Below are 144179 nucleotides of genomic sequence, written 5' to 3' on the forward strand. Positions count from 1 at the left end.
AAGAATACTCACTGGCCTGTAGGCTTAAAAAACATGAATTGATTTGTTGTAATCTGCTAAACTAGACGGACAGTGTGACGGTCTTCAATTTAGGATTTCAGGAAGTGTTTAGCAGTCCATGTAAAGGGAGAAATTTCATTGAGTATTCTGACCAGACCAGGATGTATCATGCACACGTTGCCAGTAACAAAACCATTCAGAAAAGCAGGGTCATGAATTTCAGTTAATCTCCATGGAAACACTTGAGGTCTCTTAAAGCCATTTTATCCCCTCACAGCCCAGCGGCCTCGTAGACTTGATGTGATGACGGTGAACAAGTAACAGCATATACAACTAAAGTCTGCGAGGGCTGAGGGCTCAGTCCATAAGTCTAGAAGGTGGACATTTAGATTCAGCTCACGCTCACTGCCCAGGGACCATGAATGCCTCCATGTTCACTCATTTGTAAAACCGTGCTGATTACCACGTCTTGAGGATGAAGTACCTTAAAGTACCACCGACAGCTGCTAGATGCTCCAACTGACTCAAAAAGCCTCAACTTCTCTCTGGAAATACTAAATCAATCAGTTTTGTCAATGAGTCATTATGATGTTAATCTCTAAATTAAGTGTGCTGGTGGTCATTTTGGAAATTATTGCTCTGTTGATAAGATTTGAAGACTTATAATAGCTTTGATGTCTGCTGCGTGGGTGTTGATTGACACCTGCTGGACTAATGTCGGACTAATGTTGCAATATTTCACTAAACTTCAAAGTTTAATGTTACTTGATTACAATACCTGCCCTGTTAGCACAATTTAGCTAAAGTAGCTAACGTTAGCTCAAGTGTGCACCGCTCTGTGTTCCCAGTAAGCTAGCGTTAGCTTCGGTCTGAGGTAGCGGGGCATGTTTCCAGAGTATAAAAGGCAACGCCCCGCACTCCTTATCTGGAAGGTTCTGGCTCCAAACTGAAAAGATGGTGCCAACCATAATCTTCAATTCTGGGCCAGTGGGTGACATCACATCTCACTACGTCCATCTTTATGTACAGTCTTTGGTCAGTGTCCACGGGAAACCTGCCATGTTTCTCAGCCAAGTCACAGACAGAAGCACAGTGACCATTTCAAAAGATGAAAATATTGTCTGGTCTTATTATAAATAAGATTCTTGTTATTATGAGTCCTGTACCTCTGTCACTCCTGTGTTACAGTACATTAAGTCTGTGGCTCCTCTTTGTTCTGAGTTGTAAGGAGGCTTTGATGAGGATATCAGGTTTAGACAGATAGCTCGCTCCTAATCATACCCTCATCCGAAGTGCGTGTGCCTTTTAGAGAGACCTCATTGATCTCCTCCGTTTACATGTTTCTCTGAAGAATCGAGCTTTCTGTATGACGACAGTTGCTATAGAGTTTCAGAGGTCTAGGTTTAATCAGATGAACGATCCGAACCCTGTGCATTTCCTCCCTTTCTGAAGATGTCCTCTAATTGGACACTCGGAGCCTTGCATTAATCATCATTATCTCCAAAGTGCGTAAACACTGTTCACATTCTTTCCATTAGGGCCGCTGTCATTTATTAAGACGATTTGTTGTTTAAGGTGCAGATTTAGATTCAAGTGCATGTCACAATATGTGGATGTGCATAAAAAGCTCACAACGGTACGATATCATATTCTGTAATGGTTATTTTTTGCGTTTTCCAGGTAGTTTTTATTGCATCGGGTAACCCAAAGGCAATTAACAAGACAGAAAAAAGAAGTTTAAAACATTTCTGTCTTTAGTCTTTGCTTTTTCATGTGAAATGAGGGAGAGTTTTATCTCCCCAGGACTCTGCAAACTATTAAAATGAAAAAATCTGACAAGGGAAAATGACTCTTTGGTAAATAAATTCATATTTTCATAATTCTTTGAGCCATCAGTATCTATCCAAATAGACACAGCTGTTTCTGTGAACATGATTGTCCGCCCATTAAAGGGAATAGTTTGACATTTTGGGAAATACCCTTGTTATCCTTTTTGCAAAGAGTTAAATGAGAAGATTGATACCTCTCTCATATGCGAGCGGTGTTAATCTCCTCATTTATCTCTCAACATAAAAGCAAATAGCTGAATTATTTGGAAAACATAAAGAAAAACAAAGCCTTTTTATTTGTTTTGTAATATTACACAGTTTTCTTATGAAAACTACCAAAATCTTGCTGGCATATTCTTTTTTAAAACTTAAATTCTCATAATTCCTCTTCAAGAAAAGTGTTTTTTCTCTGTCTGTTCATTTGAAATTTCACTAAAATTTGGTGTAAAGTTGTTTGGGATAGTGCCATTTATACAGCATTTTATATTTTGTTCATATCTGAACTATGTTCAGGATGACTGATTCAGCTGAAAGTTAAAGCACACATCCAGAATATTCCCAGGATTTATATAATCTTGAAAAACTGCAACCTTTTTGTGATGCTGATCTGCTCAAATGCAGATTAAAAACATTTTCTACATTTCATTTGGCAGATGTTACATGACAGCTAATAGAGTTGTTTTCATACACCACTGCATGGCAGCTATGATGAGAGACATGAACGGTGCTTTGGGGAGTTAATGCATGTCCCTCAGAGTGCAGATATTAAAGTTGCAAATCAGTATCCAGCTATGGAGCTCAACAGAAGGCTGCGTTGAGGAGCGAGCAGTCTGCAGGGGATCGATCGGTGGTTTCTCACTAAAAGCCACTCTTCATGGTCCCATTATGGGTAAACTCATCTCCCTGGTTATTGTGATAGATGAATCAGCGGTGGTCCCTCAGGCAGCTTCTGTCTGAGCATGACATACACAACATGCTTTATGATTATTTATCATTATCAGGCTTCCTGCAGCCAACTTCCTATATACCAGTTTTACATTTTTCAATCACACATTTCCATATTCATGTGTCAACTTCAGTCCCTTCACATGTCCCAGCTGTCCTGGGTCTTGGCTGAAGTATAAAGGAAAACATGGAAATATAAACCACTCTGAGTCCCTCCTATTGGGGGAAATGATGAAACCGCAAATGAGACAGAATGAACTTTTACAGCGCTAAATTATGCAGATACAACATTGTCCAGCTGCCCCTTTGTGAGTACTCTCCATGACCCCCAGGGAGTCATAGGCTCATCATGACGCTGGATCCGGGTCCCACAGATGCAGATGACATACATAATCTCCAAAGATCACCACAACCACATTGTGCTGCGGATTCATTTCAGACTCTTGAGACATAAGTCTCACAAACCCCAGTAAAGACAACTGCATTAGGCCAGCGTGTGTGTGCTTTAATGACACATTTATGAGCACTAATGCTGATAAGTAATTGAAAGACCATATGGCTGTGAAAGTCATAATTTTCACAGGGCAGAACAAGGGCCAATAAAAGCATTTCTTCTCATGGGAGCAACTACTTTATGAATCTGAATTGATTAAAAGTGGACTGAATGGAGATATTTATGAAAATTTAATACATAAAAAGCAAATGTTTTATTAAAAGGGGGGGGAAAATGAGGATCCATTCAGAAATAAAAATAATGAATGCATGAGAGTCTGAATTCAGGTCAGAAATAAATGACTTCACAATAAACCAAATGAAAAATGAACCACAATGACAGAAACCCCTTGACTCCATGAAATGGATGAAACAGAATGAGAAAAGATCAAGCTGTTTTGGTGAGCTCTGGATCAACAAATAAAACTTTTACAGTCCACAGACTTAAAAGAGATGTTTTATAGTACAACATAATGCTTCTTTTTGAAGTAAAACCAGGATCTTGATTGATTTATCAGAATGTGCTGCTGACAGGCGCTCGGCAGAAAGACGTCACCGTGACTTCCAGTTCATCAAGACTGATCTTTATTTTTCCCTTCCGATTTCCAGACTGCACACAGTGAGGACGAATGTGTTCAGATCTGAGATAACAAGGATGCACAATGTACTACAGCAAAGTATGTCATAACCGGAATCAGAGGAAGAGTGAGTGTTCCAGTAAAAGCAGGTTTTTCTGAAGCAGCAACTGTAGTGTTGTGACTTTAGAAGTCAACAGATTTGCAGCTTGTATTTAATTTGTAGGCTGATTGTAGCTTGATCAAAATCATATTGTTTTATGAGAATGGTAGATGCTTCAGCCTACACCTTTTCAGTCATCACTATAACCTATCTGGATATTGCAACGCCTAAGAATTATAAGTGTATAAATCTATCTGCATTCTGAGTGGTTTTGACTTATTACAGTATATGATATACAGTACAGTTCTCTTTTATTTGTCAAAGTAACAGACACCCTTTATGTACTCTAAAAGTATAATATCAAAATCCTATCTCACTATGTTTAAATAACTTGAGAACTGGAAAACAAATATAACACATGCTTATAATTCCTCACGCTTGGACTGCTGTAATGGATTTCTAGTGGGCATAAATCGATAAATAATTTTAAGATTTTAGATTTTAGATTTCTGTTTATTTCTCTTTATACCCTCCCCTTTCATCAAACAGCTGTCTTATAATTTGATTTTATTTAGTTTTTATGTATCTTTAAGGATGCTATTTTCATTCATTACTATCTCTGCTCCTTTTTACCAATTATTTATAATCACATTTTTATTCCTGGTATGTTATTAGTCATTTTTCTTTGTTTTAATCTGCTTTTACTGCTCACGTGTTTTTCTTATCATTTAACCTTTACTATACATACTGTTTTTCACATTTGAGAGCAGTAAAAGCACCATTCTTATAGCCTTTCATTTTATAACGTCTCCTGAAGTGACCCAGAATACACAAAAATTGCAATATTATATATATATATTTATTCATCACAATAACATTCATTGAAATCATAATAGCAGTTATTTTCTCCTGTTTTATGTAACATGGGACCATAATATGGTGTGATTATTTGTTCTCCATAAACAAACAGCTTAAAACATAAAGAATAAACTCTCTCTGCTCTCTGAAAGCCAATCACAGCATTTTGTCATGACTGATGAGTTAATTATAAATCAAAAATACATTTCTAGCTCAGAAGTTTGTTATAAATACTAATTATGAGGGGATACTGTGAAGGGTCCGAATATGAATAGTGTAGGGTTTAAAGGTGCCTTTGTAATTGCTGCTTTAGATAAGTGTGACATAAATAAACTTTATCATTATTTCTGTATATCATTGTATCAGGGACAAGTCAGCATAACTACAGACTGTCTGAATCTTTCATTGAAAAACATCTTTCCACTCACAGTAGCAAAACTAGAATGTCATGTTGACTTTGATGTGGAAAAGTTCCACTGCTGCTTCTGCTGTGTGTTTTATTATGCAAGCATTACCTTCTTTTAACAAACCGAGGAGAAGTTCAACTGTAGTGCTCAGACAAGCACAACTCTCCCCTTTATGTAAACACACATATGCAGGATCTGTACTTTTTTTTTTTTTGCATAATGATGAATATGCTTGAAAATGCTGAGCATGTTGGATTAAAGGGATTCTGCTTTGCAGGGCTGCATATTAAGACTCAAGGCTGCTCCCTCCGCTGCAGCCAGCTGTGCCCTTGGGTACATGAAAGAACCAAACTCATCACAGAGCACAGCACAGCACAGCACAGCACTCCCTAACTAGTGTAGAGGTCATCTACAGAGCTGATCGCAGCGAGACGAAGGGGGAAACACAGTGTGGACAGCAGGATGAAAAGCATCTGGAATGAAGACAAATATCCAGTTAGGCATCGTTTGAAAAGAAGATGAGACAAGAAGAAGTGAGAGCTGAGGAGACATGCGCTTTAATGTAAGAATCCTCAGTGTATATTCAGATAAGATTAAGTTGTGGCACATGCGATGTTGGACTGATAAAGCTGAGGTTGGCATGACACCGAAGCACACTTCAAAGTAGACAAGGCAGCATTTTGTCACATCGTAAGTCTAACAGACGTTTCAGATCCCGGCAAGGTTATGAACCTCACTGTAAGCCTTTGAAGTGTGTTAATCAGTTCATTTCCTTCTTGTTCTGTGTTCCAATGCTTTGTTTTCTAAAGGGAACACTCACAGCTCGGTAGTCAGCAGTCAAATGTATAAGCCTATTTGCAGCAGGTGAAAGCTCAGAGATAATGAAGGCAAACCCACAGACGACCTCGTTTTAGCGAAGTAGCAGATTTAAGCTTCAGTGGCACAGAGGAGACACTTAAAGACAAGTTCTGAGAGATCTATTGTTTATTGATTGTGTGAACGGAATGATTGAATGATGAGACACTGTAACATTTATTATCATCATGTAAATCCCACCATGATGAAATATACACACTGTGATGATAAAAATGACAGCATTGGTCATTTGATCAAATGGACATGCCAAAAATGACTGTTAACTCTCAGTAGCAAAGGTGGAAGTTGTGTGATGTTGTTCATACCACCACAAGAAGTCTCACTGTGTGTTGTATTTTAGACACAGCGTGATTGCATGAACAAAAAATTCATGCATATCCTGGGGCTTTATGAATTTACTTGATAAATGTAAAGAGACGAGAGTAAAAAGGAGAGACTGGACAAAAATAGCGGAAAGAACTGGAGTTTTTTGGAGATTTTGAGTTTAGTCAGAGGCTGAAATGACCCACAAACAAACAGGAACACTCCCACAGACACAACTGATGTTTCTGTTGCTAGCTAGCTTACAGCTAACACACAGTTAATGGTCTATGATGGCTAATGTGCTGGCACTAAACATTGACACGTGTGCTACAATAAGCTCAATATCACTTAGAATTATGTCCATATTGGATTAAAGGTGCAATATGTAAGAATCAGAAATTCCCTCTCATTAATGACATTGGTGGCCTTTAAGTGAGCTGAAAGTCAGCATCCTGTTGCTTGCACACATGCTCGCGTTCCTTCAGCGTGAGCGAGCAGCGGCGCTAACATTAGCCAGCTAAAACCATAATATCACAATATATTTCACATGCTTTGCAGTAATGTTAGCGTACCTGAATCTGTGGGTGCCGGTTGTTTGTTCACGTTAGCGATTAGAATTTTAGATAAAAAACCTTCTCAGACTCACATATTCCATCGTTTTCTTAATTGATGTTTTGATTTTTGTTTTTTTAAACCATATCCACCATCCTTCCCTTACCTTGACTATGCTGTAGTTCCTATGCACAGATGTTAAAAAGAGAGAATATTAAAAACATTTGTCTTGGATGTAAAAAAGCAACAACAACAACAAAAACTAAACATATTCCAGGATTTTGTAGAATCGTCTTGTCCATAGGCTTTGACAAAATCAACTAATGTGAACATAATTTCAAGTTTTGGGTTCAGTGTCAGTGTGAACCACGTGACTACACTTAATGTTATTACCTGACACAGAGAACAGTTAAATCTGTTTAGAAGTGGTCTCCAAAGAATTTTACAACTTGCATCCGCCAACAGCCAAATGATTTTAATGGCTTTGCTTATCACAATGTTCAGTTATGATTTCATGAAGGTTTCAGCAGCATTACAAGTTAATAAAAGCCAGTTATTTATAGTGATCACGTCCATCTGGGTCAAATTAATCACTACAAGCGGATGATTATTATAACTGTTTTTTTTTCTTTATTTCTCATGCAGATTACCATCTAATTTACATTTGTATATTTATTACACGAATAAAAATGTAATGAAATGGCAGCTTCGCTATTTACTGTAGTTGTTTCAAAATACAGTACAGCTGTTTCGCTGCTGACGCCTTCCTGACTTATTTTAAGGAGAGAGAGAAAACATTATTTTCTGATTGTTTCAAGGCAGTTACAAATAAACACACCCACACCCCGCATCTCCGTACCCCTGATAATGGTGCCGCAGCTGCTAATTACAATATCATATGTGTATCATGGGAGTAAGGTAAAAAATAAAAATAGAGTTACTGTAATTTTATTTTTCCGCCCATGTTTTCATGTATGAAATGACCCAAAATGAACACTGTAAGTGGACTATTGATTACTATAAGCAAATTATTTAAACAGCATTTGTATAGGAATGATTCTATCCGGAGCTTTTTGATCCACATAAGCGGTTGATCACTGTAACTGTGATTATATAAGCAGTTTCCACTGTATAACGTTATAGCCTATCCTCTTGTCTTTTCCTCACTTAAACCTAAAGTTAGCTAATGTTAAGCAAGAAACAAACAAGTAACAACTTCATAGCTCGCTTCATTGACCATCATTTGCCACAAATTCATATTGGAGCTATGTATCTTCACTCTGTAACTACTTACTATTTCACTCTGTAGATGATCTTGATAAACATCATATGGGCAGCACAGCCAATGGAAATGCTGGATTAGAGCAGCAGCAGCCTCTCCCAGGTCCTAGTGCCTGGTGTTTTAGGTACATTGTGACTTTGGAGATGCAATGGCACAATTCGATCAACTTTAATGAAAAATAAATGAAGAAAAAACTATTGATGATTTAAACTAATAATGTACATTTATTTTGGGGGGGGCTAAAGAAGATTTTAGAAGGGCTAAAGCCCCCCTAAAATAGGCCTAGCAACGTCCCTGATGTACAGACTAAACATCAGAGGACCAAGAATTGATCCCTGCTGAACACCACATACTGTGTAACTCTGCACAGTGTGTTTCATGAGCATAAAATTGCACACAACATACGCTCTAGCTAACTCTTGAGCCCTAGCCTTAGAATGAGGCCTTTATATCTTCATAGGGAGTGGGTCCTCTTCTACAGTAGCTCGTTTTTCATGAATTTGTCTGAGCATGCTAGCAACATGATAATTTTCAGTAGGCTATCAAGTCTATTCATATCATAATTAATATTCTATGTCAATATTAGATTGACGACATCAAATGCTTAGGCCTCTAGATTTAAAATGTTATTTTAAAACTTAACAGTTTAAACTGGCTAGAATGAGCTGTGGCATTAGCTGTTAGCCTATGAATGCTATAATGTGTACCCTGTGTTAAGCATACATAGTATTTATTTATAAATTGTTTATTTAGGAGGGTATTTGGCTGAGGCCCAAGAGAAAGAGCAACCTGGAAATGAGGGAGAGAGAGCTCAAGAAAAAGAGAAAGAGAATCCAGAATATGACAGAGGCTCAAGAAAAGGAGAGAAAACAGCCAGGAAGCAAGGGAGTGAGAACTCAATACAAAGAGACAGAGTGGCCAGGAAACAAGAAAGGGCAAACAGAAGAAGAAAGAAACAGGGAGGGATAACAAGAGGAGGGTGAGACTGAAGAACAAATAATCCTTGTGCTAGACCTACTGCTGATGGAAGATGTTGCCAACAATGTTGAAGAACATAGAGATGATGATATGCAAAATGGAAGGAAAAGAAAAAGATGTAGGCTACTGAGAACTGGGGAAAAAAGGCAAAAAGACTGAGAAGTTAAGGCCAAAGTTATATTAACACATTTAATGTCCATGTGCTTGCAAAAAGGGTAAAGAACTGTGCAATGAGAATTTCCCGGAGTCAGACAAATTGAAAATATTTGAGCATTTTTTGGCCAATGGGAGATTCAGCCAGGCAAAACAGAAGTGGCAGAGAATTAAAGGAAACTCAAGATGACATACACATTTGAATATCATCTCAGTAATGATGGGAAGCAGATTAGAGTTTGCTAAGACTTCTTGTTGAAAACACTTGATGTCTCTGAAAAGTTTCCCGGGTGTGTGGGTGTGTGGGTAATCAGACTACTCCTCAATTGGGAATTTCTTCTGAGAGCATTGCAACAGGGGACATCATAAGCCAGCAAACAAAATCTCCTAAGAAAACAAGAACAAAATTTGAGGGCGCATCATCATTCCAAACAACTGAGTCCCAATACTGCAGAAAAGACATAAAACTCTGTTTAGAGGGGAACTTAAATGTCAAAAAAATGTATGAGTTGTACGTGGAGAAATGCAACAAAGAATGGAAGATCGAACTTCAAAAACAAAGCATACAGAATAGTGTTTGACATTGACGTTAACCTGGCCTTACACATGCCAAAAAACATGCCTGCAAATATCGTTAGTGGTATCGACAATTGGAAGATGGGGAAAAGGAGAGTATGATGCCCTCAAAACACAATAAATTGCTTTCCAGAGAGCATAAAGAAAATGACAGAAAGAAAGCTCAAGAGCAGTCTTTCTACAAGGCCTGGAAAGGTCCTGAATACTCCATGGAGCAATGTGAGGTACCTGTATTACTTGAGCACAAATTGAGCACATACAATCTAACAGTATATGAACTGGACACTGAAGATACAGAATGCTACATGTAGCGTGAGGGGGAAGGTGGTCATGGATCATTCGAAATAAGCACTTGAATGTTCATGTATCAAGTAGTTTTATATTCAGACACACGATGACAGCTCTCTGCTCAATGTGCCTTCATGCAGTCAAAACGTTGTCCCTCTCTGTGATTAACCATTAATACCTGGAGTCTGGTCATAGCCTGATGGAATGACAGTGTCTGTGCTTATTACTGTTTATCAGATACAAGCTGAGAGAATCCAAAAGCCAAAATTACACTGAATCTGTAATTGATAAATAAATCAACTGGGATAGTTCTGAAATTATCAAACGTTTCTGTTACCTGTGCTTGCAAAACATATTTTATTTCACTTCAAAAACTTGACAGGAAATATAACTATACATCCAGAAAGAAGTCTATCAACTATTCCTCTAATAAAAAACATGTAATTTGTGTGAGATTTCAAAACATTATTTTATTTGTGTATTTATTATATCCGCTGTACTGAATATCAGAACATGTAGCAATAAAGATGCAGAAATAGCTAACTAGTCTAGCCAGGACACCAAAGTAGCCATCTAAGTGCAGTTTTTTTTATCATCCCAAATATGACATGAATTATAATGCTGACAAAGGTCAACAAACAACATATGGGACGAGACATTTTCATATCAAAGAGCATCATTTCCTGAGGTGGAATTCAAACATCAAATATTCCACATTCAAAATAAGAATCTGAACTAATTTCATTGAAATATGTAAAGTAACTGGTCCAGCCACTATCTTAAACCCTAATTACTCAGAAAACATTAAGGTACAGTGCTAATCTTACTGAGCAAATTACAGTGTATTTACAATAGTGCCTTTCTTGTGTATCGCTATGCTGTATTTTGGATTTAGGCAGATTTGTTTATGTATGCAAGACTCATTCATTCCCACTGTAAAAAATGTAAAATATAACTTTTAAAAATAATTATCAAACAGCAGGAGGCAACAAAGTCTCAAAATTAGAGTGCAACATGTCTATTATTATCTTAATCATTATTTATCGCCATCATATACTGTAAGTCAGTTATTGTCAATCTCTTCAGATTATTATTCAAAATTATTGAGCAATTAATGTCAGTTTTTTACTTTTTCTTCATACAGTATTACAGAAACACAACAACATTGTCATCAATTATTCAAGCCTGAAAATACTTTCCCAACACCAGGGCAGAAAATTATATATATTTATATATATATATATATATATATACACATTTTAAACGTTCTCGTGTGTACTTACATACATTCATAAAAGAATAACAAACCAATCAAGCAAAAGGAAATTACATGAAAAGTGAAGGCAACAATATTTTTCTCTCAGTGACAAATTGTGCAATGATTGAAAAGTCGTTTCTTTTTTTTTAAAGCGTTGAGGTTTCCGCTCAGCGATAGAGGCACATGCTGGTGCTCTGGTACAGGTACATGTAAGCATCACAGAAGAGACGCTTAGCCACGCCTTTCATGTCCCGGGGCACCTGATTGGCCAGCTCTGCGGGAGACATTTCAAGGTACATGCCGACCTCAGGGCAGGCGTGCACCTCCGGGATGTTGAAGCCGTCTCTCTCACCTGAACACACAAATGAGCCAAAGAGTAAATGTATAAACAACGTGTTTAACATCACAATGCATTAAAAAACACTCACCTTGTCTGTCCGCCATGCTGTCAAAGAAGATCCAGTCTTGGCTGTTTGGTCCGTATTTGATGAAAGACACGTAGTGACTCGTCTCGATGCAGAGCACAGCGAACAGCTCCAGTTTGTCTCTGGTCAGAGTGTGAGGTATGCCGCGTCCCAGGTAACCTTTGGGGATGTCCAGAGGAGCTGTCTGATGGGAGCGCCGCTGAGGATGAGAGTGCACCTGCAAAGAAATGATGTATTTTTTATGCATTTCCTCACATTATTAGGGCTGAAATTACTGGGTATGTACGAGTATAGTAACTTTCTACGCAAACAATTTATTGATGATCGCAATGGTTGTTGCTAGATTTTCTGTTGATTGACTAATCACCTCCAAACTAGGGCTATAGGGAGTATTCTGACCTAGAGCAACGTGACCTTAGTGGCCAACTATTAAATTAATTGCAGACTATTTAGATAATCGCTTAATTGTTTTGAGGCATTTTTTAAGAAAAAAAAAACAACTCTGATTTCAGCTTCTCAAATGTGAATATTTTCTGGTTTCTTCAGTCTTCAATGACAGTAAACTGAATCCTTTTTGAGTTCTGGACTGTTGTGAACAACACAAGACATTTGAGGATGTCATGTTACATTTTATAGACCAAACAAATAATCGATTAATCAAAAAAATACTCGACAGATTAATCGATAATGAAAATAATCGATAGTTGCAGCCCTGTTCTGGCCACATTTCAACATCCACAGATCACTGAATGTCTGGTTTATTGTACAGTTCAGTGTTGATTCTGATGTCTTTTACTGTTTTAGGTGTCAAAGCAGCAAAGCTGTTGGAACCCTGATGTATCTGTTATTATCATTAATATTATTATTATTATTAATATTAATAATAATAATTTTATTTATTTACTTTTCTTTCTCCTTCTTGTGCCTTAAAAGTATCTGGGTCTCAGAAACCGTAACAGTTCCCAAACTTGGCAGATAGGTTGGAAATCTCACCCACTACTCAGACAAAAAAAAAAAAATATATATACCGTTTGGCCAGATGGTGGTGCTGTAGCAACAAACTTTACATGTTGGCCTCTAACTTTTGAACTGTGTGTTATACAAACAAAATTAATTTGTGCCCAGATAGATCTTCTGCTATTTTGATACCCAAATCTTTTTTTTTTTTTTGCTGCTACTCCTACAAATTTTGAGCGATCAGCGTCAAATTTGGCACATAGCATATCTGGAACAAGCTGGAAAAAAATACTTTTTCGGATTTTTGATATTTCGTATTGTTTTGAAATTATACATTTTTAAACCTGTCTTTCAGTTCAATGGTACATATTATTAAAGTTGTAGTGGGTGGTGGTGGTTTACTGGAGTGCATTATATTGAAAATCCTAATATTTTGCCCTCCTCATGTATTTTAATGGAGTGGACAAAATATTAGGAACACCAATCAAAATAATGCACCTCAGTACACCACTACGACCTAAATAATCAACATAAAGTAGAATTATCACTTTGCACCTCACTTTGTTTCCTCCCGGTATCACAGCTCTTTCTCTTAATATCAACCAGAGCCAGTAAAGTAGTGGTCATATGACATGGAAAAGTGACATCCATGCATATCTTCTACATACTGCACAAGCACCTACTTATGTGTAACACAAATTAAATGACTCGGTTGTCCAGACAACAACACAAACCTGAGCGGAGCACGTCTTGCAGAAGATTTTGAATCCTGTCTGGCTGAAAGCAGGATCTTTAAAACAGTCGGTGCACTCTTCCTGGGCCAAGTTTCCACAGAGCATGCACTGCTGAGGACCTGAAACACACACACACACACACACACACCACGAGTCGTATTCACTGTGTGTCTACATTTAAGCTCGCACGCACCGTGTGTATGTGTTCGTTTACCTTCGGACAGGAGATCTGTTATGTCCAGCTCCAGAGAGGGAATGATTTTGTCAAACATCTTGAATTTCTTTCCGAAGCGAGGCATCTGGAGCATGAGGCAGGAGGGCACCTGGAATTATAACACAATGAAATAAGATCACATACTGAACACACAGAGTGCATCAAAATAAACTCAGTCCGTGAGATGAAAAAATTTGCCTAGAAAACTAGCCAACAGAGCCATCTACAGGAGAATCAGCCTTAGAAAAGGAAAGTATTCAATAAATAAATTCCCTGACCTGTAAAATGCAGAAAACAAGAACCAGTTTAATTAACCTTCAGTTTAATCTGTTTAAAAGATCAATTGCAAATGCAGTCTTTACTGTATATCAGATAACACGACTTACTGTCAGTACAATATTTAAAGAGTCTCCCAGAAACAAGTGATCTCACCTCTGCCAGCTTGAGTCCTGCACTGTGGAAGGAATGTTCCAGCAGCTGCTGGACCGTAGGAAGCACCAGGCTGTGGTTCTGGTCCAGGAAGATCTGATAGCAGTAACTCTCCTGTACTTTACCGCCAGCTGAGCTAAAAGGGAGAGGAGGACGAGAAAAGTGTAAATGTAACTTTTTGTAAGATTTAAGTGACCTTTCCTTAACAGAGAGCTTCAAAAATTCTTTATATGGAAGCTGTATAGTGGGAGATGCTATTTAGCAGCGGTGTTGTGAGCGTACAGTTTGAGTAGAGGATCCAGTGCGAGAATGTGGTGCATGATGACAATGAGAAACTCCTCTGGATCTAAAAGACAACAGTCACATCAACAGTCAACCGATCAAACCAAACATAAATCACGGTCTGTTAAAGCTTCAAAAACAGAGCTGCAGATTAAGCTGACCCTTCTCATCCGTGGTGAAGGAGTGACTGTAACCGTGTTTCTGCAGCTGCTGTCGGAGCTTCATGATGTGCTGCCCTTCCACAAAGCCCTTACTGCAAACAACACAGACAACGTAAGGCATAGTATTTTTTTTTTTTTTTTTTACAATAAAATAATGAAGTGTTTTTGCAAAACACATAAAAGCAACACACACCTGCGGAGGGGGTTGACGATGTCGTGGAGCAGTGTGTACTGGATTGGGGCATCTTGAGGTTCTGTTGATTTAAACAGCATGGAGTCCAGCACGGAGGAGCAGGAAAACAAACTGAATGACACAAAGATGAAAAAACACATTATACACTGGTCCAAATTCACAGATTTGATAGTAATATCCCAGACACCTGCACTAAATTCAGGGAGTCTAAAGGAACACTCTTTCATTTCCTCTGGGAGTGTATGTTAGTAAGAACTTCTGGAAAAAAGAACATCATTTAATTGAACAGCTGGTTCTGATACACCGTCCTTTACTATCTAGAATATTAATTTAATTTATGTCCAAAGGAACTGAATATAAAACAAAGCCATCATATACTTATTAATATGTGTGGTGCACAAGCAAAGAGGCTGAAAGTAGAAATAAACCGTCAGTAGGTAAATGGATTAAAATGATGGAAAAAAATCACAAACACATTGCAAAATACAGAATTGATGAAATATGAGACCCCTTCGAACACTTTCTTTAAAGGGAAGACGAAGGATCTACTTCTGTAGAAATGGATAATCCTGATTTTTAAGATATTATTGTGTTCAGATCTACTGCATATATGTAGATGAATGTGGATTTGGGGGATTTTAACTTTAACTTTAATCAATAACTCGGTATTATTAAGTCTTAGTATGATTTTTTAGTGTTAATTATCAGCCGTTTGCAACATAATGCAAATTTTTAACATTAATGAATGAAACTACCTTGAGACTTGTAATTTACTGCAAAGAACAATGCTGTACATTTGGAGCACTGCATAACTTTTTCAAAGATATATTGTTCACAGAGAGTTTTTCAACTCAAGCAAGTTTCAAGTTTCTTTGAATTTGAATCCCACAGTGTAGATAAATGAACAGCTGTGTATAAAGTAAGAAATCAATCTAAAAACTGATGTTTTGCTTTGAAAAAAAAAAACAGTCTACAATATGTGAAGTACATCCTGACCTGAATAGCGCAGCGTCCATGTAGCAGGAGTTACAGTGTCCTTGGATCCCCTTCATCCGTCCAATCAGAACCTGGTTAATCTGCTCTGTGCTGACAGGAGGAACGGTGTCCAGCTTCCCTGTACTGTGTCCTGTTTCTATCTCTGAAGCAAAAAACACACATAAATCATCATGTATGTAAAAACCATAACAATAACATGTTGCATGCATGTCTGGCTAGTGATGATTGCTGATGTAGTTTTGCCCCCAGTTGGTCAGTAACTGGACCAGCTGGTGAATGCAGCATTCTTTAAATAATTTTTCTTTTACATTTTAGAATAATAAATGGGAAAGAATAAATGCTTTATCTGAACTAACTGTTAAACAATTTTATTTTATTACATTAAAACAGATTTTTAAACAGCCTATACGTTTTCCAAGTGAACAGGAAAAGTGCAAAAGTCCCACACTCTCTGCTGCCAGTAGAACCACTGTGTCCACAAGGGGGCACTGACTGCCTACCCAATTAAAACAATTCATTGTGAAGTCAGAAGGTATTTGATTCATTCTGTTACAGACCTGCATCTTCATGTTTTGGCATCGTCCCGCTGTGATTGGTTGATAAATTCTGAAACCGTGAGTCGGGACGGCAGGAGCTCAGCTTCACAAACAGAGCTCTCTTGGTGGGACATGTGAAGAAACGCTCATTTTTGAAGGTACCATCACTCACTCCCTTGTCATCCTCCTGCATGGACGGAAACAGTCAGAAGAAGAACATCATTACAGTCATGTGAATGAAAGGAATCAATAATTTATAATGGTTGTAACGACTATAAACAAATGACCCGTTACAGGAAGCAAACCTAGAACAAATCTAGGAGATTTTCTTTCAGGTAAGATGATGAAGTTGGTCTATGGCAAACTGTGTTCCCATAATTGTCCACACTAGTTTTAGTTACATTTGAATCTGTACAATAACATGTCAGTATAAAGATTACAAGCTCTAGTCCAGCCATGGTTTCATGCCGACCGGGCAGCCTGCCGATCCAGCGGATGATTCCGTATGAATTGCCTGAGCCCAAAGTCAACTCCACCACAGAGTTCACACTCAGACTCATGTACAGATTGTCAGGGATCGGTTCCACCAGGGATGTGTCGACGTCCATGATCTCTTCTTCTACAGTGAAGAATACATTTGCGTTATTGGGAGTTATTACAAATGTGAGAAATATCAATCTTCAAATCATGTAAATAGCTGCTCAAACCTGCGGGCACCTCCCCCTTAGCAACAAGCTTTAGTGGAACTTCAACTTCGCCTCCTGTCTTCCCATTCTCATCTGTGTCCTGAAAACACAGAGAAAGAAACAAGATAAATGTACTGCAAACTGATAACTTTGTACGGAAATAAGTGACCATTTTTAAAATCACAGACCTAAAGGATGAACAGACGTATGCAAACTATGACGGCTTGGTGTGTGACGGCTAAAAAGAAACTACCTGTATGTGTAGATATGAGTTTAACAAAAGCTACTAGAAAAAGAATAATTATCAACACTTCATATACAGTAAAAATGATTCTTGAACAGTTACTGACCTGTTAGGATCAACAGTGATTATGTGATCAAGTCACAGAAGAGGTTGTTTTAACAAAGCCAGGATACTTGAAAGTTTCATTAACTTACATTTTGAGGCATTAAAAAGATCAAAAATTGGCCAAAAAATATTGATAAAAAAGAGTTTAATTTGCAAAAATTGATTTAAAAATGCAAAAGCGATGTGTCACATATTAGGGATTTCATAACTGGTTTATTTAATTCACTAGAGAAGCAGTACTCCAAGAAATTGTTGCATTTTAAAACATAATCGCATGATCAATACACTATTATTTATCTGTATAAAAGACAATTCATGACATTGGCAAGCTATAGTAGTATAAAATATTTTTTCCCCTCTTATCGATTATATTTCTCTTTGTCTTTTATCTATTTTATCTAGTTTTTATTTCACTTTATTTTATTATTATTATCATTATTTTTTTATTACTTTTTTACATTTTCATATTTTTTTATTTCTTGTGTCCATTAGTCTCAAATTGTTTCTATGTTCTGTCTTATTATCGGCTTGTCAGTCATCTGTGAAGCACTTTCAGTTGCACTAACCCGTATGACGGCTAATAAACTAATAAAGTTTGATTGAACATACACTTTTTAGTATTAATTACTGACTTCTGGTGAATCATCACTCACTGTGGAAATCCGGACAAATTGTTCTCCGTCTCTTTCCTGCACATCCACCACCATTCCATGCCGACAGTAATTGTTGATGAAGTAAGTGACTCTGTCTCCTGTGGTTAGCTCTTCTGTTTGTGGCTGTGAGGAAGGTGACGCGGGGGTGGGAACCACAGGCCGGACTCTGGAGAACGGGGCAAAAATGCCACCGTTTTTCTTACATTTGAAGAGTTTTTCATACTTGTAGAACCCGTCTGTATTCCCCTTCCCTATGTCTTCTCCCTGGAGGGAAAGAAGCATAGCAACAACTCTGAATTAATGTCACTTACAATCTCAGTTCAACACCTTTACAAATGAACCTGAATATTTTACTGTTTTAAAAGCATAGATTAAAAGGCTCAGATACTAGCTGTGCAGATACTTTTGTTTCTATTTATTGATGCTGGATTTTCGAGACTATCAATATTTGAGAATAAAAGACTTGACATTTTGAGATATCCATCTCTGTGATTTCTGCCTCCATCCTAAAACAACAGATGTGAATGAAACTTTGTTTGTGAGGCTCATAGCTCTGAAAAATACAGTTAAATGTGGTGTTTTACACCTTAAATTATGTTTAGAAAATGTAGCCTACTATTTTTGGTGCACTGTTCTTCTGAACTAGTTTGTACCCAAGAAATAGTCCCTATGAAAACCTGAAAGTCTGTTCTATGGATTATCCTGAATAACACTGTGTCACTGGATCAACACTGGAAAGAGATGTCGCTGTTGAGTTTTTTTCAATGATGTAAGCAACACAAATGTCATTCCTGATTTCTTCTAAGGCAGTGCCTTGGAGCTATGGAGATAGCATGTGTGCAACAGACATGAAAGCAAAAGCAATTGTTCTTATATAAAGAGATGGTCTGAGGAACTAGCCCAGAGGAACAGTGCACTGACACTGCATTTTAAAACATACTTTAAGGTGCAAAACAGCATATATGACTATAGTTTTTCCAACACTGTGAGCTCTGCAAATGCAGTTCCACTCACCTCCTTTACACTGAGGCAGTGAAATAAATCTCAGAGATGCGTAACTGAGCAAATGAAACCAAAAGTATCTGCATGGCTAGATAGCACTGAGGACAGTGATAAAATGTGCTGTTTTTTCTGATTTGGTTGAACCAACACTTTAAAGTCACACCTGCAGTTCAATTCCAAAGAATATCCCTGATATGGGGTCTGGATAGTTGGTGTCCAGCTTTCCAATGTAGCGGATGATCCCTCTCAGCTTCTCTCCTTTTTCCTCCACAGTCACTTCAGTACCTTCAGTGAGTGCCTGAGCTGCTTGGAGAGCATCTTTCTCTTGGAACCACTTCAGCCTCTCACAGTCCTCGGGCAGGGCCTGCAGCAGGTCGGCTTCCTCTGCACTCAGTTCCGTCAGGCAACTCATGTCTATCTTATAATCTAAACATGACCGTGAGCCCAAGAACACGACTGTTAACTTTGCGAGAGGGCCAGATTTATTGATTTCTGACGTGTATTTGAATTCACGGATGTAACATATGCGGCCAGGATTGATGTGTTGAGGCCGTTCAGGTAATTCTGTCAGGATGAAGAACAGGTGGTCTGTTGACATGTTGCTGAAAAGGAGATGTAGCAGAGTCCTGTAGAGAAACACACACACACATACAGAGTACATACACAGGCGTTAATACAATAATAATCAGTCTATCATCAATATGTTGTCGACAACTGCACAGCTAGCTCGCTAGCAAGCTACAAAGTAAGCTCGAGACAATGATCAATACAGCCGTTACTGTAACGTCAACTTACGTCAACAGAAATCATAACAAACGTTGGAAACGTTAACTGTAGGTTATACAATTAGTCTAGAAGAGTGTTACTTTCTCAAATTTAAATAAACTGTGACAAAGTTAACGTTACCTTCACTTTTACGCAACTTTAAACTCTGCTTTCTGTTTTATCTTCGCTCTATTAAGTCCAAACGAGCTGCCTTGATAAGTTTCACTTCCCCTTTCAGTTCACGTCGACAGCGGCGTCATCGGCTATTCATGTTCTTCTGATGAAAATGACAGTTTGTGGCAAAGAGATAAATAACTTATCGGCAAAAAGATACTTATTCAAAAGATGTTATTAATACTATGAAGCGCAAACACATAAATATTTTCAAAGTGACGTTGTTGTTTTCAAATCATTTGACAGCCAGCAGCACGTCGAGTCATGAAGGGCAATTTAAGCCCTCAGTACTGTCTTACAGATGACCAGCGGCTTTATTAGATCAGTTACTGAAAATCTACAAACATGAAATTACACGGCAAAAAAATGTAAAAAAAAAAAAAAAAAAAAAATACACCTTTAAAAAATATTTTTTTAAAGGTGTACTCCATACCTATCCATGCTTATAACAGACAAACAATTCGTGACACTTACAGTAATAGAAATACTCAGCAGTCCACAGTCCACAGACCGGATTTAGAATAAATAGTTTCCAAGCAAGATCTGTCGGATTAACCCGGTTATCCACGTACAAAGAACGGGGCCCTGAACATTTGTTTCTGGAAAGCCACTTTAACACGTAAAACTCTTCACTGCTGTGGTTTAATGCTTTCAGGCAAGACACTCACTTGAGTTGTGGGACATTTTGATGGAAATACTCATTATTTGTAACCCCATTGCCATTATGAAATAAAATATTATGATAACATTATTATTGCATTCATGATAATGAGCTAAGTGTAAAAAAAAAACATGGATTATTACACAATCTAATGGTTTATATTTTTGTCATTATTTGTTGATTGTTATTTTATTATGTCTTATTACATTATGGGTTATTCATTAAATCCTATCCATTAATCCTGTCTGACAAATAAAATTAAAGAAAATGTTGCTGCGTATGCAACTTGACAAGTAAAGTTTTTTTCAAGCAATTTTTATTAGAACATATAACACAAGCACGGCGAAATGGGCACACAGGGCAGTATAAAGTCAGAATAATTTCAAACCAAACCAAAACAAACAAACAAATAAACAAAATGAGCCGGGGGGTAAAGCACATAGAATTTAACAAAAAGCACAACCCTAACCAGGAAAAGATGGAAAGAGTATTTACACTTATGGATGTGAAATTTAATTTAGTCAGTTTTATCAATTTAATTGATCAAATATAACTTTCCAGTATCAATCCTGTCATGGTAAAAATAATTTAAAAAAAAAAGACATTTTCCTATTTCAAAGAAAAGGCAGGATGAATTCTTGATATAAATCCTTGCAAAGACATATAATCAGCGAATGACAGTCTCAGAGGAACAGTCACAAAAAAAAAAAACAGGCAGTATTTTACAAGTTAATAATTGTTTTTTTTTTTTTTTTTTAATCCAAGCCTGTAAAACCAAACTGAGGGCTAACAAAGAATAATTACGTCATCCGAAAACGCCTGTCATCGTCGCTATTCGATGACGAAAAGTTTCAGTTGTAAACATGGAGGAGAGAGAAGCACTGAAGAGGCAAATTGATCTTTTACAAAGTAAGTCTTCTTTTTAAGATTGTGGACAGGTTTATCTGCAACGGACGGGTCAGAAAACACGTTTTATCTGTTGCGCACTTTAAATTCATAGCTGTCGCGCGGAGGCGGGCCTGCGCTGCTCGGTTAAACCGTTAACCGTTAGCTCAGACCTCTCACATGTCGACATGAGACATTGCTATTTTTATCTACTCTGCATAATACTTTATATGTAGGTATAAAAAATTAATATACCATGTGTCTCATTCCCACCGGAAGTATGCGACCCGCTGTTTGTGCTGATATCAGTTAACTAACGTTTCCTGTAACGGCCAAATAGTTTAACCATGTTTTACCTCTTGGTCTAGATATCAACAGAAAAAAGCCAGAAACATGAACATTAAACACAAACATAACAGTGTAAAAAAAGAGAAAGACAGTTATTTACAAGATTCTGTGCAGTGGGAGCTGACTGTGTGCTAGCATATTGACATGATAAAACTATGTGTGTGCAAAAGCGAGGTGTGTTTTAACAGGATATATACAGTATGTAGCCTACAGTTAGCGAGATGGAGGTGAAGTGGAGTTGGTATGTGGACAGTCTTTGTATGTTTCTTCGTTCTGTCATAACAACTCTAGAGAAAGCTGGAGAGGAAGCCAGAAACTTAAATGTTCATCTTCCAGGTTTACACAACAAATTACAAAATAAACCCACGTAATTTTTAACAAACCTCTGGATATAATTAGCTATGTGCCCAAGTACCGAGGACTTTTTCCCTAATAGAAGGTACTGATGGATGACATAAGAAGGGAAATGCTAACATTAAAGGATAGGAATCACGATTTTCCAAGTCTGTTTTAAAACAACAATCAGGTGTCCATATGAGCAGTGAAAGAGGTTTTCCTTGCTGTAATCTTTCCTCCTGTTCATATTGGCTGTTAAAAGATCCCCTACAAATGTGCTTTCAATGTAAGTGATGGAGTTAGTCATATCAAGTGGATATCTGACACATTTACAGTCTTTTTAGCATCAAATTCCCTCTTTGTGTTTCCTCGGACAGTGTTTCCCTGTTGAGCTGCAGGTGGAAGTATAGTAACATAAAGAGGGACTTTGGCTCTAAAAAAACTTGATTTGAGGAATTTGGTCGGCTGAAGCTTCATATTAGCTTCAGATAAACTTTTAAATACATTTTTGCACAGTGGATTTTGTTCCCCATCACTTAAATTGTAAGTGCATTATGAAAGGATCAACAATATGAACAGGAGGAATGACCCAAAAGTTTTTGCAGTTAAACAAAAACAAGACTGAGATCCGTGTGGTAGGTGTTAGAGGTCAGGTAGAGGAGATCAGTTCCAAACTGATCCTGCTGTGTCTGAAACCTAGTGAGCAGGTTAGAAATCTAGGTGTTATCATGGATTCAGAACTTCACAAGTGACATTACTAGTAGAACTAGGACGGCATTTTACCACCTGGAAAATATGCTGATGCTGAAAAACTGGTTCATGCATTCATCTCCTCGAGGCGAGACTAATGTAACGCCCTTTTGCTGGGCTTCCCAAATAAACTGTGGGACGACTTCAGCTCATCCAAAATGCTGCAGCCAGAGAGCCCACTGGGACAAGAAGATATTTTTATGAATTTTGTCTTTTTTATATATGTATTTAAATATGTATAAATGATTTATTGTATTTTTATTTTTGTTGATATGTGTTGTGTATGAAGCACATTTGAATTACGTTCTATGAAATGTGTTGTACAGATCAATTTGACTTGCTCCTCTTCTTCTTCTTCTTTGGTTTTGCTGGTGGACTACAAACTAACATTAAAGGTGCATGCTGCCACCTGCTGTAAGTCATGCTATTCACAAACAGGTCCGTTATCATGTGTTTGTGAGAGAGAGAGAGCGGGGCGCACAGCTCCAAAACTAGAAAATCAATATGTGGCGGGCAATGTTGATATTTTGGCAGGCCGCCACAAATAAATGAATGTATTGGAAACCCTGGATTAATCAAGAAAATAATCATCAGATTATTCGATATGTGTGCAATGTGCTGTACTAAATCACTCCTGTTTTTGAATTCTCAGATCTCATCAATAAACACAAGAGCGTCCATGGCGACACCCCGTTTACAAGAGTCGGGCAGAGGCCTCCAGAAGCCTCAACGTACGCCAGAGGCAGGGGTCACAGCGCATCTGTCATTCACCCTCACAGCTTCAGGGGGAAAGCGTATGTCCCTCAGAGCCGTGGAAGTTGGAGGAAGGCGTACTCTCTAAGAAACAAGAACCCTGAGTCCTCTGTTGGACAACCGTTAGCTTCTACCTCCTCCTCCTCCGTGCATCAGTCTAGTCCCCGAGCTTTATCTCACAGCACGACACTGCCTAGCAACAGCAGAAGAGAGGACACTGATAGAACCAAAACTGCCACTTTATCATCAGGGATTACTGAACAGAAGAAAGATGGACATACGAGTAGCATCACAGGAGTTAGGGGAGTTGCAACAGAGAAGAAAGCCATACATACTTTTAGAAAAACAGCTGTGTCTCAGCTGGAGGATGGACAAAAAAGTTCAAGCTCCACAGGCAGAGGACATGAAGAGCAGCAGCAGAAGGCTGAAGGCAGGTGTGTAGTCCTGCCAGGAAGGATAGCAAGTAGTTCTTCAGAAGCACCTTCTTCAATCAAGGCCAACACTACCACCACCAGTTTACAGAACATCTCCCAGTTACACATCAAACCTTCTATGACAAGCAAAACCAGCACCGAGACTAAACAAACTATTCCAACCACAACTTCAGCAACACCTCCTCACTCTGCTCTGTCTAAGTTGTCAAAACAACCTTCCGTTAACCTTCCCACATCTCAGACCAGCCAGGCCCAAGTTAGCGCACCTTTTTTGAAAAAATCCAAGTTCACCTGGGTAAAGAACCAGAGTACAGGAGGAGGGGAGCCCAGACAAGGTAGCTCCATTTCCTCACCTGCAGGCAAAGTTGTGACTGTTGCCCCAGTGTCGGGATCAAAAGGTGGAGCTGCCAGTGAAAGCTCTCCTATAGCTGCAGTTAGTAAGAGAACCCTTGCCAAAAAATTACCTCGAAAGCTTAGTCCGGTTATTGTAGCCCCTAAAACCTCTAAGTATAAATGGGTCTCCTCATCTGCTGGAGCCCAAGCTAAGATGTCCAGAAAACCGCTATCCCCAAAAGCCCTGACTCTTCCTCAGAAAGTTGTGGAGAAGGGAGAAGCCGCAAAGAAGCTCAAACCAGGCTCCACTCCCCCTGTAAAATTGAAAAAGGGAACAGTGAGCTCCTCCACCACCGGCTCCTCGCTCAGTAACCGTTACCGCTGGAAGGCTGGTGGTCAGAGGACCACTGCAGCAGTGACGGGAGGGGCAGCGGTGGCCCGTCGTAGATCTGCCTTCCACTGGACCTCAGAAAAAAGCAACAAAGGAGTGAGAGGAGCGCTTGTAGTTTCTCCAACTTTACCCCAACGTGCCTCCTTCCCATCCTCCTCCCCTGGTGGATTCAAGCTCCGCAGCAGGATGAAAATCATAAGGAGGTCCGCTAGCAGGTACAGGATCTGGAGTGTTGTTTTTCTTCTACGGCAGAAGATTTTTGCCTCACTGTCTTGTGTCAGTAGGTGGCAGCAAAGTATGACTTGTGATTCCTTGTGCATGAAAGCCTGCTGATCAATAGTTCAATATGTTTGCTCACCATCATTTGTATAATAGTAGCCTCTTATTTACCAGTGTTTCCAGTCTGATTGTGCTGTTCTCTTTCACCCTTTGTCCTGTGACCTCAGTGGAAGTGGGTCAGAGAAGGGGAGCAGCCCGTCAGCAGTAAAGCTCTCCCCTCGGGGCCGGATACACACCTTGACCAGGACACCTATAGGAGTTAGGAGGACACCCTCCAGGGAGCTTGTTTCTTTTGGTAGACACAAGTTGAGGCGGCTCTCCCCTACCTTATCAAGGACAGGTAAGGAGCGCACGCTACAAAGTTTATTTTTGTGTTTTCAAATGTCTGACGTAAGAGTTTTTCTTTCATGAGCTTTTGCCGTAATTAATTGCTTTTAATGAGCTGTCAACTGACTGTATGGAAAATAATATTTCATGGTTAAAGGAGGGCACATGCTGTGTCTGTCTAGTTATGGTACAGCTGCGTTGTCTGTGGACTTATATTATAGTTGCTTACATTCACCATCCCTCTAAAGTGTGTTCTCAGAAGATCCATGGCAGTCAGTTTTCCCAAGTTCAAATTTCAAACTACCACTCAATAACAATTATAGTTTATGTCCAGAGGTTGGCACTATAACAACCAGTTTTACATGCTGGTCAATAACTCCCTTACTGTTCATTCTGTATTCAAAAATCTTACATCCACTCATTCTTCACATCCAGCTGGATTCCTGAATCTCTCTTACAACATTCTCCTAAATTTCACTGCTAATAGTTTTTAGCTTTGACCTACGTTTTGTATGCTGTTATTAACACCCTCACAAAGCTCATTAAACCCAGTTTACACATGCACTATGTTCACTAGATTTACCACAACAAACTGTATGATCTCTGCCAAAAAGCATTTAGCTGTTAAAAACCAAGTTAAACACATACTCAGTACACATAGAGGACGTCCTCATCAGGTAGATTAGCAATTATTCAGCCTCTTGTGGGACAAGATCATATCTGTGACTGGGTCCACATATTTTGGTATCATCACTCTCTTAGTCAACCTGAGAGTCTTGTCTCGTCCTTTTCATATGCCATCAGAGATATTTGGATCAAACCAAGAGTCATTTGAGCAATATGTTCATCTTGATTGTGGTGTTAATTCCAACAAATTGAACATTTATCACTATCACTCCTTGGATTCTTGCTTGTTTTTTTGCTTCTTAGTTTGTTGCCTTTTGTTGACTTGTATCTGTTTTTTACTTTGGCACCATGTTTCTCCTCAGTGCTAGTGTCACTTCTACACCACCTGTGTCCCGTTATTCTCAAACTGATGCCAACTACATACTATTACTGTAGTGTAGTATAGTATGGACTATATATATAAATAGTCTGAACACATTCTTACAATTTACATTTTACTATAAACAAGAATTGTAGCATGTGGGCACACAGATGTCAATTAAAACAGAACTTTGAAAATGCTGCTGCTAAAATCTAACCAACAAGATTTTAACTTTTTGTTTTGCACTTCCCTTCACTACTTTTACGCATTTATATCGTGGGACATCAACAGCACAAATGAAATTAATTGTATTTTAAATACATATGGAGTACTTAATTCTATCAGTTGTCCAGCCTGAACATGCCTCATACTCAGAATCAGTGTGTCCTGTGTATTTTGGACAAAGCTGGTAAGTAATTGGCCTTCAGCTGCACCTCTGACAGCAGCTATTACAACCAGCTCCAGTAGAGGGCAGCAGCTCACACCCATGTCTTCCTTGTAGAGGCTTTGTGTTGCTGGCTGTCACTGGAGAGGCGTACAGGCGGACTATAAGAGGAGGAGGAGGGGGGAGGGGGGGGAGGTTAATTGATTGCCCAATTCAGCCGTGATGGCGAACAAGTGCCGATAGCGGGTAATTTGCAGAGGTGGAGGCAGGCAGCGCCGCTGCTATCAAGCCCTGGCACCACTCTCCCTCCAGTAGATAAAAAGGAGCTAATGCATAATTATCCTTTTGCAAATTGGATTGTTTTAACGAACTGTAGAATATAGGCCTAACCTGATGGAAAGCAATCATTGTTTTTACAGCCCTCCCTCCCTCTCACTCCCCTCCCTCCCCTCCTCTCCTCTTGCCCCTCCAACCCTCCGGTCATTCTGCATGTACCCTACACGCCTCATGCCCATCTTGGTGTAATCTCCCATACTCAATGAAGTCAGAAGACATTAGAAAAGCCATCACTATTAACGTTAGGCTTTATTTGTCCCCATGGCTCCCAGTCTATCTGTCCACTTCCTTTTCTCTGATTCTTTCACCGAACTTCCTGTCTCACCCCTCTTACATCCCTTCCTCTTCATCATTTCTCCCTACTTTTTTTTTTTATCTCATGTGTGGAACCTAAACGGCCTACAGCGGGAACACATGCATCTCTAATTAAAGATGTGGATTCAGAATCGGAGACACGGGAAAGGTGGAGTCGGAGGAAGATGGAGCGAGGAAAGCTGCTCATAGCCGTCTGCGCCTCCGATAAGAGCTGCTAATAAAGAGCAAATTGAATTACTAATGATGGGAAGCAAAGTCCTTATAGATGAGCCCGTTAAAAACCAACCTTATGACCACTCGCACATGCATGATAATACACACACACACAAAACAATGTTTCTTAATTTCCTCCTCAATGACTAGCTTTAGCTTCCTCTCTCTGTGTTAGCAGGCGGGTGTTTTTCTGAGGCGCTCGGTTATCTGCGGTTTAATTTAAAGAGGTTATAAACCTAAGTAAGCAGTTAGGGCTGTAATGAATCGAGAGGTGTGTGTATGTATATATATATCTATATGTGTGTGTGTGTGCTTGCATGTGCCCGGAGACAACCATGTAGCCCCAGATAATCTAATAAAGCAGATAAATGTCAGGAACGGACAGAACACAGAGAGAGGAAGAGTGCTGAGCTGAGCGGCTTCAGGCCTCATTTGACAGGCTTCTGGAGCGTTTTAGGTCTCTATCTCACTCCGCTTTCTTTCCGCCCTCACCATCTCTCTTCCACACTCTCTCAGTCTTTTTTTTTTTTCCTTCTCTCTTTAGCTGTCTTCACTCTACCGCTAATATCCGCTGTGACTTTTTTAAGCCGAGTATATTACCGTGAGGACACTTTCTGTATCATCCCGTTTTGTGTCTGAACTGTATTATAAAGTCAAGAGAGTTGGAAGAATTTTCTAAAAAATTAAATTTAAAGTGCCAATGTGAAGGGAAAATGAAAGATCACAGCGTGGCGAGTAATAACTCATGACATTAATGATGTTATAAAATATTTTTTGTACACAAATTGTTAAAAGCTGAAGGCAAAAGTGCACGTTTTCAGAAGACACTTGAATATGAAACAGACTTTAGATAAACTCGTAATGAGAATCATTTTACTGTCTTTACTTTGTATTCGAGTGTATAGACAGGGCTATAATTTATGTTCCCTTGATTTATTATAAATAATTTAATTGCAGGGAGAATGTTCTCATTGTTTTGACCATTATTCCTTTTGATTATAACATTTTACTCACTGATCTTTACTCATTCTTGAGATTTAAGAACATGATAGAACTTCACAACTTAAATACAGCAAACATTCAGACAACCAGAATGGATTTAAACCAATAGTTCATCAATACACACTATCAATGATTCAAAAGTTGGATGAGTATTCCTGTAGAAGCCCAGAATGTATGTTAATGTTAATGAATGGCATTAATACATGAAAGCTTGTTTATTTTGACCAAATTAGAGTAATTTGTAAGTGAAAACATCCACTTTATTGAAAATCAGCTGCATCCATTGATCAGAGTTTAACCAGGAAGTAGCTCTGCAACAGTTTTTTTGGAAATAAAAGTAACATCTGTCTTTGTTTTCATTCACATAATATAAATGGTTGAAGTCGATGATGAAGATGTTCAGATATGTGCAACTGTACATTCCTGATAGACTTTATAACATGAACAACGTAATTCAGTGTGGATAGGATTCGGATAAAATGATCGTCGCTGTGATAACTCTCTTCAGACTCATGGATGTACAGTTTTGCTCAAACAGGAACTTGTATCGTATTTCATCTTCTCACAATTACTGTACATGTATCAACACATCAGCACAGGTGTATTAATGTAAATCTGTTTTCAGTCTGAACCGAGCCTGTTTGTGCGTCGTAGTAGAAGTGACTCTTACAGTGGCAGCGCTGCCACCATTGATCTCTCAGCATCAGTTTACATGCTGCCCCCCCCACCCCCCCACCCACCCTCCCCACCAACACTCCGACACCATGGAGCCCATTACCACCACAAAAGAATCCTCCCTCCTTACCCCTTCCTCAGGGATCCTGTTACCGCGCTGAACGTGATCCCATTTATTTAACCCATAAATCATACGTGCTGCTCGGCATCGAGGCCCGGCTCTCACTGACATTCTCCATTTTCTCCAATGATATTGTATGTACACTCTGCCGTATGTACGGACACATGCAAACACAGATGGGATACGCTTGAGAAACAAGTGGCTTTAACGTGATGTGTAATAAATTTTTCCACAAGTGCACCGAGTATCAAGTTCAGCACGCAGCGGTACAACCCGTGTTATATTTGTGTTGCTATGAAATTAAGCAAATGAATGAATTTGTGTATTATATTTCTAACACAAAGGAGCAAAAGCACCTTTTAAGAAATCTGTAGGACAGAGATGTAAGCTCATTTCATCTCGTCCTTTACTAGTGATGAATATAAAACACGTTCATCACTAATTTACTGTTTTGTTTTATTCATGATGAAACTTTTTTCCTCTGGTGCCTCCTCTTTCTGTTTCTCTTCTCATTTTTTAAGATACGATTACAAAGTTGCACTTAATTGAATGATTGATTTGCATGCTTCCAATCTATCTCTGTTGTTTGCAGCTCCTCAAAGAAAGACTGCAGTGACATCCAGTGACATCCAGTTATGTCTTGATACTTGAAATGCATCAAAACACCTGCAGTCATTGTTTTTCTGTGGTAGCCTGCACACCTATGAGGGTTGATTTATGTCACTTCCTGATCAGCAACTCTCAGCTAGTTTACCTTCACCACCTCTTCAGTCTGTACGATGCGTTCAATGTGCACTACAAGTGTCAAATGATGCAGTGCTCCACGGCACTGCTTGTATATGTTGAGCTTTAGTGTCTCAATCTCCAGAGTAAATGAGATGCATGTTTGTCAGTCAATTATAGCAGAAGTTTACTGTTCATGTCCTACGTATTCCTTAAATAAAATGACTGTGACTGTGAATCTGGCCATTTACTACATGTAGTCGTTACTACTACATGCACCTTTTGACATTTGTTGTAAATAGTTTATTACAAACTGTTCAATTTCAGACTTTTAGATTTGGATTCATTGTGATAATTCAGAAAGTTGCACAGACTAATTTGTTTACATCCAACTTCTCTGTTGCACCGTTACAGTTGTGTATTTTGAGTTTTTTGGTCTTTTTGTACAACACTGGTTGTGTTTTATGTGTCTTTCAGTTGACATAAAAACACAAATCACAAAATATTGCAGCCAATGCATTTATCAAACAACATGCAGCTGCGCTCTTTTAGCCTAGTATTGCCTTTTTTGACGTTTGTTTATTTTTGTTTGTTTATTTGCATTACTCTCTCTGGTTCACTTCTCCTTCACACCGCTGCCTGTTGTCCTGATCCTTCCTCTCACTGACTCACTCTTCCACATTTACACACACAGGCAGCTTATAGAGGACATTAACTCACTGTTTGTTTGTTTGTTTGTTTGTTTGTTTGTTTGGACCTCCATGCACACAGTTGGTGTTGCTATACTGGAAGCGTTACACTATATCTCATGCATACATATGTACGCTGATCTTTCTCCGAACTTTTTATTGGTCAAATGATTTTAATAGATGTTTGTGTGTGTGTGTGAGTGTGTGTGTGTGTGTGTGTTGGTGTATATGATTCTCCCATCAGCTGCTTTTCTACATACCGTTCTCTAAATGCCATTCCCCAGTGCTCCCATAGTATTATCAGTTGGACGACACACACACATTTGCACCGTGTAGACCTTAACCTAGCGCTCATACACACACACACACACACACACACAGGCATTCTGCTCATTCCTCTCCACTTTCTCAGGCTCTCTGTGTCAAACAGGTGGACCTCTGTCTCTGTCCCTCTCTGTCTGCAGCTTTATGTTTCTTCCTTTCTCTTTATATCTGCCACCAGTCGCGCACACATGCCGTACGAGACATGTGCGCCCACACACATGCAAACAGAGTTGTTGCATCGCCGTAACGATTTAAGCTGCTTTCGCCGTCGCAGACACAGAGACGGAGCGTAAACAAAAGATAACATCTACTTTAGAGTTATGTTTGTGTCTATATATATATAAGCAGTACGGCTATTTGGTTGCAGGAATGATTCAGTTTCTCATGTAAGACGGTGTCTTGTGCAGGTCGGGACTCAGTATAGCTCCGTGTCGCGGTGCATGGTAACATTTGGCATTTTGATTAACCTCTCAGGACCCAGGGAGTCATGCATGCCAGTGATCAGACCCCCTGTACCTACAGTACGTCCACATTAGTAACTCCTCCCCATCTGTGTTGTAAGAGCCCTCCTCCTTCCCCAGACTCTCATCAAACTGTCAACTGGCCATAATTAAAGTTCTGCCTCATTTAGAGTTCAACATGCAGATGGACCTCGCTGGCCTTCATGGAGGACACACACAGAGTAGTCAACACTTTTAAATTAATGCGCCGCTAAAGCTGGTCGAATGACTGGATAACTTCTTTTGAGAAAAAAATAAACATGTGCAACAAGTTTTATGTATGTATATATTCTGAGATGTTCCTTAAGTCTTTTATTGATAACACTGGATCGTATATTTGCATGAGCTTAGAGGGCTGTCATGAGGGGGTGTTTTTATCCTGTGGATCTGTAAGGGAGGGGGGGTGGAGGGGAGAGTTTAGAGGCATGTGTTGAAATGTGTAATCAATACTATTGAGTCCTGAAACTTTAGCCAGAGATTACTGTGACTCCTTCCCAGTTAAGGAGGTAAATGTTTTCTTGGTATCCAGAGGAGTGGCACATGTGCCAGGCTGTCCGAATAAATCAGACACCTATCAGGACGCAGGCAGAGCCGTACTAATTATTTGAGAACACATGGCAGACGATGCCGGTGTCATTTATTGGTAAACGGCTTGGCAGGGGAAAAGGGTTGTCGCGGTGTTTAGCTATAGGAGTATGAACGTGAACTATGGTGTAACTTTCCAGTATTTGAAAAGGCTCTTGCTAATTCTTCGTGCTGTTGTCTTGAGTCAGTGATGGTGATTTTTTTCTCTGTTAAAGCAGTGATTTCAGTGTTTTTTAAATTGATATTACTGCTGTCTATTGTACAATGCATGTTGTAGAGTATTTTTCTTACTTTCTGGTGGGGCTGCGTACTGTTTGAAAAATGTCAATCAGTGTTTCCCCTAGACTTTTTTTCAGGCCCGGTGGTACGCACCGAAAAAACCCATAAGAGATGAAGCACTCACATCACGTCAAGAGTTTCCCAGGCAACAACACAGAGGTTGACTCACGTTTCAGAACAGTGCCGCACAGAGGCTCTTAAACACAAATGATTATTGATTTACAAATGAATGGATATTTGGCATTATTTTTGGCATTAAATAAAAGATTTTTTGGCCCGGCGGGGCCTCTTGTTGGCCCGGTGGTCCACTGGGCCTGTACAATTATAGAGGAAACACTGTCAATACTGTACTTGGTTTGATATCTGAGGTTTGGTACTTATACCAAAATCAAAAATCAAGTGTGTTAAGTGCACGTATGGAACATTTTTGTATGTGCATTTTAGAGTATAGCAGAGACTTCAATGTGTTCCATTAATGTGTCGATTACTGCTGTATAAGTATAGATTGGTTTGAAGTCTGTACTTCACAATGGTAACTTTGTTTATGCATTGTGAAAAATTGATTTGCCTACAATACTGACGTTAATGGAAAGTATTGCTGCAACAGTTGTTTATTTGAACGTCAGAAAATTAACCGGCATTGTTTTTAGTTATTTTCAAGTAAAAATGATAAAATTATCTGGTTCCAACTTCTTAAATGTGATCATTTTCTAGTTTTTTTAGTCTTCTATGATGATAAATACATTTGAGTTGTGGACTGTTTGAGGATGTCATCATGAACTTTGGGAAACAATGATTGACATTTTTCACCATTTTCTGCCATTTTCTAGACCAGACAACTAATCAATTAATCAAGAAAATAATAGAGAAATTAATCAATAATAAAAAATAAATGTTAGTTGCAGCCCTAATGTAAACTAATTCTTTGAACTTAAAGGTATACTATGCAAAAAACAATATATAGACTCATACAAATATAAAAATAACATTTAATTTATCTGATTCACAGCTTTGTTCTCACCAGCGCCCTCTTCATTCACTCTCTAGCTCGCTCGACCACTGCTGCTCTCTCTCTCTCTCTCTCTCTCACTCGCTCGGTGAACCAGGGAGGAGGGGCCAACTTTGAATGCGTGTGTGTGTGTGTGTGTGTGTTTACAAACACTAACCGACCAATCCAGCGTAGTATACCTATAAAAACACATTCTGAACTCTGAACACTACAGCCTGCTTTACAGAATAGTCAACAGAAATGTAAAATATTCATGATATGTAACACCTGCTAAAACCTTCAAAATCACTGCTACAGTCCTTAAACTGTCACCTCAGTAAAATATTTTAAAAATTGGGTAAACTCAACACACACACAGCAAAATCTAACCTCAGTTTAGTTCAAGCTGTTTCCGTTTACTAATCGGTGTGTGACATTATATCCAGAGGGCTTTGGGTCTTGTGTCGCATTAAGCTTGTCTGTTTTGGTAAAAGGGAGGAGAAAGTTTGGGGGGCTGCTATGAGCTTCTCCATAAATCTTCACCTTTTGTCAGTTGGAGAGCGTGCCGGTATAGTTGCCCTGCTGTACCCCCGACCCTATGACAGTAACCCTATCCTCCCCAGCTCTCCTCCATATGTCTGCACACACCAATGTGTTACCATAATAATCATTGGGGGTTTGCCGTTTACGTGGGAAGATGAGCAAAGAGTCTGAGGAGCGCCCGGCATGTTAATTATGTCCCACACACACACGGTCCTGGACACATGGTAGAGCGGGGACTGCATGTCTGCGGGGGGTCACTGGTTGGTCATTCAGGCTTGGGCAGGGTTATCTGGGCACTGGGCATGGCTGTTGACATGGGGGAAGTTTATCACTTCAGTCCTTGTTGGGGATATCTAGGAAGTTTATAAATTACTATACTGTACTATTTAATCTCGTAATGCAGTCTTTATTTTAAGGGGTCAACTCAGGTATCTCTATATTAGCTTTGCAGAGCCAAAGTTGAACTGTGGATTAATCTAAAACAATGGTTGAGCCCAGTTCTTTGGGTCCAGATTGCTACGTATACTTTTTGGCACAAAATGACATTGTAGCTGTCTAATCAGGGACGATTTTAGTCTAGGACTAGGCAACAACATAGAAAAACATTATCATAAAGCCAATTATTATTTGTCATAAGTCTGTTGGTGAAACAGACTTGGCAGTAACATTTTCCTTGTTATCAACTGTGGGGGGTTTTCCATCATATTGGAGAGCAAAGAGGCCGTAGGATGGAATATTTTTCAACTTTGAACACTCAAAGGAGCCCTTCGAAAGACAAGGTGCCCAATGTGCACAAGCAACATGCAAGATGATTGAAAACTGATTAACGAAATGATTAAACTAAATGCTCCTCTCATTGTAGGCTTCAAACATCACAATCTTTGGGCCAAATACCTCATTAACAGTAATGTACTAATTGCTCGCAAAAGGTATTTGCATGTAAGAGTTTTTTGAAACTTGTTGTTGCTGCACAATTCTTTCAAAAAGAAAAGCCTAAACTTCTAACAGAAGCTTCACAGCTCAGTTCAGAAATTTGTATAAATAAATTGTAATGCAGCCTTTAAGGTCAGGACAACACAATAGATCCAAATCCCAGACACAATAGTCTTATGGCTATATAAGGCTTTTATAGGCTTTTATAGGCTATTCTTAGAGTACGATATTATAGAAAAGAAGTATTGTTTTGGTATCATATTTGTTCCCGAAACCTGAGTATCATATTGGCTCTAGTGTCAAAACTGTTCAAATAATGCCCAGCTCTACTTCCACTACAGACAGAACATCTTTAGTATGGTTACGTACGTGCTGTTTGCTCTGTCGACCAAATTTGGGGCTCAGCGCTCTAAAGGGGTCGAGACCTTCAGGCTCAAGACTCGTGTTGTTGTACCATCACTACAGAGGTCACACTGACCACACACGTACACACACACAGTGCTCAGGCTTTTTTTCAGTACTTTACCTTCTTTAATCCTTCTTTCTGGTTTTCACTCTGCAGTCACATTCTGTAATTGGTCACCCACACCCTCACTCTATTTCTCTACTTCCTCCCTGTCCACAGGGATTAAACGTATTCCCCTAATTGATGGCTTGGCTGCAAGTCTCAGTAGGCTGCCTGAGCCAAGTGGAAGCCAAGACTCATATCCCTGTAATGTTAGTGAATTTTGTATCGTCATGTGAACTGATCATCCCTTCTAGCTCAGGTTTTATGACTGTAAGCTTTTATCTTTTTTATCTCTGTCTTTCTGTCTGTCTCTATCTCGACTGAGATCCCCGAGGCCCTCCCCATCCCGTCTACTCCACCTGGCGCTCCATCCAAACCCTAAAGCCAGGCTTCAGGTCGAGGCCCACAGGCTGCAGGGGGAAACCTGACTCCTTATCTTCTTGACGTTTTTTTTTTTTCAGCCTTTCCAACTTTCCATTTCAGTCATACCGGCCTAGACACCCGAACCCTTCAAGTCTATTCTGGTCTTGTTGAGTTATTCAGTGACCCCCTACTATCTCCCCCAATGGTTCCTACAACTCCTTTCCCACCCATCTAAGTGCCTCCTTGCTTCCCTCGTTCATCCCTTTCCTCCTCCCTCTTTGACCACTTGCGTCTTTGTCCCTCCCAGGGGGTAAGTTAAGTTTTGATCAGTCTCTCAGGGTCTCCTGGGTATTTTGACTGGTTCTCCAGCTATGATTGGCATGCAAAACTGTGAGCTCAGTGCCCCAACTTTCTCTTATGTCCCTGACCTCCCTGCTCTCGGAGCTGGGGGATAGACTCCTTAAATCCACCATAACCTCCCTACAGGTGTTCCCCAGATCTAATCATTAGGAGTATCTTTGTTGACGTTGGGAACAAATGTGGAGCAGATTCCTCAGCAGAGACATGATGGACAGGTGTTAACTGAATGATTAATTGGTCCTGTCACCCTCTTACTGTGTGTCTTTAAATGATTATTCTGGTTTATTACAACTTATTTTTGTAGTTTGTAGCCAGAAACATTTAAATAGGGTTTTACTGCAATGCACATACAAAGAAATTCTATTTTAACAGTATAAACATAATTCAGTTAACATATGTATAATTGACATTATATTAAGACACTCATACAGGGTCACTGCAGTATTATTTCTGTCTTTGATCAAATACTATATGCTAATGTAAACCTTCTGAGAGTGAGAAGACACAGCAGGTAGATCAACAACTTTAGCGTGTTAGCATGCAAACGTTTGCTAATTACCACTAAACACAAAGTACAGATGAGGCTGGCATGTCATTAGTTTTGCAAGAATTTGGTCATAAACCAAAGTATCGTTTGACGAAAGGTCGGGGAAAGTTATCAAGATTCGTCCTCTGAGGAACACGAGCATGTGAACCAAATTTCACAGCAATCCATCTAATAGTTGTCAAGATATTTCAATTAAAGAAAAATGTCAGCCTGATGGTGGTGCTAGAGGAACAGTCTATCACCATGACAGCAGGATATATTGTGTGGGCACCGTGGATATCTGTATCATCCAGTAGATGTTGTAATATTTGACAGCACAAGTGAAAACTGCTGGCGGCACTCGAAGAAAAGTCAACAAAGTCACTAGAATTTATCTTCAAGGGACCATGACTATGTGTAGCAAATTTCATGGCAATCCCTGTTAATAGTTGGTGAGATATTTCCCTCTGAACCAGTTGTCAACCTCATGGTGGCGCTAGAGGAAATGTCAGGGGATCACAAGTCATTTGGATTCATCCTCTGGGGAGCCTGAACGTCTGTACAAAAATTCATGGCAAGCCATCCAATAGTTGTTGAAATCTTTCGCTGTGGACCGACCAACACTGCATAGATTCATGCTGCTTGCACCTGCAGGTTAACCAAATATATATTTTGTTATGAGGAAAAAACACTAACAGATTTGCGTTGCTACATCTCAGCAATATGGTGAGTACAGTATATAATGGAAATGACGGCCAAAAGTAAGATCCACGTTGTAATAAACCAGAATTAACCTTTAGTTTTCCTTTTCTTTCTCTTTTTCATTCATCTGTTTCTCTCTCTCCCTCGATCTCACTTAACTCCCTCCTCCCATTACCACACCACACGTAACCCTCCCACCTCCCCTCCTCCGCGGGGCCTCAGTTGTGTTTTGGTATTTAATAATGGATGATTGTTTGTGTTTGTCAGGGCAGCACGCTCTTGTTAAAGGGCTTTAAGATAACTGCTAATTCCAGTAGGGCTGTATTGATTAGCTGCGCTGGGTGAGGATTGTTTTATAGCCCGAGAAGAACGCCGCATCCCCCCTCCATCATCCCCTTCCCGTGCTCCTACGGTACCTTCTCCCTCGCCTCTCCCCTCGTCAAGGGTCTCTTTCTCTCTCTGGTTGAATAATTAATGCTTAACCTATTTAATTAGTGAGATTTGCTCTGAACAGAAGCAGAGTAATTGAGTCCTCAACTCGGTGCGGTCGAGGGAAGTGTGTCTGTGTTTATCTGCGTTGCTCTGTGTGTGTGTGTGTGTGTGTGTGTGTGTGTGTGTGTGTGTGTGTGTGTGTGTGTGTGTGTGTGTGTGTGTGTGTGTGTGTGTGTGTGTGTGTGACCGTCGCTCTTGCAGCGATGGCAGCATTAAGTGGCTCACTTCCTCCTGCAGCCTCATTTGAAACGACTTGTATGATTTACAGTAGAGCGCTGCGGCTCCTTCTACGTAACTGTCAGTGAGTTGGCATCAGCGGCGTTGGCATTTGTGGTCGGGGAGGTGTAACTGTTTTGGTATGGCAACGCGGGCGCTGGAAGCTGCGGCCGTTTCGTTTCGTGCAGCGATCATGCCAACATGGTTGGCATGGAGGGCAGAAGGGGGTTTAGCAGTGATAGGTGAGACTCAGTCTGTGAGCTCTGGGTGTGATATTAATAACCGCTACTACAGACCAAACAATGATGCAGGATTTGTTGACCATCTTTGGTGTTGTAATAGAGGCTCAACACGTTGACCCGACATTCCGATCGAGTAAACCGACACAAAATGTTTAAGGAGTCACGGTGCTTAGTAGGGACATTAGTTTGGCCGCTGTTATTTTTTGACAGACACTAATATTTTCACTTTAGCACAATGTCTTAATTATTGCCTTTGTAATCTTTTATTAAGCACTTAACTGCAGCAAAGACCCCTGTGGCCATCGAAAGTGTTGAAATTGAAAGGTTTGACGTGGATACATTTTAGTTTTCTATGTGTTTGCATGTCTGTATGGCTGCAACCGTTTTCAGTAGTAATTAATCTGTCAGCTATTATTTCCAATTAATTTATAGTTTCTATAAAATGTGAAAAAATGGTGAAAAATTCCCCCTCGCAGTCGCCCAGTATCCAAGATGAAGTCTTCAAATTGTTTTGTCTATCAATCCAGAACTCAAAGATATTCCATTTACAAAGATTATAAAACAGACTACAGCAGCAAACCCTCACAGCTGAGAGGAGGAAGCAGAGATAAATCATTTGATATCAGTAAATGTAATAATTTTCAATTAATTGGATGATATCTTGATGATGATTAGTTGGTCTGTTCCTAATTTAAAGCCTGTCCGGTGGTCGGTTATCCGCAGTTGCTAGTGTCTTTTGGCAGTATTAATGGTTTGACTGCGGTCCCACATTGACGGGCAGTGGACTGCAGCAGGCTGCATTGATTGGTCAAAGAAGACTGCTGATCTTGATTTCATCACGTCTTCTCGGGCCAGCAGAGACTTGGCAGGAAAAGCCAGAATCAGGGGTCAGTACTATTTATACTCACCTGAGAGTGGGTCAGGGTGTACAGCCAGATTCAGGACTCACATACACATACACACTTACTTAAATACACACCTGCACGTGTACGCGTACATGCGTGTGCACTTAAGCACAGCTGCTGTTGCATTCCTGCCTGTGAGCTGCAGAGGGGGCTCTGCACATGTGTGCTGCTGGCTCAGCAACCTGAGCAACTAGTGCCCTCCCGCCCCGCTCAGATCAGAAACCTGTCACAGCGACACAAAAGTCAGACCGAGGATTGTTTTGCACACACTGTCTGCATCACGCATGCGCATATTTACACAGATGTGCTCTCGTGTCGGCATCTGAAACCACTGGCAACCTTTTTTCAGAATTAAATCCGACACCTTACTTTATTTATTTTTGGAGGATGATGACCTGGGAACATTACATCATGGCAAATGTAAATGTGAATTTCTGCCAGCAGTTTTAACTGATGCCTTTCTGCCGTTCTGCTGGTTCTCTTCCAGCAGTAATGTTTCTGTCACACTGATTTTGTCTCATTTTTTTTAGTGTCTCACTGACAAACGAGAAAGACTGATAGATACTGCCTATCTCATTAAACATTTGATTTCAATTTAGTTAGAAAGACGACCAAAAAAGCCTTACCTCTCAACTAATCACATTAGCAGTTTTTTTGTCACATCCTCTGATTTATGCTTAAATACAGAAAGAATTCCGTTTTTATTTCTTCAGTTCTGGATCATTTTAAAGTCCCTCAGGTTACCTACATACAGATGTTAAAGAAATGACTACAGCAACATCTTTAAGTTTAATTGACAACAATATGTCAAAAATGTGCCAGATTATAATCTGGGAGATAAAGAAATATATATACAAACAAGATAACATACATAGCAGGCACACAAAACATATGAGTCATCAGATTAAACAGTAATGATGCAGACAAATACAGTAAAGGCAGTAAACATAAAACATATAAACACCAACCATCTAATGAATGGCATCGTCAGAATATTATCACATACAACCTGCAGATTTAAAAATGATTTTAAAAAGTCATAAATGGTTAGAATAAGGTAAAAACATTTTAGTGAGAATGAGTCAGTGTGACATCATTTCCTCTGTGTAAAGTCACCCGCTGAGTTGACTCGTAGCTGATGGTTACATCAGTTTTATTCTTCAGTATCTCTGTGGGAGGATCTTTTTATCTGTGGTTGTGTTGCTGCAGGTAAGTTGGTTTATTCATGGAAACAAGGATATTGAGTTGTGATGTATTAAAGCTGCAGGTTGACCTTAACCAGAGAATGACAAACAGCCAGGCTGCATCATGAATGTAAACACCTGGATACCTGGATCTTTATCAGTGTCCAGGATGTTGTCATGTGGCTTAAAATGCTTTAACACATAAACACACTCTGCTTTTTTTTTTACCAGTTAACAATCATGAAGGTTCATGCACATAAACACACTCATCTCCCTCTCTGAAATTCAGAATAAAAACCGAAGCGTCCTTCCCTTCATGACCAACACTCTTCTGTGTGTCTGTAGAGAACAGCCAGTGACTGTGAGAGAGAGAGTACAGTATTGATCTGGGGCAGTTCATTTTCTGCTGTCCCCAGTGAGTTGCTCTGGGGGAAATAGCTAGTTTGTCTCCTGTCATTGTAGCTTCAGAGTTAAAGAGGAGTAAAAAAAAAAAAAAAAAGAAGAAGAAGAAAGCCACTTGTCTAACGGAGACAAGAGCATCACGACCACAGACGTCGTCAGTCATGGAGGAGCTACAGGATCAAACTGCCTTCGTTTGGGCCTAAAATATTATGTTACGCACAGGATTGATATACTGTCCCCCTGAACACGAGTTTGTGTGTTCTATGTATCTGCGTGCGGGGCTAATATTGTGTGCGCTCTCCCTGAAGAAGGCAATATTGATCATTTGCCGTTTACTGTCCCCTGCTCCTGTGTGAATTGCTCTGTGGGAAGTGGTTAATTTGTCTCCTGTCCAGGGGGCTTCTCTCAGTGTGTGTGTGTGTGTGTGTGTGTGTCCCTGTGGTGTGTGTGTCCCTGTGGTGTGTGTGTGGTTAATTTGTGTCCTGTCTTTGGGGGGCTTAGCCGTTAAATACCTCACTCTGTCTCTGTGGAGACACACACTGATATCATTGATCGTTTTGTTCGATGACAGTAATGCTGGACTGATTGCCAAATAGCTGCCATTAACAATATGAACTCCAATGTGAGTAAAGAAAATGAACAGTGGTGTGACCCACTGGGGACAACAACTGGTTAGTAGATTCTTATTTCTCATGGTTGATTGTTTTTGGAATAAGTTTATTATTAAAAGTTCCTTTGATTTCCATCCACCATCAGATAGAAAACCATCACCCACCATTTAAACATTCTGGTCCAAACATAAAGATCCTAACATTAAAAAAAGAAATAATTAGTGACATCAATGCCCCAGAAAGAGGCTTTTCCTGCTTTTTTCCAGATCTACTCTGTCAGAACTGCTTTTTGGACGGTCGAACGGCTTCACAAACCTCTCCAATGTTGGGAGCTTTGTCTCTCAATTTCTATAACTAATAAAACTGAAAATCTGACATTCACACCCACTTCACGCCGTGATTGGCCAGCAGAGATGAGAAAGGAGGCAGGGTTTTGACTGGACCTATTTCTGTCACTTACGAAGGGGAGGGCACCCCAAACTTTCTGGAATTGTTAAAAAAAAAAGTCATTATAAATCTTTCAGTTGGACCTTTCCAATCCCCATCAAAGTACTCTCCATGAGATGCTTGATGATACACTGGTCCCAGTGCTTCTCCTGTTCCTGGAAACATTTCCTGTAGTCATCTTTTGTCACTTTACTTCATGTTATTGATGGAATTTTTGAGTTCCACTTTGTATGTGTTTACTTATCCAGTGTACAACCAGTGCATAAATGCAATCTGAAAATGTGAACTGTTGGTGTTGGGTGTTTGGAACAAGCTACGTACTTCTTTTCAAGCATAATCCAGCCTTTGCAGGGACCAACTGACACATGGGTAACTCTGTCGATTATTTAATAATATATGCATTCATTAATGTATCTAAAATGATAAAAACAAAACTAACTAAATACATACATTGCAAAGACAAGGAAAATGAGACGGGAGAGGTTTTTCATCAAGGCCTTTAATGAAGGTTAAACCACAGACAGGAAGGTTGTGGCTCAATGCTTTATGTCAGGTTTATATTCCACAACCATCCCATAGCACTATGGTTAAATGAAAAGGTCAAGCCATATAGTGAAATAAAGAAGCCACCTCGTTCCATCCTGTTTCTGTCAGAAACATTAGATCTCGGTGCCTCCTGCTATCACCCCCCATACGCCTGCATGTACGCATCTGTGCGTGCTTGCATATGATACTTAATAGCATATCTGCTCTCTTACAGTTTAGCTTGAGGTTCACGACCCCCGGGTCTATTTTGGAGAGGATTACCATGCTGCTATTTCCTCACTTATCTCTCTCTCACATTGAGGCTTGTCTTTCAGTGCATTCTTGCTTTAATGAGTTTGTACATAATAAACGACCGGTTCAAAGCAAAGCGTGTCCAATTACCACGATGATGAGGATTGTTTAACCGGTGCACCTTTATGTCGAGGGAAAAAGATTTTGTTGTGTCAAAAATTTGGACAGTTATGTGTATTTTTAATATTAGTCGCATTAAAACCTTTGAGAACGAGTTACACAGTTTACCTTAAATCTGAGTCATAGCTTGATTTGTTCTTCATATAGCAACAGACTTCATGCATGAATGTTTAACACTAATTACACATTTTCATTGTTTAATTGAAGGATAAGAAAGATGTCAACTTATACTGAAATAATTGATAACATATCAAATGTCATACCAATAATGATTCGAGCTGTTATTGTCTTATCAGGACAGTATTGTTGATTGATCAGTAGGTTTTCTGAAACTGCAGTCTACGACACGTTCAAAATACCTGTTCCCATTGTGTTCTATGTGCACCCACTTACCGGCGGTATCTCCGACACACGTGTGCTGACACATGTTGACCCGTCAGGATACGCCACTCACTGTCTTATTTTCTAGCTTTGACATTCTAGAAAAGCAGTAGATGTATCACATTTGTCGCCAAAATTGGCTCGTCTTGTGTCAGTATGTGCTACAAGCATCAAATGGCATCACGTTATGCAACGCAGATGGTGTGTATTGCAGTCAGTTTGCTTACCTTTTGGCTAAGGATGTGATGCCACTAATAAGCAGCGTTGATTTAGTTAAGCTAGAGTACATGAAGGTTGGACAATTATTGTTGCGGATTATAAAAACAAGCTTAGAACTGTCATATGACGATACAATAACTGTGATCTTTCTGTGACTTTATGTAGCGACTAGACTGATGTTAGTCTGGTCTCAGTGTTATTGAACAGAGGCCATGCTCTGCTCTGCCGTGACTTTGAAAGACCTTTATTAGTACATATGCCTCTGTGTATATGTTTGCGAGCCAGCGGTTGGGCAGCGGTGTCCGCTCCTAGCAGATGCCCGCTCCTCCTGGTTGCAATCAGCATTTTAGCGGGCTGCTGCCAGCTCTTCCCTCGGCCCAAAGGGACCAATTAGCGGCTGGCAGCTGCACCCAGAATGCCACCATAGAATGAGGGGGCTGTTGAGGATGGTCCATAAGAGAAGGGCAGATAAACCTAAGGACACACATGTAGACAAGGAGAGTAACACTGAATTATTACAGAACTGAAACTGAAGAGTGGATAGCTTAGTGGGAGCAGACTAATTAATGGAGAGCTTGAAGAAGAAGAGAAAGGTGGAAAGTAGCGGTTGGGACACGGTGTTTATTTGGAGCCGTCTTCTTCAGAGCACCTGCTGGTCTTCCAAAGGCTCAGAAAGAGGAGAGTGGAAGCCCCTTGGCCCCCTGCCCTCACCAAATTAGCACCCGAGCCGACAAGAGACTTGACTGTCCCTTATCATGCCGTCGTCCCCCCTTTCTCCCTCTTGACCTTTAGCCCCTGAACCCTCACTTTTCACCCCAGTAAATGCAGTACCATGTCAAGAGCCGATGTCTCCCCCCCCCCCTCCGTCACTGAGCTGACCGTGGCCGGGGGCCAGAGTGAACCGTCAGACACAAGTTCTGTAGTTATTCCAGCAGGCCCTCTTCATTACATCGAGACTCAAAGGTCAAATATCAGTATCATTTCCAAGGGTCATCTGTAAATCTATACTCTATATATTATTGGACACACAAATCTTTACAGTAACACAAGCAGGACACTTTCTTATCCTAATTCTGTCATTATATATATAAGGTACTGGTGAAGGTTGAGTTAAAAGGCCGTCGTTAGGGTAGAGGGGCGTAGAGGCGACAAAAACAGAAGGATAGAAGTAGCGTTTAGCTAATATAGGAGGCCCTCTTCATTACATTAAACACTAAAGGAAGTAAAGATCAGCATGATAAGAGCACAACTCTGCTAACAAAAATAGAACAATCAGCAATCCGTGCAAAATCAATCAAATTTCATAAAACAAACTAAACAATTACACAACAATTCACTCTTCTGGTTTCATCCTTTCTACCTAATGTTGGAATGTAACTGCAGGGATTTCTCCCATTCAGTCTTAAGAGCATTATTAGTGAGGTCCAGCACTGGTGTTGGGTGGCTTGTTGGTGTTGGATGGGATAGAGGTTAAGGCTCTGCGATGACCAGTCAAGTACTTCTGCACCAAACTGGGAAAACGGTTTCTTTCTGGAGCACAGGGACAATGTCATGTTGAAACAGGAAAGACAAACTGCTGACACTACGTTGGAAGCATGTTATTGTCTAAAAATGTCATTGTAAGTTGAAGTTAGAACTAAAGGACCTGCTGCACACCACATATATAGTGTAAATGCAGTAAATTACTCATAGCACATACTGTATAATGTAGCATCTTTTTGCCTCTTCCTTATTTGACAAATCAATGTAGAGAAAAGGAAAAACACTGGAGAAGGAGAAATCACTAGCCTGGCGGTGTAAAGAGCTAAGTGGCAAACTGTTGCCTGTGTTTTTGTTCTCTGACCTTGAAGGAGTGCAGCTGTATCCGAGCCCAACTTTTATCCCCTGAACGAAGCGCCTCCGCTCACAGCCAAGTGTAAAGAACATCTAAATACTCCTTATATCCAGCGCCGGCCGTCCTCCAGTCTTTTCGACCCCTCACCCTCCCTTCCCTTCCCCCCCACCTTCTTCATTCATGATGCTTGCGCTCCTCCCGACGGGCTTGTACATCACCTCCTTGTCTCTCACTCAGTGGCTAAAACAGAAGTCGAGGGCCCGGTGTCCGACCGGCTGACCGGGGTCCATCAATCACTGGCCCAAAAGAATCAGCAGCATGATGGATGCGTAACACGCTGGCATCTGCAACCAGAACCTGGTTTAAATCTACACCACCGAGCCACCTCTGCTCCCCCGTGTGTGTGTGTGTGTGTGTGTGTGTGTGTGTGTGTGGTGACAGATAAACCGCAGACCCTTGCATGTGTCTCCATCTCGTCACTCATTATGAAACACAGACAACATACATTAAGTCCACACGCCAGCTCTTCTGTCTCAATATTACTTTATTCTAATACGAGAGTGTTGGCAGCCGAGACGCAGACTACTTCTTGGTACAACGATTCTCAACAAAACAACAGTTGTTGAGGCTGATATTGATATTTAGAGCGTCTGAATATACGTATGTTATAAACTCCGCCATTAATAACGGCCATGCTGAAGTATCAGCTGATCTCTAACACACAAATATACCTGCAAGTCTAATTATGTAAACATACAAGTTGTATCTCCTTGAGAGGAAATAAGAGAAGAAGAGGAAAAAAGATGTTGAAATAGCTACGCTAATTACTTAACAATAACAAAAATTGCAAAAAAAAAAGTAAATAGAAATAGTTCACTATCACTCACATTCTGGTTCTCAGACCTCATAAAGACCTCCACGTCATGGTCAGTAAAAAAAAAAATAAAAAAAAATCAACAACTCGATTAAAAAAACTGCTCTCAGAGCCATTAATAGCGTACTATTCTGTCCACATGTCTTCCCTCTCATGTCTTTCTTCTCTATCAGTCAGTCACAGTCTGTTGTGTGTTTGTTGCCCCCCCCCTGCCCCCCCCTCAGGGCTGCTTACTTGCTCCGGGGTCTTGATGTGTATCCTTCAGGGCAGAGGTTCACATCCCCTGTGGAATCTGCTGTTGCCCTTTAGGGATGCTCTCACTTAACCTTCAAGTGCCCCAGTCACACTTTGAAAAGGTTTTATGACACACACTCCCTCTGTATGCTTTTCACTCTCTCTTTCTCTCACAAACACACACTTACACTCTCCTTTACCCCCACAAACAGATGCACATAGTATATAACGTATGTAATAATGGCAGTCCTTAAGTGGACAAAGCCCCGGGCCCTTCCTCTTGATGCTTCTAATGGGATTTGCTGATTGACAGCCATAGTCAGTCCCTTTGACCCAACACAACACTGTGTGTGTGTGTGTGTGACACACACGTCATGGGACACACATGAAATGTTTGTGGCAAATCACAACCTGACGGAGTCCCGATCACCGCTAAAGATTTTGTCAGCTCTCAGCGTTGGTGTCAGGGTCAAGGTTGAGTTCAGAGGAAATGTGTGTTTTCATCATGTCTTATTTACGTTATTGATGTTCTTTCTGGCTCCAGGAGCGTATGGCTGCTGTGGAAAAGCACACATAGAGGCTATTATCTTTTAATTATTCATCAAGGATGTTCTTAAGTCTCCTTGCATGCGATTCAAAATTTGGAAACATACTTAGTCATATATAGTGCTCTTAACATTCATGGTTTTATCCTTTGATTATATTAATTTTTAAAATATCATCCTCCTGCAGATTATTTTTAAAATATTAAATTAAAATAATAATTTTTAGATATAGATACATAGATATACAATGTAATGTAATGCTAAGTTTTATGCTAATTACAAATTAAACAATTAGGAATAAGTTTAATCTAATCATTATTAAAACAGAATTAGGTGTCTCCACAGACAAAATCACAAACTTTTTTGGTATAATCCAAAACGTGTTTGAAAACTGTTGAATACTGTGAGTTGGTGCTGAATGTAAGGTCTGTTTGTAGTCTTGTTTACTTATTCTTTGTTCAAATAGTATTATAAATCAAAATTTTGATAATTTTGGATTATTTTATTTAGGCAAGGGAACCTTTAACTTTTAAGAACTTGGTAGAAACACATGTTTCTATTTCTCTAAATAAGTTATTTAAGAAATATTGTTTTGGTATCTGCACCAAAAATCAGATTGTATTAATATCAAATGACACCCTGCATGCTGCACACTGGCTAAAATGTATTTATTATGTTTTGTCTTCTTATATATTTGTATTGTGCCAACCTTGCTGTTCTTTTATACGTAGCACTTAGCACAAACCTCATTTGTGTGCCCTCCCGCTCATCCCGAGGTTCCCCGGGTCAGCTGGTATATGTTACAGCTGATGGCTCCACTGCGATGATGGACGAGGCCAGTAGCCCCCTTCCCCTTTTTCTTCCCCCACCATCACCACCACCGCCACCGCTCTCCCTCCCAAAACACACTCCTCCCTCTGAATACGCCTCTCTCTGCAAGGACATCAGCACCACACAGGCTGACAGGGTCTAGTGATGGCACGCACCGGGGGCCTCCTGTGTCAGTATGTGGTCCTACAGCAGCCATTAGCCTGTCAGTCCATGTCAGCCCAACTCTTCATCCCCATACACACTAATGGAGCCCCTGAGTATTCTTCTACAAACGCTGTGGCAGGTCCATCATATGGAAATACTTTCTTAAGAATAATACTGTTTATTCTCTGGCCTCTAACTTGCATCTGAGTGTTAATTCAGTAACGACACAGTACAGAAGTGAAGAGCGATTGATTCATGTTAAGCCCGTCTGTCATCACACAGTAACCCAGGTTCTGTTTTTAGTCTGCAGGAATAAATCAACGTCATCTGCAATATCACTTTAACAAAGTGATATTGCAGAGTAGTACGTAAACAAGTACTGAATAATCCTTAAAACTCCACTACTCATTATTTTTAATCTTAAAATTGAATTAAATAACATCATCATGTGAAAGGTGTCAATTATAGTGATGAACCCATAAAGAATTATGTCAAAATCTGCAGCTCTACTGAGCTTTTTAGCCCCTTTTAGCTCATAGTTTTGGGGTTTTTTTGGCACATTTACTGTATAGTTCAGTCATCAACACTCTTTCCATGTCTGCTGGATGTCTACATTAATGCTGCAACTAATGATTAGAGGGAATATTCATATTTAAGAAGCTGGAACAAGAGAATTTGAGCATTTTTTCTTAAAGAATGACTCAAAATGATCTAAATAGGCTGATCATTGCTAATGTGTTGAACATAACTCTGTAAGGCAATCGTTTGTGAGAGCTGGGTGTCTGTCAGATTATTACGGGATTCTTCTGCTTCCTAGTGGCCAAAAAAGCTATAAATGCAGCTTTAATGACCCCATATACAAATAGTACGCAAGATGTAAACCAGGACGAGAAGGTTTTTGGTTGAGTGAAAAAAAAACAAAACAAAAAAAAACAAAAAAGCAACATACAAATTAAAAACGCAAGTCACAAGCACATCAGAGACATAGTAGATCCATAATACTCATGTATTATTATGTCCGACAGATATGGTTTTTGTGAACCTGATACTGATATCAGAGTTAAAGAGTTTCAAACATCCAACTATATATTGGCGGGAACATTCTTCTACAAAGAACTGTAACTATGGAGCTGGACATTTTATATGAAAAATAAACTGGTCTTTGCTCTCCGGTGGAAAAACGATGCGATGGTGTCACCGTTGCTTAACCCTCAAAATATCTTTAGCATTTCTTTGCTGCAGTTTCTTCTTACCTACGGGCTGATGTATACATTGACACTGATATATCTGTGATAAGCTAAACTGAGCTGATATTAATGTTGACAATTATTGACAAGTTTATTTCTTCTTGTAGTGTTAAATGTCAGCTGACAGGAGCTAATCTTGGATCACAGCTATGTTCTAGCGATGTAATTCTGACCTATTGGTTCATAGATACAACAGACTTTTTTTTTTACTTTAAAAGCACATCTATAAATGGATCCTAGACTATCATCTTTGAAACACACCTTTACACTAGAGATGGTTTTAGCATCGAGGAGTGGTATTTGGAATTGTAAGAACATTTTATAATCTAGAGGCGCATTCCTCCGACCTCCTAAAACAAGGCGTTAAATTCGTTCACATGCAACATCTCCTCCAAACTCACATTCTCTGCGTACTCCAGGAGTACATGATATACTGTGATGAGTTACAGGATGCAGTATTTTTAAGACCATGGAATGCAGTTCTCTGTTGGCAGGGTGGGCCATCAAACTATGTTGACATCTCCGGGTAGTCTGTCAGAAGGTATCACTAGGTGTCAAACACGAAGAGATCTTATTATCATAACCGCTCTGGCTTACAGAGGGTTATTAAATTGTGGTAACTCCCTTGTTAAGTCTGATGTTAGCATGGCATCGCTGTCTACTGTAAGAGCGCCAGAGCAGTGGGAGTCAGAAGATGAGCCCCAGGGGACGGGAACATGGGATTGCAGGGGGAACAGGCTGTCAATAATAAGATTTATTATCCATCGGGTCGTCCCAGGGAGGGGGCAGACAGAGACCGCTGTTCCCTGGAATTAGCCGTCAGATATGGAGGGGGGGGGATCCCTAAGAGGATGGAGGAAGGGAGGTGCTGTGCAGCACTGGCCTGTCAGTAGCCCCAGTCAGAGGCCTGAGAGCATGGAAGTATGAAAGCTCTGAGGTGGCAGACAACTTTACTCAAAGTCTAGTCCGCGTCGCTTAGACGAGGCTCAGTCATCTTAAGGATGGGACTCTAGTTCAACGCTACCAGATCCACTTATGTGATGTTACGTCTGCCTCTTTATGTTCATAAAGCAGGATCTACATCAGTGATGTGTCACAAGTTTTGAGTGGATTCCTCATGTGGACTCACAGAAGAGGATCAGACCTGTTATATCACTGAGAGGATAAACGTGGAAAAAAAACTTAGATTTTGTTTTGAAGGGTTGTTAAAATTACATTTAGTGGTATCTAGTCATTCAGGTCTGTTAGACTTCTGCATCCACCGCAATACAATGGAGGTGAATGGAATTTCATTTTAAAACAGTATTAAAAGTACAATTCCAAATTATTATAACTCTGTCATATTTTCATAGTCATGGGCGTCATTTCTAGCAGTTATAACATTGTACTCACCTAAGTAATTGCAGAAAAACACTCCACTGCAATTGAATACAATGCAATCTACAATACAAGTCTGGTGGTGCAAGAAACATGAGCAGCAAGATAATAAACAATGCAACAATTAACCTCTTACCAGGCCAGAGGTTTGTTTGGAGCTCCCAAAAAGTGCAACAATAGTATCTCCTCCAGTTCTAAAACTTAAAAAATGAACTTACACTAAATAAAGTGCAACAATGATACCTCAAGCCCAGATAAGGCGGGTAATTTTTGACTCTTAGGACAAGAGGAGTATACAGACTGTTAAGACTACACAAAGGTTAAACCTGATAATCTAAACTACTTCATGTGTCTGTACAAATGTCTGTAGTCCGTCATTGCGCAGGAAAACTGTGCACTCACAACTACGGTCAAAGTTGAACCATGCTACAGTTAGAAACTGAAAGTGTCTGCTCCTTGACTGTCTGCAACAGCAGCAGAGTCTCAGCATAGAGAGCAGAGTGAGACGTCTGTCCTCCCTCCTGCTCTCTGCTGTAAACACACGTAGCCGTTAGTGAGCAGCTGCTCTCACGTCTCCCCGGGTCTCAGTGATTGGTGAGTTGCTCCGGTAGCTGCAGCCTCACCGCCACACAAACACTCTCTCTCTGTCTCTCGACTGCACACTCACTATACACTGAGCTATTCCTTAAAAGGAGCTACACTACTAAGAGTTTCCCAGGCACAACACACAGATTGACTCATGTTTCAGAACAGCACTGCACAGAGTCTCCCAAGTGCTATTGATTTCCAAATGAATGGATATTTTTTCGGCATTGATTAAATATTTTTTTGATCTGGCAGGGGTTACCATTGTACAGTTATACAGGAAACACTACAAGTTGTGTATTTCCTTTGTAAAATGTAATTCTGATGAAAACTATCTAACTAACTGTGGATTATCCAGAGTAAGAATTTTCTCTCCCAGTAACAGTTCTGATACCTTAACTCAGGGTATCTTCAAGTACCGATCTGAAGCTCTTTTTACCAAAATTATTAAAAAGACCCCTCATCTGTGAGCATCATTAACAAACTTCCATTCACCTCTGTTGATTTGAGTTGAGACTGAAATCTTGGAGATGGAGATTTGACAAAACCTGAGCAAATAAACCCAAAACTATCTGCACGGATAGATTCTTCCAGAGTTAGAACATACGTTGAACCAACCCTTACATGTGGCTCTGTGACTGGAAGGCTGGCTACTCGCAGAAGGAGCGATGAGTGCAGCGCGCGGCGACTAGAGTAGATTATCTGCGGATTCATAGCGGCGAGTCAGCGAGAGATGGATGGACGGCGTGTGAGCTGCATGCGTTTGCAAACGGTGTCTTCACAGTGCAGGGCGCCGCTTCACTCACTCCCCCCCCACCCGCTCCACGTTGCAAGGCAGGCCACTGTCAAAGGTCTATTAAGGGAAGATTGAGACCCCAGGTGTATATGTGTGAGTAAGTGTGTGTGTTTGTGTGTGAGTGTGTGTGCTCACATACTCATTGGTCATGGTCCTATAGTGGAAGATTGAGACCCCATTGCTCCCAGAGCCACTCAACCAACACAACCTGCAGTGGTTTACAATCAGAGCAACATCGTCCATCCATCCCACTGCTGACACACACACACACACACACACCAACAGCACAGCTCACTATAGATATCATTAAACAGTAGCCAAGGTGGAACAGCTGTGTGACAGCGTCATGGACACAGCGGATGACATGATGTTTGGAACAAGAGTTTAGAGGCAGATTGAGGTGCGGGTTAGCGATGTCGGGGGTGTGGGGGGAGGCAGCGGGTTTACGAGGTTGCAGGGTGGTAGTCGTGGCAGCACCTTTGACAAGACCTATTTGTCATCTGCCAGGACTCCCAAATAACTCTGACTGCAATATGGATGAATTGTGGAAGAAAAAGTGACTATAAGCCAGGCAACTAATCCTGTACAAACCCACCCTCCTCCACCCATCTACTCTCTATAGCTCGCTCTCTCTCTCATTCTGTCTCTTTTTCCCCCCCGAGTCTCTCTTTCATAACCCACCACACATCCGTTACACCTACAGAACTAGAGCTGGCCGATACGCTTGAATTTAGTATCACAATATTAACAAGAATATAGATTTTGTGATATCAATATATGTCACCGTGTGACACTTGTAAATATTCCAAACCACATATAAAATATTAAAATTGATGTTCAGTGCGCTGAAGCGTGTTTTACTCTTCTTTCAGAAGTTGCTTTATTCCATCAGACAAAACTTAAAAACTGATTTTGTTAGTTTGAAATAGCCATTTGCTCCAATTTATCGCTACTTTGATCTTATTTTGATAGTTTTGCTTGTAACTTCTTCAGCTCTTATAATATTTTGCTTGCTAAAGTAATTTCTGAGATCTAGTCAGTCAATCAGACCAGCCTGCAGTTAAACCAGATGATCTAAAACCACTTTATTTGGAGCTAAAACTGAAAGTGAGCGCACCTAAAATGTTAAGCTGATAATGTTGTGAGTGCACAGTAAGAAAGTTTAATTTGGACAACACAAGAATTGTACAATAATAACACAATATGATCATATCACCATTAAATGATAAATAAGGGAGAATACAAGATGAGGTGCCCTGAGAAATTACAAACAAGGCAGAGGCAACAAACGCCATGATGTAAAGCGGCAAGCATTTCTCTCCACAGAGTCCATTATTTTTGTATATCTCGACACCCCAGAGTGTAATATTACGCCGTTGCCGTTTACTAACCCATATTTCAAATTTTGTTTTAGTAAGAGTTATCACCTACTAACATAGCATCAAGCAAACTTCTTGTTCTTCTTCTTATTATTATTATGGTTACCATAATTAACATTTGAAGGGTTGCATTTATACACACATCACGTAGGTGCAAGGCTGTTAAAATACTGCACCAAGAGGAAAACAGTATTGCCATCGTATTTACTACAAAGCCACAATTTTTATTCAAATGAATATTTCAATCTAAGTCAGATCTTCGTCAGGTCAAAACTTCCACTCATTGAGTTTGTCACTCTGGATTGGTTGGATGTTTAACCACACGTCACCATAGAGCCTGCCAGCCTGTTGGTGTGTGTGTTAATATATATGGGTGTGGGAATAATTTTGACCTGACAAAGATCCCGAATTGGATGGAAATGACACTGGTTAAACTGGATTTTTGTTTCAGGTGTTCTGTTGTACAGTTATAACGGATACCTGCCAGACAGCAGAGCAGTGTAGCACACAAACAGCCCAATGTTTTTGTGTCCTAAACATGTAGTCAGTATTTCCGAAAGCCCCCTGCAGTCATTTGTTCAACAGTAAATGTTTGTCTGAGATGGATTCTCCAGCTGATCCAGAGCTGCATCCCAGTTGACAAATGAATCCAGCGCCTGGGGGGGAGGAAGAGTGAGTGAGGCGGGGGGGAGCGGAGAGTAGATGGTGGATTGTGTAGAAGTGGAAATCGAATCATTTTATTGTTTGTCACCGCAGCCTTCTTGGTCACGGTTTGTTATTGGACGCTAATTAAAACGGCAACAATCCTGACAATTGGCAATTAAAGACTTGTGAGAGAGGTGATGGGAAATGAGCTCCTCACTGGGTGTATAAACTCATTTGTTATCCCTCTCTCACACCTCTCTTCACTCTTGTCTTTTCTTTACTCATTAGGAAGACAGAGTGCTGTCACTGACCACCGCAGTGAATGATTGGTGGACGAGGGGGGGAAGCCGTAGCGCAGATAATGACATGCAAGAGATTTTTTTTTTTTTTTTAAGTTGCTGGAATAATTTAGATGAATACAGCAAGCGACTGATTCATGTTGCTTTTCAGGAAGTAGTAGTGGCAAGTTTTACTTTATTCATAAATTAATTTATTAATTTAAGGCTTTTTACAAACGTAATTTTCCAGAAAGAGCTTTAAATCCATGCCAGATAATTCATTTTTTTACAACTTTGATCTTTTTTCGGTATGTTTTGACATTGTTTCTATCAGTAATCCAAACTTAAAGGTGCATTGTGTAGAATTTAGTGGCATCTAAAGGAATATAATATTCATAAATATGTTTTAATCAGTATATAATCACCTGAAAATGAGAATCATTGTGTTTTTGTTACCTTAGAATGAGCCCTTTATATCTATAGAGGGAGTAAGTCTTCTTCCACTGACGCCGCCATGTTTCTACAGTAGCCTAGAGCAGACAAACCAAACACTGGCTCTAGAGAGAAGGCCTTTTGCGTTTTTTGGCGGCCATCGTACATTCTCCTACACACTTGGATGGGGGGGTCGGTTTGTTGCAATCTGCAACCTCACCGCTTTAATTCAATCAGATGAGACTAATTAAAATAAGGGCTTAAAAGAAATTGATTTACTTGTGTGGAAAAGCCAAAGAGATATGTGAGGAGTCTTGGCAGTAACACCATTGTGACATCATTATTTTTACGGATGAAGTCACCATGAGCTGTGCAGGAATATCCCTCCTGATTGAGTGTAGACACTGGTGGTGCTGGTGGTGGTGAAGGAGTTGGAACATCTGGATGGAGGTGATCTGCAGCAGGATTTGGATGAGCTCACTGGAGGGACAGCTGGTTCTGGGGAAACTGGAGGTGAATGAGGTGAAGGTGGCGGACGAGCAGTTCTGACATTTAAAGGGGTCAAAACTCCAGCAACACTTTTAGTATAAAGAACAACTTTATTATGAGAACTATTTGTTATGAGATCTCATGATAAAGTTGTTCTTTATAATAGAAGTGTTGTTGGAGTTTTGACTTATTTCCTTCTCCGAGCACCTTTGAAATAGGTGACGTTGTGCCAGAAATCCCTGCTCTATAGATTTTAAGTTTGACAGAAACGAAATGATTGGCTCACAGAGGTCACTGCGAAATCTGATGGGTAAAGTGGAAAGTATGAACAGCTTTATTCAGCTGACTGAGTTGGATTGAACTTTCCCTAAATTCTAGTTTTCCTGTGCAAATGGATGAACTGTTACTGACATTTCAGATGTTTTTAGTGTCTGATCATTCGACTTCTTGTGTTTCTTGCACTGTTGGACTTGTTTTTATAGAAGTGTTCCCAGATCTTAACATTTGATTTGTTGAGTACAATCTTATTATTACTCACAGAGATGATGAGCAAAACTATAAAAATAAAACACAAGTTGTAATTTTTTACATTTCCCTTTACATACCATAGAGAGGCTCATGCTCCATGTAGTCTTTGATCTTATAACCGGTGTAGTAAACTGGTGTGAACAAGGACTTAACATGATCCACAATGCAAATTAAATCCTTTGCGCGAGTGTGTGGGCCAGGCCGCCATAAAACAACATGATGGATACACAGCCGGATAAATAAATAAATAAATAAAAACACTTTTTTTTTTTTCTATTCTGATCTTTCTACTCTTACGCTTCTGGTACTGATGGATCTGTGAAACGATATAACGAATGAGACTTAAAGGGGTGAGAGAGAGAGAGAGGGAGGCAGGAGGGATGAAGGCAGCGAGGAAAGAGACAGAGGATATGATTTATTAGGCTCATAAAAATTCTGCCTTTGTTATTCCCTCTCATTTTTATATGTGAAGCTTATTAAAGAGCACACCTGCCAGAATCCTCAGACGAACTTGTGTATCTGTGTGTGTGTTGTACGCATTCAAAATGATGTGTATACTGTATGTGCAAGTGTTCACGCACCGACCGGATGTTTAACTCCTGCTCCTGTGTCTCAGTGGGATCAGATTTTCTTATTCATCATCTGTCATTCAACTTTGCTTCCCCCTCTGCCTCCTCCCAGGTCCCGCCGCTTCCTCCCACCGTAGCCCCGCCTCCCAGCGGGTGTTCAGGACCCGCTACAAGATGGTGACCCGGCCGGGCTCCGGCGTGGCACACACCCTCCATTACAATCCCGCCCTCTCCTGGAGAGCCAAGAGGATCCAGTCTGCCAGGTGATCTCCATTAAACAAAAAAGACAAATATACACACATGCACACCTCCTGCAGGTTTAATGTGTCTCAACGGCTAATATCCTTCAGTGCAGAGCAGCGCCGTGTCTTTTATGTCACCGTCATGTGTAGCATGTGAGTGGAAGAGGTCGGGAATTTATGATGCTCATTTTTACACAGTAGATAACCCAGAGAATAAACCATTTACACCAGTGTGCTCCTCACATTAATTTACACCAGCAGGAATGGCTTCTCACCCCGGACAGACGCAAAGAGAAAGAGAGAGAGAAAGAGAGAGAGAGGGAGGGAAGGCTGGGCCCTTTTCTTAATGCCATTATAACCCCCCCCCACCTCCCTTCATTTATCTAACTTCCATCCCCTCTGTCTCTGAACTCCATCCTTCTATCATTCTCACTTTAATCCACCAGTAAGACTAAAAACTTGCAGCTGCAACTAAAGATTCTTTTTTCAATCTCTCCGTATTTTTTATTAACCTTTTAGTCTATGAAATGTCAGGAAATAGTGAGAAATGTGTATCACACTTACCTAGAACACAAAGTGACGTCTTAAAATACCCAATAACAATAACCAGGACATTCAACTGACAATGATGCAAAACAGAGAAAAGAAATTTTTGCTGCTAAATGTCTAAAGCGACTAATTTAAGACTTTTTGTTCCATTTAGTTTCTACAGGTCAATTATATGTTTCTAGTATATAAACACAGGAATTTGCCAATCTGACAACTGAGTTAAACATAAAACATACATGTTTAACTCATATCTAGAATATATATTTTGTGTGTATGATGTGACATGGTGTGGTGATGAGGTCGTCTCTGAGGGTAGTGAGTTAATTAATGATTACGAGGAGGTCATTATTAGGTGACGGCAGGGTTGGAACTTTTTTTTTGTCCATCTGCCGCTGTGGTTGATTCCAAAATCTATCAGCTACTCGGTTTTCTTACCAACTACTTCCTTGTTTTAACCAGCAGTGTTTAACTGCATGTGAAAAATAATGAAACAAGATCTACAATATTCAAGCAATAGGCTATTTATTAAAGTAAATATTTAAACTCTTAAGGAAAATACTGACATTCTCTCTCTCTCTCTCTCTCTCTCTCATACACACACATAGTACACTCAATCACTCACACACCAACTGTGAACTGATGGTAGTTACATCTGATGAGTTGGGCAGATTAAACAAAAACATTTCCCCCCTCATCTTCATCTCTAATCCCAGTTTAATGTCACTCCTGCTTGTTAGAGTCAGATTCAGTCAACGTTTCAGTGTACGGAGCTAATTTCCTGCTAAAACTAAACACTCACTAACAAACACTGTGTGGTTTGAAAATATAGAACACCATTAACAAACTAATGCATTTTGTTTTACGTACCTATCAAACAAATACACAACATATTTCTAATAGTGGTCGATTGATGAGTTATTCAATGGCTGATGCCGATATTTAGTGAGCAGGGCGGCCAATGGCCAATATATAATACCAATATCATGTTTTTTTCTTGCATTGGATTAAATACAACAATTTAACAATAATAATAATAACAAATGAGACGCAAAATTGCTGAACTTAAATGAACACTAAAGTACACACTAAGTCAGTGTAAAGGAAAATCAGAGATTTCTTTTTAAACACATAAATTGTAATTGTAATTATAAAATAATTGCTGAAAACATGAAAAGACTGAACTATGTAGTACTGAATTGTGGAGTTAGACTGTTTTTCACTATTCTGTGTTGGATTTTTGTTCAGGCCTGAAATGATGGCTCGATGACACGCTGGACCCGTACTTAGCATGACCCCTCCTTTAACACTATATAAAAACTAGCTCATGCAGAACTGCCTCATAAAAGTACACATTTAAAATAGGCCTTGTTTTGTAGGTGTATGACAAGCAACATGGACATTTAAAAAATAAATCAACGTTAGGAGCCACTGTTTAATTCGGCACCTATTTTGTAGGTAAATGTGGACGTATTTCAATAAAAATGTAACTGTATCACAGATGGTTCATCCAATCACCTGCCAAGTATTTTTTGAAAACAGTTTCCAAAATTTTCTCAGATAGTTCTGTGTAATAAACCAACTGGCGCATCAGGTGACTGCACCCAGTGCTCTTATTTTAAATTTGAAAAAGTATCATCTGATATCAAAGTATCTAATATCCACAGGTAATTAAAAAACTAAACTTTGTAAAGAAAAAAGAAGAAAAACAACTTATGATCTTATGCATTGTGGAATGTCACAAATCGCTCTGTTACGCTACTTTTATTTACCCGCCAACATGGCTGGTAGGTTGAACAAATTTACCTGGTGGTTTATCTGGCGGTTGACGGTTGCTAATTTCCAACCCTGGGTGACGGACGTTAAGTTAATACCTAATTCATGGCCTCATTACAGTGAAAAAGACACGTTTATACTCTGACATTTATTAGTCAAACGGTGTTGATTTTTTTTTGCAGTGGTTACAAACTGTTTGAACCTGAAAGCTTTGAACTGACTGTTGTGGTCGGTTCTGATGATCTGTTAATGTGTAGAGAATTAACAAGATGCTCCTCCTGGAAACTGGCTGTGGTGCGACTGGACTGACACACACATACACACAAACACACACACACAAACACACAAAGCTACACAGGGCTGAAAATATGTCCACTCTTGGTATTGTTTTATCAGTAAAAGAGCTACGTAGGGCTACAATTCCTGTCTTTGTCAGTGTGATCTGTTGAAAACTGTTTTGAGTAATCGATTAATCTTTTTGTCTATAAAATGTCAGGAAATAGTGTTTTTTTTCATTTTACCAGCAACCAAAACACGACTATATTAAATGTACAATAGCAAGTAAGCATTTTAAATATTTTAATTATGAAAATTGTAAGATTGGAAATTTAAAGTCTGTCCATTGAAATTGCCAAAAACATATATTTTCTCTCTCACCCATCATAGCATGTAGCCTGTTTTATGTCCAAAGGTTTTGAGATACTCACCTCTTAAACTTGTGTTGCCACTTCAGTCCAGTAGAGATGAATTAAAAGCATTGAAAAATTACTCAGCAATGAGTCTTTCCAGACACAGCATCTGGGATGATCCGCAGATGTCACTGCGAACAGACGTCATTCGGACTATTTCTTGTGATTAAAAGGAGATTGTGTTGAGAACTGTTGATGATGGAGTAACCGGGACTTCATCTCTGGACGTAGATGTTCTGACACTCTGAGGAGCACAAATGATGTTTCAAACACCTCCATGTTGTGGAAGTAGCAGCGAAAATCTCAAAGGTGGAGTATGGGGTATTTTTTGGGTGAGCAGGAGGGTAATTTTGATGAATCTAGCATTTAAGTTGTCCTTTAGTTTAGTATGTTTGGTAGCTAAACTTACTTTTTTTGTGCATTTGTGTTTTGCATCCGGTTGTGTGTGTGTGTGTGTGTTGAGGGGTTCATTTGTGTAATCCAGATTTGGTAAGACAGAGGGGGCCAGGACTGTGGCTGGACTCAGCCTCTGGTGACTTATTACTATTCATTTAGCTGCTGCAGTAAATATTGATTCATCAAGGGATTTTCAATTTGAGCCCCGTGACATCTCGTGAAATATCACCAAGTGTGTAGAAGTGAGGAGAGAGATAGGAGGAAGGGGGGACAGGTCGGGTCCCCAGGGAGAGTGTATCACCCCCCCTCACCACCACCTATCTATCTGTTTAACTCCAAAGACCCTCCACTTTTATCAGTTTGGACCTATTGAGTGGAGCATGAGCTCATATTCTCTGCTCTTAACTACTGAGTGCTGCTCTTCATCTTTGGCCTATCAGACCCACTGATCCCTGTCCTCATATGTCCTCGGCTGTTATCTCTGTGCCTGCTCATAGCTGAACCCCTCACTCAGAGCCTCACATCTAAAAAGCCAACCTCACACAGTGATCCATAGGTGTCTAATGTCTTCTAGCTGAGTATATATACTGTGATGATATTGTTTTAATGTTTAAAGTAGGAGTCGAGGTTTAAACGATTTTGTCTTTTTAAAGGTAAGTAGAACTCAAACTGTTCTTTTAAGATAATCAGACTACTCAGATACTCTGGGGGGGAACATTTTTATGCATTCAGTCTTTCATTCAGTCAATTGGTGAGTTGAGGAATTAAAACCCCTCCTTTGCATGGACACCCTCACAGGACAAGAACAGCACATGTATGGTATTAATAAGACGATTTTCTTTATCAATATCACCAAATCACAAATGAATGCAAGTAGGCCTGCTGTTAATTATTATTTTCATCATTTATTAGTCTAACGATTAATTTCTTGATTAATCGTTTTGTCTATAACAAGTCATCTGCTTAAGGTGATATATTGCTTGTTTTATTGAAACAATAGTCCAGATCTAGAGGATGACTGTCATATATGACAAGGAAAATGTTATTTTTGTTTTTCTGTCGGTAGAATAATCAATGAATTGTTGCAGCTCTGTTGAACTTTTCCACCATGATGCCTTACATCAGAGAAAATCTTCACATGTGTAAAACAAAAACCTGAATTTTATTTAAAAACTGCATGGTTTTTGCACAAAACTGCATGGAATTAGCATAAAGTGGGCCTGTCTGTAAAGGGGAGACTCATGGGTACCAACAGAACCCATTTTCATTCAGATATCTTGAGGTGAGAGGTCAACGGACCCCTATGCACCAAAATTTACTTTGATTTACCTTTGGAGCGTTATTTAGCCCCCTTCCCTACAAGCTAGCATGACATGGTTGGTATCAATGGACGCCTTAAGTCTAGTCTAGTTCATATAATCAGGACTTCACTCTACTCTCATTCTCTTTAGCTTTAAAACTGAGTCCGCTACAGCCTCTAAAAGACAGTAATGTCGACCGAGGGCATAGACGCCACTGCGGGTCTTTTAGGGTTAACAAGAAAAGTCAACCGCCATGCTAGCACCTCTGTAAGGTTGTACTTCCTGTAGGCACAGAGGACCCAGGCGAAGGAGCTTTATTTTTAAACTTAGGGGCATTTCAAAGTGATTAGCAGTGCATAAGAAAATATTTCAGAACAGCATCTAAGAACTGAAATTTAAAACACAGAATGGAAAAAGTGATCCATAAAACCACAAAGAAGAAAATAAAACCTGTCATACATTTTCTCAGCACACTAACCAACTTATCCAGCTAAGCCTTTCAAAACCAGACATTTCCTGCTCCCAGTCCCACAGGAAGTGAATGGATCCAATACCAAGCATGCCATGCTCTTACCTGGTTTCAGCCATAACGTGCCCGGCAGTTGATTTAGTGCCGGGTGGCAGTTTGAAGGGGCGGGGAGGGGGGGGAATCGGCTGCAGTATTTCAGCCCCCGCCACCAGAAAATAGATATAATCCCAACATTAACTCCATTAATAGTAGCAGGAGTTGAATTAAGAAAGCCGTAAAGCATGCACACTGGAGGATAAATTACAGCCCAACCCTCCCTTCATCTCTCTCACACCATGCCTATTTTTTCTCTCCCTGTCCCTTCTTTAATTTTCTATATCTCTGTTTGCTCTGTTTCTGTTCTTCCTTCTTTCTCTTTAAGATACAAATTTTCTTTCACATCCAACATACAATTCACCCAAATCTTATCTTAATTTTTTTATCCTTCTTGTCTTCCACTTGTGCCTTTTTTTATCTGTGTCTGACATATATGTTAAAGCCAACATGGTGGGACATCCCAACCCCAATCTAAGTATACTATTTTTGAGTGTATACATACACACACTCATACACGCACATGCTCGGTGCGGGCGCTCATCTCTTTTAGTGCTTCTGTATTGATCAGTACAGGATGTAAGAGACTGGGCAATAAAGTGAAGCAGCACTCTCTCTTCTTCACTTCTCTCCTCCTTTTCCCGCATTCACTCCCCCATTCATCCCCTTTTATACCCCAATTCATTCATTTACTCATTACTTATCACATTAGTCATCCACCCGTCGACCAACGGGAGTGCGTTATGATCCTCTCCTGCTGCCGTTCACACCGTCTTCTGCACAAATGCTCTCTGCATTGCGTCTTAACGCTACTTTCTAACCCCAAAAGAGGATTTTGTTCATTACAGTCGAGTCCCGTTTAATTTGGATTTGATAGGACTGTGATGCTTAATGACACTGCTTCGGTTTTCTTTTAAGAGCAGCAGTTCTCACCGTTGGAATTAGCCAGATGACTGTTTTTGCTGTGCTCTGTTTCAAGGGTAACTGTTTCCCCAATATGAGCTTACTAATGCTTTGGTTGCAGACAAATAGACAAGGGCAGCATTATTCTGAGCAGTTGCGCGACCCTACAAATTCTTCCCTGTCACTAAAACAAAAGTCAGATCATTCATCAACGGCGGCGGTAGTGCTGAATCGCGCTCTCCTTTATCTGCGCGTTGCATGGTCAGAGTAGTGAACGCACACACACCTGAAGGCCCACACACACACACAAACACACACACATGTGCATATGCATGCTGACTAGTCACAGGGGAGTTTCTCTGTGCCCTTGCCCCCCCCCCCCCCTCCTCCATTTCATCCTTTTTCCCTCCATATTTTTCCCTTTCTTTTTGACCTCCTGTCATTGTTTTCTGTTATATAACACCTGAATAAGTGCAACTCCACTCTCATCACACATGCTAAGATGATTGGTTAATTAATTGATTAGTTGAGTTACAGACATTGACAGACAATGATTTAGATAATCGTTAAAAAAAGTTATTTATCAAGCAAAGCACCAAGCTTTCACTGGTTCCAGCTTTACAAATGTGAAGATTTAGGTTCTTTTCTCTGTTTTATATAATTGTAAATTAATTATCTTTGAGTTTTTGACTGTTGGTCGGACAAAACAAGCAATTTACAGATGTAACTTTGACATTTTATGGAGCCAAATGACTGTACAATTAATCAAAAGTACAACTGATACGTTGATAGTGATAGTATGTGTAATGTTTTTGTTTTTAATGTCACTTTCCTGTTTTTTCTGATAGAATATAGAAATTTTTGAGTGCTGGCTCTGTACTCCAGCACCTTTATAGTAAGAGATTAAAGTGCTGCTATTCAGCTCATGTTTGTGGTTGTTTACATCCAGTCCTTGACTTCTCCTGTGTGTCCCTCTTTGATGATGGGAAAGTAGTGTCCAGGTTGAAAAATCCCAAAGTTTCCCTTTAGTATAGATAATATTGATTAGTGGGACTTTAAATTGTTTGGCAATCTGGGTGAATCTGGTATAGATGTGTTCCTCAGGCTTTGTAGACGACAAAGAGGCAGTGGTATATATCTAACACTGAAAGGGCTTCTCCCTAAAACAACTTTGCTGTCCAGCAGTGGAGGATTTGTGCGTCAGATGGGCCTGCAGGCTCTCTGATAACAGATATCCCCCTAGAGGTCATCACAGAAAACAGGCCAAGGAGAGTCCGGGGACAGAGAAGAACTCCACCTTTTCCTTTGAGATGATGTTATTGCTTTTTGATTGTTTGATTCTTGCGGTTTGCTTCTCCTCTCTCATTACAGACAGATGACTTTATTGCGTCTGTAATCTGCTCCCATAGAGGCTGTTTTCACTAATGGTGTTAAACTTATTCACATGGCTGCGTGTGTTTCACTGGTCCTGTGTTTGTGGCTCTCAAACTGAAATCCTCATCTAACAAAAACACAGATCTACATGTTTGTACCAAATCTGTCTTTTCCTTCACGTTGACAGTGCTGCCAGTTTATCCAGGAGTAGTTCAGCAGAAATTTAGTAATATGAACGCTTGGGTTTGAGATTGGTTCCAGTCGAACTGTGTTATGATTCAAGTGCAATCAGACCACTATACTTACTTCCACTACTCCCACTGATGATTACATCAGACATTCTTTCATTGTTAGCAGAAGAGATAAAATACCTCACTGATGTATGAGTAAAGAATAACGTTCAAGCCCAAAATTATGACTTTATTTTGTAGGGTTTGTGAAAGATTGTCACTCTCTCACTTGCTTGTTCACATTTACACTTCATGTAACTACAACATCCTTGATTTGAAACCAGCCAGCGACCTCTCTTACATACCTCTCTCCATCATACCATCCATCTCCATCTCCATCTCTACCATCATATAAAGGCAAAATGTCAATAACATAAAGAACAGTGTCAACATCATTTTCTGGCAACAACAGTAAACAACAAGTAAAAGTCCAGGAGATTAAAACAGTGTGTAATCAGACTCACTCTAAGGTTTGGACTCATCCAGATGAACCCAGTGTGAAAACCTCCTAACAGACTGGGTGTTACACCCCCCAGTCATACCCCTGACTGCAGCTCTGTGTCAGGGTTAACTGCCATCTGTGTTAACTGTTCATGTCATATCCCCATTAACCTCCATTGTGGCTCCCCAGGCCGCCTGCTCCTTGTTTAAGCCTCCCTGGGTGGCAGTCAGCGCTCCAACATTAGCCTCCATTACGGCTCCCCTGGCTGCAGTTGCCCTGTGTAGGGCAGCCACTGATCTTGTATCACTGAAACTGAGTGTCTGTGCCGCTGAGTTATGGCGTGCAGTCAGGAAGACCCGTCTACATGAACGCCACTGATGGCTGATTTTTTTGCTCCTTTTTTTTTTTTTTTTTTTTCTTATTTGCAGCAGTGCAGCAGCTCTCTGCTCTCAGCCGCTGCATGTTAGGGGTCCATGTCAGTTGTTTTGTGCGCGGCGTGCGTTTGGGGTAACCCTCTCTTTTCTCTGTAATGGGAGGCATGAACTCTCGCTCTAAACCCATTTCCAGCCCATCTGAAATACGGCAGCAAATTACCTCCAGCGGCGCCCTGCACACCAGCCCCAATCCGCCCCAAATAGAAGTGACAGGACAGCGCAATTTATCGCCATAACCCCTGCACCGCCCCACCACCACCACCACCACCTACTAGCATCTCTGTACACACCGCAGGCTCGCACATACGGCCGCCGCACACATGCACAAGTCAGCTGAGTGACTCCTGAATGGTGAGCATGTGTGTGTAGATTGTGTATACTGTACGTACTGTAGCCAGTGTGTTGTGATACTGCATGTGTGTGTGTGTGGTCTCTACGCTCCAGTGTAGGGGCCAACCTCGCTGCTCTGGCCCCCTGCCCTGCCTATTATCTCATTGATTTCCTCCTCTCCTCTTTTCAATTCTCTCCATTTCCACACTGCCGTCCTTTCCATTAGAGGAGCAATTTAACAGAGTGCTGTGACATGGGAGGGAGAGAGAGAGGAGAGGAGGAGGGGAGGGAGGGAGGGAGGAGGGGAGGGAGGGGGAGACTAGAGGATGGGAAACATAAAGTGAGGAGGGGAGATATAGTGGAAGAGCTGGAGGGAAGACAGGCAAAAAGAGGGGAGGGATGAACAGATATTATCATTCCAGCTCAGAGCACGACTGAAAATTTCACACAGTTTGTGCACCGAGCTTAACCGATAATTAGAATCATTCCAAGTTTAAATAAATCAGAATCATCGTTTAGTGAATATATGACTTTAAGTACATTTAAATACAAGTTCAGGATGTATTCTCATCCTTTATTTCATCTGCATCTGTCTTTCTCTTTCTGTTCTCTCCCCCCTCGCAGGAGTTTCCTCCAGAGCCGTCGGAGGGCTCCCCACGACAGACACCCGTCATCCACTCAGCACTGGAGAGGAACCGGCATGTGCTGGATACGTGGTTCCCTGTACCGAGTGTCAGCCAATAAGCTGTCCCGCACGGTGGCGTCCAACATGTCGATCAATCGAACAGGTACGCTGCTGCTTATCATCAGAAACTACGACCACAACTTGTATCGTCTCATAACAATTGTATCTAGTTCCCTCTGAATCCGAGATGACTGTAAGTATTCACAGGTAAGGAAGGAAGAAAAGATTTTCTAGATCAACGCCTTCTTCAATTAGGTATTGATCGAGAGAAATCTGTGGGTGTAAAAACATAGATCCTGATTTTACTTTTAATTTGTTAAGAAATGCAGCCGTCAAGCTGTGGTGATTCTGTTGCTTTTGAGGAAACAAAAACAGTTTAAAGTGATGAGTTCAAGATCTACTTTCTGATATCTGAAGTCCACCTTGATCCAAAACTACATATGCTGGAAGCTAACATAACAAAAGAACCAGACAGTTTACATTGATCCTGAACAGTAAGCTGAAAGTATGATGGACGTAAACACTCACTTGAGGATGTCGTATGTTGTACGATTGTAAAAATTTTAACATTTTCAGACTTGGTGTGCAGAGGCCTTTAATTAGTAAATGAGGATTCGATCTTAATTACAGCATTTTCTAGTTTAGAGGACTGAAATGTCATGATTGTTACTGACCCTGATTTAAAGATGTTCATGTGGAGTTTTCTTGAAAATAAACAAAAGCTCTTTTAACATTCAGTGTTTAAAATGCATTCTGTGTATCCATGAGGTCAAAAAAATTAAACATATGCAAAGCTGTGTTTTAAAAATAGTTTAAATCCTGCAGCGTAGAAGACAACAACGAATGTAAACGATTTAAATTCATCGTCGTCTTCTTCTTTCAGCATCACCGCTGTCTACTATTGATCAGTGGAATAGCATGAAACTGGTGCGAACAATGTGTGTGTTGCTGCTCACGCCCATGCACTTGCATCCTTGTGTGTGTGTGTGTACACAATACACACAAAACAGGCACCCACTTGTTAAAACACTGTCATCGAGCTACTAGTGGTCAACAACTCCACAGGGAACCTTTAAATGTGCCAATGGATGCCCAGAGCCCTGTACTGTGTCTCCGGTTAAAGCAAAACAAATTGAAGGGTTGAGAAGGTTTTTGTGACCACACACACACACACACACACACACAGACACACTGTACATTTCTACATTCAGGACATGGATCGTGAGTGCAGCACAGTGAGTCTGCGTGCAGCTGGAGGTGATACCGGAGTGTGTATTCATGTTCGTGGCTGTAACTCTGTCCACATACTCTCTAATAGACTTAGGGGAGCTTGCTGGATTTGCCATCTGAAATAATAAAGTTGTCATCTGTCAGAGCGGCGAGGGGGAGGGTCTGGAGAACTGGACGGTGCAGATTAAAGCCTGGATCTGCCTCTACCTCCTGCGCACACTTTCTCTTTTTCTGTACATTCTCTAGCGACTAAAGTTTCAGGTGAAATTGAAGAGCTCCACTCTGTTTAAACTCGTGACCGGCATCCCAACAACACTTCACACACACACATTCTAGCATCCTCCAGGAAAAAACACAGGTGTCCTCTCAGCAGGATGTTGTGATTTTACATCTTCCCCGGTGAGCCTTACATTTGTTCTTGGTCCGGAGCCACAGGCCTGTAATCCAGCTCTGCTTAAATCATACCAGAGCGCACACTCGATGAGAGCCCTAACAGCCAAAAAGTTCCAAAATTAGCGGTCTGAATAAGATCAACTGCCATCTGTAACCCCACCCAGCTCGCCTTCTTGTCCTCTTCTCCACTTCTCTCATGGCTTCCAGAAACCCTACACACACACACACACACATATACACACACATATACACATATATACACAGACACCTTCTCCACCAGTGTTTGACGGGTGCATTGAGTACATAGTGTTTATGATGTTCTCAGACAGAGCTGGACGTCACGTTTGGCTTTGGCACCAACGTGTCAAACCACCACAGTATAAATAACCAGTCACATATCAAGTTGTTATTGCATCTGTCTGCATAGACAGACACAACTACAACAACAACTACTCCATCTGATATGGTAGAAAAAAATGAAAGCTTTCTTTTTTTCCCAGACCTTCTCTCCCTTTTCCAAATATGTATCTATATCATTGTCACTATGCAAAACCTATTGCTGTAATGTTGTAGTAACATCTCACGACATACGTCACTCATGAAGAGTTTACAGGGCTTGCACATATTGCTCCAGGACTGCTACCACGACTTGACTGAAGAGAGTGTAACGCATCTAAAAGTGAAAAACAGCTGTAAATGCTCAAACATACCTTGATTTTGTCATTTATTTCCCTTTACCTCAACATGTGGTGCATTCTCATGCTTGCACTTTTCATGAGGAGAGTTATCAGTCCTTGCACGCTAATCAGCACAAGAAGCAACTATTGGCAATTTTGTATTAATGAAGATTTTTCTTTTTTTTTTAATGAAGGAATTCCATTAATCAGAAACAAGCTCTTGCATACTGTCAACACTTAACAGTCAGTTTATTTGGCATTTCAATAACCACCTCTATCAGACATTTAATTCAAGAAGTGACGATAAGCCCATTGTGGTGAACTGATGCCACTCCACTAACACACCCAAAACATGCTTAATAATGATTATCTATGAGTAATATCAATAAACCAAAATAAAGTAAAAACACAATCATGCTTATCAAGAAATATACCGTATTTCCTCTAATAGCGATTGGTAGTCAATAAACCCTCCTGTTGTCTTCCTGTTGACTATGCAACTTTTGTCCTCCCGGGTCAATTTTGACTCGGGAGGACAAAAGTCCACATATGCTATAAATTTTAATAAAACATCCAAAATTCAGTGAAAGCAGTGATCATTACTTTTACTTGCAAAGTGTGTGGTATGGAACCATCCATGTGATTTCCAGGCAATTAGATGAAAGAAATTCATATTTCTGATATAAAAACATTTGAAAACGTCTGTAACGTTGAAAGATATCTACTTGATTTGACTCATTTGGATGCTGAAGCTTCATATTAGCTTAGCATTGTAAATGCATTATGAAGGGATCTTCTAATGGTCAGTATGAACAGGAGGAATGATTACAGCAAGAAAAACATGTTTCACTGTTTATTTGGGCTCCTGACTGATGTTTTAAGACAGACTTGCAAATTTGCGAACCTGTCCTTTAAACTGAAAAACAACTCAGGATATGTGATGCATGTAAGTTGTTCATTGTCTTTTTTTCTCCAATATTAGGAAGAAGTTTCAGCCTTTCCAACGTCTCACCTGTGAATCCTGCTTTGAATCGGCCCTTTAGCACTCGTCATCTGGCCAGGTAGGCTCATCTGATACACCAATGGTGTGAACATTTCTTTATACGTAGCGACCTTTAAAACTTTTTAATCAACAACAGTTATATATGAGCCATCCTGCTGACTCTTCTCCTCACACAACAGCACCATCATGAAATCAAATCCAGCCAAGACTGTTGCATTTGATCCTCCTCTCTCTCTCTCTCTCTCTCTCTGCCCCAATATTAACTGCCTTTCATCACCATCAACTTAAGTTGTAAAGCCAGAAGTAATCTTTTAAAATTAAAATTAGCATATGGTGAATACCTTTACCCGGATACCTGTTACGAAACACTAATCCTGACACACAAGCTGCTTATTAATCGTTTGTGGATACCTATGTGAATACTTTTGTCTGTTTTCTGAAACAAGCCGTGCAGTCCAGCGGAGTCTCGCCATCATCAGACACGCTCGTCAGAAGAAGCAGCCGAGGCAGTACTGCATGTACTACAACCGCTTTGGCAAGTGCAACCGTGGCAGCAGCTGTCCCTACATCCATGACCCGGACAAGGTGGCTGTTTGCACCAGGTAACATAAACATGTGAAAAAATCTACTTGGTCAGAAGGCTCCAGCTGGAGAGCAACAGGGTGGAAAGCTTGTTGTTCTGACAACTGAACAGGCAGTTGGATTACTTCCAAGATGAGCTGCAATGATTAGTCTATCTAATCTAATCTAATCTGAGTCTGTCTGCAGAGAATGAATTGCCAACTATTTTGATAATTGATTAATTGTTTTGAGTCATTTTTCAAGAAAAAAAATTCTCTGGTTTCTTTAGTCCACTGTGAACTGAATATCTTTGAGTTGTGGACTGTTGTTCGGGACAAAACAAGACATTTTAGGTTGCATCTTGGGCTTTGGCTAACGTTGATCGACATTTTTCACCATTTTCTGACATTTTAGAGACCAAACAACTTGATGAATTGAGAAAATAATTGATTAATTGATGATGAAAATAATTGTTAGTTGCAGCCCTACTTTGATGAACACATAACTCTCCATTATTCAATGAACAATACAAAAAAATGAGCAACTGTGCTAGAAAATAGCCCGTGTATATATAAAAACTTGAGGAGAAAAGTCAACTACATCACCCAAGAATCATCCGGGTCATTGAAATTCAGTTCCACGGGCATCTAATAATAAGCTAAAGCTAAAGGCTTCATGATGTAGAAACATGATAAAACATTCAGCTCTTTAAGTCAGTCCTCCATCTCAGATGAATTCAGAAATCTTGACACAGCATTTCGTTCCCAACTGCAACAATGACGCATCAGAATTTCCTACAACTCTGATTGGCTTCTTCTCCACAGCAACAGATGAATGTTGGGGTTCATGGCTATTGTAGTATTCAGAGCCATTTGTTATTCCAAATTGGTGGAAAAAAATTATGGCTCTATGATAAATCTTGTGTTGTTACATTATTAAAAGAAGAACTTCGAAACATGACTTTCAGTGGTAAAAAAAACATTTTTGAGAACTAGTGGCTTCTCTATTAACGTCTGCATTTCATCTGTTGTTTTTCTGCAGGTTTCTGCGAGGGACGTGCAAGCAGGCAGACGGGACCTGCCCATTCTCCCATAAGGTGGCCAAGGAGAAGGTAACACACACGCGCATTGCCAAGATGTTGGACACCATGGTGTTTTATGGGTTTTCATTGCAAAGGCCAGGGTTGGGTACAGTATGTAGGTGTAAGATGACACATTATTGGGTACAGTCACCGTGGATCGTATTTGCGTTCTTGGCATGGCTCCTGTTTCCATGACACAGGAAGGACTAAAGCAAGACTTGACCTGATGGTGTTCAGGCAGGGGCTGATGGGTAAGGCTAAAGGTTCGAACCTGTGACTTGAGGGTCACCTGTTCGATCTACAGACCAGCAGGATCAATCTGGGCGTGTATTGCTTTCTCCTTCCTCATCACCACATTCCAGGCGAATTTGTGGACACTACTGACAAAAATGTTATAATTATTTTGTTTTGTTAGTGTTTTATATTTGAGTTCAGCAAATGTTTCTTGTTCTGGTTTGAATGAACAGCAAAATGGAACACGATCTTCACCTCAGACCTTTGGATACATACCTTATCAGGTTGGGGGGCAACAACAACTCCCTCAGCTTCAGGCTGAGTGGCTAAAATTAATTTCACTGCATTTAGTTGATGGACAGAAAATTTGTAAACAATGATTTGGATGATCAATGAATTGTTTAGCAAGTAAGCTGTCAAGCAAAAATGCTCGAAAACTGTTTCCTGCTTCCAAAATAAGCGATTTTGACGACATCTCCTTAAACGCTCAGAAAGTGTTTTTTTGATGTTTTATGGTCTAAATGATTAATCAGTAAACATTACATTTCTTATTTAGAGTTTTAATAATAACAATGATGTCAGCATATATCACAACAGGAGAGATGTATGTGATACACACAGAAAACCAAATTGATGATCAATTCAATTAATTGTGTTACACTGTTGTTCATTTGATCAGACAAACTTCCTCACATATGTAAAAAACAAATCCTAAAACTCACTTTTTTTTGCTTTTAATTAGAATTTTCTCATAATTGAATTTTTAAAATGAAACGCTCCTATTATCACTGAATGATTCCACTAAAAGTTGACAGTATTGAATCATCACCGAGCCCAAACTCAACCCCAGCAAACCAAAAGCATCCAAATTAATCCAATTTCCAACATTATGAATCTCTTACTGACCTAAACTGACTCATATCATAATTTTTGATAGACGTCTATAAACTGACAGAAACTGGTCATACTGTAATTGAACTGGATAAGCATATCAGAAGTGAGCCATCATGAGACAGCAAATACATGCACTGATTTATTGAAAATCATTGTTACATTCACTGATATCAGATTGATATCGAGTTTAGGTCATTTTCACTCCACCTCCTTTTAGACTTTTTCGATTCCAGGAAGTTACTGCTGCATGCACTGACGCATGACGGCATCACCTGGTGGTTGTATGCGCATGTGGGCAAAGTCTCCATCTGCTCTGTGAGTTGTTTTGTACAAATTAGCTCAAGCTGGTGAGGAAAGACTCTTGTCCGTTTAGGGGAAAGTGTAGCCAGTCAAAAAGGGAAAGCAGTTCTTTTTCTGTCTTCTATTTTCTTTTCCTTGAGACAAACAACTCTACAACAGGTGTCCTAATGCCTCACCCTCCACATACACACACACACAATGCCCTGCACCTGTGTTGGTTGTCACACTGCTGACTGTAAGTGCTGAGAGCCCAGCTGTCTGTTTGTAATGCCACCTCTCCAACAGCCCCACCTGCCCCCCCTCACCACCACCACCACCACCCCTATCCCTGTGGCCCCTCCCTCCACAGGATACTCTCCCGCTCTTGTTTCATTTGGACCCCTTAAACCGGACTGTATGGAGGCTTCCGGGAGAAGGGGGTCAATATGTGGGGGGGTGTGCAGGTTTATGCAGCCCTCCAAACCTGATCCGGGTTGCTAGTGTGGATAGGCAAGCCCAAATCCTCCTGCACCCTCCTGCCCCCCCCCCCCCCCCCCCACTACCACAAATACCTCGAAACCAGACACCCCTCAGCCTACTCCCCTGGCATCATCCCCCCACCTACCCTCCCCATGCCCGGGAACTGCACCCCCACCCCCCGCCCCCTCCTGCCCACTGGCCCAGTCTGTGCACACATCCAAAGCACATAAACACATCATGAGAGCTGGACGAGCTGCAGCCTGGATAAATATTTCTGTAGCAGTTAATTAGGTAGAACTGATCCCATCCCAACGAGGAGGAGTCTCCCTCTCACACTCCTCCCCCCCGACCTCCCCTCCCTCCCTCCCTCCCTTCCATGTTTCTCCACCAAACCCCCCCCTCAGGGGTATATTTAGACCGGCCTCCACCAGGCTCGCCCCCACACGCCAAACAGTAGATCTCTCTGTGCGCACACACGCACACACACACACACACACGCACACACACACACCCTGCACACATGCTGTCAAGACACACATTCACTCTCATTCTGCTGCTGTCAACTGCAATTAAGGTCATTTAGCCGCTCAGTGTGACAGATCGCTTGGCACACGGGACACGTCTAAATTGTACATGACTGTGGTGTGTTTTTTAAAACCACATGTCTGTTTACAAAGTCCTATAATCTCATGTAATCTCACTCCTCATCACCCTCTGCTCCTCTCCGTGTTGTTGTTCCTCTTTACTTTTTCAAAATCAAGAGGAAATGATCTTGACAGAGAATAGACATGAATTAGAAAATAAAATTTGTAAACCATCTTTACCCTTACTCCTCGTTACTCAATAACCAGGATGTTTTCAGGAACAAAGCCAAGGATAAAAAGTGCTTTATCCACAGTCAGATTGAAATCAATTCAATCTGTTTTTGGACATTTTGCCAATAAAGTCTCATGGGTTTTGTGTTAGTCTATGTCCTGATTTAAAAGGTTTTATAGTTCCTCTTTTCAGCCTGTACTATGACTGTTTTCTCTAGTTGAGATGACTTCTGTTTCTGACTTTTCTCCTACCTGCAGATGCCAGTGTGCTCCTACTTCCTGAAGGGAATCTGTAACAACAGTGACTGTCCCTACAGTCATGTCTACGTGTCCCGCAAGGCTGAAGTGTGTGAGGACTTTGTTAAAGGTTATTGTCCTGAAGGAGAGAAGGTAAACACACACACACAAACACACGATAAACGTTCAATCTGAGGCAGGTATGACTGTACCGCGTGAGCCCCATTCAGTCCAAATGTCTTATTTCATTGTTTCTCTAGAGGGACAAACAAATACACCAATAAATAAATAAAAGCCAATCTGTTTAACTACGGCTCACCAGGCACTGCCTTTTTAAAAATATAATCTTTACATCGATGCAACTGTGGTTCCTCAAAATCTATATATCCATCTCAGATGAGGAGGTACTCTACAGGCTATCAGACAAAGGAAGAACTTGAGATACAAAATAAACAAACTAAAACTACTTTTCTTGAGTCTTGACCAGCAACAATGCCACAATATAGGACAGCCGGATATTCCGGCACAGAGCGTGCACCTGCACTAACGTCCGTTAGGCCTCCACTGGTGTGTGGGTTTACTTAACCCGCTTTCAGACAACAGACACGATAATGATGCTCGTCTTCTGAAACCACATTTGACCCATGTCACAGATTCAGCTCTGTTTGTCACTGTCAGGAGAGTTTCAGCCTGCAGTGTTGTTCCACTTTACTCCTAAACCACATAATTACAAAAAATGACAGCCTGAAGCAATAGGCTTCACTTTCACTTTTCTTTTTCTTGCTGGCAGTCTCGTGCTCAACCATTATGCGAATTGTCTCTTTCTCTCTGTCACTTGGGAAATCAGTGAAATTACATTTAAACATCAGTTTCATTAAATTTAGCTTCCATTCCCAATTGAGATACCTGATCAGCAAAGCTCTGACTGGTGTGCAACCCAGGTTGATGCAGGGGGACCCAATGAGAAGGACCAGTCCAGTTTTAATCCATGTCGCTGTGTCGCTCTTAACAGAAGCATAGAAATCAATATATGTGGCAGTTTGGGACTTCATATTGGTTTGACCTCAGTAAATCTTTGTTTTGCACTCCACTAACACAATCACTTGATGAAAGGGGAACTCAATTTTACAAAAATCACACTTTTGTCTGTTCATCAATGTCTGTTTTTCAGACATGTGTAGTATAAAGCCTTTTGTGTCTTCAGGTTATGTTACTTGAGCCAGCGTCGGTTGGGTCTGAAGACTAAAGTTTGAAAATTTTAAAAACCTGGGGGCGTGGAGACAGAAAGAATCGAGGTTACCAGACCTCTGTAGCTAGCTCATCATCTCTGCTCGAGGCTAGCAGCACCAGGCTACATTAGCTGCTACTAGCATAACATTTTGTATTTACATTTTGTCATTTGGCAGATGCTTTTATCCAAAACGACTTACAGGCAAGGCAGGCCATTGGACTTTCAAAAGAGCTGTGACAACACACCTGAATCTGTACAGTCAAGTTGCATTGTGGGTAATGTAGGCTCCAGGTTTTGACAAGGAAGAAGAATGGAATAAAAAATATAATATCTCTGCTTCTGTTGCATCAGTTTTGATACTTAAAAAAGAAAAACATGGTGAGTCGGGCGGTGTCGTAAGAGTATGGTGCTAAATCGATGGACATTCCTTTAAGTTCTTTGTCTAAGCTGTGTTCTTCATTTAAACGTATAATTATGTTGTACAACATGTATACAGTTCCATTGAAATTAAACTGAGGCTTAGGTAAACAAGTAGTTTGGTAACCAATCCGTCCCTCTCACACACACACACACACATACGCACGCAGTGACACACAGGCAGGAACAGCTGCAGAGGGTGGTGGTCCATAATGGCATAACTGTAGTGTCTGAGTGACACATTGAGGGCCTGATGGGTAACAGAGAGCCACCTACAAATGACTCCCGAGTCCTCCCCCTCCACACACACTCTGCCCCTACATCCACTTCAAACACACTCTCCCCTCCTGTGTTTTCGCCTCCCTTTGTCTCCCCCTCTCCTCCTCTCTCTGCTTGTTTTTGAACGTCGAGTGTGAAACAGATGCTTTTTCACACTGTCAGACCTCATTTAAATAGCGCATGGGGAAATGAGGATATAGAAAACAAAAGGGATATTAATATTTATTCTATTAGCTGAAGTGCTTAGGTCTGTGATTTTCCCCCTGTGTGTGTGTGTGTCTTTGTGCCTAAGCGCATGTGTGTGTGTGTTTATGGAGCATTGCGCTCTGAGGCTCTGGCGGCTCTATGATGGATAGCAGGCAGTAATTATAGATGGGAAAACTGCTGAGGATGGCACTATGGGCCAGGCAGGCAGACACTCCAGCAGCTCAGGGGTTAAGTCTGCTCCTCACCTCCATCCTCCTCCTCCTCCTCCTCCTCCTCACCACAGACTTGCCACCATCCTGCCTCATCCTAGCTTTGTCTCATACTCACCCTCCGCCTCGTAGGATTTGTCTGCGCCTTCCTAATTGTCCCAGTCCGTCTTCACTCAACAGCATCTATCGTTATTTATTTCCAGCTTTCTGTTTTTTCTAATCTGGCAGCTTGGTCCCATCTTCTCTCAAGGCCCAGACGTACCAAATTGACAGTCATTCTAGTTTGGTTCCAGTCGGACCTTATCAGCTGCCGTTTGGTCAGTTTTCACTAATTCACCAGGCTGATTTCTCCCTTTTAATGCAGTTTCTCCTGAGTAAAGATACTCGTAACTCCTAGTCAACTTCTAAGCACTTATGACGATCTTCATCAGTTTTCATCAGCCCTCCATCAGCTGTCCTGCTGTGTGGTCAGGTGCAACTTTTAACAGAAGACCTGAAGCTACACCTCAGTCAGTCTTTCTCTTTTCTTTATTTTTCAGTCATCTGTCCGAGAGAACAGATACACTTCAACAAAAAACAACATATCAGGGGCAGTGAGCGCTGCCAAATGCTAAACACTGGCAGAGGATACAGCTGATGTAGACAAAATGTTAGTCAAAATGCATCTTTTCTTCTTGTATACCTTATTGCCTTTCCGTCTCACACTTGAAGATTCTATTGATACTAAAGGGAATAACACACTGGGGGCGTGTTACTCCTGTCAAAACACCAACACACGTTTCTATGTTAACCCACTCAGTTGCATCATAGGTTGACGTGCGTCAACTGGTTTAGATACACAACTGTCCTATTTCCCAGTTTTGACATCTTAAAAAAAGGCAAGCTAGTCGATAACTGTGTCTGTTTGCTGTTTGGTTATGAGCAGGTAGTGTACAGTGGCTTTATAGAACAACTTTTAGCACTGAGAGTGAACCAAAACAGTAAAGTTGCATCCAGACAGCTAAACAATGAGCTGAAACTCAATATAAAGGTCTGTAAAGCTGATAAGTCTCTGTAGGTTCATCACTACGAGCAACACCTCTGACATTACACAATGACATATGATAAATAAAAAATATAAAAAATATCGATTATAGCCACTTAAAGGCTGAGTTCAGACCAAAAACTCTTCACTTTGTTAATAAAACACAAGGTGGCTGCATTGTTGTGTGAGTGTTATAGGTACAGGTGAGAAGATAAAATACAAAAGCAGTACCAATAACTTATTAGACACTGAAAGCGTATTGGATGCCAAAACACTGTACACTAGTTTCTAGTACTATCAGACAGGATTTTACAAATCTGGTAAGTTGTCTCGTGATGATAATTTTCTCTTTCATCTTGACATTCATTAGGTAAATGGTAGAATTTTCCGCACAGATTACAAGGTATTCTACCTGGAATAAGTTGAGCCAGGTTCACTGTTTTTGCAAGACATATTTTGATGGAGCTTTCTGCATCTGGGCAAACGCCAACACAGTTACTGAAATGTAGGAGGAGGCTGCATTTCTTTTGACGCAGTGCTAATGTTGGTCTGAACATGGCCTGTGATCTAGTAACACTGTGAACCCTCATTTTCTTAAAGGGGACCTATTATGCTTTTCCATATTTTCAGTCATATATATATATATAATGTTACAATGTTGGATGTTCATATTAAACATGGCCAAAGTGTCAAATAATGAGACAAATGTATGTAGCAGTAATCCCTGTGAGTCGTTTACCTGTTGGAGGTGTGCTACTTGTCTGCAGCTCTTCATCAAACATCATCATCACTGTGGCTGTTTCTGCTTGTACTATTCCTTCCAGCATTATTTCTAACTGATCTTATCTTATCCATATCTTGTTGTGTTTCCTGGTTTTTAGCGCCACTAACAAAGCTCTGCTAATTTGGTGAGGAACATGTTTTATTTCCTGTAAATTCTTCACAATAAAAGCCTTGTTATTTAGTCGTTTAAAAGCTTTTAATTTGAAGCAGTAAAGCAGGAAATGTTGGGTTTGCATCAGCGGTAACTTCACATGACGCTGATACGGCTGCCCCTCGGCAGGCTTCCAGAAAGCTGGCCAATCAGAACCAATTGGGCTCATCGGGAGGGGGGTCTTAAAGAAACAGGAGCTAAAACTGCCTCTTAGAGACAGAGGCTGAACTGAGTGGCTGCATAAAGGGCCAGTATAAGATAAATAAGGAGTTTTTTGAACTGTGAATCATGCAAAGCTACTCTAGTGGAGTCACAGTATAAAAATATAGAGGTGGAAATGAGCATAATAGGTCCCCTTTAATATTGCCCTCTCTAATGGCAGTAATTTAGCAACTCGGACTCCTTTATTGTTCAATTCTACTCATTGCAAGTTCCTCCAGACAAGAGTGTTGGCTTAATGCCCAAGATGTAAATGCATGTGGATGTCGCTCTTTTTATTTTACTGTCTTTTCCATCTCCTACCCTCCCTCTCTGTCTTTCTTTCTTGCTTTTTTTTGCTCCTTCTCTCAGTCTCTTGTAAAATGTGCTGACTCTTGCTGGTTTTGGCCCAGCAGAGAGCTCTCTAATAGGCCCCAGAGACATCCCAGCATTCTTTAAATCAAGTGGAAAACTGTTAACTTGGTGTGGGATAAAGATGTTCTGTCCACTTTAACTTTTTCCTCCCATTTCCCAGCTCTCTCTCTTTCCCTCTCTCTCGTTCTCTCTCTCTCTGTCTTTTTATGAAAATGAGGATGTATGGAGCTGTGGGGAGTGAACAGAGCTTTTACAGTCAATTTCTGTGACACTTTGTGTTTCTCAGACTGGTGAAGTGCTTCAGCTTTAACTCCTGTTGTCCCCTTAACACTCTTCTCCAGACAGAAACTCTTCCTGTGAGCAATGACACATCACAGGTTGTGTTTTTAATTTGTAATCATTTCTGGGAGATACTTTATGCGACAAACATTATGATCCTTTATCACTATACATATATTATGTCTTTATCATGTATTTAGATGCACATCACAATGGACTGCATGGTAATTAGGGATTAATCAGGGTTTGTCGCAGTGTATTATTGTGCAGACACAGCGCTCACCACCTCACCCACTACCTCTGCAGGGTTTCTCCCAGTATCCTGTTAATGATTATGGATAAAATGATGATTGCTTTTTTTTTTTGTTTGGCATTTGAATATTTTAAATGGACAGAAAACTGCTGCCAAATGTACATATTTTCAAATCAAAAAACATCTTAAAGCTATTTATAACTAAATAAAACTGAAAAAGAAGATGCAGTGACACTTGCAGGTTGCTGCTCTGTAGTAAAAATGTTGACACCTCCAGCCACAACTATGTTTGGGATGCAGAGATCTGTAAATTTAGAGGGTACTTGTACGTGCGTCTGTAAGTGGTTAGTGATTTGGGGGCCCTAGGCAAACTCGGTCATGGGGCCTTCTTCAGGTCTTATTTTCACCCTTTCTCTAATTGAGAATGTTGGTATTGGTGGTGGTAGATGAAGTACTCACACTTAACATAGTATGTTAACAGTAAAAGTCCTGCATGTACTGCAAGAAGTATTATTAGCAAAATGTATCTAAATTTACTTAACGTCTGTTCAAGGTGGAGCTCAGTTTAGCTGCTGTAAATACTGCTGGATAGTTTTATTGTATAATAATGCATCATATTTTATTTGCTTATCATATACTTTGTGTGTAAAATCTTACAACCAGAGACAAACTGTCAGATAAATGTAGTAGAATGGCAAGTACAGTATTTCCCTCTGACATAGAAGGAATCCTTCCCAGTAGAAGTGGAGTAGAAGTACACAGTTGCATGAAATGGAAATGTTAAAGTACATGTACCTCATAACTGCAAGCATAATATTTGAGTAAATGTGTTACTTTTCACCATATGGTATTAAGGAGGTTGATGATTTCAATAACTCGGACTTGGAAAGCATTGCTGTCTCTATTGTATTGTCCCCTGGTACGTCTCTTACTGTTGTCAGCATATATCGACCCCCTCATTCTAATAACATTTTTTTATGACAAATTGAAATCCTTACCAAAGGAAATTGGTACCAAGACTGAATTAATTGTATTAGGTGATTTTAATATAAACTGGGCTGAGAAAGTGAACAGATCAGTATAATCTCATCCAAATAATTCAAGGCCCAACTAGAGTTACTCAGTCATTACAAACGCAGATGGATCTTATTTTTAGTGACAAACCTGAAAGAATCACAAAATCTTTTAATCTGGTAACAGGTATGTGCGATCATAATCTGACCTTAATTGTAAGAAAACTGACTAAACAACAATTTTTATACAGACAAGAGGGCAGAGGTTTTTTTAATGTCAAACCCAAAAACTTAGTCAGTTCATTAGAGGATAAATTAACTGGAATGAGGTTCTGTAGTCTGATGACATAGAAAAGGTATCTAATATTATGATGGCCAGAGATATTGAGACTAAAAATGAATTTTGCAAAAAGGCCTCACACTCGCATAAAAAATGTAATTGACCATGGTTAAATGAGTATCTTTGGAGGTTAATGAAGCAGAGAGACTTAGCATTGAAGGTAGTACTCAAATCTGGATTACATGATAAGAGAAAATTTCACAAATTGCAAAACAAAGTAGTAAAAATACTGAGACAGACAAAGCAGATTCTTTTATCAGACTAATCAATGAGTCTAAGGGAAACAGTAAATCAATCTGTGTAAATATCAGTAAAATTACAAAAAAGGCGAGTAAATCAGTTCAAAATTGGATAATAAAGGAACAATCAAAAGTGACAGAAGACAAAGAACAAATAGCTACAATCTTCATTTTTTTGTAGATTTAGTGCAGTGTTCGGCCAAGAATTTTGGTGTGAATAATGATCCCTGTTTTCGCAAATGAAAATGTCTCAGAATCTACAGCAATGAAAGCACTTGATTGCCTTCAAGGGTTTAAGTCTAAAGATGTCTTTGATAGTGATTCAATTTTTTAAAAAAATTATAAATCAATACTATGTAATCCTTTAACTCATATGATAAATCTATCAATTGAATGTGAACATGAAACAATGTACAAGAGTAGGTGGTAAGTGTTCCTCATTTGCTAGTTGTACAGTAGGGGTCCCTCAAGGGTCTATTTTAGGACCAATTTTATTTAGATTATATATTAATGATCTTCTTCAAGTATGTCCAGATGTTAGCATCCAAACATACGCTGATGATGCTGTGATTTTCACCCAAGATCTGAAGAAAATGCTGCAGCCAAACTGACAGCTGCAATAAGCAAGGTGTCGGATTGGCTGGCTAAGTCATGCTTGACCCTTGTAAACAAAACAGTATTTTAATTAACGGTGAAGTCGTCAAATCTGTGACACATGTTAAATATCTAGGCATTATAATCGACATAAACCTGTCCTTCAAGTCAGTTTAATCTGAATCATTTTAAGAGTGTCAGGCACCAGTTGTCTCTGTCTGCTGCAAAGCTTTTTGTCACAGACAGGTGTGACTACACTGAAGCCTGATTACTCAATCTATCAACAAATCTTAAAAGTACTAGATAAAAATCCAAGGGATCACCATCACTGTAATATCCTGAAAAAATATAATCTTCTCAATTTTAATATCTTCGTATTTTACTCTGATGTGCAGTGGTCGCAATTTTTTAAAGTGCTTTGGGTGCCTTTTGTAACTAATTTCGAGTTTTTTTGAGTTAGATGTTGGTCTAAACATCATAATAAATCTTTGGCTATTACAACTGTTCAAGCAGTTGTCCACCTTGCCTAATGGTAAAGTCTGCCTCTGGGCATTTTTCTCTGTTTTCTGACAATTAATAGACAAAACGGTTAATTGATGAATTGAGAAAATTATTGGCATGTTATTTATTCATGAAAAAACCATTAGTTGCAGCCCAAGTCACATTGGGCTCTGCAAACTTGTGATGCAATTTTTTTTAAAAGAATAAACAGTTTAACAATAAATCATAAAATAATAATAATAGCGTCATGATTTTCAATAAAACAGGACCTGACTGGGCCAGTCATGTCATGCTCTAAATATAAAACCACGGACATCATCGACACCAGTGGCAGGCCTGATTTGTTACACAAAATGTTGTGTCAAAACCGCAGCCCTATAAGATGATCCAGAGAAACATTTGACAGCGAGTTGATCCCGGGCCTCCCTGGCACCCAGGGGTGCAGGAACATGGGTGTGAGGGCGGTGAGAGGGGTTCTGATGGCAGAGAGTCAAGGCTGCCGGGCTCTAGGGAGAGTTTACCAAGACTCCACAGCGTTCCTTGAAAATCGATCTCCAGATCCCCTCTCCCCTCCACTTACACACACACACAAACACACATCCCCTGATACACACTCTATTTCTGGACCAATCTGCTTCCCGGTCCCGCACTCCTCATCCCTCCACACGCACACGAACACACACACTCCTCACAGCCTGCACCCCAGAGTGAATAAAATTAGCTTTCCTGACAGGTGGGAGGGATCGGATCTCGTTGAGAATGAAGCTACCAATTTACACCCGTATTACACTGTCATACACACTCAGTTGCAAACATGCATGTGAAAGCTCACTCTCTCATGCACAATGCTCCCCGCAAGAATGACACTAACTGTGACCTACTTGCTCAACTTGCACATTAAAGGACAGGGTGAAGGAACAAGTGTTAAAAGTAGTAACTTGCAAAAGAGTGGAGGGAATAACGGTATATCACGTCACTGCGCCTGTTTGAAAGGCTGTCGCACAAGCGCTGAACTTTGTGCAGTGAGATCATCGGACCCTTTATCAAGACAGAAACACTTTCAACACTTTGAGGGAATGAAAGGACGACGTCTGTTTACTTTCTCCACTTCAGAGTTCCTCGTAAAGTTTGAGTCAGGTTCAGATCTGGTGACCTTGGAGACTGTAAAAGATGCTGGTCTTCATCCTGATGTTCAAGAAACTGGTCTTGAATTTGTTATTTTTGGGGATATTCTATTGGATTATCATTGGTTGTGCCTGATCATGTAAAATGACCTCATATCATCAAACCAGCGCTGATACAACCAATAGAAAACTTTAATAATTGATTAATCGTTTGTTTCCATAATCTGGTCCAGCTTCTCAGATTTGCTGCTTTTCTCAGTTTCATATTATTATAAAGTTAATATCTTTGTGAACTATTTTTTGTGACATTTTATAGATTGTACAATAGACCGATTCATCGATAGTGTAGTGTACAACCAGGAAAAACAATGAATGACTCCCATAAAGATGTGATGGGTGCTCACAGCGTTACAGGTCCAGCTATATGTTAAACATTAGTGACTTACTTTTATCAAAGTATAAAACCATTTATATTCAGAAAAATGAATAGATTCACTTTTTTCCTTTGCTCAGAAGTCCTTGTTTGGTGCTCTTTATACCAGATTATTTATCTTTTGATTAAAGTGGTTTATGAACGTCCGACACACCTATAAAACCCTCATAACGTATTGTTTTTATTGTGATCGACGTGTCGACTCAATTTAATTTGTAACTCTGGAAGCTGTTTTTGTGATCTTCAACTTCATTTTTGCTGATGCGGTTTGCGTTTGTAATGTGCTGGACTGATTTCAGACTAATCGCCTCATTACATTAAATAATTCTGCAAGTTTTTGGCCAATACGCTGGCAGAGTACACTTTCAAAAATAGTTGTAATTGGTTTTTGTTACTTACCAAGCAAAAATACGCTTGTCAAACCTTGTTGAGCTGAGACATGCCAAAAAAATCAGTATAATTCAACGTAATATGTTTATGTGGGCAGACTATTACACACGGTATCACTATAGATTACACAGATAACACAGATGTCTTATGGATTCGTAAATCCACACATATTACGTGTTTTTAGCAGCGTCAGCAGTCTTCACTTTCTTTGTGTGAGCTGTTAAATTGTTGCTTTGTGTTATTTCTTTGTCTCTGACCACCAGTGTAAGAAGAAACACACTCTGGTGTGTCCAGACTTCTCTAAGACCGGTTCCTGCCCACGAGGAACCCGCTGTAAGCTGCAGCATCGCCAACGAGCCAAACGAGGCGCCAACACCCTCACCAGCCCCGCCAAGAGAGCCCGCAGCAAGGAGCCCTCCAAGAGGTCAGAACAGATCACACACATCTTAAATAGAACTGATTTGAATAATCATTTGGTTTAATTTGACTGACTAGTCCTGTGTGATAATGGCTAATAATGTGGGTTTATTTTCACTCTCCAGGCCGCGCTTGTCTGTGGTCATACCGCAGGGCTCTCAGGCACCTCCAGGTACGCCCGCCGCGGGCTCTCTGGAGCTGCCATCCTTTATCTCCCTCTCCAGCTCCCCAGAGGAGGCAGACGCACCGGACACGCTACCAGCCGACACCTCGCAGGTCAAAGGTAAGAAAGTATAAACTGCTGCACGCTGAAGAGCAACCAGAAGTTTGACATAAAACAATCTAGTCAGCGTTGATGTGGAGATCTGCAGGTCAAAAGACAAATAGACGTCCAGATGAACTTTTTTAGATTTGTAGTTTGTATATAAATATTGTGTAGTTGGGAACTTTTTTATGCTGTCAAAAACTGCTGCAGGTTAACTTCTACAGATCTGTAAATCACCTAATCAATCCTAAGAGAAGTCAAAGGACAATTCATGTTTTTACAACCTGCTTTGCTACTTGTCTGCTGAGATGGAAGGATGTGTCAGTAACAGGGTAGGAACTCAAGCAGCCAGATTACACAGGCTGCATGTTTTCTATACCCAGTGATTGGGGAAAAAAATGTAACAAACAATAAAAATCTTAATCAATCGGTATTTATCGACATCCATTAGATTTTGCAAACTGACTTTGACCCACCACACTTCCCGTATTTGTGCACTGTGTGAGTCTTTTCATGTGCAAAGAAGCACTGATTCAGATCACTGTTGTTCAGCTAAACGAGGATTTAATTAAAGGTTCTGAAGTTCAGATCCAAACAACAATGAATTGATCTACTTACAAGTATTGTGTGTGTGTGTCCAAAGCCTGATATATGTCACTCAGTGCAGCGTTGAGGCTCATTGACGTGTTTTTAATAGTTTTTGGACAACAACAGAGGTCTACAGCACAGAGGAATAAGATATATCAGACTCTGAACACACACACGATACTTGTATCAGTTCATTGTTGGTTTGAATCTGCAGATGAGAGCAGCTTTATCCTTTAAACGCGTCTGATTGGACTTGGAGATGTTTCAGCGAAGTGAATCTCGTTTGTCCTGAAAGCAACAGGATGGAGCCTCAGTTCATGGGAGCGGGGGGGGGATCAGTGGTTTGTCTGTAAGTCTGAGCTGCGGACAGATAATGATGATGAAAACGAGGGGCTGCAGAATGTGTGTGATGATGCTCAGGGGAGGAGAGTAATATAAAGCTCAAGAGGACAGAGGTAATAATATTTAGGTTTTGGGCTGGACGGAGGCACAGCTGAGCTCTCTGTTGACAGACTTGATAGATAGAAGATTGAAAGTGAGGCTGCCTCCTCCTCCTCCTCCTCCTCCTCCTCCTCCCCTCCCCTCCCCTCCCCTCCCCTCCGCTCCACCATCCTCACCCCACCATGATCGACCACACACCTGCTCCTGCCTGCTGCACACACACACACACACACACACACACACACACAGGACGGCTGGTGCTGCAACACAACACCTAATCACTTCTAACACCTGTGTACAACATGTTTCACCACTAAAGATCTAACATCGTTCTGATTTTCTCTGTATTGACTCAAATTCTCTCTTTCATGTTATTTGTCTGTTTTTTTTAACTAAGTGTGAACAAACAGTTCGAGTTAATCCTCTTGTAATCAGGCTTCCACTTGTGCACCGAGTGCTCCTTTCACGATGTCCTTAAAATACATCGGACCAGTTTACTCAAGTCATGTCTTAAAGACACATCCTTAAATAAAATGATTGAATGAAATGAAAAGAAGATGACGTCATATCTCCACTAAAGATGTGGTGTAGTTTAGTTGTTTTCTTTTTTATTGATGAACAAAATGAAAACGTCTCAGGAGACAGGAAAAGATCTGACTGATCATCTGGTGGAGTCATTTAACTCAGATTAACTGTTTGTTCCTAGAAGATCTTCATTTAGTTATTGTCTGAGATTTGTTCTTTTTTGTTGTTGTTGTTGTTTTTTAAAGAGCATTTTCACTGTAGTATGATCAAACTTTACAGCCGCTTTGTTTTCTTTTTCTCTTCAGTTCAGTTTTTTATCATATTAGTTAAAAGATACACAGAACATTCAGAACGTTGTTTTGATCTGAGGAGGAACTTTCTCTTAATCTGAGAAATGTGTTTCTGGTCACACTTTTTCATTCTTAGCTAATCCTCCTTCATGGTTTATATATAGTCTCCTTTGCTTGGAAACAAGCAGGACCTTTGACCCGACCTCAGTCATCTCGACTCTGCCCTGAACACACACACACACACACACACACACACAGAGAGAGAGAGAGAGAGAGAGAGAGAGAGAGAGAGCAGAACTTGTTTTCATACTTGTGCTCATAGTTTTCTTGGTCTTTTTGTCTGTGTATTGAAATGTGTATCTATAGGCCAGTATATACAGGAAATATCCAACCAGCAGCTGCTGACTCGTGATGGACGGATCTTATCTCCTGCAAACATGGAAAATTGTGGACTAACTTTCCAGGGCTGGAAAACAGCTGGAAACTGAGAGGAAATGTTAGAATATAAAGACATTTTTACGTTGTATTATGAGTTTATCTGCATGTCTCTGTGTTTTTCTACACTGAGAATGTTACGCTGTTATTCCACAAACTGTTTGTGAAGAGCAGCCGGCAGCTGACGGGGTTGTGTTCAGGACCAGCTGAGGTTCAAAGGTTGATAACCAGTGAGAGTGTGTTGAGCGGGCAGCATGAACTCCACCAAGCCAGCTGGCACTCTGTGTGGTGTTCATGTTCTCCTCTGTTCAGGAGGAAAGTCCATCGTCAAACAGTTATTTACCTGACAAATCTTTTTTAAATGGAGGGTAGAAAGTTTGAGTCTGTTGTTTCCTCTACAGACTGTAAAACTCACCTCTTGTGCAACACAAGGCAAAGAAATAGTATTTATTACAGCATACTTCATTACAGGTAAACTGTTTTACATTAAAGTGACATGAAAATATAATAAATAAAATACAAGAACAAACAACGACATCAACACAAACCTGCCTGTGGAAACAGAAACATTTTCATTTTCTGTTGAATGTGGACACAGTTGTTTCATCTCACTTTATTTTCATCTTCTATTCTTTTCAAACTATATTTATACGTCTTTTTATATTGTTTTGTGTTTCTTTCATATGTCTCTTGTGAGAAATCTCAGGTTATCAGGTAGTTTATGTTGGGAAACACTCCGGCCCCTCTCAAGCCTCTCAGGTTATAAAAAAAACAGACTAATGGAGGAATTTATCGGTGCAGGATGTTAATGTTTTTGTCTCTGACAGGGTGGGAACCGAGCTGGGTTGGAATGATCAGTCAGTTGTCAGTTTGACATGAAACGAATCAACAATTTTGATCATAAATAGTCAATTAAAAGTCATGAATCAAACAAAAATGCTGCTTTTCTCCTTTTAAAATCTTGCGATAATCACAATCTTGCAAATTGTGATTATCTTTGTGTTGAAGACTGTTAGTCGGATAAAAGAATTTGAAGACGTCACCTGAGGCTCTGGGAACTCCTGAACTCCAGTTTTGACTATTTTCTGATATTTTACTAAACAATTATGATGAAATGATGAATGATGAAGTTGAATCCCTAAATCTGACACACTAACACGTGATCCAGTGATCATTTCCTCATCTCTCTCCTCTCAGTCCGGTGGGTTTGTGCTCTTAAGTATCACTAATAACAGTCTGATCCTTCACTCACACACACTGCACCACCCAGAGCCTCATTAAAGGTGGAACTCAGCCAAACAAGCTCCTCTTCACTTTGCATAAATTAGCTCAGACGCAATGTATCACTGCCAGACTGCGACCTCACACACACACACACACACACATATATACACATCATGTACACACACACACACCTTCATCCATCGTCCCGTTCACTCGGTCATTTACTCATCAGCTGAGATGTCATCACTCAGCGTTTCAGCAGGATTCGAACACACAGTAGATCAGTAACACATGAGCGAACACACGCTGTCATTTCATATCTTTTTTAATTTAATTTCTTCCAATACTGCTTCTTTTAATCTTCATCTGCTGTGTTTTCTCCTGTTTTTTTTTTTTTTTTTATATTTCCCCACAGAGAAAAAACTGCAGATCAAGCCTCGCCTGTAAGACTACAAAGACCAGCAGCACTAGAGGTGGAAAAACACTTCCATGTGCCGTTTCTGAGCTCCAGGTTTGTCCTGACAGGTGTATCTGAATTACTTCACTCAGGGCGTGACATTTTTTATCTTCTGTATCTATAAATCAGTTTCACATATCACTCTGTGTGTTTACAAGACAGGTTTTTCCTTCATCAGGTTTTGTAAATTTTAAAAACAAGAATAAAGTATCTCTTCCAGTGTGTTGTTCTACAGACTCTTTTTTTTTTACCAGTGTGTTGTGAGAGTGTTTATAGGCTGCCGGTGTGTTTCTGTTTCGGTGCAGCGGCAGTGGTGTCACATGACCCCTCTTGAGTGTGTTGGTGAGAGTTTTCATGGGGAAGGTGGTGACAGAAACAGCAGTGCCCCTCACTATCAGGCCCCCGGAGACCAGACACACGAGCTCACGGTGACTTCATCGTGAGTGTGTGTTTGTTTGACAGAAAGCTGACGCGCAGATATTAGCCTGTTTTCTGTGTTGCAGGTTAAAACTTCCACAGTTTAGATCATATAAACTCTGATGTCAGTACATTTGAAAATGATTATTCTTCTCTCCACTGTGTCCTTCTACACAAAAGCCCCTTTCAGACAGGATTAATATGACAGAGGGAGGTGGGAATAAAACATTCACTCTGCTCCTTAGTAATTTAACTCATCATTTTGAAAGGCCTTTTAACCTGTAATTGGATAGAACAGAATACATTTTTATTGTCCATCAGGGTGAAAAAACGTCCTTTGGCTCACCAAAACATAAAGCAGGACAAGAACAAACAACATACACAACAAACAACAACGAGGCACCATGGAGCAAGAACCTGCAGCCCAGTTTTTGGAGTTAAAAATGTTGATTGCACTTGAAATAAAAGACATGGATATAACAACAGTTTATCGGATGATCTAATAGGGTTTTGCTCTCCTGATGGCTTAAATTCTTTTGTATTGGTTTCTATATAAATCCATATGTTGATGTTAGCATGTTTCCGTACGTCAGATGAGCAGAAAACATTTTCAACTTCCTTCATTTTCACACAAATGTCTAATTTCACACTAAGCTGATAAAATACAGCTGATAGGAGGACAAGCAGCTCTTCATGCTGAAAAAACTCAGAAATACACTTTAAAACACAAGGATGTGACTCTGAGAGCATGAAGTTGTCATGTTGTCGGTTTTTTGCCAACCTAAAGAGGAGGAAGAAGAGATTTTACAGGTTTGTTTTTTTGAGTGTGAAAGTTCTTGATTGTGGAAATTGTAGTTTGACAAAATCTCAACTCAAGGTCCACTTACTTGATTTTTTTGTTGTTTTGATGTTTCAAAGTGAAGAGTGGACTCATCTTTCTTGGACATGTAAAACAGGATTTTAAAAGATTTATCCACATCATATGAACATGAGTCCTTTACCTCCATTCGTCTCCACACTTATTTCCCTGCTGTTTATTTCTCTTCATTCATTTCTATGTGATCTAAATGTTTGTCGGTGCAGAGCAGCGGATGAAGCAGAGGATGCTGGGACAAAGTAACTCATCCACAACTCTGCTGATAAAACTATTAATACGCTGTGAGTAAGAGTGAGTGTGTTTGTGTGTGTGTGTGAGTGCAGAGACTCATATTTACAACATTAATACACTGTTTAAATGAAGTGTTGTCACCGCGACAAACATGCAGCGTGACACCGGGGAGCACGTTCGCTGTGTTAAAACGTGCAAATACGTGTAATAAAATACACGTCTGTCCAGCTTATTTTGAGATAATTTTCTAAATGTTTGCCGTCGACACTGAACAGCTAAAACAGGTTTTTTTTAATGTTAAATCTCATTTTATTCTTTAATTTGACAAACAGCTACTTTGGTGTCTCAGCAGGATAAACACTCACTGACACCTCTCTGTCTTTGCTGTCACACGATTGCACAACTTTAAAATAGTGACTTGACTGAGCGCTCGTAAATGATTTCTTTTACAGCTGCAGCATCAAATCACAACTGTCTGTTTGGCTCATGCCGCTTCATGCAGCTGAACTCTGCTGTCATTCAGAAAGTATCAGAAACACAGAACCATATTGATGCATTTGATGACGTTGAACAGTGCAGCTCGTTCTGAAACATCTCTGGGTTTAACGTCTTGTCGATGATGTAGTTCAGAGTTAACACTGCTTGAAAATATGTTATCCAAACCCAATAGTTGGTGTTTTTAATATGTTTGTGGACAGATTCTTGGTTTTGGTCTTTTTATGGGATTTTTCTCATGAATACCACAAAATGTGTCTCATGTTTTCAAATGTATCTGCTGGTGAGATCATTATTTAAAGGGAAACTCCACTTTTACACATCATGGTCTAATTCCAGGTGTCAGGGAAGTACTACTGCATGTGTTTTTATTTTAAAAAGTAGTATATAACCTTTTGTCTACAAGTTTGAGCATGAAGAATGAATGTGGGGGTTGTTGATGTTAGAAAGAAGTGAGGTTACAAGACCTCTGTAGCTCTTCATCTCTGCCGGGATCAGACTACACGATATTTTTGTCTTTCATGACGGTCACCGTGTCAGATTAGACAATCATAGTGCCAGAAATTCTTGACATGTCTCGGTCGGGAGACTGGCAACACTACAAGTTATGACCTCAACTAATCACTGTTCACGACCTTGTGTGAGTTCAAGAAACTGTGCGTCATGGCTACAGAAGCTCTACGTGTGATGCTGGTGGTCCAGTGTTATGAAAAGCGCCAGAGAGCACTCTGTCATCCTATTGGTCGACCTCAAGGAACACGTCGTCGTAGGAGATTCTGACCTGCTAAACCTTTCGTTGAGGTGTTATGGGGCGTCCCAGTCTGATCCTGGCATTAGCCACTTATAGCATAACATACCCGAATCTTTGACCAAGCTGTTAATAGTTTGGTTGCATTGTGGGTAATGTAGTTGGAATAAAAAAAGAGGACATCTCTGGTTCTGCTGCAGCGATTCTGAACCATCGTGAGTCCGACAGCGTTGTAGGAGCAACTGAATGGAAACCAAAACTCAGTGGAAAAGATGCAATTCCTGATTTAACAGCATTAGTGTGAATCTGACCCCAAACAACGGAGAGAGATCAATCAAACTTGTAAAACTTCGGTACAGTTTGGCCAGTTTAAGTGCATTGAATACATTTTGTCAGGATGGATATTTGAGTGTGTGTGTGTGTGTGTGTGTGTGTGTGTGTGTGTGTGTGTGACTGTTTAACTCGATTCTCTCTCAGATGTATTGACAGCAGCGCGTGGAGACGGAGAGCTCGACATGTTTCTCAGAAAAAAGGCAGGAGACAGGGAGCCATCACTCTTCTCTTCTCACCACGTTTTTTCCTCCTCCTCCTCCTCCTCCTCCTCACCCACGTCGCTCCTCTCCTGTGCTGAAGACATAAGTGCCTTAGACAGATGTCTGCTGCCTCTTGTCTAAAACCCTCAACGTGAGCTGCTGAGCTCGGCAAACTCTAATTAAGATCAATATTTCAATTTTTTAGTAAAAGCGCACGAGACGGAGAGAAGACAGAGGGAGAGAAATCATCTGTCCACGGAGACTTGGAGAGACAAAAAGAAAGGTCAACTGTGATTCTTCATACCGTGTGTGTGTGTTTGCGTGAGTGTGTGTGTTGGACAGACGTGGTAAAAACAGGTTAGTGTGTGAGTGTGTATGAGCGCATAGATGTGTCAAATATTCTCTTTTCATTCATTAAGCTCTCTCTTTAAGCTTCACTTCCTCTAAAGGAAAAATCTGTTTTTCATTGTGTTAGCTATTATTCCTCCTCCTCATATAGTAGATAGATGGATGATCTGACTGACTTACCAGCTTTAAAGGGGACATAACATGCTTTTTTAAATTTTCTGTCATTTATGTACTGTTTTGATGTCGAATGTCTATGTTAAAGATGATGAAAGGCTCAAAACTTGAAGTGAATGTATGTAAAAATGCTGCCTGAAAGTCAAAAGTCAGGGCTTCAAACTGCCGTGAACGCTTTGTTTGCAAAGTTACCTCTACGTCCTTCCATGATGATGTCATTCCCAAAAAAAACAAACGTTCGTCCGCTCTGTAGCCTTTGTTGCCAACATGTACAGATGTATTTTAGAAGTTTCCATTCAAGTAAAGAACAAGAAAAAGAAGTGAAATCCTGCTACTATAGTTTGTTTACGTAGCCTCCAGAACCGCTGGAAACTTCCTGAAGCTGACCAATCACCAGGAGGGAGGCCTTAAAAAGACAGGCACTGTTTCAGACCGAGGCTGAACTGAGGGGCTACATAAAGAGCCAGTATAAGATAAATAAGGAGTTTTGAAGATATTCCAGTAGAGCCTCAGAATAGAAATATGTACCTGAAAACATGCAGAATACGTCCCTTTAAAGGAACAGTGTGACATTTTGGGAAATGTGCTTATTCTCTTTCTTGCAGAGAGTAAAGACGAGAAGATGGATACCGCTTCCATGTCTGTATGGTAAACATGAAGCTACAGCCAGCTGCTGGTTAGCTTAGCTCAGCATAAAGACAGAAAACTGGCTCCGTCCAAAAGGTAACAGCGCCTAGAGAGAAATGATTATAAAAACAAAACAGCTGTGAGAGAAAAAGTAGATGAAGCTCACCTCAACGATGAAGTTCTCTCTCCTCCAACTCTCTAGCGTTTACAGTCCGTGTTGTGCTCATCTTTTCATCCACCATCTCATCCAAAGCTCTTATTTTCTGCCGTTTCTTTACCCCTTCTACACTGATTGTGTTACAAATCAGAGAGGCTTTTTGATGAATGTCTGTCTCTGTTTTAGCTCATAAATATTCACGTTCTCGCGGGATTTCGGCGCTCGTCCGGTGATGTGATTGAAATGATTGTCTACCTATTGTCCGGTGTGTTGTCTCTGTATTTACTGTCGTTCAGTATGTGTTCTTCCGTTTGTGGAAACAGTCATCATGTGTGGTTTGTCCAGGTTCACAGAGAGTCTTCAGGTCTTTCTCCAGCTTTCACCATCTTCCCAAATCTCAGCGATCACTTTGGTGAGTACGATATGATAGAAATGAACACTCGAGTCGTAATAAAGAAGAAATGTATCCTGTAACTTTTTCTCCTTTCAGCTTCAGATCCTGTATTGTCATATTTTCTGCTTCTTTAAGACCACGAACCTGTCATCACACAGGTGAACAAACATGATTTCTATACAAGCGAGGCCTCCTACATGTGGTGAAACTCCTGATTTTCAAACTTAAGCCTCCCTGTTAACTTCGCCCGTGCACATGCGTGCGTGTCACATCCCTGTACAATTAAAGCTGATTCCTCTGGAGCAGCATTAGTGACTTAACGGCAGTGACAAAAAAAAAAAAACCCCTCCAGGCCTCAGATAACCCTGAGCCACCTCCTGGAGCCGGTCTCTTTGGTCCGGATGCGTGGCTACCTTGGCTCAAAGCTCGCCTCGTGGCCGGCTCAAAGCCCGCCGTCTATCCTCCACCTTGCTGATGTCCGTTTTGCTTAAATCGGTAGAACTGCACTTACAGCGAAGTCCCAATATGCAAAGGCACAATGAAAACCCTGACTTCAAAAATTTATGTCTCAAGCCCTCGGCCGCAGACACTCCCCTTCCCCTGACAATGAATAGACCACAGCAGATCTTCTTAAATGTGCCGTTTCAATGCAGACTGCTTAGCTTGGCGTTTGAAGGCCAGCTCCTGCTTATTTGATAAAAAAAAAAAACCCTCTCCTAAAGACTTAGCACACCTAAACTTAAAATACCTTGATATGATTTCCGTCCCTTCTTCTCATACTCTTCTTTTCATCCTCGCCAGCAGATTTGAGGAGGGGGGAGGATGAGTATTTCATGGGCAGTTCGGACTGGAAGTTAAGCTCAGCAGCTGTGCAAGGTTTTCCTGTTCACATCTGACCAAGTCAAACTAACTTCCACCTGTTTTTTCCCCCCGCAGATCGGCACTTTATGCGGCAGATATATCACTCAGATATCGGTGTGTGTGTGGTTGGGACTCCGGGGGGCGGACGCTGCAGAAAAGGGTCAGGTGCAGCGGTGTCCCGGTGTCTCCCATGGTACTTATCACCGGTATCGACATCCTCCTCAACCTTCCGCCCCCCCACCCTCCAGAAAAAAAGACATATGTGTCCAGGATGGAGGCGCGCGCGCGCGGCGGGGCTTAATTATACGTCGATCCGCGCAGATGAGTCGGGATGCAATTTGTGGTTAATTGCGAATGAAAAACCCTGTAGACCACCGCCAAGACTATCCAATCATACTTAACCCCGCGTGCAGCCACAGCGCGGCCTCCTCCTCCTCCTCCTCCTCCTCCTCCTCACTGCCTCGCGGAAATGCGGATTGATTTTTGGCAGAGGGGCGCGCGGCCTTAAATCGATCAGTGATTGATAGATTTGGTGGTTTGTGGTGTCAGAGGCATCCTCGCGGCTTCCTCAGAGAGTCAAATGAGTAAAGAAAGGAGACAGAAGAAGCGCTTTTTAATAAAGCTAATAAGCAGGATGTGTTTTATTTTTCTTCCATATTTTTTTTTAATCATTTTTCCTTTTATTAGTTAATCCATCCAGGACAGTAAATATAAATAAAACACTAGAAGAGAGAAATATATGTCTACACAAAACACAAAAATAACAATAACAGTAACATAAAATAGCTCAATACAAGAATATAAATAAAACCTTAGCATAAATTATAAATATAATAAAATATGAACATAGGATAACATACTATATACATTAGACAAGTGTGCAAAGTTGTTGAAGTTTTAAAAATGCAATGAGGTAGAGGAGGAGTATTAAGTTATAGAAGAAGCTAAACAGAGTTTGGTGAGAGTTCTGAGATGTTGTAGAGAGATACTACTTCAGGCGGGAAGCTGAACCAATCTGTTAGTCCACTAGGTGGTGGAGAAGGTGGTCAGGATTATCCATAATGGATACCAGTTTGTCCAGTGTCCTCGTCTCCACCACAGCTTCAGAGGTGTCTGGTTTGCAGCCAGTTACAGATCCGGCCTTCTTAACTCCCAGCAGACTACAGTACAGTGAACTGGTCACAACAGACTGGTAGAAGATTTCCAACATCTTGCTGCACATGTCCTCAGGAAATACAGTCTGCTCATCTCCTTCTTATATGTAGCCTCCATCTTGGTCTTCCAGTTCAGTCTGTTGTGGATGTGGACGTCCAGGTATTTGTAGTCCAACACGCCAACATCCTCTCCCAGAATACACAGAGGCTGTGTAGCCGTCCTCTTCATCGATCATCATCATCTCCCTGGTCTCAACCACGTTCAGAAGCAGATGATTTCTTCCAGACGACTTTACAAAATCATCCCCCAGTGCTCTGTTCTCCTCTCGCCCATCACTTATACACCCAACCCACATAAGATTATAAATAACATTTAAGCTGTAACAACCAGATCAATTCAATCTGACACAATGTTTGCTCAGATGTCTTTCTTTCTATTTTTGATAATATTTGCTTTACATCACAGCTGCAACTATTCTTTTATTTATCCTTTATTATCTGTATTATGACTGTATGTCTTTATTTTTTTCCCCCTAGTGTCATTCTGTTAATCACATTGATAGTTATCTAGAATCAGGGTTCTTGGCTAATAAACTTGATTCTGATTTAATTGTAACCTCAGTTTTTGAGAAGTCAAAGGTGGAAATTTGAATAAATTGATTGGTCATAAAAATCCAGGTAATATCAGTGAAATCCATCTTAGATTTATGGATAAATCACTGAAAATGTTTCCTTATAGAAGCAAAATATTGCATGAGCTCATACATTCATTTTAGAAGAAACATGAGTTCCTAACATGTATGAAAACTGTGGTGATTAAAAAGTTTTAACTGCTTTTTTTAAATATGAGATGTGCTCCATATAGTAAGATCACTACAAAAAGAGACCAATTAGAGTCTAAAATAGACTCATTTTAAGTCCTCGTAAAATTCTATGGATACCAGGATATCCATAAAAACATGAATTAACGACTTGGAAGTCTGTGAAATGTGAATACAGGCGGACAGCCTCGTTACATAACTGACACGCGGTTTTGAAACGGTGTAAAAGTGTTGTGCTGTTCCGGGTAAACATTTTTTCTCTGAGAAAGTCGCGGGGCTCTCGTCTTACTGCTCGCTCCTGCCGTGCAGTAGCATCTGCTCGGTCACTAGAGGGGGGATCTGCTGCACCTGTTCTCCCTGTGCGCCTCCGCTCCCCTTCGGCTATGTTCGGCTCTTTTCGGGCCGGTTTCCCCTGTCAGAGCTCAGGCTTCTGCTATAGGACAATGCAAATGCACCGCTGTGATCTCCTCCCATTGGCCCGTCACACCTCTGTGTGGGAGGGCCACGCTGTCTTTATAAGTGCAGATTGCCTTCCAGCGCCTCAGTGACACTGCGTGGTTGCACCGTGAAGCTCTTAAAGACACAAACTGAGGGCTGATATAGAGAAAACCAACTGGAATTTATCACCTCTTGCATAATAACACACACACACACACACGTAAGGTCAACAGCGCACCGCCGGGTGAGAGGTGACAGGACCGTGGGGACCGAAGCTGTAAGTAGACACTGCTTGAATTAAATATCCGGACTGACCACAACAACAGAGGACCAGAGTCTCCCGTCCTGGCCGAGTAGGAGACGGAGCTGCAACTTCAGATTCATACGAACTTTGAAAACTTGTGCACGTGCCATTCCGTTTTTTGTTTTTTTGGATTCCTGGGACTTTTCTTTATTTTTCTTCTTCTTCTTCTTGGCACACCTTTACGCACGCCCGCGCAGCGCCTTGTGACTGTCACTATCCGTCTGATTTTGATTGTGTGAGAAACTTTTAATCCGAGCCATGCTGCAGTGACGTGGGACTTCATGATCAAGTTGCCAACAGCGGGAGGCGAAGAAGGATGCTTGGAAAATATTTATAACACACCCGAGCGGAGGAGACGAAATCTTTTCGTGTTACTTGATCGAGCAGAACCGAGGACACTAAATCACAAGGAGGCAAGTGGGCTGCAGAGGTGAAGCGAGGACAAGACAGGTTGGTGTCTCCAAATTCACCGGGCTCGAGTTTCAGCCGCCCCGGGGGCTCCTGGTAGGCTATTAAAGCGTGCATTTGACCTGGGATAAGTTGTCAACAAGAGCAGCGAGCGGAGGCAAACTGGCAGGTGTACAAGTTCATTTACATGCATACGTATATTCACGCCACTATATATAGAAGTTGACTTAGGGACGAACAGCCTTAATAAGTTTCTCCACCCACCCGCCGGCCCTGCAGCAGCTCCACGCACCAGGCGTGTGCGTGTGTCTATATATACACCATACAGGCTTTTATTCCTCTCCGCAATCTGTATCCGAGAGGGCTGCCGGCCGTCGGTTTGGCTGTGAGGGCAGGAGTCGTCGCATGGACTGACATGGCCACCGACCTCGCCATGAGCGCAGAGCTGCCCAACAGCCCTCTGGCCATCGAGTACGTTAACGACTTTGACCTGATGAAGTTTGAGGTGAAGAAGGAGCCGCCGGAGGCCGATCGCTACTGTCACCGCCTCCCGTCGGGCTCCCTCTCCTCCACCCCGATCAGCACACCCTGCTCCTCCGTGCCTTCCTCGCCGAGCTTCTGCGCCCCGAGCCCTGGCGCGCAGCCCAACCAGAGCCTCGCCAACGGCGTCAACAGCAGCGGCAGCAGCAACAACAGCAGCGGCAACAACAATCACAGCAACGCAGGCAAGCCTCAGCTGGAGGACCTCTACTGGATCCCCAGCTACCAGCACCACATCAACCCCGAGGCGCTCAACCTGACCCCGGAGGACGCGGTGGAGGCCCTCATCGGTAACGCGCACCACCATCACCACCAAGCCTACGAGGGTTTCCGCGGGCAGCAGTACGTCGGAGAGGACCTGTCCACGGCCTCGGCGGCCCACCATCACCAGGCCCATCACCACCACCACCATCATCACCACCACGGCCACCACGCCCGCCTGGAGGACCGCTTCTCGGACGAGCAGCTGGTCAGCATGACGGTGCGGGAGCTCAACCGGCAGCTGCGGGGCTTCAGCAAGGAGGAGGTGATCCGCCTGAAGCAGAAGAGGCGCACCCTGAAGAACCGGGGCTACGCGCAGTCCTGCCGCTTCAAACGCGTCCAACAGAGGCACATGCTGGAGACCGAGAAGTGCACCCTGCAGAACCAGGTGGAGCAGCTGAAGCAGGACGTGGCGCGCCTCGCCAAGGAGAGGGATCTTTACAAGGAGAAGTACGAGAAGCTGGCCAGCCGGACCTACAATGCCGGTGGACCCGCGAACACGAGAGATCCGTCCGGGAAACAGGCCAACACCGAGTTCTTCATGTGAGAGACTGAACGATAGACTCTGAAGTACCCCCCCTCCCCTCCCTCCTCCCACCCCGTCCACCTAAACATCCTTGTAACATTAATTTATATTTTTCAGCGTTTGTATTTTGTTTACAGTTATTCCCTACGACAGAAAAAGACTTTGAGAAACATCTAAACAAATGAGCGTTAGATGCGCACAGAAATAATCCTCGTGCGCATTTTGAGTCTTAAAAGATGTTTCGGCTAAACTTCTGTTCGTCCACAACAACAACAACCTGTCATGTTGTGATGTGGGCACATGGGATCACTTTAGCCTGCAGACTTTTCTCTGGTGCAACAGAAGCTGGTCAGAAGTCTTACTGAACCAATCTGACCTTTAACATGACTGTCTTAATTCAGAGAGAGATGATTTTGTCTTAAACTGGGAGTGGGGGTTGGGAGGGGGTGATTTTTTTTAATAAAGGAAAATCTGATTGGACTGAAATAGAAGCAGAAAAAGCAATACACCGCCTCTCCTTTGGCTCCAGGAAAGCTCAACGGACTTTTATTTGTGTGTGAAAGAGAGACGGTCAAGTGATTTTCAATATTGCAAGTCTATAGTTTCCCCATCCCTATTTGCAACCCTGCATGCAGGACATGTATGGTAACCTCCAGTCATCTCCCTGAATCCTTCCACATGTATGGAAAGCATGGCCCATGGTTCTCTCCTCCTCTAACGCTTCTCCTCCTCCTCCTCCTCCTCCTCCTTCCTCTGCCATCAGTAAAGGCCTGGGTATGCAAAAAGCCACAAAAATGTCCCCCTCCTCCTCCTCCTCCTCCCTACCACCTTCTTCATAAACCCCCCCGGAGAGGTGCAAGGACTGCAGACAAAAATGCAAAAAAACAATCTGCTACTTAGAAAAAAAAATGGATGCGTCTTTAACTGCTATTTTCAATCAATTTTTCTATTGTTTTAAAAAAAGAAAAGGGAAAAAAACGACAAAAAAGAGATTATCTGAGCCAGATTTTAGACTGTATTTATTTCCACCTGTACATAATGTGTAGAGAAAAAAACAGTTACCTGTGTTATTTTAACCTTTTTCTCTCTTTTTAAAGGAAAAAAAAATTGCTTTTGTTGCTTGGATTATTCGAAAAATGTCTTAATACGAAAAATGTTTGTATGTTACAGCATGCAAATCGTCTAATGGTATCCTCCTCCTACTGAACATGTGTAATGTCAAAGGCAAGCCTATACTGCACTAAGAAGAGATCAAACTAGACAAAACGTTTTGTTTTCTACCTTCATAGGACCTTTGATCTGTTCCTCTCTATAAAAAAAACATTTAAAAAAAACCCGGATGTAAATTTGATGAGGTTTATTAGACGGACAAGGACTGCATTCGCTGCTAAAACTCTATGCACCAACCTGATGATTAAAAAGACTTAATGATTAGGCTATTTCTGTTTTTTACTTTCAATATTTGTAAACGAAATTTTTTTTTTTCTAGGGGGCCTGCGGGTTTCCTCTCGCAGCCCGGTGTCTTAATAAGATCTTGTGTCTGATGGGAGGATGCTTGATTGTTTTTTTTGTTTTTTTTCCTTGGTGGTAGAGCTCACTGTTCTTGGAGTAACTCGATGCATTATTCTGTCCACAAGAAATCCCTGGTTCGTGTGTTTTTTCTGCTGCCTAGATATATGTGCAATATTGTGCAGAAGTGTCCGATGTTCAGCCTACCTGTTGGTGGTGGTTGGTGGATGGTGGGAACGTGCAGGAAGAGATGATTCAATTTTAGATCGTAATGACACCGAATAACAGCAAGAAAAAGCAAAAAGGATAAATGTGAAATTAAAAGTTCCTGTTTTAATGCGAAGCAAAAAGGGGTTTTTTTTTGCGAGACATCTGCAAATTAATCTTTTTAAAAATCGAGGCGCCTCTCTGTAACTTTATTCGTTTAAATCTGATTTTTTTTCTTCTTTTATTTGATGCAACTTGAAATTTTAATAATTCCTTCTAAATCCGAAATCTTGATTTGACCCTCAACAAATGAGATTAAAAAAACAAACAAACAAACCCGAAAGCAAACTTCTGCACAGTGCTGTTAATGTATATCTGTACATATAATTTCTATATTTATTCAATGAACGTGTCCTAACGTGTCAACAAGTGAAAAACCTACAAAGTGGAACGTTGTTGAGAATCTTGTTTTCATAATGTTTAATAAAAAGTTCTGTCCCAAAACATCTGTCAGACTGCTGCCGTCATTGTTACAGACAGAAAATATAAATCCTTTTTTTTCCCGCCTAATTATAACTGATTGAAGTCTGGAGTTAATGTGAGAGCATCATTCATCTGATAGACTGACTCTGGCTCTTATTTTAAAGCCAGCTGTGTTTCGTCATAGAGACTAAATTAAACAATAATTCAAATTAAACCCTAAATATGATCATCTATAAAAAATAACTTGACAGCAGGATAAATAATTATGCTCATATTCGTGATGTGTAAAAGATGAAAAGACTTATTTGCAGCCAACAAACATTTATTATAATGAATAAAAATACAAATTTTATAGTGTTAAAATATATGAAAACATGAAATAAATTTGATTGGATGCTGATAATGAGGGAAAACCTGTAAAACAATTTTTTGTCGAGAAAAGGAAAAAAAATGTGATAATGTAATAATAAAGAATTTTATTATTATTGTTCTTAAAATTGCAAAAAATATATTATGTAACCGTCCATCAGCTGGGTCTTAATTAGTGTGTCTAAATATATTTTTGGTTTTATTCTCTGGTATCAGAGAGAAGTCTCGCTGCTGTGAGAGCAGATGATGATGATGATGAAGGGAAACTGCAGTGTGTTTGTTTGGATGTTTGTGCCGCGCAGCTTGTGTCTGATGGAGCCGGTGTGGAGTGCAGGATGTTGGGGCAAGAGGCTGCTCTGATCTCCGGGGACATCAGCCCAGATTTCTAGATTTGTTTGTGTGTGAGAGAGAGAGAAAGAGAGAGAGAGAGTATGTGTGTGTGTGAGAGAGAGAGAGAGAACCAGCGCAGGCGAACACAGCCACCCTCCTCAGCTCCGCTGCCCCGGCTCTGGCCGCCTGTCAGCGGGCCTCTGCGCGCCTCGTCAGCCGGTGATGGATGGCTGAAGCCGGCCTCTTCCTGACAGCACCGAACAACGAGGTAGATGAGAAAAACTCTCTTTCTCTCTCACTTTATGTCAAGGGTGTGTTTCCACAGAGCGGCTATGCACGAGAGAGTAGATGTCCACCGTGCGTGTGAGAATGTGTGTGTGTGCGCGCGCACTCTTGCACGCGCCCTAAACTGCATTAAGTGGTCTCTGCTCCTCTCAGGTGGAAGCAGCGCGGGTTGAGACAGATGCCACCCCGCGTTGGCGCTGATGTGACACCGCCGTCAGGCACGGTGGGTGGCGGCTCACTTCCAACACATATCATGCTCACTGTGAATGAGTGTGTGAGTGTGTGTGTGTGTGTGTGTGTGTGTGTGTGTGTGTTTGTTTGGGGGTCAGACGTTGAAGGCTAATAGATGGTTACAGAGGTCAATAATAGAAAGTCAGTGATCTGCACAGCGTTGCAGCTTCTGCAGGTGCATGTTTACATGTGCACTTAAGCCTCTCTTTCTGTGCTCTCTGTGTGGTGTGTGTGTGTGTGTGCTGTGTGTGTGTGTGTGTATAATCTGGCTTTTTGAACTTTAAAGCTTAACTTCAACCATAACACGACTGTCATAAACATATTTACTAAACTCAAGTAGAAAAAATTGTCTTTTTTTCTTGCAGATTGTCAGATAAACTCAATATTGAAACCTAAAAACTGTCAAATTTGATAATTTTATATGTTTAAAGTCTAATAACAACATTGGTGTGAATAACAGTCATTATTTTTGGTGTGTGTGTGTGTGTGTGTGTGTGTGTGAAAGAGCCAGATAAAGCGACTCAGGTGCGTTTCACTTCCAAACTTTCTTTTTTTCTAAAAAAAGTCGTGATTATGTCAGTTCTCCATCTTCCTCGTTGGTTTCATTGCAGCGCATCATTTAAAATATTTCGGTCATCATCGAATAATTTCACCACTTCTTCACCACGTTTTATGACTTACACTCAGCTCGTCTCATATTATTACACAAGCTGACACACTAATATGTTTCTAACGCCAACATGCAACGAATCATCGTCCGTTTTCTGCTCACCAACTTCAGAAATTCATCTTTTTTTTGGGGAGAAACACACAGATCGGTTCAGATTTTAATTTTCACTTAATATCTTTCTCCTCCTCCTCTTCCTCTCTTTCTCTCTCTCTCTCCCTCCTTTCACCCGTCTCCATCACTCTCCTCCTCTTCCTGTTTTTGCTGACTCAGAGGAAACATTGAGCAGTGTGACAGCCGTCACCTTACACAGAGTCAGACACACACACACACACACACAGATCGTGGTGATGTATAGAGGAATGCAGGAACAGGCGTGTGCTGTGTGTGTGTGTGTGTGTGTGTGTGAGACAGAGAGAGAGAGATCACCATGACTACACCGTGGGCTTTTCTTTCCATAAATCAGGGCAGAGTCCATCCGAGAGCTGCGTCTGAGAAACAAAACAAGTGAAGCAGCGAGAGAGAGAGAGAGAGAGAGAGAGAGAGAGAGAGAGAGAGAGAGGGGCAGTGTGTCTCTGGCGTCTGGAGCTGCTGCTGCTGCTGAGATTCAACACAGTCAGCGTCTCTTCGGCTCAGCTTACCTCCAGTATACCCACCTACACACACACACACACACACACAGACACACACAGTCCAGACAAACACTGTGGAGGCTGCTGATAGATTCACATCCTTTTAATAAGACTGATAAAAACCTCAGACTCTATAACTCTTTCACCTGTTGTTGTTGTTGTCGTCAAGGCCGGATTAACAGGAGCCCCAAAAACATCAGTTTCACTATATGACAATTTGATTTATTTCAAACGTGTCAAGGAATTTGCACCATTTAAGTTCATCCACAAGTGCAGAGTCCAATATCAACCATCGTTATTACTGTTAAATCTCAGCCCAGCATCCCTACATCACACTACAGAATATAACAAGATGCAGAACCGAGACTCTGTAAGAAGAATCTCAATCAGAATCGTCGCCACTTGGCGAACAGCAGGAGAGTCTCTGAACAGTCAAGAGTCTGTAGGTGTTCTAGTGTTTCAGTCTCACTGTTTTCAGGTCAAGCATGATTCTGCACAATGCACCTCCACTGCCAATTTTCCATTTTCTCCACCTTTAACCAACCGGTGGTTGTCATGAGGAGATATTAAAGAAAGAAAAGAATTTGAAAAATGCTGGCATCGAACACTCGCGCTATTTTTTTTTCAGAATTGTCCAGGACTAACTGTCTTTTTTCTGCAACAGGGCTGCAAAAATCTAGTTTTAACACATTAGTTGTTTTACTTTATATTGTGACTCGCATGGTGAATATTCCTAATAAAGTTGTGTTAAATTAAATTAACATAATCTAAACTCACACAGAGAGTTATAATCTGCTGTATAATCTGCTCTCAGTGGGGGGATCAGTCAGGAATAAACAGAGTAACACCTGCACACTGACTCCAAATTACAGTTTTATTCTTTATGACAATTTTCACATAAATCTTGAGAGAAAAAAGTCATGACTGGATTAAACTTTCAGGGGAACGCAGGGGGCAAAAAAACCTGCTGTTGGACCTTTTTCACAGCCTTCATTTTGACTTATAATAGTAGGAAAAACTCAGGTGTTACTAATGACAGTAACGATTGTCTCTGTTCTAGTCAAGAGTCTCATTATAAGCTGCGACGGTGAGTCAGCGAGCACAAAACCAGGATCTGAAACCAGAGCAGATTAATGGAAGTGTGTCATCGTTAATTTTATTACTTAAACATGTCAGAGGCTCTTTTATAAATGAGATCTGGATCTTCATGAATGTAAGAGCCAAATTTGACTAAATATAAGAATGATTTTTTTTGTTATGTGCATTTTTTTTTTACATATAGCTGATAATCAAACTATTTATTGTTAGTGGAATCATTTATGTGATATATAGTTTGTGGGTTATTGCTTTAAAATGTGTGTATGTTAAGACTTAGTTACTGCGTGTGTGCAGTTAGTGAGATAAGACACAGTGCAGCAGAGTGAAAAGGAACCAAGTTAGCTAAACTTAAGGATGGAACAAAACTGCATAATAACACATAACAACACATATCATCATGAAGGAGAACACGTTGTATTATTATTTCCAAATTGTCCCTTTTTAAGAGAAGCTACGTAGGATTGGAGATAAACACCTGAATGCAGATGGATGTTAATAAACTGTTAAAACCAGATTGGATCTCCGTCGTTTATTTGATTTATGAGTTAATTGAAGAAATATGACTGAATATGAGTCAAAATGTTCCACTGAGTGTCTAAACTAAAGCCAACAGTGGATGGAGTGTGATTATACATACAAGTATAAGAGTTACACCTCCACACCAAACAGCATATTTGGTTAAACAGAGACCAATATATAAATATATAATATTTAAAAATAGTTACCACAACGTCATATGCAGAATATAAAGATGAGTGTGTTTAACCCACCTACAGCCCTGAGTGACGACATTAACATCTGTCAATGAGTTTATCATCTACACCTGTTGTCAAAGAACAAATCAGCTTATTGGTGTCTACAGATTGTCATGGTAACCAATTTATATATATAACATTATGACATGATGGATACATTTCTGATTAGCAGACAGTCTGCAAGCCTTGAACCTACATATGATGTTTGTATAATTACACTACTTCACTGCTGGAACATCAGTGGTTTGTCTTTGCTCTCGATCAGCGTTTATCACTAAAACATCACATATTTTGGGATCTAGAAAGCTATTAGGTTGTTTTAATGAGTCTTAAATTGTCTTTAGGATGTATTATTGTGTGTGATTGTATAGATTTTATTCATTTAACTGCAGTGCTTCACTCTGATGTTCTGATCTACTTTGAGACACATTTTTGTTTTGTGTCGTTGCTGCTGATCCTGACGAGGACGCTGTTGAAAAAGAGTCTAAATTAATGTAAATGAGGTTTTCCTGGTTGGATAAAATAAAAAATTAAATTAAAAAAAAGATTTAAAAAAGGATGTTTTATTATTTTTTTTATTAATAATATCCTTGCTGGAGTCTTGGAGCCCACAAGCTCCATCTGGTAACGTTGTGCCGGTGCTCCGGTTAGGTCGACTCCCGCGGGAAGTGTTCAGCTTTAAAAAGTTGTCACCCTGCACAAAATGTAATCGACATTTATGATAAATCACCTGCGTGCTGTTAACACTCACAGGGTATTAATAATTATTACTCCTGATCTGGTGATTGAGTTAGTGACCCGGGGCCAGGAGCCGGGGGGGGGGACCGGGGGGCCACACCACCGTCCAGTGCCAGTACCCACCCGACACGCCCAGGAAAGCAATTTGGCAGCGGTGGCGCGCTGCTGCTGCTGCTGCGACCCCTGAGCGCGTGCCCTGCCTCCACACTGTCACACACACACACACACACAGAAACACACACACACACTCTGACATGCTGCATGCTGAGTAGACAAATTCAAACATGCTATCACAGGAGAAAATATGCCCAAACAGCAAATCTAACCTTGTCCCGTGCTTTGAAAATACCGTAATAAAAAAAACCTAACCAGCAAACAAACAAACAAATAAACGAGAGCAGCAGGATGATGTGCTGAGCAGGAGGAGGGGTGATGTGTGAATCAGAGAAAACAGGCTACATTTTACCTGAAAGTGGAAATAAAGCCTTTAAAATGTGTCATAAAAGAGAGAAAACCCTCTAAATTACCTGCACATTGCACCGTTATCACAGTCATTTGCAGTATCGCCAATAACTGCACAATTGGTGTTATAATTCTATAATTATTGTGCTGCAGATTGTACTTGTGTTTGTGCTCGGCAGCGGCGTCAGCTCATTAGATGTTGCCAGGAATTCACTTAAAGAGAATTTTTTCCTTCATGTTATTTTATTTCCCGTTGACGCTGGTCATGAGGCGATTTACTGAGTCAACCTTTTAATGAGGGGTCGAGTTCCTGCTGAATCCCCGAAACCACAACTATCAGTTCCCTTCATGTTTCACTTCCCCATCTGTGTGTGTGTGTGTGTGTGTGATTCAGCGTTTCTGTCCAAATGTACCGATCGTTATTCCTCAAACTTCATTCATTTTTATTTCGTTCATTTTTTTATCGTGTCACAGGTGACACAAGCCTTTTTTTTTGTTGTTTTGATAACAGTTGGTTTGTGGATGTGGTTTGTGGGCAGAAGGATGACACACACACATATATATATATACACACACACAGACACACACACAGTTGTGAAGGAGCACACATGCTGTTGACCAGAAGAATCTGTGCAGTAATGCAGTGGGGAGGACTGTCCTCGGTGGCAGTGGAGGGTCAATCGACAATCAATTATTCCTTTCAGCCTGGCCTGCAGCCACACCACAGACTGACTTCCTGCACCAAACACACACACACGCACACACACACACACACTTTCTCTCACACAATCAAAGATACAGTTCACTCACAATCCTTCAGTCTCCAGTTGACACACAGCCCACAAAACTTTCACGTTTTCATCCTCCGGAGAGGATAAGTATAAGGAAGTGTACGAGAATGTGATTTTGTTTACTAGCTTGTTGTGGTTCATATCATAACCTCTTGACTGTTTACTTAAGTTCTTTATGATGTACAGTGAAGTACAACAAGCTAGCGAAGCTGTAAACACCACGTTCCTGCACATGCTCAGTGGCGTCTGCCGTAGACAGAACTACTCTCCGGAGACTGAAAATGTGATCGCTTTAAAGTTGTTTCTAAACAAACTAATGTGACCATGATGGAGGAACATGTCACCCAGCGCAGCAGTGACGTGTTTTTAATAGTTTTTGGACAATAACGGAGGTCTACGGTACAGAGGAGTAAGATATATCAGGGTTTGGATGCACACACAATACTTTTGTACTTGGTTTGGATCTAAACATGAGATTTGTTGACAATAAGGAAAATATAGCCAGCCTTATCTTTAAAACTATGCATTATGTTGTAAAATTGATCATATATTTATGTAAAGGTCCTCTCCATACATGTTTTAAGATGTACAAAAATACTTTGCTTTGAATCTTTGAATAATAATATGTGTCTGATTTGTTTTTTCCATGAAAAAGTTCAATTACCTTGTTAAAACCCATAAAATGAACTTTACTCCTTCTGTCTCATCCCTCCCTCAAAAATCCAGAATCTATAGATATGCAAATATTTCAGTGTTTGTGCCCTGGAGGCTTCAGGTTTCCACATCACACTTGTGTAAGATGCACACTGAACCACGACTGGCTGCACAGTGAAGCTCAAACTGAAGTAACAAGACGACAAACATGTTTTTGAGTGAGAATGCGGGTGCAAAAATGGTCACAACCAGCAGAAGAAGACACAAAATACTGCAGTCGAGCGTTTCTCACCATCCCATCACGATGCATTATTTTAAGGATTTCCACTGAACTACAAAACCGATCACCACTCAGCCATCAGTGTTCTTATCCTCAGTCTGTCATTCGCTCTCACCAGAACGCCTGTTATGTCCAGTCAAGTACATGAAGCCAGACCAATTTCTAAACACAGTTGTTTTTTCTTTCTGAATGACTCCTTGTCAGTCCTGAGGGTGGATCTGTGTTCGCCCGGTGCCAAAAAGACTCTCACAGATGACAGCAGAGTGCCAGTACCACGCCGCCCGCTGTCATGCACTCTGTCACCCTCTGCGCCCGCAAAATGCCGCGCAGGCACTCGCGGTGGTGACGATGGTGCAGCTGCAGAGCCGAAGTGACTGAGGTGTCACTGAGCCTGACACACGTACTCGAGACCTGGACCCAGAGGCAGACACACGCTGTCCGGACTGATGCTCATCTAAAAGGTGCCCACGTATAAATGCTCATCTGATGCTCATCTAAAAGGGTGCACATACACACACACACACACACACACACACAGACTGACAGTGTGTGTGTGTGTGTGTGTGTGTGTGTGTGTGTAATGTTTGTTAACTGTCATTTTTGTCATGCAGGAGGATGTTCAGTCAGGAAGGAACCTAACTCTCTGCAGGAAACTCTGTCAGATCAAGATCTTATAACGTGTTACCTACCGTATCTCACATAATCTGTGCTCTTAGAGAAGATTACAGAGATATTACATTACGAGTGGCAGCTAACAGACACAGAGAGCCATCAACTGTTGATTTGTTGTTCGAACACCATCAAGATGTTCAGGTTGAACCAAAGCTAAACTCAGTTGAGAAGTCTGTTTGATGGTTACATACATTATACCCAACTTTTTAACACGTCACGTCACTGAAATCTAGTCATAGAAATGTTTGACTGAAATTGAAACACATGCACTTGCAAATCCAACCAAAATCAGTCCTTACTGGGGAAGGGCCCCATGTATAAATATCTGAGGAACATCAGCAAAATTAGATAATTTTTAACTCAGAATGATGCTGAAATGCTTTTATTACAAGCCGCTTACATTACTGCACTTCTCTTTTTACTGGGTTCCCGAAAAAGTCTTTAAGAAAATTGCCGTTATTTCAGAACATTGCAGCCAGGACTAAATAATAGGCAAAAATAAAATATAAAATAAAGAGAGATCATATTATCTCACAGCTCTGGTCTCTTCACTGGCTACGTGTATCTTTTAGAATTGATTTTAAAGTCCTTTTACTTGTCTATAAAGCTTTACATGTAGCACCTTCATAAAACAGCAACTACCTTTCATTTTATGTTCTAAAGAGAACTCTCAGATCTTCCGCTTCCTTTATTTTATTGTTAGAAATTTAATTATTATAAGTTCCTAAGGTGACCCACAAGAAATCTGGTGAGGCTGCTTTCTGTTTTTATGACCCTAAACTGCAGAACAACTCCTCAGATCTTACAACAGCAAACTCCTTCAGAATCTTTAAAAAAAAAGAAAAACCTGTCTTTTTAATTTAACTGTATTTGTATCACTGTTAATGTTTTATTGTATTGTGATTCAACTTTTCTTTTTTTTTTTTACTTATTGTTTATTTTCATTTTAGTTTTTCATCTGCTTATTTGTACAGCACTTTAGGTTGCATCTTTGCATGAAAGGTGCTATGCATTATTATAATTATTATTTAAAATTTGGAATTTTAGGATTCAAAAGGGATGAACACATTTGATAAAATGCTACTGAACCCCAACCTCACCAGAAGCAACCAGCTCTAGTGCTTCTCTGGTGTCTCTGTGTCCCATTCAGGCTAAATAAAGGTTTCAGACATAAGTGTGAACACACCGCAGCATAAAGCAGGACACTCAAGGAGCAGTTAACATTTATCAGTGTCCAAATTGCAGGTTTATTGGACAGCGTTCATTCTTTCAGTCGAACTATCTAGATGTTGAGTAGTTGCTTACATTAAGTCAGACAACGTGATGGTGGATATATTGTCTAAAGCTCCCAGCCGGTAGGATTTTTGTGACATGTCTCTAATTTTGCCTCTGTTTTTCCTTGTGCTCCAGTTCCTGTCTCCTTAATTTGCTTCTCATGATGGTACCAGGTTTGTGAGGGAAGGGGGACATGGTGTGCTGGCCTTGTGTCTTGCCTTGGGCTGCTGTGTTTGTGTTTCTCCCTTCAGGTCCAGGTAAGCGGAGACTCAATTAGTGCGACTGGGTGCACCTGGCCGGTCCATCCAGAATGCATTTAGGCCCAGTTATTCCATTCCTTTCCGCTCTCTCACTTCATCGCACGTTTCTTTTGTTTGGTTCAGTCACACATCAACACTACTGATCTACTGATTGACCACTTTATACATTAGATTACTGATTTGTTGTAATTTCTTTTTTTTGGCGTACAACTGTTTGTATTCTCCAGGTCGTAACACTGTCAATCAAAGATATATGTCAATTTAAAAGTTATTATTTCTGCAGGTTGACTTGAAACGACCCGTATAGCCGCATCAATCTCAGTCACGCTCGTCTGTCACTATTTTTGCGGAAACTTTTCAGTTGCCGTCGTCGTGGCCTTGGCACAGGAAAGTGACGTCCCCGTTTTTAATCCCTCCAATGAAGCTCTGATTGGTTGTTCTTCTAAAAGGAGAAAAATCAGTGAGGATGAGATACGTGGGAGCAAATCAGAGGACGGTCATTACCAGCACTGATCGCTTGTCTGGAAAACAGTTTGAACAAATGATCGATGCCGACGTTCTTCAGGTGAAGAAGTATAGTGGAGCTCTAAATGTTGTGGTAGAAGTTTAGAGTAAAGTTTTCCTCAGTTACATTTAGTATCACACAGAAGAAGAAGAAAGCGTCTAAATTCAATCACGCTGCCTGACAGAGACGTGTGGAAGTTACAGAAAGCGATGGTACAGCGTGCTCTTTCTTCTGTGATGTACCTTAAACTGGGGTACACTCAAAGCCGCTGCTGCCTTTTTAAAAGCATGTCCTCATTTAGCCTGTTTAATACCGAGCAGAGGAAATCGTTCTGCGGGGAAGCGAAAGACGGGGAGAAATAAACAGAATGAAGAAGTGTTTGCGGTGAAGGAGTGCAGACTCAGCTCTGCCGCCGGCGCGCGGAGGAGATGGAGACAGAGTGCTGAAACTGTCATGGCAGCCCTCGCTCGGTGACAGAGCGGTGTGAGTTGTCACAGAGAGAGAGAAGACGAGGAGGAGGAAGAAGAAGAAGAAGCAAAGGAGGTGGAAAAAGAAAGAAACTAAAGAGGGAGTTAGTGAAAGAGAGGAGCTACTTGTCTGACATGTTGCCTTTTCATTTAGAGGTATTTTTTGTGGTGAGAGATGTTGGCAGTTTGGGGCCAGCTGTTCTATTCTTTCTGTCTCGCGGTATTTTCTCTAACTGATAATGTTCTCCAGCTTCACTGCTGCTGCTGCTGCTGTTCTTATTCTATTGTTTTGTTTTGGTGGATGCCCAATTTTATTCTGATTCATGTCCAATCCAGTGAAATTAAGGCAATAAATGTTCTGCCGTCTTTCTTTTTTTTTATATACATTCCCTTAAAGGACGAGTTCACAGTTTTTCAAGTGTGTCTTAAAACAACAGTCATGTTTTTCTTTCTGTAATCATTCATCCTGTTCATACTGACCATTAGAAGATCCCTTCATAATGCACTTACAATGTAAAGTGATGGAGGACAAAATCCACAGTCCTCCTTCTGTGCTAAAATGTATTTAAAAGTTTATCTGAAGCTAATATGAAGCTTCAGCGTCCAAATGAGTCAAATCAAGTAGATATCTTTCAACATTTTTGTTACTATACTTCCACCTGCAGCTCACCAAGGAAACACAAAGAGGGAACTTGATGCTAAAAAGACTGTAAATGTGTCAGATATCCACTTGATATGACTAACTCAGACTGCTGAAGCTGAATATAAGCTTCACATCTACTTTTAAATGACTGTGTGGACACACTGTGGATTTTGGCCTCCATCACTTACACTGAAAGCACATTTGAAGGGGATCTTTTAATAGCCAGTATGAACAGTGTGGGTCATTCTCTGGTCATTTTCTATCCTGGGAGCAGTGGGTCATGACCTGTCTGTTTCAGAGTGCTTCATCTCTCTGTCTACTGAGGTTGGCTGTGATATGCAGCTGTCTTGATAAGTCAGGTTGAGATATGCTGTGTTTAGTAACCTGTGTACAGACTTTGTGACTTCAGTTAGTCCATAGTGTCTTGTCTATAGTCCAATAACCAATAGAGGCATAAATGTGTGAAGGGTAAGGAATTTGTGTAGGGTTTAAATACTCGTCAGGAAGTAGACTGCAGAATTGAGAGGCATTAGACGGTGTTTTCACTTGTACTGTAACTCTGTTCTCCTCAATCGAGCTCCAGTAAATGTTCCTGCGTAAGACATCCCGGACTCCTGACAAGTTCCCCACTTTGGGTTAACCAGCTGTCATCAATTCCTGGACAAACAGGAGGAATGATTACAGATTACAACAGAAAAACAGATTTTCTTTTAGAAGAATAAATACAATAAAAGTCTGCCTGCATGTAGACAACATATAAACACGTCAGAGGAAGCAGGTGAAAGTAAAAACATTGTGTTGCATATAAAGAACTTTAACAGCTTTTCAACAACTTTCAACAAGAAATATGTCAAAGAGATGCTGTAGAACCTTCCTCACAATGTAAAGTGGTCACCACAAGCTTATTTTATAAGATTCAAGAGACTTTTTTGCCATTTGCACAGACACAAGGTACATGCACGTTGGAATTCTTGTGTGATTCACTCAGTCAGGTTAAAAAATATATATATAAATATAATAAATTGAATCAAAATTTAATTTAAATATGAGTAGTGAGGTCTGAGCCAGATAACATTACTTACAGCAATCATTTACAGCACTTCTGACGAAATTATCTTCACCTGCAGACTGAGTTTGCTCAGTTTCTATGGAAATGCAGAACTTTGTGGGCATCTTTATAAGTCGCACTGCCAAATGTGATCAATCAAACATTTCAAGCTGTCACTTTACTGGTCCTACTGGTCCTGCTGTTGGCAAGAACAAAATATTCAAATCATCTGACAGATTAGTTTTCACCTCAGACAGAAACCCACACAGAGAAGAGGAAACAATCATCTGTTTAGTGCTCGGCCGAGCGCCATCTCTCGGTGCAAAATGCTTTATTTCCCGTCCTTCCTGTAACAGTAAATCTTCGTCTCTCTTTCTTGTGGTGTCTGAGACTCATCGCTACCTCCTACAGCGTGTCTTTATTTTGACTCCACCTGTAATTCTCTGTGGTGTAGATCAGCAACCGAGCATGGTGACATTCACACGCGATCAGCCTGACGAGCGGTCTCAGGTCAGATAGGCCTCCATGAATAAGTCATCCTCCGCAGTCCACTCACCTGGCCCTGTTTGCATGGATTAAATTTGCATGGCCTTTATTAAGATTTAAGGACAAACACTGGGTTATAGTCCAAAACGTTTGCTTTCATATACTTCTTCTGCTCCTTTCTGAACCAAACACAGTGTTTTATTTGGGTTCCTGCTTGTTCGTCTGGTGTAAATGATGTAAATAGATAACGTGCTTGCACTGTAGTATTAGAGGAAAAAATCTCTGATAAAGCACAATCTGGGATGCAGCTCAATATTTCAACGTAGGCGTTTGGAAACCGGATGAAATTGTATGTTTCCATTTACTTGTATGCTTTCAGTTCTTGGATTTTGACAAAGAGGAAGTAATTTAAGTACATTTACTGAGAACATAAACAGAGAAAACTGTTCAGTCAGTGACTCTGTGACCTCTTCAAATACTATTAACACTGCAAAAGATGCAAATTGGCTGAACCTGTAAACATCTACGAACCAAAAGTTTCAGACCTTTCCAACTTCTCTTTAAATCAGGACAGAGACTGCACAGATTAAACCCAAATAATCATTTCAACCCCAAAACCGGTCGCTCTCCGGGTCGTTATGCAGTCAGTTTTTTTGTTTCACTTTGCATATTTCAATGTTCACTCCAAACCAAGTTGTTACCAGAAATTATCTGCTTTGGCTTCTGTGTTTATGATTGAACTGAATTTTTTTTGTCAAAATTACTGAGGACGGAGTTGCTGTTTTTCAATAAACTTTACTGGAATTGGACAAAATCCACTAGAAGTTTTATGCTTACATCCAGTGTGAGCAGAAACATGTAGAGTGAGTTAACACAACATACAAGACTAATAAAAAAAAATGCCACCCTCGTTGTTTGTTCTTTGGTGATCACCAGCTACTTTCTGTACTTAAAATGCAAATTTAAGCTTTTGGTACTTGATTTATTTTCCATTTTGGGATTTGTTTTCTACTTTCTCTACAATTCATATTGTAGTTTTTATTTCTATACACCTACCTTATAGTTTTATAGTTATTCTGCACTATAGTGGCTAGTCAGTCTCATCAGTCTAAAGCTTGACTTTGTCAATCTCAGCTAGACTGAAGATTAAGATTTCACATTTTACCTGATAGAAGATCCTGATGTCTTGCAAATATCTTTATTAATCTTATCTTCAGTTTTCTTTATTCCTGTCATTCGTTCCTTAATCCAGTCTATCTCTTTTCTTATGTATTTCCTTTCTTAAGTCCTTAAATTGTTATTCTTTTTCACTCTCTTCTCCCTATTGTCCTCCATGACTTCCATCCCCTCTCTTCTCTTCTTCTTCTGTCCTTCTGTATTTCTTTACTTCCTTTCCTTCTTCGACTCTTCAGAAAGCATGAAAAGTCTCAAAACTGGACATATGACATTTTGCAAGAAGAACATTCAATACAATCTTGAAAGCAGGACCTTAATTAAGGTAATTAAGTAACTTTGTGGCATCACCTCACTTTGATCTAATGTAAGTAAAAGATATGAATACATCTTCCACTGCTGAATTCTGTTGACTTTGTCCGCAGAGCAGAAGGACGAGTCACATCCGCAGCCTGTCAGGTTGAGCTGGAGCTGCAGTTGAGGTTGAAATGTCACGTCTCTCATTAGTGAAATGTCCCCCAGTGCATCTCTAACCCCTCCGAAACGACGGAGCAGTGGTGCATTTGGTTAAAACCTCAGGATTTGCGTCCAAAGAAGAGTGGAAGTGGAGATTCATCAAACCTGTCAGCAGGGGTTCGGGTGGGAATCCCCCCCGGAGAGAAAGCTCTCCCTGCTCCTGATGAGACAGATTCATCTTCCACATCCTGTCAGACCACCGGCCCTCCATAGTTATGTAAGGAGAGGGACGAATGAGTGACAGCTTTGGGAAATCCAGAGTGGAAATGAAGGGAATGACAGGGGTGTAACGCATCAGGATGGCCAGAGAGAGAAGGACAAACAGAAGAACGAGCAAGAGAGCAAAGAGAGAGGAATGATTCTTCTCCTAAATCTCTCTTTTTTTTTGAGGTTTACACATACAAGTGTTCAGATTCTCCAAACTCTCATATCTGCACAAATTTGTCCTAAATCTCTTGTTTCAGCCTGATGAAAGTCACTTGTTCATGAGGAGGTGAACGTTCTCCATTATTATGATCAATGCCCCTAAAATAGTCCTCTAAGGTGACCTGTTCTGCTGTTTGTGGGCAAGTTTCACCAATAAAAATGTTGCCAAAGTGTAACCGAAAAAGCCCTGCTGTCTTAGTTTTGCAATCAAAATGCATCAAAGACAATCTGCTGTCTTCAACATGAACTGGAAATGTGTTTAGCTCGCTGCACACGCATAGTGAAAGCAGATGAGTGATAAAAGATTCAGCAGTTTTAATGTATTTACTTTCGGCTTCTGGGTCAATATTAGATTATGATATGATTTTTTGTTTAAATGCAATGACAAAGCTTGTGAATTTGCCACAACTAGTATGATTTGATTTATTGATTGGGACAGTTTTAAACATTAAAGATGCACTGCACCGGAGTTAGCTCAAAGCTAATATTATATTATATTATGTTACTATTATAGTACTTACCAAGTACAACCAGTATGCAGGTCGGTTACATCACTTTCTCAGTCTCTGTCCTCTGCTCTGCTGTTACGTCTATCAGCAGGTCTCAACAAGGGGAGTCACATCCGCCTGCTACATGACGCACATTTCCTAATTTGGACATCACTCCCGGAGTCGGGGGTGTTCCTCAGAGATAAAACTGCGTTACTGACACATGTGAAGTGCTCTCAAGGGACTCTCCATAACCTGTTGTTCCTCTTCTCCTTTCCACAAAGTTAGGTTATAAAAAAATAGGCAATAAATGAAAAGTGCAAAGCAATAATCACCTTTGAAATCTTTCCCTACATATTATACGCTGTGCTGTCTCTGTGTTATGGGTGTATAAATAGGTAGAGGTCTGTCTGCAATGAGGTGATGACTAAAGTTTTAGCTCAGTAGTCAGTGCAGTTGTTTATGATCTGAGAGACTCCAGTGTAGGGACCTCCTTCGTAAGGTAGTTTATTAATGAACGCTTATTGTAACACTTTAATTTTCTAAAATTAAAAGCGTAATAGAAACAAAAACAGGATTTTTAAGCCTCTTTCCACTTTTATACGAATACAAATACAAATAATTTTGCTGCCTCAACAAATACAAATACAAATACTGGGCTTTCTGCGCATCCCTAGTACTTACAGAGATCTACAATATCAAACTGATGGGAAAAACATTGAATACCAGAAAACAAGCTGAAATAATACACCTAGTATCGGTGTATTATCCAGGAAACTCCTATGTTTCTATGTTGAGGAACTTTGAGGATATCATTAAAAGAAACCTTTCTATACTCAATTTAGCAAACAATTTACTAGTGACTTCCATCCATCAGCATGTTTAAATCAAAGGAAACGATGGAATCAACATGGAAAATGTTAAAATGGGCCTCCATCTCTCTCATCTGGGTCTCAACAGCAATCTAGGTGGAGAAATGACAGAATAATGACAACACATGAATTATCCTCTTTTTATTACAGTAATTGGATGCATCTCAGTCATTCCATCTCCATACAGGGTGAATATGTTGAGTGACAGACCGAGAGCATCTAAAAAGTGTTCAGACTGAATGTAAAGTGAATTTATGAGATGACACAAAGACCCACATAAGCGGACACGTGTAGATGTGAGTTTATGCTACGTTGCGTTTTTCAATCTTGAGCAAAAAAAAAAAAAAAAAAATTGCACTTGAAGCAGCTCATGACGTCACCTCATGAATATACAGAGAGTGACTAGAGGAAAAAAAAACAAATATAAATATATACAGAAGGGCATAACTTTGGTTGGAGAAGTGGGGGGGGGGGGGGGGGGCAAACAATAAAACGGCATCAGTTAAAGTCATTAAATTTAACTGATGCTGTTGGCACTTGGTTTTTATGAACTGCTGCTTGCTCATTCACTGAGCAAATGTGAGAGTCCACAGACGCCAAAATGTACTCTACAACCACGTAGGCAGGCTGTCCGTGTCCACTCCTCGTCCCTGGCAATTTTTTGGAGGATATCAGAGCCTTAAAATCAGCAGCTTGACTCACATTCTCAGCCAGAATCTGACAGCTGGCCAAACAGCAGCGTATTAAGATTTCTGAGGTTAAAAAAATGATAATAAAAAGATTTTGAGAAGAGGGGGACACAAACGGGACATGTCCCCCTGTCACCAGTATACATCCCAGCATATACATGTAAAGTGTGTGTGTGTGTGTGTGTGTGTGTGTGGGCGTGGTGTGTCCCTTTTGCACTTTAGCAGGTTGATAATCAGTCTCAGTGGGGCTCAGATGGGATGTTTCTGCACTGGTCTGATACTGCATGTCATAAAACCAGTTCTGATTAAATATTTATGAGGCACGCAGCGGCTGTGTGTGTGTGCGTATGTGTGTATGTGTGTGTGTGTGTGTGGTGGGATGGGTTGGATGGGATGTGACAGGGGTGTCGGTGCACTCAGTGAGAGGTCAACTTCAGGAGGGAGAGAGGGGAAAGGTGCTGAGTTACCAAGGAGATAGTTCTCACTCCAGCCAGGCAGAGTGACACCCCACACACACACACACACACACACACACACACACACGCACACACAAACACGAACACATAGACATACAAACACACTGCATGCAAATGAATACTTAAAGCTTGTGTTCACAATGTTTTTTTTAATTAATAAGTCATCATTAACTCCTGTGTCGGGTTTAACACACACAAACCGGCATGTTCGCCACGTTTAGAGACACACTTCACACGCGTGTCTCAGTTCAAGCTCCAGCGGTGAATGTTTGGTCTTTGGATGATTGTCGGCTTCTCGCTAGTTGAAATAATGTGTAGAAAACTCATCATAGTGTATCCTGATCTCCTTTAGCCTCACATAAACAAAAACTAACAGCGTGTCGGGTCGATCTTGGTCAAAGTTTGAAATATCCAAGTTCACCACCAGAAGGTATCAAAGTAGATAAAATGTCAACTCAAGCATATTTTTATCAAGAGCACTTATAGAGCATGTATTTGGAAGTATTATACTAGAGTTGTGGTAAATTTAAATCATTCAACAATGCCTTCTTTCCAAGATATAGATCTTCAGATGGATATCAATCTCATGTTTCTGTGTAAAGTACAGAGCTGGAGTCAGAACGTGGTCTTAGCATGAAGACTGGAGGCAAAAGGAAACTGCTAGCATGGCTGCTAGCATGTCCAAAGTAAAAAACATGCCTACAAACACCTCTAAAGCTCACTAGTCAATATGTTGCATCTAGTTTGTAAATGTAAAAGCGTCAATTTTGTACCCACAATGTCCAAACAATTACTAGATTTTCATATTTGAAATGATAAACCAAGACAAAGAAGGAGGGAAACAGTCTTGTTGGGAACGTCTGTTCAATCTTCTGCCCTCCGTGATCCCATATACTTTGTTATAATTCAGCCGATTTTCACACTATATCTCAGTTACATATTGTTCTGTTTCTGCAGGCTGATGTAATGTGACATTTGATCACAAATCATAAATACTACCTATGAACCAGTAGTAATTAACAAACTGTTGAATCCTGTTAAAATCTGTTAAAAATCATTATTTTATGACCACGAACAGAAATACAGAAGCTCTGCTTTCAGATCAGCTATACTGACATTTAAAATGACTGATCACAGAGAAAGTTAGAGCCACAAGGCATTTGTTACCACATTTAATAACTAATGAGCTGAAAATTTGAATTCAATATGCTTGAAAAACAACTTTGATATATTAGAAACGTGTCTGCTGAAGAACAGACGCTCTGCTTCTGAAACGCCTCCAGTAGACAGTGAAACAGCGACGGATCTTGCAGCCATGTTGGTGTTACGCAGTGTAACTATTTCTTGGTAAACCATAGCTGAGCAGTCTGACTTTCTGCAGGTTCGGTCCTCTCATGCCTGTGCCTATAACGAAGCGTCACTGATCATATCTGGTGACTTGTGCTAAAGCTGGAGATGTTGTGCAAAGGTTTTGGGCCACTAGCGACTTAATTTACAACTCTGTTAAAAAAAAAAATCCTGACAAACGTTGACACCGCTCAAATCTGTCCTTGGTTGCAGAAGTAACATTTCCCACTAAACTCTACTTTCTTGCTCCTTCTCACCTCCTGCAGGTAACGACGAGGCCCGTGTGCACGTCATTAATATCCTCCCTGAGGCTTCCTGTCCCTTTTGTTTTATCTGTTTATTGTTTCTTTCACTCTTCTTCTCTTCATCTATCTTTATTCAGCAACTTCATACAGCGACTCTTAACCACATGTACTTTTTGTTTTCTTCTCGTGCTCGTTCTAAACAACAACAAAGATTTAAACTGCGTCTGTGTCATCAACGCGTCACCGGGGTTTCTTTCTTCCTGCCTCCAATTAGGAGTTATTTCCCATGATGCCTATTGTGCTGTGCCTCAAAGTCCACCGAGACTAAAAATCTATGTTGTCTGTGTGTGTGTGTGTGTGTGTGTGTGTGTGAGCCAGTGAGTATCAACTCTTGATGAGGAAATGTACAGTCAGCAAGGATTAAACACACAGGAGAAAGACGTGACGAGAGGAAAGACAAGGCGGAGGAGGGAGAGGAAGAAAAGAAGAGAGCAAACAGGCCAAAATTAGCAGAAAGATAAAACGGTGGAAAAGATTTATTTATCTGATACGTCTAAATGGTTAGTTAACACATTTCTGCAGGCAGCTGCTGAAATAATCTGACTCTTCTATAACATGCGGAGTGTTGAGAGTTAAACCATTTCAAGCCTCTTTAGCCTCTGCTGCATGATCTCAGTTTTAAATATCCCACTAATATACATCCTCATAAATCATCCTGAAGTAAACATTGTATAACCGTCCAGTAAAATGTGTCACTTTCTTTTGTAAAATATCTTTTCTGCTGCTTTCAGCTAATTTAACATGCAGCAGCTTCTTGGCAAAGTATAATGTTTACATCAGAGTGAGTGACATAAATGGTGTTTTTTTGTGTGTCGGTGTTATTAGCTGTAAAGTGTGTTGTGCCAAAAATATTTTTCTTGACCTCTTTCTGTAAGCAAGGGTAACTGAAACTGAACACAGTCCAGATTTAACGTCGTGAGAGCAATTTCCAAGAGTGAAGAGTATATTTGATAATTTGACACACAATTAGCTGCAGGTCTTAGCTAATACAGTCTTTTTCTTTCAAAATTTCTTTGCATTTTTACACCTGTTTGTCCCCCCAGTTCAGAAGCTCCAGACCCCTCTGTGCTGCAGTCTTTACCTATGATGCAGAGGTGTTGACATCCTGACCTACCAGTAGGAGTCACTAATGCAGTGACAGGATGTGATTCCTCTGTGACTTCCTACCTGTGAACCAATAATATCAATCGTGTTTGTTGGAAATCAAGACCAAGACAAGCAAACATTAGCATCCAAACATTAGCAGAGATTCAGACACCGAATCCAACGACAACACGTCTGGATGCACCGGACCACTGCTGGTGGGTGACGTACTGCGAGTTGGGCGCTGCTTGGTTTTTGCTCATTTTACAGTTAAACAGTAAACTAAATATGTTTCTGAAAACTTTTGAGGTGTAAAGTAGGCAATATAGTAACTGAATCTTTATTCATATTTGATCAGCATTGCTTAGTTTGATAGTTTGAGTTTTGTGAGTTTTGCACTGGACGGATGTCATTTGCATAAAGTTGAGGTTGAGTTGTGACTATGCAAATTCAAATATGGCTGTTGGTCCGTCAACATGCTGTGCCATATCCATCATGCACCATTCGGCCGGATCTCCTGCTCTCCATAGAAAATGAACGGGATCCGTCGATTTGACATCCATCAATGGATCCAGTGTGTCTGCACCAGTTAGCATGGCGGAAATTATTTTACCTTTCGTCACAACAATAGTGAGGTAAACAGCAGTAACACAACATTCATGTTACAAAAGGTAATCTACAAGGGATCTTGCTGTGCAGCACTTTGGAAACCTTGTGTTTGTTAAAATTGTGCTATATAAATAAAGTGGATTGGATTGGATTGGATTGGATGTGTGCTTGCATATCTGCGATCGGCTAATGCATCGCCTTTGCTGGATGAAGTCGTGTTGTATTGCAGCAAAAGTTGAGCCCGATTCAACTTTTTTTTTGCCAGATGACCCTGCATTTTGCCAGAGGTCTCTGCACCGATACCCCCATTACACCACAAATGACAGAGAGGGCTTAATTTTTTCATGCAGAGCTAATGTCAGTCTGAATGTGGACATACAGTGTTCATTTCATCAGTGAAAACTATGAAGAAGAACATCTGTTGATGGCTGTCTGTTCTTCCACAATGGAACAAAATGGTAAAATTAAAATGCTTGTACACAAGAACTATAACAAAATTTGACAAAATAAAAACAAAAAAAAAGTTCCTTGGGTGAATCTTTTGGTCCCCATTGATTTAACAGTATCAGTATTATCATCGTCCACATTCATACAGTATAACAACATGTCAAACCACATGTCAAAAATACATACAGTATATGGACAGTTTTATTAACTGGGTAAATTCAGCCACTTTTTCACAGATATTATTTGCAACCATAGTAAAAGAACATGCCAAATAGGGGTGTGTCCGAATACAAATACATTATTCGGCAAAGCACAAATAGTGGGTTTTATACGAATATTTGTTTCATACATTTATCTGAAAAATTATTTGTTTTCGGGATAAAAAAAAAAAACATGTCAAATGAACTTATACTAACACTTTAATTTGCTAAAATTAGAGGTGTAATAAAAACAAAAACAGGGTTTTTAAGCCTTTTTCCATTTTTATTCGAATACAAATACAAATACATATACTGGGCCCTCTGCACATCCCTAATGCCAAATATGGTAAAGAAAAAAAAAAAACAGAGACGCTGCAATCACAGAATGAATCACAGTGAACAGTTCAACCTCTGTGAATATTACATTTTTAAAAATGGATCATCAGGTTTGTGCTTATTTTGCAATTTCCTCAGAAAAAAAAGGCAAAATATGAGAGTGTTTGACAAAAGGTCAGAACATTGCAACATACAGAAAATAGTACAAATGACTGAAATTAGACTAATTATAATAATAGAAACATGTAAAAATGTGAATAAAAACAATACACTACTGGTGCCATATTCAACACGGCAGCATGGGAAGGGAAGTTAAAAGCAGCAGGGGCAGGAAAGGTGAAGACAGTGATAACAGAGAGATGAAATCTTGCCAGACCACTCACTGAATTATTCAGGCCTCCCTTTTCCGCACCTGTCATTCCACCTTTACTTTTCTCTCTCTTTTAATCTCCCGCAGTTTCCCCTTTTGGTGTGATCTCTGTAATATAAAATGAGTCGCAAACAGCTGATGGACACATGTTGTTTCTTCTTCCTTGAACATGAGTATTTGTTGTGTTTGAACAGGTAGGAAAAGTTTTGGATTGATACTTTCACCAACCGCGAGAGCTGCTAATTAATAATTACAGTCTTTGGATTTAAACGTGATGCAGCGTAAATGTGAGTGAACCGGCGTCCTGCTGTGTGACAGGTCCGTGACGGACAGGTGGCTCCTAATGGGGACAGTCCATTTCTCCTCTCCATTTTCCTGAATTATTGAAGGCGGGGCTACATCCAGGTGCTGTGGATGAGTGACAGCTGTACACTCCTACACCTCTCCCCTGATTGAGAGGAGAGTCCACTTCTGAGAGCATTCATGCATTTTTCTACCTCTTACCAAGCACATTTACCTGCTTCTTAATATCAGAATCAGCTTTATTAGCTCATGTATAGATGAAAAAATAAATGCATGTATAAACAATGGACAACAATATATAATGTCAACAAGTAGGCAAGTATACAGATAATCCGAGGGTGGGTGTTAGTGTAAAGAATGGATAATGAAATAAGTTATTTTACATATGAAAACAATGAGCTGTTGGGTTCCATTTCAGATCTGGTTCCTTGTTGGCAGAATATCCACATTTGCTAAGTTTCAATGCTAGTAATAATGCTAATGCTCTTTTTTATTTGCAAAGAGTTGTTGTTAGCCAGCCTCTCATTGTTAGCCAGCGCTGATTGTTGTGTTCATTGGTTAAAACTGACAGATTACATAAACTGTGTCTTATTAATGTCTATTCTGTAATGGCTGTAGATGCAGAGTGAGGGTCTCTGGCACAACTTCACCTACTTCAAAGGTGCACGGATAAGGGAAATAAGTCTAGAAAGATGAGAACTCCTGCAACACTTGCAGTATGAGGAACAACCCTGTTAGTTGACCCTGACGAAGGCCACAAGCCGAAACGTGTCGGTCAACTAACGGGGTTGTTCCTCATACTACAAGTGTTGCGGGAGTTCTCATCTTTCTATTCTGTAATGGCTAAAATGAAACTTGACTGCTGCCTTATTAATATTCTCTCAGTCGAAGATTGTGTTCTAGCAAAAGAAACATTACTCTGTTAATATCTGTCTACAGTTGTAAGTTGATTGTGTTTTTTTGTTATTCAAGTGATGAGGCTTCTCTAGAGAAACAGTCTCACTGATTGTGTCCCGTCAGTTTTACTTGTTTGCATATCCAGCTACAGCCGACAGAAATACTGTTCATTAACCAATCAGAGGCTTTGACCCGCCCCCTGACAGTTGACAGATTTATATATTATATTTCACTGCAAGTTACACAATGAATAAATAAAAGTATATATAAATAAATAAAAAATAGATAAATAAATGAACAAGTAAATAAATAAAATAAATGTACAAATAAATATACAAATGTGTAAATATATATAAATGAATAATAAACACACAAATAAATTTAACAATTATATATTTAATGCTTCATTTAATTTGTGATTTATTTATGATGACAATTAAACATCAAATTACATAACTATTTATTTATTCACTTATTTGAGCATTTATTATATAATTATATATCTATTAATTTATTTAAGAATTTAATGATATAATTATTTACATATGCATTTATATATTCAGTTTTGGCCCTTTAAACCCTCCATACCGCTGCAGCTGAGCATCTCCTCTGTCATTTTCTGTGCTGTGACATTATCATAACTTGTTATACAGTGTTGTGATGTGAGGTTGAAAAGCATCACCTGATTGTCCCCCTCGTCCCTCTTCAAGCCGACTCATGTGTTAACATGCACGGGTCATAATCAAGCCTTTTCTAGAGAAGTGCGTGTCAGCAATCCCGGGATCTCATCAATATTAATCAGAGCTGGTCAGAGAATGCATAAGCATTAATTAGGCCTCATAAAAACTAATCATGGGCAGCATCTAAGGTCGCAGGATGCACGGGCCTGCATGACAACATAGATGGTGGTCAGGACTCGTCGCAGGGGACGCTCACCTGCTTCAGTCTGCCAACTCTGCAGCCCAGACTACTACATCTCTCCATGCAAGTGGTGAGGGCACGTAGCAGGGGCTCCATGTTGTTTTTGTTGGTTTTTTTTAGGGCTAAGCCTGACAAAATCCTCTGGGAGATCCCCTCCCGCCTCCCACTTGGCTGCAAAATGTGCCCCCAGTTTCCCCACATTAGTAGAGGTGACTCTCCTGCTCTGGTATCTTCATGCGGTTGCGTTCAGACCAAATCCGCCAATACAGCACTACTACGACAAAGCAATACTTACCAGAAATTCCAACTTGCAGCCCAATACAATGTCAAGCGAGTGCACGATTTACATCTTTGTACTTCCTCATGGCAGGGTTGTACAGCTCTGGAAAGGTCATGATAGTGGCGATGAGTCTCTCTGTAGCGTAATGCTACAATGCAACATGGTAAACAAGGTTCTTCTTCCTGCAGGCATCTTTGCTCTGATTGCCCACTTATGTGATTGGCCAACGTAGTGCCTTGTCAGATGACATCATGTTGCATTCTGGCAAAAGTTGAGCCTGGTTCAACTTTTTTGCTGGATAACTGCTGCAGTTTTTTGTCCACCCCCACAGCATAAACACACTGGACCCCATCCACATGAATGGGAGGGCTGCCGTTTTTCACGCATTGCTGGATTTGGTCTGAATGTGGCCTCAGGATCCTCAGACCTCCACAACTCACAGAAGAAGCAACATGAAAGTGTCCGTTGATCTAATGCACACCAGAAGTGGGCAACATGGCTTTAAATAATATCATGATAGTGCAAAGTATTAATATTGACAATGACTTGGTGAGAGAGTTTATGTGTTTGTACTGTATATCAGGTGAATATCCCTCAAAATTATGATTCCACACAACATAATTTATAGTGTGAATACATGCAGGAGATCAGAGTATATAACCTGTTACAGACCTGCAATTAAAGTTACGTTTTCATTAAATGTAACCACAGCCATTCTCTAATTTTAACTGTAGTTGCCATGGACGACTATGGTGTGGTTCATTGGGATGTGCTAATTTAATTTAAGTGTTTACCCCATGTGTTGTCCTCAGTTAGGTTACAGTTAGGTGTTGGTAAGGTGACTAATTGGGCTCAGGGTGATGTTACGTTCGCTCTAAGCCATGTGTGTTGCTGCTCTACTTAGTTATGATGTAAATTTATCAACATGTCGCAATGTCATTAATATCATGATATGACACATTAAGATTCATATTTGCATCATATGGCATTCCCCTAATTAGGATTTTATCAATACTACTACTGTTATGATACCACTTATCGGTCCGGTGCTTCATCAATACTCTTATCAGTTCTTTTTTTATTACTGTGCATACACACATAAATAAATTCAGACCAGGATCATAATTTGTGTGCGTGTGCCCTCATGCAAACAGAGAGACAGAGAGTGTAGAGGCTTCAACCATAAAGTTCACCAAAACCATTTCCCGCTCTGCTAATCTCACTTCTTGTTTTACAGATATAAAAACTGACCTTAAAGAATCTGCAGGTTCTTTACAAACTTGGAACAGTTTCAAATTTAGAACTAGGTTTTGGGCGACATCACTGTCCTCAGAACAAGTAAATTCATGTAGCAGCACAGACAATCATCCTCAACCTGTCTAATCATCTGAGAGCTTGTGTTTCTTGCCCCATTGGACTTGATTTCATTAGTGGTAGACGTAAAATATCATCATAAATCATTATTATCTGTTAAGACTTTGCAGAAATAGATGGATCACTGACAGATGTCTAAAATGCTCCACAAAATAGAGATAAGATAGACTGTTTTGTTGGTATCTACATTCATATTTTTATGAAAGTGTCTCACAGCAGGAAACCACTTCCTACTGGCCAGAAATCCTTAGAGAGAGTTTAGAAATGTGCAAGTTTGACCCAGCAGCCTTTTCCTTATATGTGTGTGTATGCAAAAACTCGAATTCGGCCCTGATGCGTAACATCAGTTCAGCCTGCAGCTAAAACACACACCGAGGCGATGTGTACATGAAGAAGCTGAGCGAGAGTGTAAATGTGAGCACTTATGTCAGAGTACACTTTGAAAGAAAAGAGGAGAGTTTCAAGTTCAGCAATGCCCTCAGTGCTCGGTATCTAAACTGGACAGACTTTGTGTCAGCAGGTTGGTTTAAGAGAACACACACACATACACACCAGCGACATGAACACACACACACACACACACACACACACACACACACACACATACACAGAGTGGCTGAGCAAACAACATCACCAGCACATAAACAGGTGTAATCAAACGCACAAAGTGCTGAAGAGGGTGGAATCTGTGACGTGCATGATAAAAGGACTCTTTGAGCGACTAAAAAGCAGGCGATGAAGACCACAGAAGAAGAAGAGAGATGAAGAAGAGGTGTTGGCCTGAGGCTTGTTAGTTTGTGTCTCTAACAGCAGTTTGTTTGAACCTCTGCGTGGCCTGTTTTCTTATTGACAGCTTCTCCTTCATCACCCTGCCAGGCTGTGGGGCCACAGAAGGGGGGGAGGCAGGGCTCTCCTGAGTGAGATGGGTGGAAGGGGGGGGGTGGTGGTGGTCCGACACACCCCGCCCCCCCCCCTCAGAGCCGGACGCTGCAGCTAAAGCGCTGATGGTTAGCTAGCGCAGCTCCCTTTGTGCTGAAGCCCGAGCTTTAAAATGCTGCGTCTGCCTTCGACACACACACACCTAAGTAAAAAACACACACTCAGCCCGTTGATACACACCCGTCACCTGGCGATGGGAAACGAGCGAGTAAAGCGTGAGCAACACACACGAGCGTGAGCTAACACACGTGCGGCCGCTGGCGACGCTGTCGCTGTGACTTCACCTGGATCCAGAGTTTCCTCACACACACACACACACACACACACACCTCACCTCTGGTTATGATGTACACTCTCCGAGGACGCCGCCTGCCCCTCCGACACTGACACGGTCATCAGTAGGGTCATTAATTGTGGCGTCTTCGATGCAGGAAGGGACAAGTTGCGGAAAGTGTGTGTGTTGTTGTGCTGCCATTGTTGTGAGAACCAGTTTGACTTTTAGACCTTGAGATCGAGAACATTCGGATCACTGAGGGCATTCTGGGGAGTCAAGGACAGTTTCATAATGTGAAGTAATTTTTTGCAGAGTAAAGACATTTCTTGAAAGTTAGACACTTTTTGGAGGGTGTACATTTTGGGTAGTGAGGGCACTTTTAGAAATCAAGGACATTTTTATAAGGTGAGAACATGTTTGGAAAGTGAGAACATTTTTGGAACTGTACTGTACGGTACTGTATGATATGTTTAGAAAGTGTGGGCGGTTTTGTAAAGTGTGATGCTAGAAATAGTGGGGACATTTTGGAAAGTCAGAACTTTCTTAGTCATTGAGTTTTTTTATAAAGTACTAGGAAACTGTAGAACATATTTAGATGTGGGGACATTTTTAGAAAGTGATGACAGTTTTGGGAAGTAAACATCTATGGTTTCTTGGTTTCATGTTTAGGGTTAGAAGCAGCCGTAGATTAGGCGTTAAGGGCTAGAAAATGCATTACTTAAACGAGAGTCCTCAAAAGTACATAAGCACAAACATTTGTGTGTGTGTGTGTGTGTGTGTGTGAAGGGTGTGTGGAGCCCCGATGCTGCATCTGGCATGGGGCAAACATTTTGCTGGTTTAGCATTTTAGCTTATATGCTGCTGCTTGTGTGTGCACTGTATGTGCATGCATGCTTGTTTTTCTGATTATTTGTGTAAACATATGAGCGGTTGAGCATTTGCACTCTTATAATAATAACCAAATAATAGCATTTATTCATAAGGCACTTTTCAAAGACGAGACAACAACTCCTGCAATTGTATGTCTTTATGTGTGTAGTTATACACACAAAAAATGCATCTGTATACAGTATGTGTGCTGATCTTTATTGGTCTGTCTCTCTTGAAGCTTATGTCTAATGTTTTCCCGAGTGCTTGAGTGTGTGACAGTGAAATAGTGCGCATGTGTCGCGCTGTAAATCCCCTCTGTTTGTCTGGTTTCTCCCTCATTAGTGAGAGAGAGTTAACGTTAGCACAAGTGTCCTGCGCTGGACCGTGAGATTAGTAATTAACGCCGAGTCTAACGAAGGGAGAAAAAACAACACCTCGACAAAGTCCGACCATCAAGCAGCCAGACCTGCTGACGGAGGCAAACTTACCCACTGACACTTCCAAACTCTGCCTGGGGTGCACAGTCACATGGGCTGGAGTGTGTATATGTGTGTGTTTTAGGATTATTTTTTTTTTAATTCAGATATAATGGTGGTATGAAGCAAAACAAGAGCAGGAACAAATCAGAGACAAAAGACAAATAAAAATACCTGAATCTCTCCGTTGCTCAGTGATGGAAGAAAAGATCTTTACTACTAAACTACCACTAGCTACTATTACAAGTAGCAATACTACAGTAAAGAAATACTCTACTACAAGTAAAGTAGTGTGTACTTGTACTTGTAAATATACTTCCACCACAGCTCAACAGGGAAACACTGTCCGAGGAAACACAAACACGGGTCTCAAACCGGAGTCTCCCAGATCATAGACGACTGCGCTGATTACTGAACTAAAACCTTACTGATCGCCTCATTGCAGACAGACCTCTACCTATTTATACACCCATAACACAGAGACAGCACACCATGTAACATGTAGGGAAGACCTTCAAAGGAGATTATTGCTTTGCACTTTTCATTTATTGCCTATTTTTTTACAACCTAACTGTGGAAAGGAACAACAGGCTATGGAGAGTCCCTTAGGACAGCTTTATCTCTGGGGAGCACCCCCAACTCCGGGAGTGGATGTGACTCCCCTCGCTGAGACCTGTTGATAGACGTAACAGCGGTGCAGAGGATAAAGACTCAGATAGCGATGTAACCGACCTGCATGCTGGTATTTCACTCAGGAAGTGATGAAGTTTAAAAAGTATCTTGCATGAAGGAAAATCATTATAGCAATTACCTGAATGGGGTGAATTGTCTGTTGAACCTTTGACCATATCTATGATAACATGTAGGGCTGTGTCAGGTTTGGCTGCTGCACAGTGTTGGGACAGAGCATGTAGTCACCTCTAGCTGGTAGTGCATGCAGGATGATTAGACTGGGAGCAGACTCCTTAAAGTTAGAACTTTTGCCTCTAAGATCCCATTGGTTCTAAAATATATGAGTTTTAATTTAAAGGGTGTCAGTCTAGAGATGCAGTTTGTCCCAAAAGAGTGATTTTTGGCTTTTGATATTTTCCTGAAGTTCCTATTCACAGAGCCTTTTGCTGCGCGGCGCTGCCTGATCTGTACCGGGTGTTATTCACACTGGCTGTATTTTCACTCCTGTTCTATGTATGTATATAAAGTGGCACATTGATGTCGAGGATTACACACTGAAATATGCATCATAGCCACCATCCACAAACAGCCTGGTCTGTATAAAGGATGGTGTCATTTTTAACAGATAATTCTCTGTTTCAGTTTTTAATGAATGTGCTCTATATGTACAGTACATGCACGTTAATGGTGCTACGTGTACTGGAAAGTTATTTTTATAATCACTGTGATAGTTAAGTCAACCTTGAATTACCTTCATATGCAACTATTTTGCAGCAAAACTAAAAGATTTTTAGGGGTAATATCTGCTTCTTTACTATCCATGTGTAGCAACTACATTACAGTTACATGAGCAAATTACATGATGCGGATATCTGCCACAACCTGCTGTATTCAACTTTTATTGGAAGTGTGCGTAACTCGCCGCAGAGCTGTGCACCTACATGCATAGTGAGGGCAGAAGAAGTCACACTGAATGATATCAACACACGTTTATGTCTGAAACATTAACATGTATTGATATACATGGGTTTTGTCCTGCTGAATGTCCATGTCTATCTCAGGCCTTATCCTGTCATTACCTCACAGTTCAAATGCAGTCAGGAACCATTAGCTCAATTAAAGAGAAACACAGAGAATATTTAATTCCCCACCTCCTCCTGTGATGTTCATTCTGTCTGAACGGAGCTTTAATCTTGTTTAAACCATAACTTAGAAACACAATATTTGATAAGACACCTTCTACTTTCTCACATTCACATAATAAAGTCATACAGTTGTACTGATATGTCTTTACTCAGAGAGGCAGACACTTTTACATGTTTTTATTTGAATTTTAATCAGGTATATTTGTCTTCTATTCAAGGGGTAATTTAGAGTTTCCAATCAGCCTAACCTGCATGTATTTGTGTTGTTTTTCCTCCTCTGTCAATCATCTCAGACCAATTTCGTTGTTCGCCTTCCTCCTGCGAAACCAGAAACGTCTGAATATCTTCTTCTTCTTCTTCTTTTTCAAAGATAGTTCTTGGAGTTTCATTTTCTCCTTCTCTATTTGTTTAACTTTGGCCTCCCAGGTCTCTTCTGTCTCAGCCAGCTCCTTTTACAGTTTCTCCTCCGGAGTATCACACTTGTCCTGCCAAGTTCTTTGGCTCTGGAGAAGTTCAGTCTCTTGGCTGGTCAGCTGGTCTTCTCCTTCCTGAGCGTCAGGATTTCAATGTCTCTCTGGTTAAGCAGCTCTTCCAGCTGCTTCTTGATATCATGGAGGTATAGGCATGCAGAATACATTTTTAACTTTACACACTGACAGCATGGTGTTTGAAAGCACAACATTTACCAGAAAGGGGATATCTAGCAAAAGATGCTTTGAAGTTGCATTATGAAATGTGTAGGATCCACTGTTGACCCACATGAGGAATTTTAATCTGTGGAGGTCCCCCAACTTCATGGAAGTACAAAACTAAATTGCTGTTGTACCCTTTAAAAGAAGAACATGCATAAACACTCTTGCTTGTATTAAAATCTAAATATGATCCAAGTCACTTGTGAGAGCAAAACTATGCTTACAAGTTCCCAATAAGCTCAGTTTTAATGATTGGCGGATCAAAGAACGTCCAGACATCAAGGTTAAAACTACAATTTGTACAAATTTGGTTGAAAAGTGACATTTAAATGAAATAATACCCTTGTTTTAACAGCCTTTCTGATTATTAATTTTGCAACGTGCTGTTCGGACCTGTTTCTTGAAATATCGCTGCGATGCTTTTCAACAGTTATATGTAAAGTAGATGTCACTTCAGCTTAGTCCAAGTTTAACTCGGATGTCTAAACCCGCAAGTTACTTACTGCTGACTTGGTTGAAGCTGCACAAGATAATGTTTATATAATGAAACGTCAGTTTGAACTCATTCAACTGTTAGTTGGGATGTGCAGAAATCTCAGTATTTGTATTTGTATATATTTGTTGAGGCAGCAAATTTATATTTGTATTTGAATAAAAGTGGAAATAGGTGTAAAAATCCTTTTCTTATGCTTTTAATTTTAGGATATTAAAGTGTTAAAATAAGTGTTTATGAATAAACTACCTTACGTAGGTGACCCAGATCACAGCTGACTACTGAGCTAAAATGTTGTTAAATGTTATCAAGGTGAAACTGATTTTCAAAACATTATATACACTGTTGGGCAGTTTAATCTATATGAATGTATCATATTTTATGAACTGAAATGTTTTACGTGTAACATCTTAATCTGAGAAGTAATTATAGCTGTCAGATAAATGTAGTGAAGCAAATTATTTCCCTCTGAAATGTAGCGGAGTAGAAGAAAATGCCTTTAAAATGTACTTGAGTAAATGTACTTTAGTACATTCGACCATTACTGCGGCTCTATATCTCTATCTCCAACTTTTAATTTCAAATTCTACCACAATATCAGCTTTTCGGCCAATCACACGCTCCGTTCTCTCAATCCTGGAGAGCCACTTCCCCCCGACCAATCGGCCTTTCCCAACCCTTCACCGTCTGGCTTACAGAAATCCCAGAAATCCAAGCGGATGGAAGCTCTCCGTGGTTAATGATGTCACAGGCTGATCCATTCCTGTGTCCGCTACGCTCCCGCTCAAATCCCCCACAATTCCCATATGTGCTCCATGATAAGTCCCATCATGCCTTTCAGCTGACCCTCCTCGGCCACCTTATTCATTTCGGTCTGTCTCTCCCTGAGCCCGGATTTGGGCGGGCTGGGGGCGGGTTTGGAAGGGTTAATAGGAAGCTAAGAGGGAGAAAATGAAGGAAGGTGTAGAGAAGAGTCGTTTAGCTCACCTTGGAAAACAATTACTGTTCAATAGAAGCATTAAAAGGAACAGGAGATGTCCCCTACTCTACACAAAGCTGGGAATCCTTTTATTAGCCCCGGCTGGGATGTAATAGGAGGGGAAGGAGACTCCGAGCTGAGAGAGTAATCTCTGGGTTCTGTTTTTCTTCTTCTTCTTTTTCTTCTTTTTTTAAAGTCTTACCGTATTTCATTTCTTGCCAAGGAGGAAGTGCTGACTTGAACTCTGCAGCCACTTCCTCTTATTTTGAGTTTCAGTTAATTCACATAATTTATCATTTCTTTGCATTCTGCTCTTCCCTCTTTATTATTTTATGCTGACGGGTATTTGATGACAAAAAAAATCTCTAGTTGAGTCCTCCAAAGTGGTAAAGTTTCAAAAGATATGCTGGCAGTTGTTTGTTAAAATCAAATTCAACGTGGCTTCACAAATTGTACTAAACTGCAGGTAATCAATATAATTGTTAAATCCATCCATCCATCTTCATGGCAACTGAGTAAAGTCCATCCACTGGTGAGGACTATGTCATACAGTTGAAAGCTCCAGAAAAAAAAGTTGGTAAGTAGAGTTCGGATTTCTAACGTCAAGAATGAACTTTCATACTTAACTTTTAAACCAGCGTAGACTAGAAGTCCTCAAACAGTTACTGAGCTTGCAAATCCAAAGATTCGTCTCCGTGACAACCGAGCAGGATGAAGAGTATGGCTTAAAGCTACGAGTAGCTACTAAATGGACCCTGAGTTCTGATTGTTTTGTCAAAGCAAAAGCTGCATTTAAGTCTTCCTGGTGAAAACAAACTTAACCTGAGGTTAAAATTATGAAATAATAGATGATACACTTCGAGGTTTGCTGATACAGTTAAAATTATAATTGGCTGCTTGTTTATTGTATACAAAACGTTTAGGTATTTGTACATTTTGGAAGACTTTCTACTTTTTATCTACTACATTTGAGAGGCTTCTTTTCATGTATCTGACGGCTATAACTACGTACTTTGCTGATTGAAATGTTAAATACGAAACATAAATATGATCAGTTGATAAACATTATATAAAGCAGGTAAACTTAGCTCAACTTCTACCTGCTACAACATTCATTTACCGCTTACATATCGATGCATCATTAATAATAACCCCATAATACACCTAGGATTATGAAAGATAATGACATTTATTTATTTTTAATAGGCCTACTTATGTAAATTATGCAGGTAATACTTGTAATTTTACTCTAATTTTCAATGCGGGATGTTGTGTTATTGCTATTTTTACCCACAGAAAGATTCCAGTACTTCTTCTACTACTGCAATTAAGACCTCAGACACTTCTACCTACTGTATAGAAGTACTTACTTAAATTCTAGACCCTGAAAATTGGTCCTCACTTTTCTTCCAATGGCTGTTTTTAGGTTTAAGACTTGGTTTCGGTATTAAGGTTAGGATTAGGTTTTGTTTAAAGTGAGATTAATGATATGGATTAGACATGTTGTTGTGAGAGTTAATATTGAGGACCCTCGCAAATGCTTGCAAGTATGTGTTTGTGTGTTTGTGAGAGAGTCAGAGAGCCGCCGAGGAACTCGTTCAGCCTCCACCTGCAATGTTGTCAGAGGAATGAGAGAGAGAGAGAGAGAGAGGTGTGCGTGTGAATAATTGATAATAAGTAGATTTCAATAGGCTGAACACGTCCCTCCTGATGAGCGACCCGTCAATCAGTTGGGACCTCCCTGTCATTGGACAGGAGGGGGAGGTGGGGGGGTTGTTGAGGTGCTGATGGACCGGACATGGCGGGAATGGATGGAGAGGGACAAAGCAGAGAAGCCAAGAGGGTGAGACTGGATTGAAGGGAGTTGGTAGAAATCAGGCTGCCTGCCCCCCCTCCCTCCCTCCCCCCCCCAAAAAAACCTGGAGAGACTCATGCGTAACGTTTCTCCACAGACCTCGGGGACGCCAAACCCAAAACACGTCTGGAGCGGAACACTGTGAACCCGGGCCGTGACGAGGAGCTGAATTAAAGGAGGAAAGTGGCTAAAAAGCTCTGAGGAAAATTGCTGACGGAGGCAGTTGTGTGGATCAACTCTCTCAGGTGGCTGCCAGCTTCACTACGTTCCTTCCAGGCCTTCCTAACTCTGTAAACTCTGCGTGTTGGTGGATGTGTGTGTGTGTGTGTATGGATGCGTGTGTGGATGGAAAGGCGAGGTTGATAATGGCAGCAGCGACCAGCCGTCTCTCAGACCAAATGGGCCTCAGCTGTCAGCTGTGGTAGAGCTAAACTGAGTTTAGGGGAGATTAACACAGAATGACATCCTGTTTGCTTCAGTCTAATCCTAATCTAATCTGACGGGGCTGCATGTGGGGAAATGTTTTGCTCACTTTGCCTCCCCGAAAAACTTGTTTTACATTCTTTCATTGTGTCAGGCATCACAGGTGACTTATTATTTTAAGTCTGGTGGGTGAATTTGCACCCATGTCTGCTCCTATGAGTCAAATAACATCTGATATAAATAATTAAATAAAGAAGTTTCAACGTGTCCTTCACCAAATAAGTGACGTCACTTGAATTTTACTCAGATTCACACCTCGGAATGATGGATGGCTAAACAGATTAGATAGATAGATGAATGGAAGGATGTTAAATGGATGGATGTATAGATAGATGTTGGATGAAAAAGTGATCCATAGATTGATGGATGATGGATGGGTGGAAGGATGAATGAATGGATAAATGGTTAGATGGATGATGGATAGATATATATAGACAGATTAATGGATTGGATAAATAAAACAGACTGATGGACGGACAAATGGATGATTGACAGATGACAGATTGGGTAGATGGATGAAGTGATGAATGGATAGACAGACAGATAATTAATGATAGATAAATAAATAGATAGATAGATAGATAGATAGATAATATTTATGTAGCACTTTTCAAGATGATCTCATATACAGCAGATCAAATGCAAATAAAAGAACAAACTCAGATATAAAACAGATGAAAGTGCAAAATATATGGAAGTGCAAATAAAAATACTAAAATGATACTAGAAACAAGCACAATTAAAATTGTAGTGACAATAAAATTGAATAAATTGAACCACTCTGGAAATTTGAAAATGTTATTGTTATTGTTCCTTAGTGCATCTAGAAATTGTGTCAAAACTACTTTCTCTAATATTTTTTAAATAAATGACAACTTAGAAATTTTCTGAAAGTTTTGTATGTCAGCCGGATCCAATGTGGAGTTGAACACTTTAAAGCATTAGAGATGTGCAGAGGGCCCAGTATTTGTATTTGTATTTGTATTTGTTGAGGCAGCAAAAATTATTTGTATTTGTATTCGAATAAAAGTGGAAAGAGGTTTAAAAATCCTGTTTTTGTTTTTATTACACTTTTAATTTTAGAAAATTAAATATAGATAAAAATGTCCTCACTAGATGTCTATCTGATAGTGTTGTAGATAAATTTAAGGAAGCAATTCCGTCAATACTGAATTCACTGCCATGTCTCAATACTACAGAGGACTCTTATGTTAACTTTAGTCCCTCCCAAATTGATAATCTTATTGATAGTGCTGCAGGCTCACTAAGACAAACACTCGACTCCATCGCCCCCTTAAAAAAGAAGATAATAAAACGTAAGAGGTTAGCTCCATGGTATAACTCCCAAACCCGCAAATTAAAGCAAACATCGCGAAAATTGGAAAGGATTTGGCGTTCCACCAAAGTAGAAGATTCTCGCTTAGTCTGGCAAGATAGTCTTAAAACATATAGGAAGGCCCTCTGTAATGCCAGAGCCGCCTATTACTCAGCATTAATAGAAGAGAATAAAAACTGCCCTAGGTTCCTTTTCAGCACTTTGGCCAGGCTGACAAAGAGTCATAACTCTACTGATCCATGTATTCCTATAGCTCTCAGTAGTAACGACTTTATGAGCTTCTTCAATGATAAAATTCTAACTATTAGACACAAAATTAACCATCTCCTGCCCTCAACAGGCACCGTTCTCTCCCCAAACACAGGAACCTTGGTAACGGCAGTAAATCCTGACATATATTTGGACTGTTTTTCTCCAGTAGACTTGTCTGAACTAACTTCAATGATTTGTTCAGCTAAACCATCAACCTGTCTCTTAGATCCCATCCCAACTAGGCTGCTTAAGGAAGCCTTACCCTTAGTGAGCACTTCTTTACTAGATATGATCAATCTGTCTTTAGTAACAGGCTATGTACCACAGTCCTTTAAAGTAGCTGTAATTAAACCTCTTCTTAAAAAGCCTACTCTTGATTCAGGTGTTTTAGCCAATTATAGACCTATATCTAACCTTCCATTTCTATCCAAGATCCTTGAGAAAGCAGTCTCTAATCAGTTATGTGACTTTCTACATAACAATAGTTTATTTGAGGATTTTCAGTCAGGATTTAGAGCACATCATAGCACAGAAACAGCACTGGTGAAAGTCACAAATGACTTCCTAACTGCATCAGACAAAGGATTTGTCTCTATACTTGTCCTGTTAGATCTTAGTGCTGCATTTGACACAATTGACCATCAAATCCTTTTGCAGAGACTGGAACATTTAATTGGCATTAAAGGAACTGCATTAACCTGGTTTAAGTCCTATTTATCAGACCGATTTCAGTTTGTACATGTGAATGATGAATCCTCCGTGCAGGCAAGGGTTAGACACGGAGTTCCACAAGGTTCTGTACTTGGACCAATTCTATTCACCTTATATATGCTTCCTTTAGGTAATATTATTAGGAAACACTCCATAAATTTTCATTGTTACGCAGACGATACCCAACTATATTTATCAATGAAGCCAGATGAACCCAATCAGTTAAACAAACTCCAAACATGCCTTAACGACATAAAGACCTGGATGACCTGCAATTTTCTACTACTAAATTCAGATAAAACTGAAGTTATTGTGCTTGGCCCTAAACACCTTAGAAACACATTATCTAATGATAAAGCTGCTCTGGATGGCATTACCCTGGCCTCCAGCACCACCGTAAGGAATCTGGGAGTTATCTTTGATCAGGATATGTCCTTTAACTCCCACATAAATCAAATTTCAAGGACTGCCTTTTTTCACTTACGTAATATCACAAAAATCAGGCACATCCTGTCCCTAAAAGATGCAGAAAAACTAGTTCACGCATTTGTTACTTCTAGGCTGGATTATTGCAATTCCTTATTATCAGGCTGCCCTAACAAGTCTCTAAAGACTCTCCAGCTGGTCCAGAACGCAGCTGCACGTGTATTGACTAAAACTAGAAAAAGAGACCACATTTCTCCCATTTTAGCTTCACTACATTGGCTTCCTGTAAAATCTAGAATAGAATTTAAAATCCTTCTCCTAACTTACAAAGCCCTTAATGGTCAGGCACCATCATATCTTGAAGAGCTCATAATACCGTATTATCCCACTAGAACACTGCGCTCCCAGTATGCAGGCTTACTGGTGGTCCCTACAGTCTTTAAAAGTAGAATGGGAGGCAGAGCCTTCAGCTATCAGGCTCCTCTTCTATGGAACCATCTACCGGATTCAGTCCGGGGTGCAGACACCCTCTCTATGTTTAAGAGTAGGCTTAAAACTTTCCTTTTTGATAAAGCTTATAGTTAGGGCCGACCAGGCTCGCCTTGGATCAGCCCTTAGTTATGCTGCTATAGGCCTAGACTACTGGGGGACTTCCCATGATGCACTGAGCTCCTCTCTCCTCCTCCTCCTCTCCATCTGTATGCATTCATGTAACATCAATGCATGTCACTAACTTTGCTTCTTCCCCGGAGTTTTTTTGTGCTTTCTCATCTCACAGAAAAACCTGACTCCCGGGCCGAACCTTCGCGGTCCTTCACAGTCCTGATGGCATCCTTCCCTGGCTGTTGCTGCTTGTGCTTGTTGTTGTTTGTTGTTGTCATTGTTTTTCTTCTGTCCCCCCTCCCCCTTTCCCTCTCTCTTTCTCTCTCTCAACCCAACCGGTCAAAGCAGATGGCCGCCCACCAAGAGCCGGGGTCTGCTTGAGGTTTCTACCCGTTAAAGGGGAGTTTTTCCTTACCGCTGTCGCCAAGTGCTTGCTCATGGGGGAACTGTTGGGTCTCTGTAAATTAAAGAGTATGGTCTGACCTGCTCTATGTGAAAAGTGCCTTGAGATGACTTCTGTTGTGATATGGCGCTATATAAATAAAGATTGATTGATTGATAAATAAGTGTTCATGAAGTGAAGCACTTCATTTGTGTCAGTAGTTCAGCTTTATCTCTGGGGAACACCCCCAACTCCGGGAGTGATGTCCAAATTAGGAAATGTGCGTCATGTAGCAGGTGGATGTGACTCCCCTTGTTGAGACCTGCTGATAGACGTAACAGCGGAGCAGAGGAGAGAGACTGCGATAGTGATGTAACATATTTTTTTTTCTACCCGAAAACAAATAATTTTTTAAATATTTGTATGAAACAAATATTTGTAAAAAAAAAACCCTATTATTTGTGTTCGCCGAATAATATATTTGTGTTCGGGCACACCCCTATAAAGCACACATCCAGAGGAAAGGAACTGTTTATAATAGTGAGCAGATGATTGGCGATGGCGTCCATTATCTCATTCAAAAGTTTAGTGCGGAGATGGTCAGGTGGGCACGACGTCACGCCCATATGTGACACAGTGTCTGTCGAGAAGGTCCTGAAGTGATACGGGAATAAAATAATTCAATAATTCCAGGTAAGGAGTTATATGTGCTCTAATGTAATGAACTTTTCACACTCTGCTGGAGACGATGGCGGTTGCATTTGTTTGTGGGGGATTGACAAGGTTATTGATGGTACTGAATAAAGTGTGAGGATTATGCTGATTAGCTGAGATTAACTGTGAAAAGTTTTGGCCTCAAGCCTCCTTCACTTTGTTATTATAACGTTGTAATAAATCTTTTAATGATTGATAGTGCGGTTGTAATTTACTCCATGTCCACTTTCTTTCTGCTCTCCTGCCTGAGTCCAAATGTTTACCCAGGAGTTGGTCTTATTGTCGGTTTTAGCTGGATTTTTAGAGGAGCAACCTTGTCGAGGGTGGACAGCTTGTGAAAAGTATCTGTGAGGTCATTTGTATCTTAATATTTGTCTGATTGACACTATTAAAGAGGGGAATGAATGATCCTGCTGTATGCTCATTAATAACATGAAGATACACCTTCTTTTTGCACAGTCTGAACCACAGGGTCAAACAAGATGCTCATATGATCCGAAACCCAAAGTTCTCTGACAGAAAGATTATTTACATTTAGCCCCAGAGGAAACACTAAGTCTAATGTGTGGCCATGGTTGTGAGTCGGGCCCTTAATGTGTTGAACCAGGTTGTGAGATTCAGATATAAAAATACTTTAAAGGTGTGATTTGAAGGAAATTAAAGTCACCAACAGTAATGAATTTATTATAATCAAGATAAAAGTTTGGAAAATCCTGTTAAAAACACAGGATTCATTTTGTTGGATGATAGATGAGAAGGCAGAGTATGAGAGAGGCACAATTTATTTTAAATATTACAGCCTCAAAACTGGATAGAGCACCCACGGCAATAGAGATGCACTTAAAGGGGACATTTTATACCCCTTTTCCACACGTTAACACAGTTCCCTGAGGTCTTAATAAAATGTCTCTGATGTGTTTTGGTCAAAATACCACAAGGAGCAAGCGCCACAGCAGCCTTCTCATCCTGTCTAAACAGCCCTGTTCAGAACGGCCGGTTTGAGTACCTGTCCCGCCCACCTCACCCCCCTCTTCTGTGAGGGTGTGCTGGCTACCATGGCAACTGTTGAGCGTGAACCTCAAAGAAACATGGCGGTGCAGCAAACACACCAAACGTCTCGCATTACTCGCACAAGTTGCAGCTAGCGACTAGTCCTCAACCAGCGCGGTGAAGTTACTGAAGCTCAGCCTGAATGAACCTAAAATAAACTTAGATTTTGCTGTGATTTAATTGCAATAAACAGATCAAACGGATGCTTAAATCACTATATCATGATGCCGATTTGTAAAAAGTCTTCTGAATGGAGTTCAGATTGATCCGGGCTATGCTAACATTGTAGCTGCTCCATCCACACTCAAAATAACGTCATCTAAAGGCATAAATACGGCAACGTTATTGTTTATACACATAGATATCTACATACTGTGTCACTTTAAAATGATATAGACTAACTGGCATTTAAGATGTTTATTATTAATGACAGTAGCGGAGGTGGTGTGTGACTCCAGTGTTAGCTTAGCTCCAACTAGGCTGAGAAGCAAGATTGAAGATAAATCCACTTAATCCCAAAAGTTTAAAAAATAAACTCTGCCTGCCAGTAAACTGCTCCAGATGTAAGTGATAAGTTTATTCCTCCAGAAGATGTGACAGCAGCAGCAGCGATGCAGGACTCTCTGGCACTGCTCCCCAGCTCTCCGCCAGAGCTAACCGGTGCTCAGAGGCCGCCGCTAACAAGCTAACAAGCAGCAGCTCTGTCCTCTGGTCCAGCACCACGATACATGCAAATTTTTTCCCTTAGCTTAGCTTAGCTTAGCCGGGTCCTGGCCGGCGTTTATGAGAAAAACATGGCGGATCTCAGGAACTTTAGTGAGTGGAGTCTCAGATAGAGCAATGGATGCAGGGCAGCACAATTTCAATGAAGCCCCAAGTGATGTAAGAGGGGGCATCAAATCTGAATGGCAAGATAGATAGATAGATAGATAGATAGATAGACAGATAAGCCAATAAATAGATTGATGGATAACAGATTGGACAGATAAATGGATACATCAATAGATGAACAGAAGGATGGAGGGATGAATGGAAAGATGGGTGGACAGATGTATAGAAGGCCTGACAGATGGTTTTATAGATATATTAACTGATGGATGAATAAATAGATGAATGATGAATGAATGTTTTCAACTCGGTCTCCCATCAGAATAAACATGAAGCAGTAAACACACCACATGTACATGTTCTGTCGTTGCATTACAGTAACACATGTACTTCACTCATTCAACATGTATTGACTTAAGTGCTGGTCCACTGTCCTCCCTGCCCCCTGTACCGCGCACACACACACACACACACACACAGCCTGGGCGTGGTGTGTCTCTGATATAAATTTTTCACTGTGGTGATCTCGGCTGTAAGTGGCGGACCCTCGACTCCTCTCCCAGCCGTCTCTGCTGGGAGCTTTTCCACACATGTGAAACACTGCTAACAGCTACCCAGGGAGGAAGAGGAGGCTCTGTGTGTGTGTGTGTGTGTGTGTGTGTGTGTGTGTCTTTTCATTTCCCCTCCTCTGGGCACAGAGAGTGAATGAATAAATAAATAAACTATTCTACTCCCTTCCTTTGTAATCCGTCTAAGAAAACATGTCATTTGTCCGCAGCTCTTAAACTGTGATATTTGAAGTCTTGATTGTGAATTCTTTTAAGAAAGATGAACAAACATGTGACACCTGCTTCTCTTTGGTCTCCGAACACATTCTTTCAGGTGAGTGGAGCTGGGCGGACCGCTGTGTGTCCTTGACAGTCCTATTGAAAAATTAAAGTCCCTCTCCTCACCCTTCCTCCACCTCCTTCCTCCCCTTTTCATGCACCCGTTTTTTTTTTGTTTTTTTTTTCCTGTCAAGCCTCTTGAGCACAGATAAAGGTCAGAGGTCAGGTTGTTAGGATTTCCAGCTGCTGCTGTCCTCCGAGGCCGCAGGATCCTGTTCGGTAATGAAAGACGGTAAACAAAACAACACATGTCCATCATATGTATCTAAGAGTAATTATTTTATTTTATTTTACATTTTAAATGAAAAAAAACCTGCATTTTTTAAAAGGAGCAGATTGGTTTCAACCGGTTTTCACCCAGATGTCTTCGTCCCCACGCGCTCGAGACTTTCACATGCTACAGTAGAAGACATGATGAAGACTCGCTGAAGCTTTGCCCAAACAGCATGCAGATAGAAAAAAGCACCAATTGCAGATGTAGAAGAAGATCATTATGAAGATTATTAACACCAATTTTCTTCTACTTCTGCAGTTGATGTTTTTCCGTTAAAAATTGGAAGAATATGTAAATTGACTACTGAGTATGCACCACCAAGCAAAAAAAAGTGGAGAGTGGTTTTAATACAAAGGGTAAAATACATTTTTTTTGTCACGTTAGCTCTTCAGCTAAATGTTTGATGATCATAGACACACCTGTACTTGATGTTGGATTGTTTGACCACACCTGTGCATACTTTGTTAGTTAGACAAACTGATGTAACCTGCAACATTACTTTCTTCATATCAACTTAGCTCATTAAAGGGAGCTGACTTTAGCATCAAACCAGCCACCACTATTGTTTTAAATGTATGTATCTGTCCCCCAAACTGACAGTATACCAGTCAGGATATGCTGTGGTGTCCTATTTCCCAGCAACACGTGTCCAGAAAAGCA

At 40.5% G+C, this 144179-nt stretch overlaps 3 protein-coding genes across 3 annotated transcripts; 2 read left to right on the top strand and 1 right to left on the bottom strand.

The window, feature by feature from the left end:
• Window positions 1-10875: 10875 nt before the first annotated feature.
• Window positions 10876-20298, bottom strand: cyldl (cylindromatosis (turban tumor syndrome), like). The gene is made up of 15 exons (XM_067596257.1): window positions 19999-20298; window positions 19256-19718; window positions 18091-18354; window positions 17110-17188; window positions 16843-17021; window positions 16424-16589; window positions 15867-16008; window positions 14871-14981; window positions 14678-14769; window positions 14517-14580; window positions 14238-14370; window positions 13806-13914; window positions 13592-13710; window positions 11904-12117; window positions 10876-11827 (listed from the first exon to the last, which is right to left on the bottom strand). The coding sequence occupies exons 2-15, from the start codon at window positions 19688-19690 to the stop codon at window positions 11643-11645; spliced, it is 2292 nt and encodes a 763-aa protein (XP_067452358.1). The 5' UTR covers window positions 19691-19718; window positions 19999-20298; the 3' UTR covers window positions 10876-11642.
• Window positions 20299-21492: 1194 nt separating this feature from the next.
• On the top strand, window positions 21493-89127 carry zc3h3 (zinc finger CCCH-type containing 3). The gene is made up of 12 exons (XM_067596258.1): window positions 21493-21601; window positions 23664-25137; window positions 25369-25541; window positions 56542-56692; window positions 66279-66442; window positions 69622-69700; window positions 70089-70244; window positions 71245-71314; window positions 74245-74376; window positions 84527-84687; window positions 84806-84963; window positions 88864-89127. Exons 1-12 carry the CDS (start codon window positions 21556-21558, stop codon window positions 88893-88895), a joined length of 2796 nt encoding a protein of 931 aa, XP_067452359.1. The 5' UTR covers window positions 21493-21555; the 3' UTR covers window positions 88896-89127.
• Window positions 89128-95378: 6251 nt separating this feature from the next.
• Window positions 95379-101441, top strand: mafaa (MAF bZIP transcription factor Aa). The gene has a single exon (XM_067596259.1). It carries the CDS (start codon window positions 98308-98310, stop codon window positions 99238-99240), a length of 933 nt encoding a protein of 310 aa, XP_067452360.1. The 5' UTR covers window positions 95379-98307; the 3' UTR covers window positions 99241-101441.
• The last annotated feature ends 42738 nt before the right edge of the window (window positions 101442-144179 follow it).

Source organism: Thunnus thynnus, chromosome 8 (genome assembly GCF_963924715.1).
Source record: "Thunnus thynnus chromosome 8, fThuThy2.1, whole genome shotgun sequence".
In the NCBI taxonomy this organism is placed as follows: domain Eukaryota; kingdom Metazoa; phylum Chordata; class Actinopteri; order Scombriformes; family Scombridae; genus Thunnus; species Thunnus thynnus.

Coding starts and splice junctions, on each gene's coding strand:
- cyldl (XM_067596257.1), bottom strand. CDS start 19,690: ATGTCAACAGACCACCTGTTCTTCATCCTGACAGAATTACCTGAACGG. Junction 16,009..16,423: donor GCCAAAACATGAAGATGCAG/GTCTGTAACAGA, acceptor TTTTTGCTTCAG/AGATAGAAACAGGACACAGT. Junction 12,118..13,591: donor GCAAGACGTGCTCCGCTCAG/GTTTGTGTTGTT, acceptor ATTTCTTTGCAG/GTGCACTCTCATCCTCAGCG.
- mafaa (XM_067596259.1), top strand. CDS start 98,308: ATGGCCACCGACCTCGCCATGAGCGCAGAGCTGCCCAACAGCCCTCTG.
- zc3h3 (XM_067596258.1), top strand. CDS start 21,556: ATGGAGGAGAGAGAAGCACTGAAGAGGCAAATTGATCTTTTACAAA. Junction 21,602..23,663: donor GCAAATTGATCTTTTACAAA/GTAAGTCTTCTT, acceptor TTGAATTCTCAG/ATCTCATCAATAAACACAAG. Junction 84,964..88,863: donor CGACACCTCGCAGGTCAAAG/GTAAGAAAGTAT, acceptor ATTTCCCCACAG/AGAAAAAACTGCAGATCAAG.